The sequence below is a fragment of the Aythya marila genome, assembly GCF_965140915.1.
Source record: "Aythya marila genome assembly, chromosome: 3".
Lineage (NCBI taxonomy): Eukaryota > Metazoa > Chordata > Aves > Anseriformes > Anatidae > Aythya > Aythya marila.
Window position 1 is genome coordinate 107283129 of NC_139044.1, and position 144179 is coordinate 107427307.

The 144179-nt window shown below is 36.8% G+C and overlaps 1 protein-coding gene and 1 long non-coding RNA gene across 2 annotated transcripts; both read right to left on the reverse strand.

Annotated features, from left to right (window-relative positions):
• Nucleotides 1–55529: 55529 nt before the first annotated feature.
• Nucleotides 55530–78479, reverse strand: CYRIA (CYFIP related Rac1 interactor A). Its single transcript, XM_082758392.1, is given in 12 exon segments — nt 55530–57645; nt 59686–59756; nt 62382–62508; nt 64292–64371; nt 64470–64586; nt 64837–64914; nt 64999–65135; nt 66302–66407; nt 67297–67418; nt 78140–78205; nt 78208–78219; nt 78407–78479. Coding segments are annotated over 12 exon segments (1050 nt in total). The 5' UTR covers nt 78477–78479; the 3' UTR covers nt 55530–57581.
• A 7098-nt stretch (nt 78480–85577) lies between these two features.
• LOC309877195 lies at nt 85578–113293 on the reverse strand. Its single transcript, XR_014317327.1, has 4 exons — nt 113179–113293; nt 96827–96877; nt 94917–94985; nt 85578–88392 (listed from the first exon to the last, which is right to left on the reverse strand). It is a non-coding gene; the product is annotated as an uncharacterized lncRNA (long non-coding RNA).
• Between the last annotated feature and the right edge of the window lie 30886 nt (nt 113294–144179).

Sequence of the window (144179 nt, forward strand, 5' to 3'; positions counted from 1 at the left end):
AAAATCAAGTGCACTGACATAAACATGGTCTATGTGGTGACTACTGTATTTCCCTTATCAAAAATCAGACAGGATAATAAGTATCTCTTCAAAAGTCATTGCTGAACACTAGGTTATTCACATTCTTACTCTGCCTGGAAACATTTGCAAAAGATATTTAAGACATGAACAACCCCGTTCCATTAATAAAAATACTGGCAAGATATGAAAAGATTTAAGATTACATGACTGCTCTGGTTAGGTGAGCTAAACAAGCACTGTTAGTAAAGTAATTGCTTTGTATAGAGAAACTCTCCTGAAAGAACAAGCATTAGCCCATTAAAAATTAAATATGCTACACCTAAGTGAATGCTTGTAACGTCTATAATGTTGCAAATAAAAACAAGCTGTAATGGTCCTATAGAGATGCATGGTAAATACACATTATCCCTAAAATTCACAGATCATTCACAGTTAAACTGATGAAATTGAGGCTATATATTTTGCATCTAATCTTTCTGGTGAACAAGTCCAATAGGTGCATAGTTCTCCCCATGACAGTTGTTCTTATGAGCTCTCTGGGCAGAGCACTCACTGGCACTGCTGGTAATGCTAAAGCTCCTGCTTGGTTTCCATTATTGACTCCTTTTCATCCAAGCACTATTTTCAACTCTACCATGAAAATGTACTACAGAGCTGTAACCAGCCAAGAATAAGCTATTCATTCTATATGTCTGTGTTTCTTAAAATGTCTTTTATTTTTAGAAGGAAAGAGAATGTTTGAACTGGGTGTTTTCCCTTAACAGTAATAGTGAAATCTACCCCCAAGCTAAGGGTGTGTATCTGAGTTTCACTTCAGCCCCACTTGGAAAAAGTTCCTACAAACTACTATTCAAGACAGAAATTTTCCAGATGTAAGCAATGTCGATGAAGCTGAGAGTTTTGCTAATGCAGATGAATTTGTGTTCAGGATCAGTCTAGTGGCTTTAGCCGTTCATATTGTCTTGAATTTTAATACAAATAATAGTAGTAATAGTAGTAATAATAATAATAATCTTCAATTAACTGAGGAAAAAATCCTAAGATTCATTCAGAGAAAACCTTTGACAGACAACTACATGCAGTTTGTGAATAAATGTGTTCTCATCTATCACACTGACACAAGGTTCAAGCAGTGTTCAGCTCACTGAAGAACACTGACGTTAGCAAAACACAGCAAATGTGCATTCAGTTTTCCTGACTCTTCATTTCAGTGTTCATGCCTCTTTTCCCTTCTGTCCTATCTGGAAAAGATACAACTAAATCCTGGAAAGAAAACGCTCTTACATTTTATTACATGAAAATATTTTGATTGTTTGGGTACAGTTGAAGGTTTGCATCAGATCATTTTTCTTTTGAATTCATTCTTTCATTTCTCATAATAATTACAAAAAGTATTAACCTTAGGTAATTGCCTATCTTGCTTGCCAGCCTTCAGAGGGAAAGTTGGAGAGTAGAAGCAGTATAGTGACCTTCAGTTGGGATGTTAGACTTGATGTGTTTCCACTACAGTCAGGTGAGAACAATAAACACCCCAGGAAGGCAATTCAAGGTTAAAGTAGACCCTTCAGTCAGCTGAATCCCTCTATTGACCCACAGACTTTATGGACTGTATCTTCACTGACTACAATAAGAGTTTAGACACTTAGTTCACAGGTAGGCACATATAAAAACAACCATATGCCCAAGTGTCTCAGTGAATCTCTTGATGAATGAAGCACATTAAGAGGCATACCTCTCTCAGATGCACTGAAACTTTCAGTTTGTTGACATTAAGAAGAACATTTTCCCAGTTTTAGAGAAAAACAAACCAAACAAAAACCAACACTACATTCTGTCAATTATTTAGTTTACTTATTGTAATCTTTCATTAAATATAGGTTGCTGATTTAGGGGCACAGAGAAATCTTTCAAACCAAAAAAAAAAAACAAAACAAACAAACAAACAAAACCACAAACAAACAACAAAACAAAACAAACAAAACAGTAAGGAGAGAGATCAATATGCAAGCTCATTTTCTCTTGACTGCAAATGTTACTGAGGGGCAAAGATGCCCTTGTTCATTAATCTGCAGTATAAATGAGCGAAAAGCTCCTCGTGACATGTAGGAAAAGCTTTTTTCAGGGGAGATTATCCTTTCTTCTCCTTTATTTCTCATCAAGAACATTACAAGGCTCTTTCTTTGGAAAACAACTTTTCTCATTATTGCTCAAAATCTTCTTGTCATTGTTTCTTAGGTGCAATCCCTTTGGCTGCTCTGTGGAAGACAGTGATGTAAAACCTATTTTAGACTTGGAACTTAAACTACAGAGCTGTGAACTGACTGGAAGCCCTTAAGATTTATTTACAGACATACAATGTGAAGCCTTTCTGCCATGTATTTAAATGGGGCAACCTCCAGCTCAGATGCCATATAATCAGTGTTAGAACAACCTTGTGCTTGGAATAGTCTTGCTGAGAGCTATGGTATGTTAGCATGAGCACAGCATGGCACAAACATGGCTATAAGATTTCTGCAAGGGACATTAGCTCAAATGCAACATTTCTCTAATACAGCTACTTGTCTTCCCCACAGGAGCTTGCCCTCAGATTAACAAATAGGTATGATCTGTATACATCACTGGTATGTGATGCATAAGTATGCATCACATATAGATATGCATCATAGGTATGATCTGTATGCACATCAGTCACTGACTACTCTGCTCTGGATGAAAAATCTATAACAAGTGTTAAATATACTCAAAAAAATAATATGTATATATTAACCTATGAGAATTTATTTGAAATATAATATTATACTGCTATATGCTTGAAATACAAAGAATATTAAAGAGAATTTTTATTGATCTTCAGAAGCTTTCCAAAGTTTTCCAGCTTTCAGATCTGAGATAAAAGACAGCATATACATGCTGACTCCACTAATAAATAATTTTCTGTGTTGTAAAATCAGTTTTACATAGAAAATATTAAATCTTGTACTTAATTATGTTGTTAATTATGTCAGATTCTTAGCTAGTATCAGCTGATGCTGGATTCATTAGCTTCTTTGAATGGCTTAAATTTACACCATCTGAGGATCTGGCTCCTATTCTTGAAAATCCAAGCCAACACAAAAGGACTTTCCTCTCTGCTTCTTACAGGTCTTTCCAGTATTACAGCTACTAATCCCAGATGTAGGTTGTGCTGCTGACAGATGTCCTCAATAATTATATTGTTGGGTCTTCTGCTTACTATGTTTAGCATGATACTGACATATGGCAATGTTGCGTCGATACTGGGGCACTGAGCCAATGTTGTCATTTCCTATTTACAAAGTAATATGTTTGGGAACCAACACAAATTCAAATAGGAAGGAGCTTTCTGATGAGGGCCCCACAGTCAGTGCTGGTTAGTGGGAGGCATAATATGTAAATGGAGAGATTAAGTTCTTTATTTTAATTAATCAATTACTTAATTAAAGGGGCAGGACTGACAGCTGCATAATCAGGGTTGGAAGTTTGGAGATTGAAACATTTTCTCTTCAGGCTTACCACCTACATGTCACCTTTAATTTCTGTCACTCCTTTTCCCACCCTAATGTCCTGCTGCTTCTTTCTCTACAATACTTAGAAAATTAATCTCTCTCACCACTCCTGATACCTGGAAATATTATATATTGGGCATAATTTCTTTTCTAGACTACCACAATCTCCCTTCCACATAATTTGATATACAGCTGCAGGCATTTTCTGCCACTGCCTCCCACTGCCTCAGAGTCATTCTTGTTTCTTGTTCATTGCTCTGTTCCTCAGTGCCAGAATGTCTCATAGGGGTAATCAGATATATCCTTCTCTGTTTTGATGTCCATGGTCTGCTCAAGGATTTTGTGTCCTTCCTCAATTCAGTTCCGTAAAGAACTTTCTACTGTGCTGTGTTGGCCTTCCTGGCTAGCAAAACAAATAAGCAATTAAGATCGTTTCAGTTTGGAGGAGATACAAGTGCTAAAATCAGGTGGACATCAACTTAATAAACTTTTTTTTTTTTTTTTTTTTTTTTTTGACTTACAAAGACTGTACAAAGCCCTATTCAACTGAACTTAGAAAGAAGCAAACAAAACCCTGCTTCCTCTTAGAACAGTTTCATGCCTCTTTCAGCTAGCACTTTACCCCCAAAAAAAGTCATTCCTGATGAGCTCTGTTTGTTTGTTTGTCTTGAGTGTCATGCTCTCACCACTTGTTTGGAGAGTCACTAGTGTTTCTTTCCTCAGTGTTGTTTTTCCCACTTCAGTGCCCTGTGCACACATGCTTCTCTCCTAATGCATTCTCCAAAATCCTTTGTCAACAGGAACATCACATGGACATTGGTTTTGATGTGTGTTCCTTGCAGGAGGTTTTCTACAGATCTGGCCATCTGGTTGCAGTGTTTAACTGCATATTATCTAATAGATCTTATAGGCTGCTGGTTTTAAGTGAGCTTCAATTCAGAGATAATTCTGAAATGAAATAATCAAAGGTATGGACCTAAAAACAAAACAAAACAAACAAACAAAAACTTATAGTCAAGTGCAGTTATCCTTTACAATGTGTTGGTCATTCACAACTGCTAAGTGTAGAAATTTTTGCAGAACAGCATATTCTTGTCTAATATTACATATCCCTTTTGTCTCTAAGGTATAAAGACTTACAACAGAGACAGTGCAGAAGACTTTCTGGACCTCAGGTCTGATACCATATTGAGAAAGCAACACAGAACTTCACGGAGGTTGTTCATGAAGACCAAGCTGCTCAGTGAGATACATGAATGGTTTGATGCAGAGGTTCTGCAGCCCACAAGCCACTTGAAAACAGTGTTTGTTTTTTTTTGCATAAAGTCCTATTCATTCATCCACTTTTGGCAGAATTAATCACCTATGTATATTGTAGAAGATACAGATCTTTTCCAGTTTTACTGGTCCCAGTATGAATAACTGGGCACAAAGGGCTGGATGTTGTCAGCCAATTAGAAGATGGAGCAGTCTGTCTTGACAAGTTTTTACTAAGCTCTCTGGCTTTAGTCCAGAAAATCTTGCATACCAGACTTGCATACCAGACTCACTCGAACGGTAGATCTGCTCCAAGAGTATAATACCTAGATCAAGAATTCTGTGATTTATCCATTAATTTTTCAGGTCAAGAAATCCTACCAGTTGAAACTGGACTATTAGAAGCCTGTTAGTCTGTCCTGGAAGGTAGGATATTTCCTTCAGTGGCAACCATGGAATAGAAGAGGATTACCCTTGTGCCATCCAGATTTAAATCAAAAGATAGATTTGGAGGTCTGAACATATAAAAAGAGATGTTGATGGGGCAAGCATTCTGCTACATCTATAGAGCTAAAAATCCCGTGACTAAAGTATTCAGTACAAGAATGAGAAAAGAAGAGGCAATGAGAAACACCACATAGGCTGAATTGCAACAAGCAGCCAGGTCAGACCAAACTTTGTGAAATCTGAGGACTGAGTACTGCTCACACAGCCAGGAGGATGTAAAGAGCAAACCAACATGAATGAAGCATGGTTGATTTATGCAAAGATTCACCATTATCAGTCTCCTGAATTGTGAGTGCTGCCAAAAATCATCAGTTCTCTTCTGGAGTCCATACACTTGTGAAGAGATATACCCTATCATTACTGTGGGTGTGTTCAGGCTGAGAAAACAGCTGAAAAGTGGTGCTTTGATTCCATTGTTCAAAATGAAGCAACTTTGGAATCAAAACCACCTCCAAATTTTAACAGTGAAAGTCAGGTGTTCCCTTCCCATTCAAATGTGAATTCAGCAAAAATGTTGATCTTTTTCTTATATGCAATTTTGCATTATGGCAGGTATTTCTAGCTATGTCTGTTGAACAAACAGTGTAGATTTCAACATACAATATCTACATTGCCATAGACACTACTCTTTTTAACCCAACATCCTACCTACCACTGTTCAAGGATGAAAGATTAAGGATTTAATTGAATCAAAAACTTTAATTGGAAGTAACATTGAGGAGAAAAGCCCACTCTGAAGTACATTCAATGTTAGAAAGAAAAACAAGGATATCTAAATTAGTGCTTTGACATCAGCTAACTTTTGCTTAAGTCCATGATTTTGGATAAATCACGTTATAGATAAGAATCTATGTTAACTTGTTCTTTGTGAAAGCAAAGAACTGAACTGCGGGGAGGACATTTATTTAAGATCTTTTCTCATTGATCAAGGGAACAGTGAAGATATTTTTGATCATAGTTATCTATATCATGACCTTTAGCAAGGCATTTACACCAGCTTCAGGACTTCTAGCTATTCAACCTTGAATATATCTCCAGTAGTTCCACATTATCATGCATGTCACAGTAGCTACAACCTTTGAAATTATCATTTTTGAAAATGATATCATTTTTGAAATTATTAATTCAAAACAGGAAAAACTTGCAATTTTGTGTCTTCTTCGGCTGTAACATTAGAAAGGTGGCAAATATTGAGGGGCCTTCCTGTCCCTTTCCCCACACTATCCCATTCCCCGTCCCATACCATTATTCTTATGGATTCTTTGTGGATCTAAAGTCCACAATGTCTTTAAAGTAAAGTTTCATTTTGACAGACAGAGCATGTTGCCTGGTGGAAATTCCCCTTTCTCACGGAGGAAAACTTTCCTCCTCAGGCTGCACAAATACAAGCTGCTTGTGAAGAGCTAGAGTCCTATTCTCCAATGGTGTAAACCCTTTGACTTCAATGACAGCAAACAATTTGACTACAGGATCATTTTGTGTACTGTAGCCATTAAAATCTCTATTGCAGTTTTTATCATATAAAGAAATCTGTTGAAGGCACCTCAGTTATTTGGCAAAGTGCTGAGCACTCTGGATCTGATATTTCTAGGGCTTAGTATGTGGGCTGGTTACTATGCAACTGGAATTTCTGTTTGTTTTGGAAATACAAGATTTCTTTTTTGAGAGCATAGATCAGATGAAATTGCCAAATGCAATACTGAAAATCAGAAGCAAAAAATTATCCCTGCACATAATTTCCTTTTAAGTGCTTGAAATCACTGTTCTCTGTGTCTGTAACTGCTAAAGGATGTACATGTCTTAAAAAAAAAAAAAATAAAAAAAAAAATAAATAAATAAAGGAAGTTGGTCAAAGAAAAACACACACAAATCACACAAATAAATAAAATAATGAAACAAAAATATAACAACAACAAAACTGACCCCACATAATACTAAAAAAAAATAAAAAATGAAAATAAAAGTAAAATAAAGGTGCAAAACAAAACCTACTTGTCTCTAAATTACAGAGATGTATTTGATGGATGGAGTTTTTGGCACAAAAGGAATTAGCTAGATGGTTCATCCAAAGATCAATAGTCCAAAGGTCAAACTAGTCCAAAAGTCCAAAAATAGTCCAAAGGTCCAAATCCAAAGGTCAGTAGCTCAATGACCAGGTAGAGACCACTGATGAGTGGTGTTCCTCCGAGATCTGTTTTGGAATTTGTACTATTTAATATTTTCAATAGTGTCACGGACAGTGTGATCGAGTGCACCCTCAGTAAGTTTACAGATGACACCAAGCTGAGTGATGTAGTTGACAAGCTGGAGGGAAAAGATGCCATCAAAAGGGACATCAACAGGCTTGAAAGGTGGGGCATGTTGGAGCATATCAAAAGGAGGGCCATGAAGATGATCAAAGGACTGAAGTACCTCTCCTGTGAAGACAAACTGAGGGAGTTGGGGTTGTTCAGCCTGGAGAAGGCTCCAGGGAGGCTTTATAGTGGCCTTCCAGTACCTGAAGGGGGCCTACAGGAAAGCTGGGGAGGAACTTTTTGTCAGGGAGTGTGGTGACAGGACAAGGCTTTAAACTGAAAGAGGTTCATCTTTAATGAATCAACTGTTCTATCACCTTCTTTTGTCATGTTTCACATGAAACACTGTTTCACAGTGAAAGTAATTTTGACTTTTATATTTTATACTGAACTCAATTCCCTCAGATATTGTTAAGGGACATATTTAAGAGACTTCCAACATCTGAACAGATTCAGAGCTTTAAATTAGACCGCTGTCTTTAATTTAGAGGTCTATATTCTATTTTAGAAACATAAATTCTATTTTGGAGCTTTCCCTAGAAACTCATGCTCAAACTGTGACTAAGAGGTATGAAACTACATGTTATTTATGGCCTTAAATATACTATCTTGGTTTTGGCAGAGCTGAGAACCTTCTCCCGAGTGCCACTAGAATTTTCTGTCACACTGCACCTCAGAAAAATCTTTTTGAAATTTGATTACTTCTTTATTGAAAAATTAGAATTTTTAACTATCAGCAATACAAAATAGACATTTTCGCCTCAGAGTTTCTACTACTCAAATTCTTAGCTAGTGTCAATGATGATTTACACCAGCTGACACTCCGGCTACAGATAGCCAACTGATCACTTTGGGAACTTTAAGTGACCATTTAAGCATTTAACCTTAGACATATAAGTTTTCAATTCAGGTCTTAACAGCTTTGTACTCATCTCCATAAGAGAAACACCTCCCTTAAGAAGATTTCACGTTATCAGGTCTGTTTTTCATTTAATCAACAAGTAGCATAGCAACTGCCTTGTCTCTTATTAGCTATGAGAGCTTAAGTAGATACTTCAAAGCCCCTCTTGAAATTATAATGAAAAACAATTTCTAACTGAGAACAGTAGAAACATTTGCTTTATGTTCCCACGGCACCAGAGAAGAAAGAAGAGCACAAAGAAGCTGAAGAGTAATGTGTTGACAGAGAGAGAAGCTGACGGCTAGGAAGACATCTAAAACAATAAACATTGCATGTCATGCCATCAAAATATTTCAGAGGGCAAAGCAGTTCAGGAAAACAGCCTGCTTTTGTAGCGTTACATTTTATTTTTCAGATGCTATTTACTACAGTAAAATTATAGTGGATGTCCCTTAACTTTCCATTGTAGGAAATGGCCAGCAATCAAGCTGTATTGTTACCCCGAAGGCTAAAAGAAACAGCTATTTAAATATTGAAAAGTATATTTGCAAAAGAGCCTTTCTCACTGCAGGTGTTTGAGTACTATTGTTTTGCTTGCACATTCATATTTTATACATCCTGCAAGAATTGCTTTATTTCTGGATGTGAATTCAGAATTTTCATATTTCCTTCTCTTTACTCCTGTCCACTTCTGTTGTGCTATTGCAGAGACTCAGAGAGAAAAAACTGCTTAAAACATATTTATGTTTTAAACATAAAACATATTTATGTCCTCTAACCCTAGTTATTCACAGGGCACCCGTGTGGGCTATGGCAGAGATGACTATAGTACTTGAAATGTTGTCATAACTTCAGGCAAAACTAGGGTGACAGAAGCAAAGACCTGAAGACACCCAAAAGACAGAGTCAAACATCATCCAGGATCTATTTACTGAGTGAATCTGTGTTGCAGGTTGCTACTGAATGTAATTTAAAGATGAAGACTGGAAGACGCGGCAGTATCCAACCTACATTCATGAGACATCTACTGCAACACCCACCACTCACTGAGGAAACTGGTGCTTATTCCTTTCTATGCCAACAGAATTGGCATATCCTACCTTTCATATATTCCTGGCATATTTTGCCTTTCCAGATTATTCATTCATGAGTCTGCACTCCAATTTTCTCCTTGGTTCTTTGCCACCTTATTCTGATTTTGAATGAGATTCTAAATTTCCCAAAGACACAGTTCCAAACAGGCCACCAATTAATCAGCAGGTATATTTAATAATTACTAACACTTACGCTAGTGTCTTGGATGATGTAAGTCTGGAAAGTGTATCCATTTTTCATACCTTGGACCACAAATTCATGTAGTTCTTGTTATTTATTTATTTAATAACTGCTACATTCTAAATTCTTAACTTTAGCACTTTCCAAACCCAGCCAAAAAATGTCCTTTTTTGTTTGTTTGTTTTTGTTTGTTTGTTTTTGTTTTGTTTTGTTTTGTTCTGTTTTTTGTTTTGTTTTGTTTTGTTTTGTTTTCCTCCTGGGTCCCACCACTTTTGAAGAGTTATTTCATTATTTCTATATTCCACTCACAAAATTCTGTATAAAACCTCATTAGCACATTTCTTTCTTCATTCTCTATTTCACAAGCTCAGTTGCTGAAGTATTCATTTGTGCTGATAACTGGGCAAGCTGTTCCCAGGTCTGGAGCCAATCTGTAGGTCAGCCAGTTGGAGCAGTGACAGAAACACTGAAGTGCATATCATCCCCCAGAGGCCAGCAGCTCTCCTCTCAAAATGTGTTAATTCTTTTCTCATGTTCTGCTGGCCAATGGCCTTTAACTTGATGTCCACTCCTTCATTTTCTAAGTTGGCAATTGCCTTTTGGTTTTGCAATGATTATGTCTGAGTACCAAAGCTCTAAGGCTACACTGAAAATACAAATATCCTGTGACAAGATCTTACTACAGAATCTACCTTTATCTATAATAAATAGATAAAGTAAATAAATAGCATAACTTTTAGTAACATTTAAGCATTCAGGACTGATTAAGTCTGCAAATTTAAGAAAACTCAGAGCTGAAGTTTTTTTTTCTTTTTTTTTTTTTTTTCCTTGAGCATTAGCATTACATTGAAAGGAAGGCATTACAGCATAATTTCAAAGACTCTTTTAAAGCTAAGTGTGGTGCAGATGGTTGGAGGAATAAATGAAAATACATCATTCTGCAGTTCCAACACCTTTTGATTTAAATGGTTTAAGTCAAAAAATCAAGGTTAATTCTTGCTTCAGGCAAGACAGCAGCCCAGCATACAGTGCTGTATTCAGCACAGTATGGCTACAATTTAAAGCAATGAAGGTCTGCAATTTAAAATGATTAAATTAAGTAAAATTTAAAATGAAGACATACCAATGACAGAGGTGTTTAGCTAGTGTAGGTACAAGAATACACCGATACTGTGATCTCATGTAACCCAACACACAGGTGAGTTTTTGCTGGAATAAATTCCTCAAGAGGTTATAACAATATAAATGGCAATATAAACTTGTGCTTATAGTGTATCACGAGCTTTCCAATAGAAATTTTAAGGAATATATCTTGGGTGACCTCTGTGTAGAGGAGGAGAGTGATAAAATTTCCAAGTTCCACTGCAGAGGACTGAGAAATATGCTTACTGAAAATGTCCTGACTCAGCTTAAAGGCTTCTTTTCAGAGCCTGTCATTAATGATCCAACAAATTTTTCCTAAAGCAATTGGGTCATTTATTCTCCACAAAAGTAACACAGCAACAACAGGGGAAAGGGTTAAAATAACATCTACATATAAGGAGAGGAGTTGCTGAAATAAATGTCTATAGAAAGCTTCTATCTTCTACATGAGGTCTTTTGCATATTGTTCCATTTTGTTACATTAGGCCCTAGGATTTGCTTTGTTTGAGCAAAACCAATGTATCTCTCAGAGAGACTTCAGGGAGACTATTTAAATTCTTCTCCTCCATCTTTATCAATTTGATCTCCCCAGCCTTTATCCTGGTTAATACAACCCTCTGAGCTCACAAAACAGCAGAAGTAATACACCACAGGTGCTGGGGAGTGGCTATTTTAGCTGCTGTCCATCCTCCTGATCACCCAGATATGGAATTTGGATAGTAAATGCATGACCTTCTTAACATTTCTCATCAAGCAGTGCCCATATATCATAATAAATGTTTTACAGCCTGCCACCCCAGTGTTGTTCATTGAGTGGCATTAGTGTGGTTGGCACTGCAAAGCAAGCAGTAGAAGATGTGGATATCATCCCAAAGGGAAAATGCTTTTAAAGTTCATTAGAGGAAACACATGTTGCTGCCCTACTGCCCTTGCACTTGTGAAAGAATAATGCCATCTATGTAAACTGAGTCTGAAAAAAAAAGATTTGCATACTGCATTTTGCACTTTTAAAGCCAAATTCTCACCTTCTGCATAAAACAGCTGTTAATAGAAGGAGAGGTTATCTGGTATTCCTATGGCTATTCCCATGCATTTAATTTCATTGTGTGCTGCATTTGTTCTTTTCTGCCACCTCCTCTCTTTTACTTTAAGATCTTTACAATTATCAGGCACAATCTTTTCATTGTGTTTTCGCATCACACACAGCCCAAGGAGCATGATCCTTGAAGCACTGTGAAGTCTGCAGCACTTTTTGGAGCTCTTAAAGGTCAAGACAATGGCGCCTATATCAGACACATTGCCAGAGTTCATATGGAAGCCAGGGCCCCTGCTCACGGACCTACTCCACTTGCTTGGGACAAGAGACAGCCCATGATGGAGTTTGGGCTGTAGTGCAAACTGTCATGACAAGAGGGACTTCAGGTGAGGTTTCATACTCAATGTAAGCTAAACTATATTTGTGCTTGAAGGCTAATCCTGCTCCCTCCTTACCCTGACTTCTTGTTCCCACCTAATCTCTTGTGCTAGTTGCAAGTACTGTTACAATATGATCTTCATTCCTTGTTTCAAACATTGTTCTCACCTACAGTAACTATCAAATGTGGAAAAGTCATTTCAATGCCTTAGTTTTTGCAAATTGAAACTCATGGAGCCAAATACATTATTCTGAACTGACACCAGTATGGCTGATAGCATGTGGGAACAGAATGAGCCTATTGCATTAACTATTTTCAGGTCAAGTCTTGCCTATTTAAATTGATCTAATGTATGTATCCTTGAACAAATTCTACATTTCTTTAGCCTGTGCAACTTCAGGACCCATGGATGGGGTTTGTAAGATGTAATTCTAGTAGATTCTGAAATGATTTTCTTATGCAGGTAACTCTTCAGATATTTTCCAAATAAATTTTATCAGAAGTCTTTCAATTCTTATACCATTTTATATAGAAAGAGGGAAGATATTTCTTCCAATATTTACTGCATTCAATTTTGAAGATCCTTAATGAGAGAGCATTAGCCTACATCCCAAAATCATTCCATAGAAACACAAAGAACACTGCCTGCAGCAGGTTCCTCTAGTTAACCCAATTTACAGTAATAGTCCCTGAAATAAATTGTACTGGTGACGTATACAGCACAAGCATACACTAAGTAAAAAAGTGCTGAAGAAGTAGGATTTTATGGTCATTTTTACCAGGAAATTAATTCAATACCACTCTTTAAATTCATTTTTTTCCCCAAAACAAAGGCCTTTAAATTAAAGATCCTTTATACTGTTATCAGATACGAAAGTGATTCTACAAGAAATAGAAAGTTATTGGTTCAGCAGTCAGCAGGAGGGTTATAGGCACGTTAAGGTACTGATTATAGAATCCCTGTATAAATCCGAATTTAAAAGAGCATATTCCCAAATAAGGAGCCTTGTCTCTCCTGAGAAGTTCAGTCACTTGTAATTGATCTCATTGTTCTGCTGCTCTTGAAATACAACCTGTTCTGCACTTCCACACTAGCCAGGCTGAGTCAGGGTCAGGACACTCTTTAATCTTTGACCCAAACTAGTTTTACCAGCACACACATTTAGCTGCAGTGCTTTCTGGGATTCTAGCCTGGAGCCTCTGAGAACACAGCACATTTGGAGGATTTTATGGATTCTTCTGGAAGGGTCATACATTCACAGGTCGTATGAGAAACTCCTACTATTTCTTCTGAAATGCTGGGGTTAGGGGGGAGTTCAGTTGGATTAGAAGCCATTTACATTGTTGAAGCAGGGACATTTTTTATACCTGTGTGCTTAACATTACTAGCATTTCATTTTTTCTCTTAGTCAGCTTTCAGTGGAATTGATCTTGACTTAAGATAGGGGATGACCTCTCAAGGTCATGCCCTTTCTGTCATCTGAAAAGTATTAACCATGGGCCACTCTAGGCCTTTTTTTCAACTGGCAGGCATGCTGCCTGGAAGCACAGTTTTAGATTTGACTTGTTAGTAATTTCTATTTTGAACTTTCTTTTGCTTTACAAATTCTTCTATGCTTACTATATTCTTCTGCCTGTGAGTATGATGTTTCAGCTTCTTCCAGTCTAAAACGAGTGTTATCAGCTGATCATTCTGAGCAGTAAACAAAAATTGCTACCAGGTCACTATTCTTAAAAGCAATAATAAAACAGTTGCACAACACTTTTTAGCTATGTCTCATAGGAAGCAATTGACTGCCCCTCACACAACACGATGTACATCCAACGGTACAGCGCTGACTAAAGGCAGAAGTTCCCATGATGATTTCTTCCAGTGAGGTACATATATTACATATAATATATTATATTATGTAATATATATATATATATATTGCGTAATATATATATATTATATATATTACGTAATATATATATTACGTAATATATATAATATATATATATTACGTAATATATATACGTAATATACGTATATATACGTAATATATATACGTAATATATTACGTAATATATATAATATATATATATATTACGTAATATATATTATATTACATATTTAATACACTTTAGCTTAAAAGTACATGACTTAAACTTCCAGTCATCACTTGCTATTTCCTTCCTCCTAGACTGAAGGGTTATTTAGTACCCATTGCATTCCTCTGTGAAAGTACTGTGACTGTGACCAAGGGCAAGCCTATATCATGGTGAAAGAGGCATCTGAGGCATCTGAGCTCCTCAATTTATCCTAACCAGCAGAACAGGAAGAGTAGAGCAGCACTGTACTGAGCCACCAGAGCTGATTACACATTAAAGAGCCCAAATCCAGAGAACAGCATAGTTGCATTTGCAGGCAGGCTACAATTAGAGTTAATTATTGGTACCCTTAGCATGCTGAGACATCACATTAGGTTGCTCCTTCACTTTGATCCGTAGGTCCTTTTCAAAGTCCTGTTTATGAAAAGATCCAGATCATCCTGCCTCAATGATTTATCCTTATTTATTACTTTATGAAACATTTTTTTTCCATCTTTTAATTACAAATGTTATCATAAGTGATTTATTGTTTACTTTCAAAAATAATCAGTGAAGTCACTGAACGGTATTAGGACTGCTACTGATCCCCATGAGACTCCATTATAAATATGTTCAGCTGTTGATAATTTCCTGGAGACAATCTCTTTTTAAGATCTATCACTTAACCAGTTCTTAATTCATAAAACATTTACTTTATTAATAGTATATGATGCCAATGTTTAAATCAGAACATCCTGTGTTGTTAAATTCAAATATTTTACAGAAATATGATTATTCAAAAAAGATTGCAATTTCATCAAAGAATAAAGTGAGATCTTTTGACATGAGCTTTTCATAAAACTATGTTGTGAGGAATTAATTTTATTTCTATTCTTTAATTATTTCTCTTCCCAGGTTTTCTGTTATATTTCCTAGAACAGATGTCAGACTAATTGACCTACACTTACTCCAGTCATCTTGTCAGACTTTTTGGAATATTAACATACTAGCAGTTTATTTTCAGTCAGCTGAAGTTTCCTTAGTATTCCAGAATTTGTTTAAAAATGAGGATTAAAAAATTCCTAGAGCAATTTGTGTGTAAACCATCTGTGTCCACTGAGTTAAAAGCCTTCATTTCTACTGAAAGTTGTTTTGCATTCCTGAGATCATAAGAAGCTAGAAAGTTCACTGTTCCTATGTGGTAGAAGTATATCAAATGTATTTTCTTTCTACAAATTCAGTTATTTTATTAATTTTAACTTTTTAATATCTTCTAATAAGAATTAGATTGTTTACATCCAAAATTAAGACAATTCCATATTAGGTCATACTTTGCTTCTAGTATTCATTAAAAAATACATGATGTCATGCCAACATCTTCCCTCGTTACTTTTAGCTTCTCACATCCTCTTCTGGATATCTTTTAACCTCGAAGTTATATACGTAGGTATTTCTACATATTGTACCCATCGTGTTTTCTTTTCTTCCTGAAACTAGGCTTTAAATATATATATATACACAACTTAGAGACTAGGTTGTGAAATAAATTTTGAAATAATTAATAAATACAGAATTAATATTTGAGATATAACTTCTCTTCTCAACTTAAATGTAGGCAAACTGCAATCAATAGTATTTAAGAAACAAATTTCCAGTCCAACACCACTCTTACTGTTATGTCACTTAACCCAATCTTTTACATTGCTGTATAAGCTTGAAAGCATGAAAAGAAGCTCCACTTGTTCATAAAGAAAGTTATGAGTAAAGCTGACTTTTGTGATCATAGCAGACTCTGTCCTGAAGAATAAGGTGAAGTTATTCCATGTCTTCACTTCAGCCAAATGATGTCCCTTTTGGTTTCTCTACTAACCTGTAAAAACGAAATCTCTTTGCAAAAATGTTCATCATGACCAACTATATCCCAAAGAATGAGGAAACTTGGAAAAGGTAAAGTACATTCATATCTAAAGAACTATCAAAGAGTGTAACGAAATAACCTGATTCCTCATCAAAAACACCAAACTCAATGCAAGGGCAGGCATCTATTTTCATAGAATCATAGAATCATAGAATATCCTGAGTTGGAAGGGACCCTTAAGGATCATCAAGTCCAACTCTCGACACCGCACGGGTCTATCCAAAAGTTCAGACCATGTGCCTAAGTTCACAGTCCAATCTCTTCTTAAATTCAGACAGGCTCGGTGCAGTGACCACTTCCCTGGGGAGCCTGTTCCAGTGTGCAACCACCCTCTCTGTGAAGAACCCCCTCCTGACATCCAGCCTAAATTTCCCCTGCCTCAGCTTAACCCCGTTCCCGCGGGTCCTGTCACTAGTGTTAATGGAGAAAAGGTCTCCTGCCTCTTGACAACCCCTTACGAGGAAGTTGTAGACTGCGATGAGGTCTCCCCTCAGCCTCCTCTTCTCCAGGCTGAACAGGCCCAGTGACCTCAGCCGTTCCTCGTACGTCTTCCCCTCCAGGCCTTTCACCATCTTCGTAGCCCTCCTCTGGACACTCTCCAACAGTTTCATGTCCTTTTTATACTGTGGTGCCCAGAACTGCACACAGTACTCGAGGTGAGGCCGCACCAGCGCAGAGTAGAGCGGGACAATCACCTCCCTTGACCTACTAGCGATGCCGTTCTTGATGCACCCCAGGATACGATTGGCCCTCCTGGCTGCCAGGGCACACTGCTGGCTCATATTCAACTTGCTGTCTATCACGACCCCCAGATCCCTCTCTTCTAGGCTGCTCTCCAACGTCTCATCGCCCAGTCTGTACATGCAGCCAGGGTTTCCCCGTCCCAGGTGCAGGACCCGGCACTTGCTCTTATTGAACTTCATGCGGTTGGTGATCGCCCAGCTCTCCAACCTGTCCAGATCCCTCTGCAAGGCCTTTACGCCCTCATTTGAGTCCACAACTCCTCCAAGTTTGGTGTCATCAGCAAACTTGCTCAAAATACCTTCTATTCCTACATCCAGATCGTTTATAAAAATATTGAAAAGTACCGGTCCTAAAATGGAGCCTTGAGGGACCCCACTGGTGACCGCCCGCCAGCCTGACGCAGCTCCATTTACCATAACCCTTTGGGCCCTGCCCGTTAGCCAATTGCTCACCCATCGTATGATGTTTTTATTTAGCTGTATGGTGGACATTTTGTCCAGTAGGATCCTATGGGAAACCGTGTCAAAAGCCTTGCTGAAGTCCAAAAAAATCACATCAGCTGGTTTCCCTTGGTCCACCATACGGGTGATCTTATCATAAAAGGAAATCAGGTTAGTTAGGCAGGACCTACCCTTCACAAACCCATGCTGGCTGGGACCAATGACTGCTTTGTCCCCCAGGTGCGCCTCAATGAGTCCGAGAACCAACTTCTCCATGATTTTACCAGGCACTGACGTGAGACTGACAGGCCTGTAATTGCTAGGGTCTTCTTTCTGACCCTTCTTGAAAATTGGCACAACATTTGCCAGCTTCCAGTCTACCGGGACCTCTCCAAATTCCCAGGATCGTTGAAAAATAATTGATAGAGGTTCCGCGATGACATCCGCCAGCTCTTTCAGCACCCGGGGATGAATCCCATCCGGACCCATGGACTTGTAGGGATCCAGGTGGAGTAGCAAATCCCGCACACGTTCAGGGTCAGTTGGGAGTTTGTCATCCCCACCGTCCCGGTCCTCCAGCTCAGGGCACCCTGGGTCCCGAAGCCCATCATCGGCATTGAAGACAGAGGCAAAGAAGGCGTTAAGCGTCTCTGCTTTGCCTACATCATCGTCTGTGAGGAGACCTTCCCTATCAAGGAGCGGCCCTATGTTTTCTTTAGTTCTCCTTTTTCCATTTACATATCTAAAAAAACCCTTTTTATTTTCTCTCACAGACACAGCCAGCTTCAACTCTAGCTGTGCTTTGGCCACTCGAACTTTCTCCCTACAAACACGAACAGCATCCCTGTATTCTTTCCATGACGCCTGGCCCTCCTTCCAGTAGCGAAACACTCTCTGTTTCCGCCTAATCTCCATTAGAATGTTCCTGGTCAGCCACGCCGGCCTCCTGCCCCGCCTGCCTGACTTGCGATATTTTGGAATTGCCTTATCTTGTGCTTCTAGGAGGCATCGCTTAAAGAGTGACCAGCACTGGTGGACATCGAGGCCTTCAAGAGCAGTTTCCCAGGGGACCTTACTGACTAGTTCCCTGAGCAGCCTGAAGTCCGCTTTCCCCATATCTAGGGATGAGGTTTTGGTGGCACTTTTCCTTCTGTCACCATAAATTTTGAACTCAACCACTTCATGGTCGCTATGACCGAGGCGGCCACCAATCACCACATCTCCCACTAGACCCTCTCTGTTTTCTAGCAACAGGTCTAGGAGGGCTCCTTTCCTAGTTGGCTCCGTTAGCACCTGTACCAAGAAGTTATCATCTAGGTGCTTCATGAACCTCCTGGACTTGCTCGTGTCAGCCGTGTGGCACTCCCAGTTAACGTCCGGCAAGTTGAAGTCCCCCATAAGGACAAGGGGAGTTAATCTCGAGGCCTCTCTTAGTTCTGTAAAGAATAATTTTATATATATATATAATATAAAATATATATATATTTTATATATATATTTATAAAATAGGGCATCTATTGAGCATCCCTCAGCTTTCAGCTGAATCCAATTAGTAGGGTAATTTGCAAAATATTACAGTGGTTCATAAGACATTTAAATTAACTCATTATCTGTTATCTGAGCACGTCATAAGCTTTGCAACTCAACAACAAAAAATTTCTCTGCCTTTTACTGTAGTGTTTCATTAATGGAAAATGAGGTTCAAATGAAGTGTTCAATATCTTATGCAAAATATGCAGCAGAGCAGGGATTTGAATGCTGTTCTCCAAAAGCTTAGAGACATTAACTCATGTACTGATCTCCCTTTCTGTAAAAACTACAGCTGTTGTTTGGATGAACAAGGAATTTACTTCCTGTGCAGTCAGTTCACCCCCAACAGTTCACCCCCAGCAGTTCTCAGATTTACTTTCTTCCAGTTCTATTACATAGCTTATCTGTTTCTAAATCTGAACAGTAGATAGAGAAATGGACAGCTTTGGAATGAAGCTCATGATGAAATAATTTATAATAATTCCAGATAGCCTACTAAACCTTTATCAGTCTATAATGACAATAAGCTTACAATAATCTACATTCCTATCTCCATCTTTCATTATTCTAGTTAGATTGTTTGTTTAAGCCTCTTAACCTAATTACTGAAATCCATTGTTCTCATTCGTGCCATTTGTTACCAAAAAAAAAAAAAAAGTTTTCCTGCCAGAGTTGGAAAGCTCCCAAAGCATGCGGTTGGCTTCAGCACTTCTCTCATTCTCACAAGCTTAGGCCAGCACAGAACATCTTTGTTTTGCAGTTGTCAAGGCTCTAGCAGTTGTTGGGGTCTCTGCAGATGGTACATTTGCCATCCCTTATGGACAATATAAAATATGTTGATACTGACATGGATATAATTCCCAGATGAGATTACTGAAGGTAATTTTTCAGGAAATGGAAGTGTTGCAAATTGATGCTGGAATAAGGATTGTCAGGAAGAGAACAGAAACAAACAGACTTTCCTGTGGCAAACATCATTCTTGTCTTGTGATAAACTTATAAGTAGATGCTGCCAAAGGACTTTGCAGGAATTTTTTGCATTCCTTGCCATCTCATTCCAGTTCATTAGCCAAACTCCTTTTCCCACAGTGTATCTATATTCATGACTGACTTTTTGTACAAAACGAAGTTCATTTATGAAGTTCATCCTCAACTTAATTGAAAAAGTGGGAAAAGTGAGGATCTGTGTTAACATTTATTTGGTACAATCCTTCAACTCTGGTGTTTGACTTTTAAGTAATATGACATCTTTTGATACAGATGTGGTCATGGTCAGTTAAATTCCAATAGGAAGTGCAATTTTTATTTGTATAACAGGTGCGCTGAAAGTATGTGGTATAAACCCTTGAAAATGAAATGAGATTGCACATCATTTTTTATGTGTGACATGAATGAAAAAAGCATGCACTTTTCCTTGTACATACTTTAAGAACTTCTTTGCAAAAAAAAAAAAAAAAAAAAAAAAAAGATTTTTAGGATGACATCAAAGTTTTCTAAGCTTGGTGAATTTCAAGAGCTTTAAGACATGTATTTAAACATCTAAACCATATGTGAAAATCTGTTTTGTTTTGTTTTGTTTTAACACAGAATTGCTATGTATCCCATGTTTTTGTACACAAATGACCTGCAATCTATATTTAACATGTCTGTATTTGTTATTTTTCTGAAGGTCCATTTTGTCCCATCAAGTTTTGTCCATATTACATCTCAAGCAGAAATAAAAACTGAAAATAAATTATCCAACATGAACTCATAATATGCTTAATTCAAATTTTACTTAAATTAGGTTTAAAGCAATCAGTTTGGGTAGGAAGTCATTCTTTAGATAAAAGCTTTACTTTAAACTGATATGGAAAGCATATCTTAAACTGATACGGAATCCATGCAAGCTTGGGGAAGAGCTACTGAAATGTTGCTCTGCAGAAAAAGAACATCAACCTGAACATCAACCACCTGTGTGCCCAGATGGCTAAGAATGCCAATGGCATCCTGGCTTGTATCAGAAATAGTTTGTCCAGTAAGACTAGGGAAGTAATTGTCCCTCTGTACATGGCTCTGTTAAGAATACACCTGGGATATGATGTCCAGTTTTGGTCCCCTCACTATAGGAAAAATACTGAGTTGCTTGAGCATGTACAGGAAAGAACAAAGCTGGTAAAGGACTGAAAAACAAGACTTATGAGGATCAGCTAAGGGAACTGGGGCTGTTTAATTTGGAGAAAAGGAGGATGAGGAGAGATCTTATTGCTCTCTAAGACTCTCTGAAAGGAGGTTGCAGTGAGGAGAGTGTCAGAATCTTTTCTCAGGTGACAAGTGATATGATATGAAGAAATGGCATCAAGTTGCCAAGGTGAGGTTTAGATTGGATATTAGGAAAAATTTCTTCATGAAGAGGGTGATCAAGTATTGGAGGGGGTTGCTCAGGGAAGTGGTGGAATCCCCATCCCTGGAGGTATTTAAGAGATGTGTGTAAGTGATACTAAAGGACATGTTTAGTGATGGAATTCTGTAGGTCAGGTTGATAGTTGGACTTGGTGAACTTGAAGGTCTTTTCCAACCTAAATGATTCTATGATTGATTCTGTGCCCTCCAGATGGGCATGCTCCTGCTATTCAATGTTTATTATGTAAAAATACACTGTGATCCTACCTGAAACATGAAAGGTTCTTATGTCAGTTATTCCACACTGATAGCCTGTACCTAAAACAAAATTTCTCATGGGATGTCCAGGATCAAAGCATCTAGCAAAGTAAACATGAGCTAAAAATATGCAGCAAATTGCCCTTTTTATCTCTCCTCCTCTTCCTTCTTTTCCCTCCACCTCTACCTTGAGCCTAGTATAAACCATGTCTTACTTCCTACTGAACACTTTTCTTTTATTCAGATAATAGGTCATAAACACACATTTCTTTCATGAATTACTTCTGCTATAGTGAATAACCTGACTAGTTCTAGCAGGGACATACCTTCCTGATACTGTGATGAATCATGAATTGTTCACACAAATGAGACTGAGTTAATTTGAGAGAGAGAATCCAGAAAATTTAATAGTTTATTTCATTTTATAAACAAGGACATCTCTTTTAGCATATAAGTAAGATATATAGGAAAAAATCAATTAGTAAGCTAGTTTTGATTGTGTATCTCTAGAATGTGTTTGTATTCTGTTTGTGTATAAAAGAGCTTTGAATATCTTACCTCTGAAGTATGCTGCTGAACTACTGTTTATCAGAGCGTTAAAAGCTGTCAGATATCAAAAGACATATCTTAAATATTATGGACTGAAATCCTAACTTCGGTGGATCAAGGGGACCATGGCATTTATTTCAATGACACTGAATTTTCACTCTCTGTAGCAAACTCAGCAATTCTCTTTGCCCACAAAGTGCTTGGATCAGGTCTGTAGGACATTGCAAAGTCCAAAGAATTTTCCTTTTCAGAAGCTTTTCAGAAAGCCCTTTTTTGATTTGGAAGTGTCTGTAGGGCAGATTCTGTCAAGGCGGGAAAGTCACCCCTTCCTTCCTTGACCTCAGGGAAAATAAGAAAAAGAGGGTCCCATGAGTAATGCAAATCTCCTTCAATAAAAAGCCATGTGCTTTTGCTAAGTAAGATAATAAGTAAGGTGATAGTTATATAACATGTGTACAGCTTTTTAATGTGAATTAACTGAATATTATTAATATATATCAAATAATTATAATATATATAAAATTAATTTTCTTGGGTTAGACTTTATGGGTTGTGTTATATGTCAAACAGTTATCTGTTACAATACAGAATCAATGTCTATGTGAGTAAATTAAATATGTAAATTAAATATGTTCTCCATCATTGAGGTCAAACTGCACAGAAAATCCTGCACTGAGAAAATTGCACTCAGTGCAATTGGAGTTTACCCAAATGGAGTGTATTCATCCCATGCTAGCTTCTGAACCAATTCTGAGGTACATCTTGAATATTGACATGCCAAGGACCTTTCAAAGAATTTGACAGCAGAGATGGTGAAGTTCCAGTCCACAGGGATGTTCAGTGAAGCTACTCAATGGACAGATATATATGATAAAGTCAAAGAGCCCAAGAGAATGAAGATGCAGAGCACACCCCCAGTGTGGTCATCTGGCCATACATTAGCTTATGTTCTCTGCCACTGCCTGCAGGACTTGAAGGTGCTAACACACCCAGGGGAGAGTCATAGAGCACCTATGATAGATGCACCATTAAAGCCAGTCAAATAACTAATTTAAGTGCTTCTTAGATTTTATAAGGAGTTGACAGCTGATCTTTGACTGTAGTACAGGATGCAGTGTATTTAACACTCTGTGCTAATTGCGTAGTTAAACTAAGCAGGTACAAATCCTCTGCAGCTCTCTCCTCTGAGCTAATTCCCTGACGCTTGATTAATAAGAGTTGGTAGAAATTAGACAAGCTCACATCATCAACACAAACTGAAAGTGCATTCTAGTCTCAGATCAAGTGAATCAGCAATGTATTAGCAGCGCTTCCTGCCTTTTACAAGTATCAGTATTTAGCTTACCTCAGTGACTTCAGAGTGTCAGTGTATTTCACATTTCCATTAGTCATTCCCAAGTGAAGTACTGTAATTGATTCTTTTTTGGTCTCCACTGGTGATAAAGGTAATGGATTTTTTTGTCAAGCAAATGGACTTCCACTAAATGTCTGTTTCTTCATGCCACTGCCTTTTAAGTAAATGGTGAGGCATATTTCTATAAATAGACAAGTACCTGGAGGGGAAAAAAAAAAAAAAAAGTGATAGAGAAAGTGAGAAAGAAGGAAAAAAGAAAAAAAAAATAGTGGAAAACCATATATTTCCTGACATTGTACCTTTTATGATGGTTTAATTACTACAAACACATGAAACACATGAACATACATTCTTGAACCACTCATATCTTAGGGAGCACTGCGGGAAGCTGAGAATAATTTGGATGTTAACAGATACTGCTCAAAATACACAAGAAAAATGAATCAAATGCCCCAGTACAGCGTCCGTGGTTTCAGTCTGGGGAAACTGGTGTTCTCAGAAAAGGTTGCAGGAGCAACTCACTATTAAGAGCTGTGGCTTGCAGCAACAATTGATATACCATTTCCTAGCAGCTGGTCTGCACTTGAAAACAAGAGGGAGCAAAGCCTGAGAAAAGCAATCAGCTGTATTTGTCACAACTCTATGAAGTCCTCAGCTATGGATATAGTTAACTCAATACAGCTTCACTGCATGCAGTGAGGGGCACCATGCCAAGAGTAGGGGTAGAATTACCTTGAAAAATGTTCGGGATGCCAGGTTTTTAGGGCTTCCTCTGTACAGAGCAGTACCATCCACTTTGTAATGCTTCCTTTTGCCATCTAGAATAGACACCCTGAGCAGGTGTTCCTAAGGAACATCCTGGATTATGTTAAAATCCTATCACATCTGAAATCTCTGGGAAGAATTTTTTTCCTCCCTCTTGGAAACTCAAACTGCTGATTTCTTGGCTTTTTGCCAATGCTTCAGCAGAACAGAACAGAAACATCTGGACTCTTGCCAAGATCGCATGCATGTTTTTGGGAGGTACAAAAGTAGCCACTGGAGGTAGAAAAATATTAGCATTTGTCTGCCAGTAGTTGTCCTTTACTTCTTGACATTCACATGAAGATGTCAAAAGAGAAATCCTGGTATTCTGAGGTTTTCAGAAAACTAAAACAGAATAGGTATATGCATGGATAGCTCACGAAAGATTCCTGGTGGGCTACTGTGGTAGTTTTTGTTCCATCTTTCCATTTAGCTGATTTTATGAAAGAAGAGCATGTGTCACCAAAGACAGATTATGTTCCACTATATTCACCCATCCTGTCATGTCTATAAATTAAATCAGAGACTTACAGAACTGGGTTTAAAGAACAAATCTTTCAGAAAAGGCTTTAAAAAGGAAAGCATGCTTTCCATGCTGTTGTTCTTGGGTGAAATATATAAATGTGACTAAAGCTTTTGTATATTTTTCCCATGGCAGATTTTCAAAAGGAATAGTATATTAATCTGTAGCCAACCATGTTTGGGGATACTCTCTTCTGAAATTTGTCATCAAACTTGGTATGTTATAGTTTTCCTCCTATAGTCTACCTCACAGTCTAGTAATACTGCCATTCACTTATAAAATGCTGCAGAATTTTATGTTAAAGATGGATAAAGAGGTCATTTTTATAATGACTATTAAAAAAAAAAAAAAGTAATCTGAAGCAAAAAACCTTATATGTTAATATAAAATAGAATTTATCATAATTGGAGATTTAAGGGATTCATTAGATTGTTATTCCAAGACCCCATAAAGGTAAGATATAACTTTCAAAACAAATTAACTATTGTGTTTCCATTTCCTTGCAACTTATGTAACATGCCTGAGCATTTAGAGACTTTTAAGAACTTACTGATTAAAACAGCACATCTGATTTGAACCTAAGAGTGATGATACTCCAGAAGGACAACAGTTTAAAGGTTTCCCTTCCACATGTAGATAGCACTGCAGAGTAAAAGTGAAGGGCAGTTGACATATCTGTGAGACTGTGGTCATCAAGCAGGAATATATCTTGATGTTCACTTGGCAGAGTGAATGTGGAGCTCCTCACTGGGGCAGAAATGGGCTGACTCCACTGGAATATTTATTGTTTGGATTGCTGTTATAAAAGCAATTGTCAAGTTGTCAAAAAGCAATTGTCAAGTAAATTGTCAAATTTACTTGACAAAACAGTATGTCTGTTTATTTTTGTTGTTGTTGTTGTGGTTTTTTTGTTTGTTTGTTTGTTTTTGTTTTTTTTTTTCCTCTAGCATGATAAATCTTACAAAACATTTGTATGTCAGCATTTCTTCCCCTGCTGGGACAGAAGGTGGGCATAGAAAAATAAGTATGGCAAGTAGTTTGACTCTTCTTAAGAGCACAGGTTCCTCTCTAGCATTTTCTATTTAGTGAAAATAAAATCACGTTATTTTAAGTCCACATCCTTAGCTGGTGTTTTGTAACATGATCTTACTGATTCTGATGGCTGCTGATGCCAGTTTATTCCAAATGAGGATTGAGTTGTCATCAATAAATCACTTACCTTCCAGATCTCTCTCTTTTTTTTTTTTTTTTTTTTTTTAGTTGAACATTATATTATTCTTTATTTTCATGATAGATATATTTTGAATAAGGTTTCTCTCTGACATTTTCAGCCATGTTCCAGTTTAGAAATCTAATCTAATTTATTTATCTAGACATCTCCCTCACCCCCCACCTCCCATATCAGTGAAACTTGTAGTCACTTCCAAAGAGTGATTCATTCTGTCCTAAGACATATTTGGCATGAATGTCTTTCTTCAGAGCTGCCTGTCTTTTTCTGTGGAGGCTGATCCTCTAGGCAAATCACAAAGACTGGAAAAGTTAAGAGACATGAATCCTAGCCTGGGCTTTACAGAGACAGAGAAACACTTAACTGATAAAAGGGATATACCAAGCTCAATCAGATGACTGAAGTTAGTTTGGAGATGAAAAGTGATTACTCCAATACCAACTCACTGAGCCCATTAGACAACATTGGAAAGCTGGAGGTGGTCTTTTTGGAAAAAGATGACTAAGAAGAGAAATGCAAACATTTTTCCCCCCTCACACACATCAGAGGACTCCCTGTGACACCTTCACTAATCCACAGCTGCATTGTGATCGGGCTGTGGAGGGTGTGATAGCTCAAAGTGAGCAGAGATTGGAAAGGGAGTGGATGTGGAGGAATCAAGCAGCACGGCACTAGCACTGAAATGGCACAAGATGAATTCACCAAGCAGCAGTCAGGGACCTCACACATCTGTTTCTCAGAGCTCAGCAGGTCATCTGCGATCGAGAGAGATTGGCTCAGAAGACATGGAAGATGAAAACTGATGAATTACTACAAATACGTTAAAGAGAGGTTCCTGGAGAGACAAGCAACTTCATCTGCAGCAGAACTAATGAAGCCTGGCTTTTTAAATATTTTTTTTATGGATTTGTGTCTTGTGGTTATATTCTCTGGTGTGAATACCAATTAAAACTTTTCCTGTGGTTGGAGCAGCCATAATAGCTGTCTCCTGTGTGAATTCTCCAGTGGGTGGAGAGCATGCTGAACCTTGTGATCGGAGAAGGTATAAGTTGATTACACCACTAATGACCTCTCTCCTTTCTGCTCACTTATTCCTACAAAATTAGATATTTAATTCCTTTAAAATTCTGTTGGCATGCTGGGTTGAAACTAGTTAAGTGATTCAGGAGTTATTGGGATGTAAATGGAAATGATGAGCAGACCAATGTGCATATTTCTGTACATGCACAAATGCACTGCAGTCTAATAATATTCATTTCACTGTGATCGTCATATGATATGAATGTATATATATGGATTTATGAAACTATCTGCTGGGTAACATTGGCTTGTGAATTAAATAAAAAAAGCTGAAACATGCCTTCTACCAAGGTGACATTGTTTATTAAGATAACAGGGAGTGGGGAGTGCCGAAGTGGTATTGAACCACAGAATCGTCTAGGTTGGAAGAGACCTTCAAGATCACCTAGTGCAACCTCTGACCTAATACTAACCAGTCCTCCACTAAACAATATCACAAAGCTCTACATCAAAACGTCTTTTAAAGACCTTCAGGAATGGTGACTCCACCACTTCCATGGGCAGCCCACTCCAATGCCTAACAACCTTTTCAGTAAAGAAATTTTTCCTAATATCCAACCTAAACCTCCCCTGGTGCAACTTTAGCCCGTTCCCCCTCGTCCTGTCACCAGGCACGTGGAAGAATAGACCAATCCCCACCTTGCTACAGCCTCCTTTAAGGTACCTATAGAGAGCAATAAGGTCACCTCTGAGCCTCCTTTTCTCCAGGCTGAACAAGCCCAGCTCCCTAAGCTGCTCCTCATAAGACTTTTTCTCCAGACGTGCCTCTTGACTTAGTAGGAGTCAGTACAGGCTAGTGAGTAAGTCACTGCACGGGACAAAGGAAATTCAGAATCTAACTTGATGGGGTAATTTTGGGAAAGCAACTTCAGCTATAAGTTTTTGTGCTTGTAAGAGAAGACTAGTGAACCCTTCCATCTACAGTGGTATCTTCTTCATTAATTTGATAACACATTTTCATTGACTAATACCATTTAAGTAAAGTAATGCTCAATTTTTATGATGGTGATGGTAATGATTATTAATTGTTAGTACTTGTGTGGCCAGGTAGGAGCTATTTCAGGTGACAGCACTTTCTTTTTTGGGGAAACAGAAGTCACCTTCAAGAGAAAGTCCAAAGCTCTAATGTAAAAGTTGCAAAATCTTAGCAAAATTTGAATGGATTTTCTTAACACTCGGTTCTTATTGGCACTGGAACAAGTGGACCAGTTCTCTGAGCTACTTACCGAACTCCTATTTTTAGTAAATTTTAAGAGTGACAATAAAATAGGAAAAATGGTCTTATATTTAGCACTGTGCTGGCTTCATTTCCTGACTTGGCTACAGCCTTTCTGTGTGAGCTGAAATCTTGTATCATCTTTCACCTTGTAAAATTTTTCACTGTCTAATACGGTCTTTGTAAACTACTACTTCTTCCTCTTTTTAGATGTAAAGGTACTAAACCATCTATATAGAAGCCTATACATAGATATATATGTATATGTGTATGTAGGTATATACATATATATACATATAAATATTAAGAATATTAATGCAGTTCTGGAGCTACTTAATACCTCACAAAGATGGGATAAACAGCTGAATTAAAAAAAAAAAAAAAAAAAAAAAAAAAAGCTAACCTTTTACTACAGAAAACTATTTGTGGAATTCTTATTTTGTTCTGGAATTTTAACAAAAGCAAAAAAGCAAGTGTTTTTGTTTGTTTATTTGTTTGTTTGTCGTGTTCCCCCCCCCCCTCCCCCCCAGTCTTCCCCCAGCTAAACACTTAAACACTAAGTAGAACATTTTTGTAAGGGTTAGTAGGTGATTATTCCATACTATGCCCAATGGTTATATTAATTAAAATACTACTAAACTGCCTTGCTCCAGAACTATCAGCCCAGATTCATTCTTGTGGATTTTGGTGTAATAGGACTCTCAGAAGAAGACCATTGCTATGATCAAGTCAAAATGGTGATCCCATCTGCTTGCAGTCAGAGCTGGAACATAGAGTAAAACCAGCTCTTCCCAGATGTCAGCAGAGAATTACCATATATTCGTGGATCTTATTCTTGAGGAATGTTATGCCAAGAACACCCCCACCTGGTCAAGGAAAGAAATGGAGTCAAAGAAAAATTACTGCATCTAAAATATAGTGAACAAAATCCTACAGTGTTTATCTTTGGAAAATTACTGTCCATGAATGTTAAAGCATGAAATAAATTCTACAGGTCATGGAAGGAGAAAAGAAAAAAGTTATAATTGATGATTTTAGTTTTGTGACTATTCTTTGGATAATTTGTCACACAATCTGTGTATTTCGTATTGTAGTGTATATAGTCAAGCTAGCTTGCCTGGCCTGATCATCAGTCAGGACTCTACAACACCAGCTTCAGCACAAACTACTTTGATTTGTTGGTACTGAAGAAAAATTTCTTAAATAATAAACCCAGGTCTAGATATGGAATTCTTGTATTTATAGGAATTATACCATACTGCACACATTTAGTATTGAATCCTCACATACATCTGTTTATGTTGTTACTTGTGAATTCATGATAAAATCTTATTTCCCAGAACCTAACGAAAAGTGAAATACCCATAAACTGCTTTAATCCTCATTGAAATTCCCTGTGAGTTTTTCAGTGATACTGCAGTGATGCTTGATCAGATCCCATTCGGAAACTAAAGCCAACAATATATTATATAATTCAACAAATTTAAAAAGTAATGGAAATGAAGCATGAGCCCAGAGTTACAATCTCATGCAGGACTCGGGTAATAATTTTTCTACCATTCTCTTCAAAAGGACTCTTAAGTTACAGCTGGATAAAGCAATGGATTTTATACATCTTGAGAAATGAGCACAGGCACATTCACTGAAGGGAATTTGTGATTTTTAGCATATGGATGATTTAGATTTTTTTTATTATTTATTATTTATTTTTAGCAAGATTTGTACAGTGTTTAGCATTCAATCTGAGCTGCCACCTTCTTGCAGCAGTGCATAAAGCACATCAACATGAACTTTTTTCCTACAGTCCCTCTCAACTTCCCAAGAAGAGCAGAAAATCAAATCAAGAAAGCCTATTTTATTTACTGTAGACAATCAACTTATAATCATCCCTAATTAGACTTCCAACAAGATGTTTGGTTCCAGTCCAGAAGTTCTTAATTAGCCTATATAGTCATTGATTTCAAGGGGAGTTTTATCTGAGTCAGGATTTTGAATGAGGTCATGAGGAGTGAGCCTGGAGGAAGCAAGTGGAGACTCACCCCTACACAGGTGTGTGGGTGAAGTTACATGGAGCTTCTCCAGCCCCTGTAAGGAACAGGCTGTTTGTGTAGGGAACAGGCTGTATTTTTACTGAAATTTAGAGGTATTCAGGCAGGGCTCAGTGTGCTTCAGAAAAGGAAAATAAAATAAATCTCTTTCTTTTTCTTTTAAAGGTAGGGAAAAGAAGTTCACAGTGAAGTTCAGGAATAGCTAAGCTTTAGAAATATGAAATGAGGGACTGAATTTAACACTGAGTTTCTGTGAAAAAAATAAAAAAAAAAATAAAAAAGCACGTGGCAGGAGACAGGGAGGAAAATGCAAGCAGGATGCAAAGAAACTGAGGCTGGATCAGAGATGGAACCAGCTGCCTGGGTGGGGACTTTGGGAGGTCTCTGGCCAAAATGCCTGCTCAGGCACAAAAGAGAACTGGTAGGTCTGTAACAGTGCAAGCACTGAAATGAGAAAAGGGAATGAAGGGAGAGATATATGGGAAGACAAGGACTGAGATATTGCAAAAAGTACAATCCACCCTGCCAAATGTAAAGCCTCCTGGCATGTGGGTAATCAGATTACTTAAGGTAACCACCTCTGTCACATGGACAAAATAATATACTTTTCTCAAAAGTGATGTATTAATTCTCTGAAACAGATGAAGAAACCTGGACAAAATTTTCTATGTGCATACACAGAATTCCATACAAAACAGATGCTTGGTCTAAAAAATAATAGGAAAAAAAAAAAAAAAAAAAAAGAGAGAGATATTCCAAAGAACTGCAAATGTATTCCTATAAGCAACAATGTCTTTAACCTTAACAAGATACAGGAGCAAAAAAAGTCTTGGAGGAAAACATCCAAGACTTCAACATATTATTTGAAAGATTTAGCACACTGGGTACACATAACAGTAGGTAGATGATGAAGACCTGTAGATGTAAGTGTGTAAGTGTAGCAATCAATAGGTTTGTATTGGTTTTATAATTATTTTCCTATTAAAGCTAAATTAGCTAAGGTATATTTCAGGCATTTGTTATAATCTAAAGTATAGCCAATAATTCTTATCTTATTAAAGATAAGAATTTTATAAAAATATTTTATAGAATAAAATTAAATTATTTTATAAAAAAAAAAAAAAAAAGATTGCTTTTTATTGAAAAGGCCATCTGAAAATCTTTATCTATGGAGTTTGTCTCACAGCCAACAGTGTCACCAATAAAATGTCTCATGGAGTGCTCACTGCTGCTTTGCAGAACTGAGGACTATTAAAAGTACCAGGTACTGATCATTTTCTGTCCTGACACACCCTAATGCTGGTGTTGCCCTTGGATCATGTCTCACTCCTTTAGGACATGTCAGTTCAGCATCCAGCTGACCTATCCAGCATTCCTGGCATATCTTCAGTCAAGCCTCCTGAGCTGATATCCATAAAAAGCCACTTTAGCTGACAGAAAGGTTACAACACAATACCCTGGTTTTAAATGCCTACTTTTAAAACTGTGCTTCATAAAACTTATTTTTGCTTGGGCCACCCAGCTCTGTTGCTCTTTGATGCTGCGAGGAACAATCTTCATTCCAGTCTTGTATCTCTCCCCCTGGATTTTACCAAACAGTCTGAAGGGGAAGAACACACTATTAAAGCCCCTCACAAAATGAATATTAACTCTCACAAGTCACGTATAGGAGAAAAAGTCTGCCTCTGCACTTGTCCCTCTTACGTATTCTGTGCATGCTACAGTTCCTCTCCCATGCAACCCAGGCAGTTTTCTTAGGATTATGTTATTTACATTCTGCCTAGACCTATGTGGATCCATACCTCTCAGCACAAGTGATTTTTACAGATTTACTATACCAGCCAGAGACCAAGGTAGGATTTGATTTTTATTTTTTTTATTTTTTCTTGGATGGGATTCACAACAGAGTCTCAGGGGCAGAACATCCCCCAGCTGTCTGAGGTGGAAGGTGCTTTTCACAGCATAATCTCTGCTTAAGACTTTTCAAAGGAGCAGAAAAAAACTGAGACTCTGACACATGATCAGGTTATTGAATATTAATGAGTTACCATGCATCAGCTGAACCACAGAAGCTCACTGCATACTTAATCTTTGCCCATTGCAATTGCCACAGATAACATTAAAGAATTACCTTTTTCACTGAGGTCTGGTGTGACTCATTTTATCTGCATTTGTTACAAGCTAAAAGCACTCACAGAGTCAGTTACGGCCACTCAGCTGACATGTGGTAACTCATGAAACTATGGTCACAGGGGATATAGGGAAATGAGCAGTCAGGTTCATCAAAGGTTCTCATGCACTCCTAAAATGTCATGTCAAATGTCAACATGGTAGAAAAAGCACTAGCAAATATCTCCTGACTTGAAAAAAGACATCCTTCAGCTGTCAGGAGAACAATGCAGTGATAAGTTGAGCATGGCTTACATTTTGCCTGCACAGTGGCTCTGTTCCTAAGCTCCCTGTCCACCCCAAGAGTTTGTACTTCACCCCAAAAGAGCTCGTTTCTCACCAGAACTCCTTTGCATGGCCACCATGTTCATGACAAGAGGATGCTTGTGGACCAGTGCAGACCCTTTTGAGAAGGTTGTCTCTGGTCTTCTCCTATTGATCCTATTGAGTATGCTGCATAGTTTAGCTTTAAAAAATATATTTTCAAGTTTATGTATATAAACATATCAATCAAGCATTTCAGATTATTAAGAAAAATGGCCTTTTTGACCTTTATTGTTTGTATTATTGTTTGCTTCTATGAGTTACTGAAAAAAAAATGTCACATGGGATCTACCTACAAGAAGTGTTTTGCTTTTAAATAATACCACACAGCTGCAGGGAAAAACAAAAAAATATTAGTGGGTAATTGATATTTTGCATGGTCTCAGGAGGCAGAAGCCACTGAACACTTTAAAAATGATATTGCTGAGGTAATCAAGTAAATACATTAAGCCACAGCGGTCATGTGAAACCAATGAACATAAATGCCAGGATAGAAGTTCCTATGGGCCACCAGGTGTTGCAGTCTAAGATCTTTTGGGTTATGGCTTTCAAAGTTTCTTCCTTGAAATACGTGATGTCTGTGCACCTGGACTGTCTCTACACTGATCTCCAAAGTTTCCAGTGATAGGATTTGTTTGTGCTGACACAATATGCAGTGTGGAAATGTGCAAGTCCATTCTTCCCTAGGTCCTGTAAAATATAATTCAATGAACAAACAACAACAACAAAACCACAAAACCCACATCTTCTCTTGTTATATATGCACTGCTAGCATTCTGTCAGCCTTACTTGTTTCCCATTAAAATCTCAATTTCATTAACTCTTAATTTCATTAATTCCGCACATACCAAAGTCACTGGAAAAACTCCAGCAAGAGTAGAGTTATGGCAAAGCTAGATTTTCAGAGGAGATAAATAAATTAATAAATAACCCAAAGAATCATTAGCCAAAAATCTTACGTCTTTTTGTTATTGGCACCAGAGGGTGTCTGTACTTAGAAACTGAACCACACTGAAGCCCATTCCCTGGGCTCCCAGGCCAATTGGCACGAGCAGACCGTGTTCAGAGCACCAAGCCACTGGTACTGCCAAAGCAGGTCGCCTGCACTCAAGCCACAGCTGGGACAGGCTGTTCTTTGTCGTTTGGAAGCCTCTGACAGACTCAGGCCTAACGATACAGATGATTGAGCTCCGGTGTCCAGATGCATCTCCTGACACTTTCCTAACAGGTTATTTTGAAGTTTATTGTCTGCTTCACAGACAACAAAAAAACTGTTGCATTGGTATTTATCCATAGCATAGCTAGGGCAAACCTCTTCATCTGCTAAGAAGAGACAAGAAAAAGCTTTAAACTAGTTACCAAGACAGGGGGTAGCTTTTACACAACTACAACTTCTCTGTAACACCAAGCTTTGATTCGCCAAGGTGGAGAGGCTATTTCTACTTTTTAATTAAGATTCACAAGATAAAGACAAAGTTGCAAGCTTTTAGTGTTAAATGTAAAGGAAATTGCAAGCCCTAGCAAAAACTAGATGCTGTGAGGCAGAGTGGGTTCCTCATTTATGAATGATAAAAGTGTTCAGCAAAAGTAATAAATGTGAAGAGGAAAATAATAAATGCAAAGAGGGAAACTGCATGGGTCACACAGTGAGGACATGACATTCATTTCTCAGCTCTGCCTGCTCAGAAAGGAGCCATTTGCTGCCGGTTCAGTTAAAAGTTGCCCCCTTCTAACCTCGCAGGAAGTTCTGTGCAGCTTTTCACAGCCCATAATTTCCATGATCCCACAGGGGGGTGGAGGGCTGCAGGGGAGCCCTGTCGCTGATGGGAAAAAGATTAGCACGGCTGGCAAAGACACGGAGCAACACGATAGGGAAGATAACTCAGCAGAGTGTCTACCCCAAAATGACTTTTTTTCCCTTTTTTTTTTTTTTTTTTTTTCCCCTAACAAAATCGCCGGCATGTTGGCCTGACAGCCCCCCGGTTCACTGGGATTAACATCAAGGCTGCGGCGCAGGAGCGGTTCCAGAGTGACCGGAGGGAGAGACAATAGACAAAGCCGCTCTCTTTCATCTCGGGGCTGCCGGAGCAGCGCCCTGACAGGTGATGGATGAGCAGAAACCGACACGGCTTCCCCGCGTCCTCCCCAACACTGCGCGGTTTATGGCCCAGCACACTGCGCCCATTATACCGCCCCTCGCCTCTTCCCGGCCCTCCTCTCGCCCTCCAACCCCCCCCCCCCATCCCCTCATCCCCTCTCGGAGCCCCCACCCGGAGCGGGGAGGTGCGGGGGGCTGCGGAGCACCAGCACCACCTAGAGCCGGGTGCACTGCGCGCCTGCGGCCGGGCCCAGCGGCATCATCTGGGGCACAGCCCGAGGCCTCCGGGGGGGAGGGCGCAAATCCGCCTTTCTCTCTCCCTCTCTCTTTTTTTTTTTTTTTTTTTTTTTTTTGTCTTTTTTTTTCCCTTCTGTTTATCTTTTTTCTTTCCGTTTTTCTCTTCCCCCCCCCCCTTCTTTTTTTCCCATTCTGTTTTTCTTTTCTTTCCTTCTGTTTTCTCCCTTTAATTTTTCTTTCTTTCCTTCTGTTTTTCTTTATCCTTCTGTTTTTCTTTTTCCTTCTGCTTTTCTTTTTTAATTTTTTCCCTTTTCTCTTTTTTTTCTTCTGTTATTTTTTTTTTCATTTTTTATCCTTCTGTTTGTCTTTTTTTTCTTCTGTTTTTCCTTTTTCTTCTGCTTTTCTTTTTTCTTCCATTTTTGTTTTCTTTCTTTTTTTTTTTCCTTTCAGTCTTTTTTTCCTTCTGTTTTTCTTTTTATCTTTTTTTTTTTTTTTTTTCCCTTCCTTTTCCCCCCTTCAGTTTTTCTTTTTTGTTCTCTTCCTCCTTTTTTTTTTTTTTTTTTTTTTTTTTCTTAACTCCTCCCTCTCCCCAAGTGTTTATGAGTGTTACTGTTTGAGTCTGGGGCTGGGCTGTTGCAGAGGGAGGAGGTGGGAGAGTCTTGCCCCCCCCCCAACTTGACCCAGGACATCACTGTTCCAGGGCTTTCAGGGACCCTATGGAGGGGACAGCCACAGTCTGGTTGCTACAACCTGAGCAGTGACACAAATGGACAGGTGGTATTCGGGCTTTTGTGTAACCCAAAATGCAAGAGGCAGAAGCAAATTGCTGAGGTCACAGAGAAGCAGCCAAACTCTTGTATCAGGAAGTTGGTGTTGCTCCGTGTGTGTGCCCTCTGTGTGTGTGCATGTGTGTGGCAGGGACACCCAAGCCTGAAAACCTTTCAGTCATCTGTCTTCCTGGGACTTTGTTGCCATCATGCTTTTTTTTTTTGCCTCCATTACATACTTAACCACCAAAAGCACCAAACCCCTGTTAAGCCCTCTATCAGTTTTGGCACTCCATGTTTTGTGGTCGTAATTACCATCAGATGTAAGCATTGCACAAATGTTATGGAATATACTTCACAAGGCTCCCAGAGGGGCATGTTTATTGAGGAGTGAGAGCACAGGAGGTGGAAGGGAAAAGCGCATTCTTCCTGCCCTGCTGTCCCAGCCTGCTGCTGGGACGGCTGTACCGCCTCTTCACAGGTTTCAGCCCAGGAAGACTGTAGCCTCTGCACATGGTGCTTGTCCAAAAAGATAAAAGCTATCTACCTGTTTGGTGGGTCAAGACCTTTCTAGCTAGCTGCTGCCAAATGAGGAACTATTCCTTAAACTCCTTTATAGCAGCTTAATTAGCACTCCAGTGATATGGACATTTGACTCCTTGATTGACTTCCCTCCAAATTCTCTGAAGTCTGAGGTGCTTTAAAGTATCTAAAGTCCTCTCGGATCTGTGCTTCAAATTCATACTTACTAAATAAATAAATAATGTAAAAAAACAAAACAAAAAAAAACCTTTTAAAAACCTTGAGCAGCTCAGTGGTAGTGCCACTTTGTAAGCTTACAAAAAATAAAAATCTCTGAGCAGAAAGCAGAAAATTCCCTGCAGTTTAACCTAGATTTTTTTTTTTAATTCACTTTCAATTATATTTCGGACAATGAGACAAGAAGGATCATGAAGGATTAAGTACTAATATTACAAAAATACAATAGTGTAATTATTTGGGCAAGGGAAGAAACAAGAATAAAATAAAGAACAAGTGATCTTTTAAATGAGCTGAATTTATTCATTTTATGTATTACGTGTATGAAATTTAGAATATTTATATTTGCCTTCCTGCAGATAGGTATAGAAATATTATATCCATTTTATCCTTTTTTTTTTTTTTTTTTTTATGTGTCAGCATAAGGGTGTACTTCCCCTGCAGATGCTGTTACTGAGCAGAACCAACCTGTGTGTGTGTGTGTGTGCTCTTGAAGGATAAATCAGAGAGTGCTAAGTGTTTTGCATTTGGTGTGCACATCCAATGGAGTTGTTGCACCTCTAAATGATGATTCAGAGACATAAAAAGATGGTTGGGGAAGCAATGAGAAACTGTCTGAGTTTGCTCTGGAGAGACCCTGATAGATGTGCCATGTATTTCCCCGGTATTTCCTATGTTATTAGTCAATACACAAAAACTAATACTTCAGCAAAACACAGCAAAAGTGATTAATTTGGAGGCCCTTGAGTCCACAGTGTTGTACAGCTGACAGTTTTATAAATTCAGACTTCACTTGAGCAATGACAAATGCATGCCATTAAGCTGAAGAACAATACTATGAGGCTGAACAAAGTAATATAAATGATAGCTAGACGGACTAGAAAAGCAGCAAGATAGAAAGTTGAGGTGAAGTGCTGTGGCTTTAAAGGTAAAAAGGTAAACCTTATTATCAGGCTGGTTTGCTTCTTGAGACTGGCAATTTCCTGACCTCAGAAAATGCACAGACCTGATCTCATTAATTTCATGAAGCACTTCACATTGCTGATAAATAATTATTTACATCTTGATAGCACATAAATATATATTTTAACAGCATTGTAATAATTTTGTGTAGCAATGGTACTGTATTAAATTACATAAATTTGAATTTGATATTCAGAAACCCTTAGAAAAATTCAAGCTTTGGTTGGCATTACTTGCCAAATGCTATCCTCCTCGTTGAATATCCAGCTGCAAGCTGTACAGAGTTATATTTAAAACAAACAAACAAACAAAAAAAGCAAAACAAACAAACAAAATAAAAATTAAAAAACACCTTTATTTCTATAACTTGCAATACACAAAACTAGATTGCCTGTAAGGTCCGTGTCCCTTCTCAAGCCTTTGATGAAATTTTCACCATGCTATTAGATGATTTCAGTTGATACAAAGGCTCTGTTTTGCTCAATTTAAGGCATCAGCTGGTACTTAAGAAAAAAATAATACTTCGTAGAAAGTGAGAGTGGTTCTAATCTAACTGATAAATGGTTTAAACACTTTAAATTTTACTATTAGTGAATAGAGATACTTTTAAGAAACAAGTAAAGACCTCCAAACTGTACTTAACAGGTTCACCCCCTGAAATGTGTTCTCTCGTGATGCTATGATTTTTGGATCCCTAAAAGTAACTTTAATAAGGCTGTAGGGGTTGTGGGACACAATTGTTTGCCGGAACATAACAAGAGCTGTTTTGAAAACTGGGCTGTAAACTTTTGCTTTGACATCACAGGTGATCTTAACATTTCCATCAGGCAGAACTTACACTCAGCATAAAGTTACTGGATCTAGTCCAGAGAATTTGGCTTGGATGAATTAACGGAGCTGAACAGAAATCCCGGGAATACCTCTCTTCACTGTGACTTACAGGGGCACCGGTGGACATAGTCAAAATTTTAAATTAAAATTAAGAATCTACTAGCTTTGTCATACATGTGTTTTGTATGATTTTAATGAAACAGTTTACACAGAGTAACTGAGCAATATTAATCCCATTTATACAAGAAACGTTACCATATTACATAGCATTGTGTCATTAATGTTTTGGTACCTGCTCTGGTAAAATGAACTGTATCACAATATTTTATTTTTTTTTAATTGACTTGTTAGTGTGTCCATAAATTATAATGCTTGATCTTTCTATATACATCTCATGTTCATGTTTTGAGACTTCATCTCACTTGTTCCCTACCATTGTTACTAAAGACAAACCATTACTATGAGCAATTTTTATACACATATTAACTATGGATTACTGAGATTGCTTAATGAGGTTTTAATTTTCTGTTAAATATTCCTGACAGAGGAAAAAAATCAGTATATAATTTGAAAAAAACATCATCTCATGATGAAACCAACTTCCAGTAAGTTTTGTTGGAAATATTTGTGAGAAAGCCTTTACAGTTCTGCAAGAAATTATCCTGCATAATGCTAATAAAGCAGAATTAGCTCAGGTTGTTGCTGACAGCAGAAAACTACTCTGTTTTTTCACCCTATCAGGCTACCACACTTGGAAAGTATTATAAGCAACTACTAGGAAAAAGAAAATTAACATGGGGAAAAGTGGAGAGAACATTTGGTTTCCAGTTGTTCTTGTGATGCAGTTTGCAATGATCATCCTCAACTGGGTCCTGACCCAGCCATCTGAGTGAAATCACCTCCAATGGAAGCACCTCTCAACACACAGGCACAAATTTAGTTGGGTTTGCTTTCTTCTTCTTCTTTTTTTTTTTTTTTTTTTTTTTTTTACCAGACTTTTGGATTATGCTTTATTAAACAACACTGGAACTCCAAGGTTTTAAAAGGGAGGATCACTTTTCTCAAATTTTTCAAAATGAAGTAAGATGCTGCAATACCAAAGTGTCTCACTAACTGATGTTCACAGGCAGGAGTCCAGCTGGCTGGAAGGAAGATAGGCTTTGCTAATTTTTGGCTTAGTTTTCCAGGAGGCTTTTTTTTTTTTTTTCTGTTCCTGTTCCTGTTTGAGATGCTCCAGCCCTGGTCAACTTGATACAAATGTTTTCTTCAGGCGAATGTTGATGCAAGTTATATTTTCCTATGATTGTTTCTGTGAGGAATATCATAGAATTATAGAACAGCTTGGGTTGGAAGGGACCTTAAAGATCACCTAGTTCCAACAGTCCTGCCATGGGCTCCCTACATCAGGTTGCTCAGGGCCTTCTTCTAACCTGGTCTTGAATGCCTCCAGGATAGGGCATCTACAACCTCTCTGGGCAACCTGTTCCAGTGCCTCACCACTGAGTGAAGAATTTCCTCCTAATCTCTAATCTAAATCTCCCCTCTTTTAGTCTGTTGTGTTTGCAAAAAAAAGCTGCAGCCATCTTGCCCCACCACATGCAAATGTCTCATTTGCAAGAGAAGAGAGGGTAAAGGCAACTCACATTTCCTCTTAATCTGAAGAATGGATGTTAAGAAAGAGGGAATGTGTGTCTGATGACCTCAGGCTATGTCTATGCCTGAAAATAAAATGTATGGAAGATCATAGCCTGGCTTACACCCAGGCACGTAAGCATTCTTCCCTCCAAAACCAGGGTTGATTCAGGTAAAATCCTCGTTCATTTGTAGTGAAGTTGCATGTATCTCTCACCCTCTTTCTGTTTAGTTGTTGATGTTTACTCTAATGTTTTTAACTTGAAACTTGAAGAAAAAAATCCATCACATCTGCTCATCGGACTCTTTAGACAAGCAGTACTATTGGGCTATTACAGCTCTTTGTCATATAAATAATGAAACTTCCTGAAGCAGAAGAGCCTTTTTGTATGGCCTGACAAAGACCGGTGAAACAGGACATTTTGATGAAATGATATTCCTGTTTAGGAATTCTGTGCAGTGTACCTGTCTCTTATTTTATTATTCTTACTCTGAGGAGCAGACCACAGAAGGTGTGAGCACACCTATGTCTGCAGCACCTAATAGTTGGACTCAGAGACAATGCATCTTAAATCTTATCTTTGCACATAACTAGTACAACTAAAGCCCATCCTGCTGATTCTGTATACTTTTCAACTTGCTTTGTTTTCTTGGCACTGATGAAGATGATGCCGGTGCCCAGATGTTATACTTATCAACCATGCTGTTTCTTGTGTTGGGAGTACTGCAGAAGTTATAGTCTCTTCATTAGGCAAACATTGTCTTCTATCTTAAACACACAGAAAAATCTCATATACATGTATGTGTGCGTGTATATATATATATATAAATATATATATTCCCTTCCTCCCCCCCGCCCCCCCTCCCCCCCCCCCCCCCCCCCCCCCGTTTTTATACCTAAACTCATAGCAGCCTGCATTTCTACAGAGACACTGTGGTTAAAGGGAGTTCAAGTATAAACTGCCAGCAAGGGTTTTGCCTCAAAATGCAGTGCTTGGTGAGGTCGCATCTTCTACTTGGATAAATTAGAGTTACACAAATAGACAAAAAAGTGACAAAAAAGACAAAAGAGAGACACAAATAGAACTAATTTGTGTCACTTTAGAAATGGTTTCATATATATATATACATATATATGTATAAAGAATAATGTTCTTTAACGTAATGAAGTCTAAGGGATTTGTAAGATTTCAAGTTTGCAGAAGGCTGGAAAATAAATTGACATTCAAAATCCTGATCTTTCTGTGATGAAGATTGGGACAATTGAGTTTTATTTTTAACTAGATAACTCTCTATCTGGGCTTTTCTGGTTGGCAAAAGCTGCTTCTGCATCACCTTCTTGCTGACTTCTCTACTCTGATGCATACTGCCCTCTGCACTACTGCAGCAGCACCTCTGAATGCAGAAGGATGGGCATTCAGCTCATACCATCCTTCTTACAGATGTGTTCAGAGCTGTCACAAAGCTGTATATATATATATATATATACCCATATATAATATAAAGCTTCTTTTATTTGTAACTGGAAGAATATGGAACATCTTAGCAAGTACTTTATAGATAGATATAATTGTGTAATTCAGCCACATGGTGTGCATATATAAATGTTGTAATATAATGTAATATATTGTGGTAGCAATATTTATTTATTTATTTATTTATTTGTTGGTCCATTTTAGGTGAATTACAAGATTACAGTTTCCCCTTTGAAGTACATTTTATTTCCATGTGCACCATCCTGATCTTGCTTCTCTGTGTTTTCCGTGTGAAATATGGTTTGCCTTTCCAGTCTGGTTATAATGTTCTGGCATAGCTTGCTTATGGTTTACTCTGGCAAATCAGAGAGCAATCTGTTCTACAAGTCGGTGAGCTGATACTCAACCTGCTGCCAATGCTTTCTACAGATAATATCTACAGTAATCCCTGTGTGCTACAAATGTTTCACTTACACCCTCCACTTTCTGTCTTCTCAAACAAGGCACAAGACAAAACAAACAAAAAAACTGCTCTCACAGGCAAAAGTCAACAACCTAAACAATATGGTGAGAAGTCTTTATGTCTCTGATGTTGTACAGCCACAGTTAAACCAAAGCTTGAAGTCTTTGCTCAGTCTTCAATTAGTCCTTGCTCAGGTAAGGACCTTACGGAAAGAAGGCACACCAGAGAACATCATCTCCTTCTTTAGGTATCACCCACTCTTATATTTAGGCTTTGTAATAATCCCCTTTTATAGATAGGCAGCCCAAAGATGCCCTTGTGCCCTTTCATATATCTACAGGGTAAAAAAAATGACATAGTTTCCTGCATTGCCCTCATTACCTTCCCATTATGAATTCAGTAATAATGTGTATAGCTAACATGTAAACATGTAAGGTTTCTTTGCGTAGGCTTTTACCAGGGGGATAATAAATTCTTTTTCTTTGCATTTAAAAAAAAAAAAAAAAAAAAAAAAAAAAAAAAAGGAGTATTTATGTAAGAATTACCTTCTGATGTTATTAAAACTAATGGAATTGCACTAGGATAGAAATGATATGTACAAGAAGAGCCTCAGGCTTCTAAGCCATGTTTACATTGGCATTTGAGTGAGGAAACCCCTTCTCTGAGCTGTACACAGATCATTCTCTATGCAGTATGGTTTGTATAAAGATGTATTGTTCCCTGTTCCTACTCACTCAGAGAGCTTTTTGTGTTTTCACTGTTTTTATTCCCCCAAATCTTACACGCAGCCCATTTTGTCTCCTTTCATCTTACTGCTGCTTTGTCCTGCTTCTTTCTTCGGCCTCTTTGCAGGATGCAGTGGAGCTCAGACTCTCAACCTCTCCTCAGATGAGTGATGTCTCCCTCTTACTGCAGCTTGCAGCACTGGCCAAAGCACTGATCATCCCTGGAGAGATCCCAGCACACACACTGACCACAGGCTGGTGAAGTCAGCGGCTCAGCATTTAGCTTGTGTCAGCAGTATCTCACACACCCCCAGTTTTATTCTACAGAAATATATAAAAAAAAAACAACAACATGAAGAAAACACAAAACATCTAATATTGTATTAAATGTTGCTTACAAAACATTGTATTTAACAGCCTGTGTTGAAAAGAGAGAAGATATTTCTTCCCCAGGTGAGATCAAGGTGTGATGGAAGAGATAAAGAACAGTTCACAAAATTCAGCTTTTGCCTGGCATGATTGTTTATTAAATCCAGCTTTATTACTATTAAAGTTTTTTTTTTGTTGTTGTTGTTATTTTCTTATTTGAACTATAATAGTTATAAAATAATAGTTATCAATAGATAATAGTTATACAGCAGGCATAAGACACTGAGAGTAGCATTTTACCAATCTTCAATTATACTACACTTCATCTTTATTGAATGATATTAATTATAATTCATGGCTTTTGCAAGCCACTCTTATAGTTAAAGGACACTCAAATCAAAAACAAAACAAAGAAAACAAAACAAAAACACGAATATAATGTCTAGCTCCAGTGTACTCATGTAAGCCACGTTAACCTTTTGATTAAATAACCTAGCTTTCTGTAATTATCCCTATTATATGAACTGATAAATGCAGTCAAAAAATGGTGGCTTTCCTAGTGAGAGGAAGATATTCATCTTATCAGTTAATTCAATGGAGGCTTTAAAAGTTATTGTTAGAATGCTAGTATTTTATCTTAATGTTCACAAACTTCAGTCAGTTTCTAATGTAAATTCTTCCATTTGAAATGAGTTACAGTGTTTCAGAAGGGGATGAGAAATGAGATGTATATCCCTCATATTTCCAAATCCGTGGTAGAGTTTATATTTCATCAGCTGGCTACAGTTTTATATAATATTATGTAATAAAGTTAAACATTTTCCTTAACACAAATGTGTTCATTTAAGGAATAAGTGCAGAAAAGGTGTAGCACAAAGCAAATATCTGATGAAGATCCATTTTCTTTCCCTAGCCAACATCTGAGTCTTCTTGGACCGCATTTTTTGGGGGTAAGATTCCCTCCTTGGGGACAGGGTGATGGGGTCAGACTGATGCATGCCAGGACTGAGGCTCAGCACCCTGACCCTATGCAGCTGTATGGCTGGAGCCTCTGCATACAATAGTAGCAGATTTATATAGAGAACATTTCTTCAACCACTTACAGGAAATCAATGTGAGGTACCATCAAAAGCTTTACAAAGGCAAATTACTTGACATTGCTGCTTCTCCTCTGCTACTTCTTCCTCTCTGTTAAGGAAACCACATTTCTTTAACATGGTCTGACATGGCCCATTATCTAACAGGGCTCTTATTTTCAAACCCTGTCCTGCTTTTTAAGGACAGCCACTTGCCTTTTGAAGTAATCACATGTCCGTGCTAAGCCAGTTCATTATATACTCTATGGTGAAGTTCATCAGGCCCAGCCTACCACAAGTATTAAATTTAGCTAAGTTTGAGGCACTGAAGCATGAACTTGGTATTTAAGGATATTACTTCCAGTGTATCTACTACTTGCTATGAGATAATCATGAAAAAATACTAGCTGACAGACAATGAAATGCTTTTTCAGTTTTTTTTCAGCTGTGTTTTCTCCGATTAGTATTGTCAGTGCTATACATCATTGGAAACATCGTCTATCTCCTTAGGCTGTTTTAATGCATCCATGTCTTTAATATTTTATGTTGAGAAAGTCTCTTTGTCTAAAAATATCTTCACTAATATCAATCCAGAGTACATTCACGGAAATAAGTGCAGCAGTACCTGTAGGACAGAAAGAGGCTTTTTAGGTATTCCAAAGGGCTAAATTGTTTTGCAGTACCTCTTGATTTTATTGCCTAGATCTATAGGCTTTTTGTGAAGCCCTAAACATTTCCAGGTCCCCCTGTCCCTAGTTGTTTGTATTCATCTTTCACGTTCTGATTTCACTGTTTAAAGGGCAAGGAAAGTTTACTGAATGGAAAGACCTTGGAGTCTACAATATCAAACAGCAGAGTGACCTCAAAGGAAAACATATTTCATTAAAAAGAAAAAAGAGTTTCCTTGCAAATCCAGCTTGTTTTACCCACCCAGATCTGTCTTTTTGCTGCCTCTGTGGTAACACATGTTTTATATGAATCTATATTAAGATGAATTTTAACTTACAAATAACTAGATACAGCTATGCAGTAGGAGGGAATTCCTACAAGATGATGTAAAGTTTTTTAAGCAGTAAAATTAAAAATAGCACATAAAACCTGACCAGTAGATTTGGATCTGAACCAAGGCAACACATTTGGGAAACATTATCAAGTTTATCAGGGGTAACATATCACAGAAAATCTGCTTCTGTTTATATGCCATTTATTATTCATTTTTGACATTTCCCTTTTTTCTTCAACCTTTTTCAAACCCTAGACAAATATATGTTAGACTTAACTGAAATGTGAGATAACAGACCAGCCTTTTTATTTCTTTTCCTATAAGACAAAAGCAGATCTGACTAGAAGCAAAAAATAAAATAAAATAAAAATCTGTAAAGTATAAGTACAGGAAAAAAAATGTTGATGGAGTAGCACTGGTAATAAAGGAAAAATCTGTTTCACAATGAAAACCAAGAAAAACTGAAATGTCTAATAAGATGAACCTAAGGGCCAAATTCTGTCCTTCCCTATACTGTCTTGCATTTCCTGATGTATAAATAGAACATTACAGACTGCTTACTCACATGAGCATACCATATTCATTATATATATATATATATATTTTTTTTTTATATAACTAGGACATCTGTATTAATAGGGCTATGCCACCCAAGACATTTTTGCCCATGCTTTTCAGAATGTTTGCAGATCTAAACAGTGCACAGTTGCCAAATCTAATTAAGGGAATAATGCACAAAATTCAAAATTAAAGCAAATTAAATTCTGGTAAATGACCCAATCACTAAGTTTTACTCAGACAAATTCTCACTGATACCGTTGCAACAAATTTTAAACTAGAAATTTTGTCTAAGAGTGAATATAGCCATGACTTTTACTTGTTATTATCTGTCTTCAAAATAAAAGTAATCATTAAACTCAGTTTAAACCTGATCCAAAGTCAGCCAAGATGCATGTAACCTTTTCTACTGAATGCACTTCATATAGGTTGGAGAAGACCTATAAGATCATCTTGTCCAACCTTTAATTTAGCACTGCACCATAAATCCACCATTAAACCATGTCGCTAAGCACTACATCTACATATGCTTTGAAGACCTCCAGGGACAGTGAGGACTCAACCACTCCCCTGTTCCAGTACTTTATAACCCTTTCAGTGAAGAAATTTTTCCTAATATCCAAACTAAACCTTCCCTGGTGCAACTAAAGGCCATTTTCTCTTGTCTTATCACTTGGTGCTTGGGAGAAGAGACTGACCCCTGCCTTGCTATAGTCTCCTTTAAGGTAATTATAGAATGTGGTAAGTTCTCCATAGAGCCTCCTTTTCTAGAGGCTAAACAACCCCAAATCCTCCAACAACTCATAAGTGTTGCTTTCTAGATCCTTCACCAACTTTGTTGCCCTTCTCTGGACACACTCCAGCACCTCAATATCCTTCTTGTCGTGAGGGGCCCAAAACTGAACACGGTATTTAAGGTACAGCCTCACCAGGGCTGAGTACAGAGGGACAACGACCTCTTTAGTCTTGTTGGTCACACTATTCATAGAATCATAGAATATCCTGACTTGGAAGTGACCCACAAGGATCATTGAGTAACTCCATAATACAAGCCAGGACACTGTTGGCCTTGACCACCCGAGAACACTGCTGGCTCATATTCAGCCAGCTATTGACCAATAACCCCAGGTCCCTTTCCACTACTGAGTTGCCCATAAGTAATTTGTGACTTTCTTCAATGGATCCAAATGTAAAACATCAACATGTCTTTGAAAGCAGTTGACATTGCTTTGTTCTGATGTTCAGATCTCTAGCTGAGGTGAGTATTCATTTTTCTATGCTCAAATGAGCAAAACTTCTGGACTGGATTCAGAAGCAGATCTTTACTACATATGTTCTAGAATACACATATATCAGCAAACACTTTTCACATGTCAAAGAAACAAAACACAATACAGGGCATAAAATAGTGGAGACATTTATTTTAAAATACAAGTACAATCCCAGAATATAATAATATAAACATATATTGTTTATTTTTTTTAATACATGCTGCAGTTTTGAAAGTAGATATATATATATATATTTAGAATCTATGCAATAAAACTGTTCTGTGATTTTACCAATCATTGCATGCTGTTGCTGATGCAAATGCTTTATTTGAATAGCTATTGAATATTTTCAGTTGAATGGTTATTTATGGTAATAAAAGGGAAGATTTATTTTTAAGATTCTTGTAATTACAGTGTACAAAGACTGCAGATTTACACCCAGATGTTATGAAAGAAATTTTGGATAACTCTCCACTACTGTGGCAAAGCACAAAACTCATGTTTTAGCAAACATAAGTTAACATGTCTTAAAACATAGTATTCAAAGGACATTTGTTCAAAGTGGATACAGATGGAAGAGACCAGAGAGTAAGTCAAAAGGAGTTCCTAGTAACCCAATAAGGTTGAACTGCTGAACCCTGTGGTGGAAATTAGCATTGCTGGTTATGCTGTCAGGTAGCTGAGTGCTACTAGAAAAAAAGATGATTTATTAGAGCACATGAAGAAAAAGTTACAGCTTGTAGGAATAAAGAGTTTTTTTTTCTCTGTATTCAGCTTGTCAATTCAAAGGCTAATGACTTGAACAGACTTTGAATCAGATCCTCAGAAATCAACTAAACCTGTATGAAAACAAAATATTTTATATTGTTGCTTTTGTTTCCAATCGTTCATTATTGCAGAAATCCCAGCACAGGACAGCCAGACAGTGCACTAGGCATTGCTCAAAGCAAAAGTTCTGCATAGTGGGAACACTAAGATGAGCAGATGCTTCTCCTTCTGACCAGCGTAAAAGTTGGCATTCCATTCAAACCAGGATCTTGGCCTTTCAGTCCAATGCATGGTCCATAGTGGAGAGACTGAAAGACATTTCTAAAGGGCTTATTCAGTGCATAGGAGCTCCAGAAAGGATGAGGCTCTTCAGCAGTCTGTCTCTCCCCAGTCTTTGGAGGACTGCATAGAGGAGGTCACAGTTTGCTATCTCAGACAAAGCCCAGCGCTGCTTTAAGTGATACCCCTTGAAAGACCAAATTAAAATAAAGGTTCTAAAACCTGCCACCATTTTTTCAAGATGTCTGTGGCAGGCTGGACTCAAAAATCTATGCTTCAAATCAGGCAGGCCAAGCTGAGCAAAGCTTAGGAAGAATTTACCTGCTTCAAACACAAGAAAAAATGTATTTTCTATTTTTTTTTTAATGGATAAAATAATAAATAAATAATAATAAAAATAAATTAATGCCATTAAGAAGAAGGTGAGATGACGTCTTTTTAGCAACTCTGACCATGAATTATTTTCATCCTGCTTTCAAGATCAGGGAGGTAAACGACCCGCCACTGCAGAGTCTAAAATGCTATCTTTCATTTTTATGCTTCTTGACCCATGAGGTCAATAAAAGATGTCTCAGAGGAATTATTCCAGCAGAAGTTTCTAATACAATTGTGATACAATTGAATGAACGGCTCAGGAAAAATGAACTTTCCCAACACACACAAACAAAAACCAACAGATTGACTTTCCAAAAAAACTCGTATTTCGTGGCCCTTTAATTTTACACAGAAATGGCCCCAAAATTCCTGCAAAAAAATAATCTGAATTAAATTGAAGGCTGCATCTTTCAGAACTAAAACTCAAAAATATTTGCTTGTTAGTCTTTTGTTGGTTGATTTTTATTAAATATGACATTTCAAATTGCTCGTAGGGTCAGAGTTAAAGAAAGGACAGTTTGCTTGCTTGTTTAATTCTATTTCATAAGTATGAAAGAAGTGAGGAATATCAAATTTTCCAACTTGAACAATTCTCAGTAGCTTGGACTATATCAAACTCTACCAAAATTGTGCTGTGTTTTCTCAGTTCTGTTACACCATACCTCTGGATTCAATTTATTTGCATACTTTTGTAATTCCTGTGTAGTAAAACTCCATTTTCCATTTGGAAAATAATAGGGAGGACTACTGGTGCTTGTTTGTAAAATAATCTTGTTTCAGAAGTAATATATTCCAGCAAATTAATTTAAATTATTTTCCAGATAGCATATATTTGACTGTTTCTATTGACTTCATTTAACCTGTGCTGGATTACATTATTTAAGGACCTGGCCAATTATACCATGAATGGCAAAAAAATAAAGAGCAAAACTATTTGTCTTATTTGGTCTCAATTAAAGTAACTACAGTCGTACAACATATATTCAGAATAGTGGGTCTCAATGTCAGTGTGAAACTAGTGAACAAAAGAAATCTTCATTAGGTTTTTAAGCTTTCAGATTTAATAAAGCAAATGTCACTTTGACAGACTATGTAAAACAAATGTGGCATTCACCTTGAAGTTTTAAAACACAGCTGCGAGGAACTGCATAAGTCAGTAGTTACAAAGAATTGCATGTCACTAGTTAGAAATAATCTTCCACTGTAGGCCTGAGTATGTGTGATCCAAAATTAATCAAAAGAACAAATATGATCTGATATACATAACACAAATCTCCACAAAATCCTTTAATAAGGTTGGCTAGATAACAGAAGTTTTCTTTACCTAAATTAATTTCTTTAAATGTACTTTGTGGTTTGGTCTTATATTGGTACATTCAGTATCTCAGCAGCTAGGACTATATCTGCTCAGTGAAGTTCATCTAAGAATCCTAATTTAACTCCACTGTAGGGAATCATGTTTGGGAAGGTTTCTATTAAAAAGCCTTTGAGCTATGATGCTGCATGCTATTTAAGCCTGAGTTTCATAGTTAAAATGCTTATAATTAACCACAGCCTTGTGTGCAAAAACAAAACAAAACAAAAGACATGAAAAGGATTATAACCTAAACCAAAGACACAACTAAGAAATGCATAGAAAATTCTGTCAGAAAACAAACAAACAAAAACATATAAACATAACATTTGATTTAGAAATATATCTGAAATTATCAAACTTTAATCTCTGTTGTAAAAATTGTACAAAGTAACTATTTTCAAAAACCTTCTCATAAAAAATAACAAACTGTTTAGTTCTCACATCTCTGAATTCACTGGGAAGACTCCATTTACAACAGGGCAGATGGAGGCTGTTTATGGGTGAGCTAAGGTGAGCCACCTCGCATTCCCTCACAGGCAGCTTTACACACAATAAGGCTAAGCATCAAGTAGCAGAGGTTGTAGCCTGAGGTGGGCCCTCAGGCAGCAAATGGAGTGGAAACTGAGGCCCCACACAATGCTGTGCTGCTGTCAAAGAAAGGGAGGTAAGGTTAGTTAAGCCAGCAACCTGCTTAAACCTTGGCATCCTGAAGTTATGCCTGTAAAGAGACAAAGTTCTTCGTCTAGGGTAGAATATTTTCCTTACCAAGCCCTCTCCATATGACATGATTTGACTTGGGACATTGCCACATCACACAACCACATGGGAAAGCAATTTCTGAACTGCACAGTGCCTGCATACGTTCCAAGTCTTTGTCCTCTTTTTATTATGTATAACCTAAAACCTGTTGAGGTTGATCATCTACTGCTATCCTCCAACTTCTTTTGTGCATCTAAAGATAGAAAATCTTCCACAATTTTCAAGGCAGTAAGGAAGTATCTGTTTGCCATTTCACTAAAATTAATGGAAATATTATTTAAGTCCTAGGATTGCTCTGAAGCAAATGCAGCATCAGAATAAGAACAATCACATGGGCTGTAATAGCAGTTATGACCAAAGTCACATAAAAATTTTCTGAACTTTAAATTCTTTTAGCAATTTTAGAATTGCAAGAGTAATGACAATATTCTGATGAAAATGTACAGACCTTAATACCCAGGTCTGTACATTTGTCACAGTCCAAATATGCAAGACAAGAGTTTGATAATTCCAGCTGGATTCCAAATTGAGATCAGCTGAAAATTCATAATGTATCTTCCTGTTAAACTAGGGATTAGTGCTTGGTTGGTCTGTTTTTTAACTATATACTTATTGATTTTCTATAACACCTACTGCACTGTTCTTTTTAGTTTTAATTTCAAAGCAGTCAAGAGCCAGATCTCTGCAAGATTATCGGGTTATGTCATTGATCTGCACTAGCAGAAGACTCAACTTACTCAGTAATAAGCAAGTTGGGTCAAAGGGCACAACTGAAAAAAACACAAAGAGTATCATTTACACCCATGTCAATCAGAAACAGATCTTTTGCAATCAACTGAGTTATATTTATGTCAAATTGATGCAAAGAAGAATCAGGTTTGCAGAATTTGGATCATTTGGCAGTCAGGAATTCACCTTTATTAGTCTACAGCAGGAAGCACTACAAACTACTAGGTTAAAATATTAAATCTATTAGATGTCTTTTTTTTTTTTTCATTTTTTTCTTTTTTTTTTTTTTTTAAACAAACAAGGCTTTATTCACTTACAGATGAATAAAAATTGTGTCACTGTTTCAGTTCACTGGCTTCCATTACATTATCTAATGTGCTTCATGTCCATAGATTCTAGAATTTTGCATCAGAGATTTCATCTGAGGCAAGAGAATAGTAATTAGTGTCTTACTTTTCAAGGAAATAATAAATAAATAATTAATAATAATTATTATTATTAATAATAAATAATAATAAAAAACCCTCTTAAAAATACCTGAAACCATCAACAAACTTTTCAGATAAGCGAGATTTTATATTTCTTGACTTTTTATGTTCATTGAAGCATACACTTCTAATAGTTTTAGAAGACACAGAATCACAGAATTTCTAGGTTGGAAGAGACCTCAAGATCATCGAGTCCAACCTCTGACCTAACGCTAACAGTCCCCACTAAACCATATCCCTAAGCTCTACATCTAAACGTCTTTTAAAGACCTCCAGGGATGGTGACTCCACCACTTCCCTGGGCAGCCTGTTCCAATGCCTCACAACCCTTTCAGTAAAGAAGTTCTTCCTAACATCTAACCTAAAACTCCCCTGGCTCAACTTAAGCCCATTCCCCCTCGTCCTGTCACCAGGCACGTGGGAGAACAGACCAACCCCCACCTCGCTACAGCCTCCCTTGAGGTACCTATAGAGAGCGATAAGGTCACCCCTGAGCCTCCTCTTCTCCAGGCTGAACAAGCCCAGCTCCCTCAGCCGCTCCTTGTAGGACTTGTTCTCCAGGCCCCTCACCAGCTTCGTCGCCCTTCTCTGCACCCGCTCAAGCACCTCCATGTCCTTCTTGTAGCGAGGGGCCCAAAACTGAACACAGTACTCGAGGTGCGGCCTCACCAGAGCCGAGTACAGGGGGACGATCACCTCCCTAGCCCTGCTGGTCACACTGTTAAGACGTGTTAATTTTAAAGCATATTCCCAGCTATACAACCACAAAATGTCTTCCAGGAAAGATTAAATTTGGGAACTCCAATTTTTGACAGAGGTCTGATTGGAAGAATTGCATGGGAAACAGTCCTGAAGAGGACTGTAGGAAAAGCTTGTTTTTCATGGATCACCTCATCCAAGCTGAAGAATGGACCATCCCGATGAGCAGAAACCAAGGAAAGGTGGCAGATGCTTACGTGGATGAACATGGCATTCCTGACTAAACTCAAATATAGAGGTAACATACAAGAAATGGGAACAGGAACAAGTGACCTAGGGAGAATATAAACGCTGTCTGAGCATGCAGGGTTAGGATTAGGAAGACCAAACCCTCTCTGGAGTTAAATCTGGTGAAGGACATGAATAGCAGCACAAAGTGCTCCTACCAGTGTATCAAGAGCGACAGGAAGGCTACAGAAAATGTGTGCCCACTGCTAAATGGGGTAAGGGACCTAGTGACAAAGAATGCAGTCAAGGAAATCAGTGTTTCCTTTACCTCGCTTTTTAACGGTAGGATTTGCCTTCAGAAATCCCAGGCCCCCAAAACCAGACAGAATGTTTCGAGAAAAGACTTACTCTTGCTAGAGAAGGTTCAGGTTAGGGAGCATTTAAACAAATTGGACATACACATACCCATGTGACCTGCTGAGAAGCACAAAGAGTGCTGAGACCTGGCTAACGTCACTGAAGACTGGATGAAAGCAGGTGTAACTCTTTAATTCAAGCAGGACAAAGAGACTTTAGTTAACTACAGGCTGGACAGCTTCACCTAAATTGATGTGAATTTGATGTGACAAGTCCTAGAAACTATTTCCAAACATAAAAAAGGACAAGAAATTGCTTGGGAGTAGTCAGCATTGATTGATAATAAGGAAATCATTGAATCACAGAATGGTTTGGTTTGGGTTGGAAGGGACCTAATGCCATCTAATGCCACCCCCCTGTCAAGGTCTGGGACACCCTCCACTAGACCATATTGGCCAAAACCCCATCCAACCTGGTCTTGATCACTTCCAGGGATGGGGCATCCACAGTTTCTCTGGGCAACCAGCTCCTTAGCAACCTCAGAGTAAAGAATTTCTTCCTTATACCATGTCTGATAAACTTTATAGCCTTCTTTGATGAGATGACTGGCCTGGTGAATGAGGGAAGATCAGTGGATGCTATTTATCTTTACTTCAGCAGGGTTGTTGACACTACCTCCCATAATAGCTTCATAGACAAACTGATGAAATATGGATGAGATCAAAAGACAGAATTATACTGAGAAATAGCTGAACAGCTAGGCTCAAAGGGGTTTTGATTAGTAGCACAAAATCCACCTGGATGCCAGTCACTAGTGGTATACCCCAGTGGCTGATACCGGGGCCACTATTGTTTAACATCTTCATTAATAATCTGGAGGGAGGGACAGCATACACCGACAGGAATTTTGCAGAAGATACAAAACTGGGAGGACTGGTCGATACATCAGATATTTGTGTTGCCAACAAGTATATTATGAAGTTCAACAATGAGGGTTGCCAAGTCCTGCACCTGGGGAGCAATAACCCCTTCCACTAGCACAGGTTGGGGGCCAAGTAGCTGCAAAGCAGCTTGTCAGAAAACAAAATAAAACTGAGGCATCTGGTGTACAGGAAGATGGGCATGAATCAGCAATGTGTCCTTACAGCAAAAAAGTAAACAGCATCCTGGGCTGAATGAGGAAACTCTGCTCTAGATGAACCTGCTTTGAGCAGGGGAGTTGGACTAAATCAGAGGTACCTTCAAATTCAGCTACTCTGATTCCATGAAGCCCTTGAATCATATTGTTATTTAAATAGTTTTGTTCTTTTGTATTTATTCTTGGTCTTTGAAGACCTGTTTTGCAAACTTGGAAACTGAAGGGGAAAAAAGAAAAAAAGAAAAAAAGGAGAGAGAGAGACTTGCCTACATCCAAATAGTTTTTCTGTAAGGGTTGTAGAGATATTTAAACATGAATGCAGAACTCTATATAGCTAGAAAAAGTTGTACATGCAAAACATTAAATAGCTTATCTGTGGCCTATCACATATCAGCAAATACAATCTTAGCAACTATGCTTTGTGACAGCCACTTAGTAGTAGCAGAAAGCTTAGAAGTCATAAATTAATTAATAAACGCTTCTGAGTTGAGATTAAACCCATTCATTTTTTGCAGCAGCAAATTCTAGTCTTTATATCACAACTCTCCCCCCACTTTTTTTTAAAGGCTACTCTGTCCCAAACTAGTCACACATATTTATGCACATTTTGCAATGCTCTCATTATGAGGCTTAAATATTTACCATACTACAAAATATGTATTCTTACGTAATGATGAACCAAAATAACAAGAAGAACTGATAAAATGGAGATCAATAATTTTGACTGTTAGTCTATAGAACTTCTCTTCTGAAAGCAAATCATTTGCTCTTATCTTAAGATTAAATGAATCATCCTCTGGTTATTACTGATTATAAAGGCAGCCTGTGACGGCCACCACAGCCTTGGGTGGCACACACTTCACTAATGTGCAGTTATAAATTTCATGGAAGGGATTCATCTCCTCTTTTTTGTAAAGCTGTATCAACAATTTCCCCTGGACATGATGACAAATGATACTATTTGTCAAAAAATCCAGGAATTGTTTAACTGACTTGAGGTTGTATTGTTCTGGCATGCAAGTGACACATTTTAAATGCTTTTTAAAGAAACTATAAAATGGATACATAAAGGTGAGCCTATTATAACTCTGATTCAAAACTTAAATAAAATCCTTGTCAACTTTTAAATGTTGTCTCTAAATACAGACAGTGCCAATGCTTACTGTACCAAACTTTTTATTATTTCAAACAAACTTCTGTACAAAAACATCACAGCAGGCAAAGAAATTCAGTGGCTTCAGCAAACAGCACATGACAACTTGCAGAATGCTTTAACGTTTACATTTTTATTATACAAGTGACAAATAGCTTTCCTCCAGGCTACTTAAAGACTTCATTGTTTGACAAATAATTGCAGGTAAGCGTCTATTAACTTTAGTTACTAAAACTCAACAGAATAACCTTTAATCCACCTAAATTTATCTAACTGAAAGTGGCTATGAACAAAACAGGATTTTCCCTAATATACATTTGTAAATGTCCCCCAATTAAAAATGGAGTTTGTAAACAGTGGATTTACTACTACAAAATAGCAGTGTGATCACCGCTTCCAGAAAAAGAAAAACTACTCGCAATTTCTAATTCTGTTCCTGACGACAACATAGTGATCTGCCACAACTGCAGATCTCTGAAATGAACTCTACAGTTGCAGTGGTATCTTGTAACATTACATGTATAACACTAGCTTCTGTGGGTTCTCATAAGATTTGAGAAACCTCATAGTGGCAGTTCTGCTCAGAAATAAACTCTAAGGCAATTCCTATTCCAAAGAACTTATGATAGTAATACTGTTTAAGGACCAAGTTCAATGACTAAATTTGTAACAGCGCAGCTGAGTTTTAGCAGACCAAATGCATCTTCAAAGTCTTATGGGTAATGTTTCAGAAGCGAAATGCATGAAAATTCCAGTGACAGCACACAAACCCTGATTGATGTACACAAGAATAAACAAATACAAATCTGAATCTGTGCACAAGCACTGGAGTTTTCATACATACATGCAAGCAAAGTACACAATTGAACACATTTTCACGTGACCTCTGCAAGAATATGTACAGCAACTGTAGATCACTCAGAAAAGACACTTTAACAGAGCATGAACATTTTGCTGCTTTTGGCAAAATATTTCTATTCCATTTACTGGAAAAATTACTAGAAAGAAAGAACAAACAACTCAGCAAGGAACTCAAGTCCTTGAAGCATCAATCACACCTAGAAAAACAATGAAGAGCAGTCAGCTGAAACATACCTCTGTGTGGATTCTGAATCAGCTGATGAATATTACTACCCAGGAAATTGATGGAGTGCCTAAGAACAGCTCAGGTCTTGAAACTCCTTTATTTCATCCCTAGTCTAATGTGGGCAATTTGACACTAGGGAATTTTACTGCTACAGAAAAGCATTCAGCTTTATACAGTTTTGTATCAGCAAAAAAATTATTTACCAGGAAGAGCTGTCTCTAACAGATAATGTTTACCATGATATATTTACACTGACAAACTCTTTTCTCAAGTCAAGGCATTAGCATTTTCCCTTACCTTTCTAAATCTAATAAAATTCTGTATAATTTTCAAAATCTAGCAATGGTCTTGAAACACACTTCGTGTTTATATTGAATCTGAAAACAGGTATTAATTTCCTCAGTGGTGGAAAGGTATAGGCTATATTTATTAGAGGTAAGATGACCTCTTTTGCAATGCATTTTTAGATGTCAGCCAGCAAATAATCCTTAAAATCGGATGTCCACTTATTACAGGAAAGACAATATATTTAATGAGGATAATGAACATTCAGGTATTCTTCTATTCATACAATTTTACTTTCTCTTTGATTAAATTTCTCCTTTAAAGTTCCTTTTTCTATGGCATCTCTGATATTCCAGTTTATCTGATTTCATTTTGTCTTCATTACTACCTACTTCTCTGGAAGAGAAGGCATTTAAGGATTAAAATACACAGATAAACTGTTGTAGCTGAAGTATCTAAGTAGAAAAGGTATTTTAAAAGTCAAAAGATAAAGGCTAGCATAAAAACTTAGGCTGCACTATATAAAGTCAGTCAGGTTATGATTACAGATTCATATATTTTAGCAGTGCGAAGAAAATGGTTATGTAAATACACACGAGTATTAACACCAACTGTATTAAATTATGTAAACATACACATCTTCTGTGGTCAATACAAACATCTACTTGTCTCAGGATACTACTGCAGCATAGCTCGGATTTGTTTTGAAGTAGATTCATCATTCAGGTGTTTTGTAGTGAACCTAGAAATTACAAGTTAGAACAATAAATAAAACAGTAAATACAATAAAACAAACATGGATAATAAGAGTCTGAAAACTTCATTGGCTTTTTTGGAAGTCAATACAGGTCAATTACACAAAGACCCTTGTATATTCCTTTACTCACTGATCACTGGAATTTAATTACTATTAGTCTGGAGCTCTTTATCTTTTAATTACCCTTTGCAATAAATTATTCCTTATTAATAGGTGGAGAAATGCTGGCCTCAAGCCAACAATCATAGTTACTTCAGTGTTGCAAGTGTTTTAATTTAAAAGATGGGTCTGCAATCAAATACAGTGCCTGTGATCTGGCAGGAAACTGAAGTCAAATCATCATATTTCAAGAACAGATCTTGATACTGTCTATGACTTTTTTTTTTTTTTTTTTTTGGCAGACTTATCTTCTTTTTTTTTTTTCAGTTAAAAGCCTCAAAAGAAATATAACAAATAGAAAGCAATATGAAATAGGATAAAAAAATAGGAATCTAGAGGAATCCTAATTAGGATTTAGGAATCTAGATTGAATTTTGGCAGAACCTAAAAGTTTAAGAAGCTTTTTAAAATGTCTTCTAAACTTGCATCTTATGATGTACCATCACACAGAGAATCTTCTTGCTTGCTTGCTTGCTTTTTAAACCAGCAGTTTATTTTGTGCTGAGTTAAACTATTATGAATATCCTAGGAGGACTGAAAGAGCTTTAGTGTGTTTCTTCCATTTAAGCCCAAACGCATTTGCCACTATGTATGTTTTTGGGGAAATCAATTGCCACCCAAGCTCAAAGGACAACCAACACCTGTAGGATTTAAGTCTGTATCAATTTCAATTCAAAAGACATAAGTAAAGATGGAGGTGGTTATGGCTGTAGATCTCTCTCTATCCTAGTCCTCTACAGCTAAAAAATTCAACACAGCTGTGAAAGATTTGTTACTATGATGCCTTTCTCAGTTTCAGAGAGGTCAGATCTTTGTGTCTTGCTTTCCGAGAGCGCCTCAAATGCTCAGGTACAATATAGGGGTTTAGGTTAGATGTTTTCCTTAAGTTGTACCATTTAGCAACATTAAAATAAAATAATTCACTAGATCGCAAGGAAAGAGAAAAGGGAAGTAATGATGACCCGAGAAATAGAAATTTTGTTCTACACAATTCTATTCTATATTCTATTGTAATTCTTTCATTCTAAGTGTTCTAACTACTGAGATATTTTATATAAGAAATCTTTCTCTATCTGTGCCTTAAAATAAAGCTCAAACTGTCTACTCCAACTGATGGTAGATGTAGATCAGTGCTCTAAATTGCAACTTTCCTGAAATTTGCAGTCTCTTTCCTGTCCCTTCCTCTAGTGTTCTCTATTACTGTCTCTGCACAGGCTGCTGTGGTTATTGCAAACAGCTTTGAGGAACCTAGCTCTTCATTTCTAGCAGTCACTTCAGCTCTGAAGTTGGCTTTAGAAAGTGCTTGTTGAAGCACCATACCATTCCAGTTTTTAATACAGTTCTAGACAATTTGTTGGAGATGTCTCAAGAAGATTGTGGTAGAGCGCGCAATTAATATTCACGTCACCTAACCTTACTTATATAAAAGTCATTTATCTAATTTGAGATTTCTGATCGTGCTTGTAAGCAACAAAGACAGAGAAGTAGACAAATGCTCATTTTTTCCCACTGAATATTAACTGAGCATAGAAAACACGCTTAGCTATATTGTTTACTTTTTAGATAGCTAATTTTTAGGCAATTGAATGAACTTCTACTTAAGTATCACTGACGTAGGACACTACAACTTCCAGTATTAATTGTCATTGACTATCAAAGTGAAATGAAATTGAAAGAAATTAATATTACTTAAGAAAATCCCAGGTGATGAATGCATACCTGAAAGGACAGTTTTCTTAACAAAACAAACTTCTAGGGTGAAAAGTCTTAAATATGAAGAAATTGGGAGAAAAAAAAAAAAAAAGAAAGAAAAAGAGGAATTTGTTAATTTGTTAAGGCTGAATCAAACAATTAATCGATACATACCTGAGAGCATTCAGAAGTCCTTCCACAGTGTCAGGTGGCTGTTCCTTTAAAACTTTTATGCATCCCTTCATCTGGGAACAGAAGCATGCCACTATTGAACAATAATATATGAATTGCACTAGCTGAAAGCAAGGAAAAATTTCACCAAAGAAAGGCAGGTTTTTTTTTTTTTTTTCCTACTGAGTGTTAACGATGCTTTATAGGACACAATAAAAAGTGCAACTTATTTTAAATTAGAGAAAACACCTACTTTACTAAGTAGCTGTTGATACTAAATTATAAATCAAAAACGTTTATTTTAACTAACACAATTTCTCCAATTCCAACTGGAAAAGAGTTCAAGAATAGCTGATATAAGCTAAAAAAAATCAAAGAGATTGAGAGAGAGTTCCATATCACTGCTGATAGGAACTATCAAAAGAGATGTTTTAACTTTGACTTTTATTTTTATACTTGCACACAGAGAAGTAATTTTCAGTATTTAATTTATAGTTGTAAACGGCAATAGCTTATGGTTTGTTTCATAACTAGTGGTTTCTAACTTCATCTGAGATGAGAAGTCTCTGGTGTTGACTTTAAACATGATAGTGAAAGAACATCTGCCTTGGAGACTGTAATAATCAGGCTAAAAATACTGTTCAAATTTACAAAAGATAATAAAGCAGAGAAAGAAGACAAAGAACTTATCTGACCCAAAATACAGACTCCTTATATAGTTCATAGAGAGAAACAGTAAATTCCTCCAACCTATCCAAAATATAATTTCAGATGTAGTGAATGGTACCCTGGAAATACATATTTCTTCCCATTGCTATGTAGATATCCATTAGCTATTCAGAAGTCAGTCTAGGTAAAATCAATCTTATTTAAAGTAACAGATAAAGACATGGCACAGCCAAGATGTGATCTTTTTCCAAGTCACATTACAGTGCTAAATCTACAAGCCATTATTTTCTTTGTAGCTATAGAGCAACTCCGCCTTATTATGGAAGTGGATGATTAACTGAAGTCAGGATCCATGTATTTGCCAATAAAAATTATTTGGAAAATGTGACTCAGCCTCCTGTACAAAGACTGGTCTAACAATTTCTGATCACTGTTCAGTTGGCTTATTTCTACCTGTAACATAAAACTAGCAATGCAAACACCAAATCAGATGAAATTCTCAGGGTAGCAGCACATGTATTGTTAAGTGACAAAGTTACTTCTCCTGAACCAGAGAAACTCTGCAATACAGTATGAAGTACACATTCAGATGTCCCATCAGATCAGACAAACTCAAAAAGGATAAAAATTCAAAGCATTCATTTCCATTTTTGTCAGCCTCAGAATCCTTAAAACAATCAAAAAAATAGAAGCTCTTAGGGTATCTAAGCTAGGTGCCTATCAGCAACAGCTTGAAATACAACTCTTTGGTATCCAGCCTTGAGAGAGTAACAGAAAGGTAATTTGTTCCATTGTCCCTAAACTCTTCAAATGGCTCCTAAGAAATGACTAGCTTGGAGAGTAGCATTGTTTTTTTTTTAGTATGCATCACCTGAAATACAACAGGAATATATATATATATATATATATTTTTTTTTTTTTAAGAAGAATCTCTAAACTAATTAAGCAAATTAATAGTTGAGATCATATACTAATTTTTTAAAACTGAGTTGTACATTTCCTTCCTCCCATTTACGCTGACTATCCTGTAAGATTACAGGGTTTTAGGATAAATGTGATAAACAAAGTACGCACACTGTATATTTGGTCCTGTGAAAATTTCTACTTATGTATTCTTTGAAGGCAAGAGACCAAATTAGAAGTCAGGAAGTCTGAATTTAATTCCCAGACCTTATCTGCTGCATGACTTTGAGCAAATCAATTCACCTCTTTGTGAAATCCCTTTCCCTCTGTTAATCAGAGTCAAAGAGATCCAGTAAAATATTGGTATCCACAAATAAAAATGCTAACAAAGACTCAGTGTCATGGAGTACAAAAACATATATGTATGTATATATATACATATTTTTTTTTTTCTTCCTTTGAAGTAGACTGTCTTGTAAAGGGAAAGATTTAGCTTTTTTCATTAATTACAGATTATTTCTTCTGAAAGATGTAGTTCATGAGATTTAGGCTTGTAAAAATATGTAGCACCAATAGAGCACTTTTTTGTATGTGCTTGCGATATCTCAGATAAAAAAAAAAAACAAAAAAAAAAAACACGTTTATTTTGCTGTGACTGTTCATGCCAAAAATAGAACTGAAGGCTCATTATCAACATTACAACAGTAGCATTTCAGTTCTGTTACTTTAGATCACAGACAAAGCAGAGACAATGTAGAATATCTGCCTATTTACAACAGAGCTACAGCCAAGGATAAGCATTTTATTATAAAGAGATTACATGATTAATAAAAAATTATGACCACAGAACTTATTCAAGGTTAGCTATAATACAAAATTATTTTAGTATAACTCTACAGTTGGTAGAAAAGCGGAGCTAACAAAGACAAATAGGTATCTGTGTCTGAGAGAAAATACCTTATTTTAATTTCAAACAATCTGATGTGAAAGTATGCAGGTAGCATAAATTTTAAGTTTTGCCATTCAAAAGTAATTAAAATGATTTATACAGAGTTGTAAGCTTGTACTGAAAAAAATCTGCAAACTAGTTTTCAAACCTATGGAATATTAGAAAAAGTAATTCTTACATCAATCTTTGATGTCTTTGAGAAAGCTCCCACAGGATGAACATGATCATACAGAATAATAACTCCCACCATTACACGCATGCAGAACATAAGAGTCTCTTCACTGGTGAATCTACTCCTGTACTCTCTGAAAAACAGAACAAAAGAAACAACAAGTCTTGAATTTTTTTAGCTTGATAGCTTTCCAAACTAGACTATGAATGTGTGAAACCTTAACATTGTACTTAAATGTAGTACAAGAAGAAGAATTTTAGCAAAATTTTAAAGATCTTTAAATTGCATAAGTCCATGTCAATTTAGAAAGAAGTTCAGAAAGCAAAGAGATACGGAAATCTGTCCTATTGACTCTTCACAGTTTAGATCCTCACTTCTGTGAAGCCATCAACTTAGACATTTTGCTGAAGACTTCCATAGTTAATGAAAATATGATGGACAAAAATTCTGCTTCCGTTTAGTCTTAGCAATGCAACATATTTGGACCTCAAATGAAACCTACTCTTTTTGCTTTCTTTGAAACAACTAACATTTAGGTGGGATCTAATTTTAGCAGCTAGGAAGCTTAGGGCTTCACCTAGGTGAATCATAGCCATTGCTCTCTCCTAAGTACATAGGCAACTTCAACAACCCAGGTTCAGTAAACATCTAAAATGTAGAGGCACACTATATGGGACTTGACTGAACTCATTCCAAAGAGATTTTCTGTGATTTTTGAACGGCAAAATAGGAGTATGGATGGCACAGTTAAGTCAGTCCCTAACAGCTCCAATACCTGAAATCATCACAAGAAATAAAGAATTAACTACAGTAGAGAAAACCAGAAAGTCTGAAAAACGCTAATCACTGCTATTTTTCCAGCAAGTATTATTTTGAATAGATAATACACAGACATCTACTGTCATTCATTGGCTTTCAATATAAAAAAAATACTTAAATATTAAAAACACCAAAAGCTTTACTGTACTATTTCTCAGTTTACAATGACTTCAGATTTTATTCTTCAGTTTACAACTACTATTAACACACCATCATAACATGACCTGATTTAAAGGCTTCAGACATTTACATGTGAAAATATGTGATTATCCCACAATTAGAACTAAGAACTGGATAATAAAGTCAATTTTCTTTTTCTAACTCTTTACTTACTGTTATTCTAATTTTGCCAAAAAATGAGCTAACACATAAGGTTAGTTTTCAATGATGCATTTTAAGATGTCCAAGTATTGTGAGATGAGCCCCACCTCCTATATACACTTCTCCAGAATCTTCATAAACAATCATAATAACCTCGGGCATTCTACCCTTTACATACCATTATGAGCAAATAATTCAAAGACAAGAATACTACTGTGAATCTATCTTGTATGTGTTTTTCACTCAGAGAACACTTCTAACCTAAAAAATACTTGGCCAAAAGCACAGCTAAACAATAGTAACTCCACTGGCTATAATAATGCAAATAAGTAAGAAAGCAACTATACAGTTTCCATACAATTGAACTTTCCCATATCCAGAATAAGATGGCTGCATCCAAGAAAGACCTATTCAAATTATCTTCAAAATAGTCCCTGTGTATCACCTGCAAAAATGCCACTTGGAAGAGCCAAAACCTGTCCTGCTAATAATTTAGCAGAATGGGCAATCAAGAGATGGCAGTTGGCATATGACTCCGGTTAGACAAGACACAGATATTGAAACCTATGCACTTAAATTACACTTGTATGTTAACCTTTGTTGTAATACAGGCTGACCATGTAATCCCAACCTAACAAAATTCAATGCTGATTGATGAAAAATATTCTAAGATGGTTAAAATAGGAGGCAAGGCTTTCTGAAACAGATAATGCTTTCTATACCAATATGATAACACGATAAAAATCTTGAAAAACAAGATTTAAGGTAAAACTTACGGTGTTTCCAACATGACTTTACATACACTAGCCATAGTACTTAGACAGTCCGTTGTATTTTCAATTGGCAATGTTTTGTTCTAGAAGGGTTAAAAATAGACATTGTTCAGTAAATTGTCTTGTAAAATTAAAATTAAGAATGTCTATGCATTTCTCCCATTTCTCCCCCATTACCTACTTCTGATACAAAGTGTGTAGTTGCATTACTGAGTGTTTTCAGCATTGGTGTGGCCTCAGCATAAAACAGGGACATCCTATTGGCCATTTCATTGTTTACTTCATTCTCAATGTCTAGCTGATAAAAACACAAGAAAAAATAGTTAGTAAAACTCTTAAAAATTTTGGCAGTAGCAGGATGCTCATATCAGCAAGCAGATTGTTGCATGAATAGTTCCAGCCTAATCACTGCTGATTAACTCTCACTGTGAGGGACAGAACATGACAGCTTGCTAATCAGAATAAAAAATATTACCACAAATGGTGTAAATGTGTGCAAAATAATAAATACATCTGCATGAACAGCAGATCAGCTTTTATTTACTTACATGCATGTTGTTTATTCTGTTACGGCTTATTGTTCGCCTATAATAACTGAAGTCATTCTGAATTGCTGGGTTTCTCATCTTAGGGAAAGACAAATAGGAAATAATCAGTTTCAATTCAAAATATATGGAAAAAAATAGCATGTACTAAAAGATTTTATTTACCTTAAGTTCATCAAAACGAAGAGTAAAATGTAAGATTTCTGCAAACTCTTTAGCCAGAGCCTGTTCCCGTTCCAGGTGTTGAGTTGGAGTATAAGGTGGGCAAGTCAAGGATTCCAATAAGCTTTGCAGGGCTTTTTCTAAATAAAATAATAGAAGCACAGCTTTTATTCAGTCCATATTATGACAATTTTTACATAGGTATCTAAACATACTTTGTTAAAAAGGAAGGAACCCTTTGAATATGCAGAGCCCAAACAGGAATATTCTTCCTTTCTATTCTAAGGTGAGAAACACTTGTCAAAGACACCTGCCTCTTTAAGCTGTCATTTCCTCTCCATTTTGCATCAGTGAGCTCCTTTCCCTTACTTCTCCTTTTCCTTTTTAACACCCTTTATCTAGGATCCCTATCAAAAATTGTATGGAGAAAGCATTTTTCCTGTATTCAAATATCATGCCCTCTCTCTTTCATCTCACTCAATTAGCCATCAACAGTAGAGAGATTATTCTGGCATCTCAGTTATTAAAAGTGTACTCTTAGGCACTGATAGCAATGACGTTCAGCTCCTGTGGTTATAATTACTAGCATTACTCAAAAAGGGTACACAATTTAGGATGTTGTAGAAGAATTCCCTTGTTTTGGTAGCTCTCCCACTTTATAAATACATTATGAATAAGTTTTTTGCACACTGGCTCTCATCCGGAATCCTAATTCAAAGATTAAGTACATAATTTTTTGAGGAGAGCAGGGATGGCAAAATCAGTTTAAAACATGCTCAGGCTTGGATTTTCACCCTGCAAGAGAGTTTATCGATATCTTCCTTTCTCTTATCTCCCTCCTTAAAACAAACAAACAAAAAAAAAACAAACATAAATTACTGTATATTTTACTATATTTAAATATATATATTTTTATATATATATGTATATATATATATATATGGTCTTAATTCATTTTAAAACCGCTCTCTTCAAGAATCCAAATTACAAAAAGCAAATTGCATTACTACAATAAAGATCAATGATGTGCTGAACAGTGGGAGGCATCAAACTTCATATTGTTACAATCACACTCTCTGCTTGTCCTCTATTTAGATAACATAGACTTAAGTGACAAGCTAATAAACTGTGATAATTTTGAAATCAAACAAAGATTAAAAGGTATGCTCTGAGAAATGTAATTGAAGGCAAATTTCTGTCGGTATCAAAAAGAAAGAGTAACAACCTTTTAAAAGTTTGTGGGAAAAGAAACATTGTCTTTCCTTAAAGTAAGCTGGTAAAACAGATAAAATAACACAAGGCTCACCTAATCTGAGTGAAAACTCATAAAAACGCTTCAGCCTTACAACCAGAGGACATACTGAATTCCACGCTTTTTCTTGCAACTGGATATCATTGGGGTTTTGTATTGCCTGAAATGAAAACATCACAGTAAAGAATGGTGATCCATGAGTAACGACCAAAAGGTGGTTTGGAAGTCTTTTTAATACAGAGTTTTAGAAAGTAAGTATTATAAAAACACAGAACAATTACAAGAAATTACACTGTACAGGAATAGAAAACTATTAAACAAAAACAAAAGCAGTCAAAAAAACCCACAACATTCTTTTCCAGCTTCCTTCTTCCTTTTAACTTGATGATTAAAAAAATATTGTGAAAACATAAGGGAAGACATTTGTATAAGAAACTTTTTTGTTTTCTTTTTAAGTTTTGATCCTTTTGAAATTTTCAACATATTCAGGGTCTTAAGTTCTATAGCTCATAATAGAAGTAAACATGAGACTGATGCAGGAAAAGATTCTGTAAGTTGAGACAAATTTTAAGTAACAGTTCTGAATTTTACTTCAGGACCAGATTCACAGAAAAAGACACCTGCAAAGTTGATATAAAGTTATAATTTACTGTGTTTCATTATTTCTCTTATACAGAACCATTATTTTCAACTTTTTTTCTATTATTTCTGATATCTGAGCATTATTTCTTCCACATTCTTATCTGTGACTTCTGCCATAAGATACATGAAAAGAGGCATTTGAAACTGTATATCAAAGTAAAAAATAGTTACTAATTTCTAATAGTAAACCCAAAAGAAATTCCAACAGTCATTTCATCATCTGATGATGTGACGTTAGGGCTTACTATGTTACCCATAATCAGTAACATGTTTTCAAAAAACAATTTTAACGAAGATTTTTGTATAGTTCGACAGAACATGCTTAGATATTGAACAGAAGCAAGGAACACATTGAGTTTTGCTTGATTTTGCTTCCAGAGAACTGTTATTAACATTAATGAACATACATCTCTAATTTCTTGTCCAGCTCCTTTGTAAGCCTGAAGATCTGCAAGCATACTTTCCGAGTCCTGCAAAACTGCACTGATCTGATTCCATACCTCCCTTTCTCCATCTGTGGGCTGTGCATCTAAGAAACATAAAAGCAAAAGGCACAAAGTCAAAAGGTAGCTGCAGTACAAATGGCAAGATTACTCAGTTCTACTTAATTATATTCAACTTGACAATGTGTTAAATGCATTTTTTTTTAAACACACAACTATACTGCACTGCCACTCTGCTAACATCAAAGTTTTTCCTTTCTTTACACCAAGGAAGGAAAACCAGTACAGTTTTGGTAAGCTCTGGCTCAGAATGTCTCTTCTCAAAAAGCTGCATTTTGAAGTGAAGCAGTATCATAAAGCAGTAGTATTAGAAAACAGAATAATGCCTCTCATTCGTGAGCTCCACAGCTTGAATCCTCAAGCAAAGGATTGTTCATGTTTCTTGCAGCTTGGGGATAAAATCAAGCCTGAATGGTGCAGTAGAATATAAACTTCCTCCAGGCTTCCCTAACTGGGCTAACTTTTCTGTAATAGGTACAGTACTATTAAACATTTTTCCTTTGTATGTCAAAGACCATTCCTGCTACTAAAATAAAACCAGTTCTGACAATGATAATTTTGTTTTTAGGGTGGGAATGGCTTGTAGGCCTTTATATTAAGAGAAATGACATTTTGAAGGAGATTAAAATGCCCACGCTAACAACACGAAATTCGACAAGTGCAAGCAAGGCACGTAGTGATAGGACAAGGGGAGACGATTTTAAATTGAAAGAGGGTAGATTTAGATTAGATAACAAGTTATTCACTCTGGTGGTGAGGCACTGGAACAGGCTGCCCCCTCCTTGGAAGTATTCAAGTCCAGATTGGATAGGGCTTTGGACTGCCTAATCTAATGAAAGATGTCCTAGCCCATGGCAGCAGAGGTCGAAACAAATGATCCTTATAAGGGTCCCTTGCAATCCAAACCATTCTACAATTTTAAGATAAATTTTCCAATTCAAATCCCACGTGATGGGATTTTTAAAGCATGATGTCAAGTGATGATGTCAGACCTCAAACATCAATTTGCAAGACAAGGTAGAGATCTTCTCCCTTCTTTTGCTTTGAAACATAAAGTTAACGACACTGATTTGACAGGATGACCTACATTTACAATTGCTGTCAGCAGTTGTAGAAACAATCACAGTGTCCCCGCAGATTTCTACAATGAGACTTTTTTTTTTCTCCCCTAAAGACAGTATTTTGATCTTAATGGAGGAAAAAAAAAAATATTGTGAAGGTAAATCTTATGTCAACTGTTAAGGGCTACTTGTTTGAATTCAAAGCAAAGAGATACATTTAGTTTGAAATTCAGTGATTAGGAAGAGCAACTATATACATCTCTACGTTAACAGGCATTAAAAATACTTTTTCTATTTAGTCTTCTCACTCTCCCTAAGAAATGAGACACAGTTCTTCAGCTATAAATCAGTACGGGATTCATTTACTCAACCCCCATTAGAAGCAAATGAACCAGTTCAATTTGGAGAGTATGGAAAGGGCAGACACTTCTGAAGACTTTCTCTATGAATTTTCAGGTTAGGACAATTCAGTTAAATATTAAACCGGTACCTTCCTTGGCTCAGCTCACTCCCCGAGACCCCACGGATATCACCCCCTGTAAACATCTTGGAGGGAAGGTAGAACCAAAGGGAAAAGTACCCCAAAGACAAAAATCACAGCTGAGACAGTGCTGTTGAACTGAACTCTTAGTGATATTAAGCTTACAATGATACTGACTGATTCTTTCCCCGAGCTGCAAGAAATTTCATGTATACACTGTAATGGTTCTCTGACCTTGTGAAAAAGAGGGGAACAAAACAGTGAACATTTATGAGTTTAACAAGGAGGGTGGTACTCTTGCTAAAATGTTACATACCAAATAACAATGAAGTAGGAGGAAGGAAGGAGTCACCTATAAATCAGTATTTGTATTTTAATTGTTAAGTAAAAGTTAATTAGAGTAGTATTACCAGCATAAAAAAAGAGAATAAGTAAATGATTAGTACAAATCACAAGTGTAAAATTTGCATATACAGGTCACCAGAAGCATGGGTAAGTTAGCAAAGTACTTCTATGTTACTTTCACAGTTAATTCACTTTAAAAAGTTTTAACCCCTAATAAAAATTTAAATGCTGTAGACTGCTCAGCATTTTGGAACTTAGGAACGGTCTTTAATAACATCCTTTGTAGTTAATCTTTATCAAATTTTCCTAATTCATCTTTTGGAAGCTGGGGTAAGGGTGAACATTTGAAACCAACCGAGCTATTTTGTATCCCAGCACCTGGGGAAGTAGGACTAGCAGAAAGGTAGATGGATGGAAAAGGGAAGGGAGAGGGAGCAGGCTGCAAAAGCTACAGAGCAATAGGCTTAGCTTGCACTTGCAGAAGCAGTTTGTATTTATGCTGAAAGTGTTTAGCTTAAACGCAAAGGCAGGGAGGATGAATCAGGCTTTTTTTTTTTTTTCTTTTAAACATGCATCTTATTTATGAACTGTACGTTACGCAAACGGATGCTCTGCTAAAATTATAGTTGTGTTTCAAAAGGGATTTTACCTAAAGATTTTACCAGGTATTTTTGTCAGCTAAAATACCTGTGATCAATCACTGAAAAAGATACAGCTTGCTTCAAACAATAACAACAACATTAAAAGGAATAAAGAATTCTTCATGGTTGAGAGTTTGGCTTTTAAAATTATTTTTCTATTCCAACAATGCCAAAGCTCATTCCCCTGTACTGTGTGTAAAAATGCCATACATGATCAAACAGTAACAGCCTGGAACTACTGCTTGGTAGCATCACCTCTTGCATCTTATTACTAGAGATCCAGCACATTCTTAAGCACTTTGAGCAAATTTATAAATAAAATTGTAGCCACAACTTATCCACACAGAATGTAAGCCCTCTCAGTAAGGTACCAGATCACTGAACTTACTGCATTTCAAGTCTAACAGTCTTTAGAGTACCCTCAAGTCTGAATCTTTACAATTCACAATTATCTTTCAGAGTGCGCTTTCTTTAGCAAGACAAAACAGGAGACCCTTGCACCTCTCTCTGATAACTGAGTAAATCCTCTTCAATTATTTCAATATACTGTATTCAAGTACAGTGTGGTAAATACTCTGGAGGGAAGGGATGCCATCCAGAGGGACCCTGACAGGCCTGAGAGCTGGGCCTGTGTGAACCTCATGAAGTTCAACAAGGCCAAGTGCAAGGTCCTGCACCTGAGCCACAGAAATCCCAAGCACAAATACAGGCTGGGCAGAGAATGGATTGAGAGCAACTCTGAGGAGAAGAACCTGGGGGTGGTGATTGATGAGAATCTTAACATGAGCTGGAAAGCCAACTGTATCCAGGGCTACATCAAAAGCAACATGGCCAGCAGGTTGAGGGAGGTGATTCTCCCCATCTACTCTGCTCTCGTGAGACCCACCTGGAGCCCTGCATTCAGCTCTGGGCCCCCAGCACAAGGACACAGACCTACTAGAACAAGTCCAGAGGAGGGCCATGGGGATGGTCAGAAGGCCTGGAATATCTCCTATGAGAACAGGCTGAGAGCTGGGGTTGTTTAGCCTGAAGAAGAGAAGGCTCTGGGGAGGACCTACAGTGGCCTTCCAGTACCTAAAGGGGGCTACAGGAAATCTGGGGAGGGACTCTTTGTCAGGGGGTGTAGGGATAGGACAAGGAGCAATGGCTTTAAACAGAAAGAGGGTATATTTATATTAGACATTAGGAGGAAATCCTTCACTCAGAGGGTGGTGAGGCACTGAAACAGGTTGCCCAGAGAAGCTGTGGACTCCCCATCCCTGGAAGTGTTCAAGACCAGGTTGGATGGGGCTTTGAGCAACCTGATCTGGTGGGAGGTTGGAGCTAGTTGATCTTTAAGGTCCATTCATTCTGTGATTCAATGAAATCTGTATATTTGTATATACAGATTCTACCAGCAAATTTTCATACAGAAAGCAAAAAAAAAATAGTTTTGGAGAGAAAAGTTATTCCATTGGCTCCATCACAATTAACCAGAATACGGTAATTCATCCACTCCATGAACAAATGAACCCTTTCATCATTATACAAGATCTAGTCAATATTTTTGATGGGACTTCTGATTTAAAAAAAAATTAAAGGCGGAAATGATGGACTCTGGACCAAATTCAGTCCATTTGTGGATGAGTTATGTATTTCAGGTACTTGGTAGTGTTGCAACATGGAACAATTTTTTTTTTTTTTTATAATATGTCATTTGTTTCAAAAAAAAGTCCTAACAATGAAAAGGTACCTACCTCATCCTTCACCATTTATGCATTAGAAAAAGCATAGACACGACTACATATCTAAGACACTAGTTCTCACGGGACAAGATTAAATACAGAAAAATGGATATGAAGCATTTACCAAGACAAAGTCAAGAGTAACAATATCTCTGCAATTGATTTTCATGAAGAGATAACAAGTCAGTACTAAAAGGAGTACTTCCAATCCGTACACCATTTCTGTATCTGAAATGCAGATGAGAAGCACAGACATTTATTCCACCCTCAAAGTAATTTCAAGCTAAGGGGATTCCCAGTGAGGTTGGATAGTGCTCGCATTTCATTAAGTGTGCAATTGCATTTGTCACAAAATACCATGGTCAGCTGGCTCTGACAACCTAAAAAGCTAGTAGTGAGTAAAGCAAGGTGTTTTACAGGCTCTACTTTCACCTCTTCTTGTCCTACCCATAGCTGAATGTGGCCAATAATTCCAGCAGCCACCAAAAGCAAGTCAGAGTGCAGCATATATACATGTATATTACTGCATCCTTCTGAATTCCTCTTACAGGTCTGTCAGCATGCCAATGATTTTTCCTTTTCCAACCTGGCACATGATTACACAAAAAAAACTAGCTTATGTACTTGAAAAAGACAAAAAGCCTTGCTTTCAACTACAGTGAATAACGTATTTCAGAGGGTATAACCCTCTAGCAGGTATAGCAGGTGAAACCTGCTATATCCCATACATTAAAAAGAATGGTACCACATAGAAACAGCATCCTACCAAACATTTAAGGCAAAATTCCAGTGTACACTGGCTTTTTGAATTTCATCCTTTCTAAATCAGCCAGAACAAAATGAAGCTCTCTAAATTGTTAGTGGCATGACACTGTGCCAAACAACTGAGTCTGAGGCTTCCTTGTTTGCTGCTCCCTTCAGTTCTGTGACAGATGCGGAGTGGACAGCCTGAGAAGAGGTGGTGTGACCTCTGAGACTAAACCACAGCTTCTTGCTTAGGGCACTCTCCGAAGTGCAGGAGACAAATGTAATCTCCCTCAGGCTGGATACAGATTACATCTCCAGCCTTCCTGCCTGCAGAGTAAGGGAATTAATTAATACTCTATTGTGCAAAAAATGGACAGTTGCTCCATTGCCAGACATGTTCTATTAATAGACAATTTTAATCATGTATGAAAAATTATAACTCAGTACTTCATGGATCGTTCCATGGTGGAGGAGGAACACTGGAAAGTAAGTGTCCTTGATTCTCGGGGGAGGGATCAGATAACAAGTCCACCCAGCTAACATTTAGGAAAAAGGGTTCAGGTTCTTTTAAGGTTCTGAGTTCAAAGAGTTTGGTCTTATAAAAGATATTTATATGTAGAGGATGGGACTGAAGGTGACACTAGAGACATTTCCTGCCAAAAACCTACAAGTTTTCCAAAGCATGTTATAAAACTCCAGTCTTTTAGGTTCAAAACAAATTGCTGTTACCCCAATCATCAAATTATTTCCAAGAATTCATGAAATAGTTATTTATTTTGTCTGAAGAGTGGGAAGTAGTAATTTGACAAAATTTCTACAAAAAAGAGCACTCATAAGTTGCTACGGAAAGAGCTTCAAATACTCAGAATTCATTTATTTGTTACTAATTTAAAAAAAGGTGAAGGTCTAACAGAATGTCCCTTCAAGAACAGAACAGTTCTTGAAGGGACAAAAACAATTTTAAGAGAATTCACCCTACGTGCTAACAACGAAAGCTTTCATTAGCTGTGAAGACCATAAACTCTCAAGATTTGTCATGTACTCACTCTTCCTAACAAGATTTTTATTTTTTTTGAGTTAAGAGCAAAGGAGGAATTAAGACAAAGTGGTATATAATCAATTCAAATACCTATCATTTTGAATACAAATACACAAAGTGTAGAACAGTAATTTGCTTTCTGTAATTAAAATAAATAAATCTGGGGTTTAATTAAAACATAATTCTGTTCTGGAAAAATCATAATTTCTAAGAAAATAAATTTATTTCTGTTGCACAGAACAACTCAACCTTACAACATGTTGCCTAAAAATTAAAGGTAGTAAGGGAAACTAGTAAAATAAGTCTACTGACTACTATGCTGACCTTATTGTGCAGTTTCTTAACTGACCTAAGATATCTAGATCTGTTCAATTGCTTGTCGTTCTCTCCAGCATTTCTGTTCTCACTCATGTGACACTGTTAGGGCTCTTCCAACCATGCAGTCATCCAGATTACTCTGATCTCACTGGAAGAATACTTAGTAGGAAGTTGAAAGCTGGTAGAATTTTTTGTTTGTTTTGTTTTGAACAGCTAGTTCCTAGCAGGGTCATTATCCCACATAGTTATCTGACTTAGTTATATGACTGGTACAACCATATTTGTACATGTTAATTCTAGCACAAGGATATAAGACTACGTGACAAATCATTGGGGATCACCCCTTTGGAGCAGCACAGAGCTAGATCAGCTTAAATTGATTATCAAGTGAATTTAAAACCTTCACATTCTTCTTGTGCTTCCTTTGTATAAGCACTCATACTACTTTTGACCAACATCAGCACATAAAACCCCTGACTCTGGAGGTATGAAGACAGATCATATTTGTTCTACTCCTGCATAGTAGGAAAAAGCTTTTTTTTTTCTTCCTAACAATATTCGTATGGCACATTAGATGCATAGCAGGAAGAAGTATGTCACACACCCTCTTTTCAGGTACAATAAATTCTAAATGAAGAACAGCAAAATGTACTATGGAAGGAATATCCAAAAATTCTGTAAACATTTCAGACATAGTGCTGACAGATTTACTTTGAGATTTCAGCTTACTGCTAATGAAAAAGTGCACAAAAACTAAAAAGCAATATCCTGATGCAAAAAAATGGAATACAGTAAACGTATCAACTCAACGTACCTCTCATCTAAAAAGGGACATTCTACAGAGTATTTCCTGTGTTTTTATAACGTTCAGTTATAAATGCAGTTGAACTCAACAGAAACCTCTCTGGGATACTTATACTTGCACAGCAATGTTTTCAAGAAAGTTACTGAACAACAACTCCACTAACACTTGAAACTACAGTTTTACCTATTTAACTTTGGTTTAGTCATTTCGCAGTCTAAAGCAGAGATGAACACAGATGTGAGTTTTTCTCTGATGAATCTGTCAGAATAGGTGTGGCACAGTTGGATAAATCCTTGTGGACAGAAAGGGATACTGCATTTCTACAATCCAGCTAATTCGTTCTTTAAGTCTCTTATCTAAGGTCCATCACACTTCTAGATGCAAAATAGCTGGAAGATTAGTAAATATTTAAAGAGCCTGGCAGCTAATCTTTTTTATGCAGTATATTTGAAATTGAACGAAGGAAGCCTGTGATAGTCTTATACTATTCATAAGCATAATACAAGTACCCTTGAAACTGCATTTTGGTTGAAGGCTTTATTGACACAGAAAAAGAATATTTGCTCTCCTTAAAATAGGTACCTAACCTGTCTGTATTAACCTGAGGATTTGTTTGTATGTGTGTATATATATATATATATACACACACACATGTATACGTGTGTGTGTATGAACATTTCTACATATTTTTACATTTATTTGAAAATTACTTTTTACATTTCAATGAAAAGCACAAGCTATTTCACTCTGCAGACTAATACAATTTAGGGGGAGAAAAAAGGAACAAATTGTGTAAGAAAACATTTGTCTCTACAGTAACTTTAACTCTGTCTTAGTTTAAATTTAGTGGATCAAAACTTTACCTTCTAACACATACCTACAATGTCCAACAGCTACAGCGACTGGAAAAAACAACTTTTGGAGAAACTAGAAACAAAACTCCTAACTCAGCCTGCAGACACATTAAGTCTTTTGTAGAGAAAGAAAAGAATAGAATTTCTTGCACCTGTCGTGTTCTATAAGGATGCACTACAACACGCTGCCCCTGGCATCCTGCAGTGTCAGGAGCTCATCACACTAAGGGTTTTTCACAGGAGAACTGTAAGTAATGCAGTTCTAGTCTTAAAAATGTGACTAAAATTACCTTTTTGTTATAACATAAAAGATAACATCAAAATATCTGAGACTTCTGAAACTATCAAAATTTGATTCTACATTATATTCTACATTATATGAAACACCTTTCCAAAGCTTTGGAAAGGCTTTTTTTTTTTTTTTTTAAACAAGGAAACTTTTGTAACTGCATTAGGTTCTAATAATACTTCTTACTGCTGACATCAGGTATGTAAGAATAGAAATCCAAGAAAAAAAACTAAGAGTACTCTAATTATTTGACTTCTCTCCATAAGTTCAATACAGATATTGATAGGTTTTTGGCTATGGTGAATGCACTTTTAAATATATGAATTTACAAACAAAACAAATCTTCAGCTTTTTGATTATAATCAGCATACAGTCACTTTACAATGGGTTTCTCAATTACAATTACTTCTGCATCTCATGAAACACACATAACACCAGAACTGTCTACCAGATACCTGGAGATTTCAGTGTATGCTCACGTGTTAACATAGAATCATTTAGTTTATGTTTGAGAATGCATGAGGAACGTCTCTGTACTTAAGCATAGTCCCAACTATCTCATTCAACAAGGTATCAAAAACTGATGTCAACTCCTGATTGGAACTACAGTGGATGTATCTTTAGCAACTATACCTTAGAGATACAAAGCCGAAGGACTTTTAGAGACCTCTGAATAACCAACTCTAGTGACAACCTTTACCCACTGAACTGAAAACTAAATCCACAGAAAGTCACATAGCCAGCAATATGCAGATTGGCATCTGGCCATTAACTGAGAACGCTTTAACACCATTCAATGGCTAAGGAGACAAAAGCATGCCACTACACACCTCTGTTGTCACATCCCTTCCACAGAACACAGATTTCATTCCATAAAAATCTCCAGGACTTTATTTCAATCTCTAGGTAGCTGTGCCTGACAAGTGTGTGTGTGTGCTTACACCAATCACTTGTACTTCCCTTGGGAGAAGGTGCTTTGGCCCATTTCAGTTCTTGTTGGCAGTGCACTTTTAGAAAGGCAATAAAATAGGTATTTTCCCCTCTCCCTCCTACGAGGTCTCCCACTGCCAGGCCACCTGTTTCCTGCTACATCTACATTCCTGGTTCATAGGACTTTCTTACAATAGAGGACATGATGGGACTGATTAAACCTGAAGGCTCAAAGCAGCTGAAAACCTTTGTAATAGCTTGGCACAGTGCTCGCTCTGAAGTTTGATAGTAAAAACTACATGATCTTTTGGATAAAGATTTGACATCTCAGTTTTACAATAAAATTGTCAAATTATATAGACAGAGGGGAAAACGGCATAGATGGCTTGCAGTACCTTTTTTCTAAACCCCAACTAGCCAATTAACTTTTTCCATAATTTAAAACTGATCCTTCTTAACATAGTAAGATCGAGATGAGAAGATTAAGATACGTACAAAGTGATATGCATACACTCCAGTTCTGATCCAAGAAAGCAAGTTTGAACAATTTCATAAGATTTACATGTGCTTAAATGACTTTTTGAATCAGTGCTTCTGAGTGAGCACACACAGTCTTAGCTCATGTAATTTTTTTCAGAAAAAATACTTTCAGAATAAATTATTTAGTAAAGCCATTTCAAGGTAATAAAATTGATGCCTACTCATCTGGAATTCTCTCAAACTGTTCTTGAAAATGAAGTCATTCAAAAAGTGACTTTTCTCAAAACATTTTTGTTTGTTCTTTAAAGATATTAAGAGACAAAACATTATACACTGTTAGCATTTCAAATAAAAAGCATTTCACATAAGTAATGGAGTAAGATTAAACTCATATTTAAGGACTTGATGACCAGTTTTCAAGACAATGTCTAGAAGTACATGCAGGAAAACTGTAGCCAGCAGAACTGAAATAGCTTTGATTCAGAGACAGATGCAACAAGGAAATTAGAAAGCGAAACACTGTTTGCAAATTGCTAAACATGCAATTAAGAGAGATGCAATCAAGCACATACACTCTGACCACTTCATTACTTCTTAAAAATGATAATAATCCTGTTAAATCAATCACTGAACCAGGCAAAAACTGTGCCACCTACACTGTTGACATTTTAACAAGATTTTTATTTCCAATATATATTTGCATTCAATGAAGCAACAACAACAACAACATAACTGAATGTTAAAGGAAGCTGAGGTCAAGTTCATTCATATGCAAAAAATGGTTTATAAATCTTCTGAAACTAAGTTGAGGTAAGATTTTACTTGAATGTCTATCATTCTGCCCTCTTCTCTGCTCAGAATGAATTTAAATCACTTTATATGGTTTTATAAATATCAAAAAACAATATTCAACTGAAGTGTAATTTGATTTGCTTGCAAATCCCTTTTGAATTGCTTTATGATGCGTAAGCGCATGCAGTTTATTAGGAAGTAATAAGCAAAGAAGGCAAGCCAGGCAAGAAGCTTTGCTCACTTTCAAAGTCAAGGAAAAAATTTGGCCCCTGATCAAGCTCTGTGCAAGTGAGAACTTTTAAAAGATTTCCCATTTGGTTCCTGAAAAATAGAAAAGGAAGAGAAAAGGAGTCCTGAGTGAACAAATGGTTTTAGAGACAAGGACTTGGACAGACTGGTTGTGCTGGAAAATATACACTGCAAGCAATCAGATTTTAAAAGTTTTTCCTCAGTTTGCTGTTAAGTCAGGGAAAGATTCTCTCATTGTCTAGTAATTGTTTGAACTTACTTTCAAAATCCAGGAAAAAATGTGGATAGTTTTCAATTTCCCTGGTAAGGACCTTAAGAAGATTACCCATCCCAGCAAACCTAGTAAATGCAACAAAATCGTAAACAGTTATATATGTAAAGTTAGAATACTATAACTAAGGGCTTGACACAGTCTGCATCATGTATTAAACATTATGGCAAGTTCTGGACCATGAGAAACATTTTGATGGTCAGTTCAGTGATATTTATGTGTGGGGACAGAGAGAGTAAGACCTTGGATAAATACAGAAATAATTCTGTTCATCAAATTGGAATTTAAACAAAAGTATAACATTCCTAAGTACAGACAGATATTTATGAGTTTATTTACTTAGCAAAAGAAACAAACTCAGAACTGTCTATATTTGTAAATCCTCTAAATTGCTGGACTCAGATTGCTAAATAGCATTCCACAGTAAGAAATAAGGTCTTAATCCCTGGTTTGGATTCTTAAGCATAAATTCACACATTATTGCACTAAAATGACTCAATTATTAAAGAAAATAAATTACTATATTAGAAACCTAAAAAGTCCATTTCTTAACTTGTAAGTATTTTTATGTATTTTTGAAAAAAATACTGAAGTTCAGACTCTACTATTTATCTGTTATTCCTATCTTGTATCAACTCAAAAACATTTACATGTGAAATTATTAAGAAAAACTCCCAAAAGAAAAAGTGACCAATTCTCAAAAAGGCAAGTCTCTGTGGAAGACAAGAAGGAAGGAGATTTGAAGATATTTTTTTTCCCCCCACTGGTATGGTCCTTAGAAAATTCCATTATTCTAAAACTATGTGAAAGTATAGCTTACTTGGGTAAGCTTAATTGTTTTTTTCTCAGAAGAGAGGAATTAAACCATGAAAAGCTAGAATAAAGAGGGTCTGCCTGGAGGGATGTAGAAAAATGTAATTTTAGATTTAAAAGTCAGATTGAAAACTGTTTTTTGCCTCAAAGATAAACATTCTCAGTACTCTAAACCATGGCTCTTGAGGCTTACATCTGATGCTCATCTATTTTTCAGTTTAAGACTTTTCCCACTTAAGAAATCAGAACACACACAAAAATGATTCTAAGCATGTATACGGGTAAAACTTCATTTGAGGAGACAAAGATTTTTTCTAAATTTTCCCTCAAGCATTACAGAAGAAAAAGTATCATGAGTTCTAACTGCTTCATGCATATAAAGGATACATTTTTATAGCAGGAAAACCTAGAAAGGTAATGTAAGGCTTAGAGATTTCAAAGCAGTCATAGTCATCCCATAAAATGATATAAATTTAGTCAATAATCCGTTCCGAGTACACAGTTTCATGTAAACCAGGTTTTTGTTACACATGCTTTGCATAAAGTATTTCTTCAAAATTTTCTCTCCAGAACAGATCTAGTGAGCAGACTGTCAAGCCCTTTACAATTAGCATCATCTTGCATACGCAATATTGAAACATGAAGAAACATTCTCCATTATTCATAAAGTCATGTCCATTTACATGCAGAAAAAAGGAAATACAGTTTTACTTTCACAAGTTCTACACTTTATGAACTGAACCTAAGTTTCTGATTAGCCTAAAAAGGGGAAAAACATGCAAACAGGGGAAACAACTTTACTCAAGACAAGGTTTAATGATGTATAATATAACATCTCATCACACTGAAATATTGCATAAACATCATTTAAGAGGGACAAAATAATACGCATATAGTTATTTTCCTTTTCAGAACTCGGAAAGAAACAATTTATATTATTAAGAAATACTACCACAATCTAAATTCAGTTTTCATTCTTCACATTCAACTCATTTTAAGCCGTATCTTACCTCATTGCCTTCAATCTTCAGAGAGAATCCAACCATTTCTTCTACTGCCAAAGTTAGCACTGCATCCAAAGACTGTTTTAGTTGATAGCATGCTTCGAACAGCAAGAAAGCTGTTCCCTTTGCCAAAAACTGCAGCTATGAGCCCTTATTTGCATGGAATAGCTTGAAGTCATGTGCCCAATATTTGGTTTCTTATCCTTCTTACAGAACTACAGCACACCAAAGCTGTGGAGATTTCTAAATATTTTTTCTTGAATGTTTACTACATTTCTTAGCTTGTTTTTCATTCTATTCCCCTCTACTTCAATCCTCATTTAGAAAATACATTCAGCTATTTATGTTATAAGTACTAAACAAGAACTCTCTTGCAAACTTTATACCAGGGTCAAACCACATTTTGTAGAGGTCTTAAAGGCACTGGTTTGATGTCATCTATTTCCAATACACACAAAACCAAAAAAGTACGTGATATTATTCAACATCTAGAAGGCACGGTTTGGGCGTTTGATAAATATGTCATTTTTTATGTTTTGAAATAATTTCTTAGTGTTTTCCTAAAAGCAATACTAAAAGCAAGATCTACTTCCAAGTAAATTTTCATTTTAATTATAAGTCTTCATTCAATATTAAGTTTTTAACTCCGTATTAGAAGACCAACCTTTACCATAACAGAAGTATTGATAAGCATATTGTCCTATCCCAAGCTGAATTATTTTATTCTTTATAGCTTGCTGCTTCCCATGACTTGAATCTTCCAAACTGTCTTTCCCTGGAAACTAATAGTTTTTCAAACCTCAGGAACCAAGTCACTTCCAAGATGATTTCTTAATGAGATTTCAAAGATAATTCAATTTCATTAAACTGGAAACCATTTTCCTTTACTTACTGTAAAATCAGTTCAATGTTGAAATACAACTCAATGCATGCATAAAAACATTGCTGTTGCAGCGATCCTAAATGACAGCAGCTTCTCCTTAGTGTCCAAATCCATTAAAAATTCAATTTTTACAGTATGTTTTAAAAATGACATGATGATGTTTGCGTTTTCATGTTTCCCACTTTTTCCAAACCATCAAAGCTTATCCAAAGAATATACATAAACATACAGAAAATACTAAGGTATTGTTGACAGTTTAATCCGTATTCGATACTCAACATTTCATTAATTGCACAAACAAACCATAAAAAAGCAGCAAACAAGAAGGTACACTTAGTATCTTGTGTTTCATATACAGCTATTCACTGGTATTTAAAAAGTCTTGAGCTTTGAAATAAAAATAACAGACTGATTTTCTATTGCATCATCACTTTGTTCCTAAAATTGCATTAATTTAGTTTGGACATTCTCCAGGTTACTATTTATGATGGGTAAAGAAAATTCTTCTCCTACACTAAAGCAATCAATGTATTTTTGAATAATGATAAGCAAAACACTCCCCAAAGTGCACTAACTGGGTATTATCAACTGAATTTTGCATGTCAAATGCTAAACAACATGTTATTTAAACTTTCTTAAAAATATTTGTATTTGCTGTTTTATGTCATTATATAATTTTGATGTGTGGAGTTTTTTAATATTTCTAATTGATAACTACAATATTCTAGATATTGCTAAGTAATAACTTTATAAAATGTATTTATTCTTCCTTTACAGGACTAATTTACATCAGCGTAAGCTCAAAAACATCACTATCACTAAACTACGTTGAAGGTAGACATAGAGAGACAAACATTTAAACACTGTATTAGTGAAAAAAAACATGTTCACCAGCTCAACCCTTTGCTGATCATCAGCGTTCCTTTGCCAAATTTTGTTTCCTAAATCTGCCTGCTTACATAAACACAGTCTAAAAGGCTTCTGTCAAAATGAGCTAGATCAGCAAATACCTACTGCTTAAATTCATTTTTATCACCCTAACTAAATGGGGCTGGGAGTGTTCTCATGAGCAGCTCCACCGGGAGTTTCAGGAGAAACAGAGACTCCCAAGTTCAGAAGCAGCTATGAGTAATTAGGAATGACGACTTCTAATGGTGCATCTACGTTGATAAAGACAGGCATCCAAGTCCACAGTCTGAGGGAACTGTACTGTAGTAACCCTATTATTAAAGTAGTGGAACTGACCTTACTGCCTGAATACTTTACTCCGATTTCAAAACAAAACAAAACAAAACCTGAAGCATCTGAACCCAAGATGATGTCTCAAATCAAAAGCACAATTCCAAATTACTGTGATATTCACCTGTGAAATCTGTTGAGGTGCTTACAAGGGAACATAGCAGAAGTGCAAGAATTGGAAAATGGTCAGAAAAATATTGAGAGATAAAATCAAAATAAAAATAATAAAAAATGCTGATTAAACATCATCACAATTTCTTCATGACAATAACCAACTTTGTTTTCTGAATCACTCTTTTTTTGTTTGGGAGAAGAAGGAAGATGTAAAAGATCATTTTCAGCTACATTTTCCTACTCTATTATTAATATTTTTGCTTTTTCTTCTTCTTTGCAATAAGCATATTAACACTTACTCTCTTTATTATTATTATTATTATTATTTATTCTGTAAGAATTTATGTAAGACTAACTCCAAGCAAACTGGAATTGATGCAGTTCTTGGAATTATCCACAGAGTGATGGCACACAGAGAGACTGGAGTACTTACAAACAAGCAAAGAAAAACCAGTACCTCACATTCCTTGCCCAGGTGAAGCATAAACAGAAACAAACAAACAAACTAACAAACAAACATAACACAACAAAACTCAACCCCCCAAAACAGATGTAAAAAAGTGAAAAGTGGAATAAGAGAAGAATGTTGCTCAAGGTGAAAGTAACCAAAGATAAAAGAATAATTTCTGCTTTGAACAATTATTTTATTACAGTTCCTAGAAAAACAATGCTTCAAGCCAAGAGCTTTTGCTGTCAACAGACAGGTAGATTGTGGGCACAACTGAAAGCTACAAGAAAGGTGGGGTGTATCAGCAGGAGTTAATAAATGGTTTGTAATGACAAATACATACATTTAAATAATCATAAAATGTTAAAAGAGTTGGCCAACAATATGAGAACCTATAGCCCCAAGGAACAAAGAGCTTGGCTCATGGTTTCACTAAAATCAAAAGGTTAAAAAAAAAAAAAAAGGATTACCTCAGATGAACTTAAAACTTATTTAAGGGGGGATTTTTCAACATGCCAACCCTCACACCTGAACACACTTTGAAGAGAATACCTATGTATTTTCAAGTGCATAATATTAAAAAGAGACATCATGAAAGAATGAAGACCAGGCAAGAAAACTCTTGGGATTCTGACTTGCAGGTCACAATAAACAAGAATTGGAAGACAATGAAATAATTAGAATAAAATTACGTTTGAAATAAAGGAACTATACAACATCAAGCTGTATACTTGATGCTTCCACCTAAGTATACAGTTTGAATCAAATTCATTGACTACTGGCATCACATCCACAGATGCTTACACACTCAACAGGGGTTCAATTCCTCCCCTCTCCCAAGAAATAGAGCCTCAATCAGGTAAGCTAAACAGGATTCTAATATCTACCCAACTGATACCTGTTAAAGGTATCCTTCACAGAAACAGAACAGGTTTAGCTAGTTTGTTTCTTCAAAACAAAACCATTTTTTCCAGGTACAGTTTGACTTAGCGCTTTAAAACTTCAATTTCAAAGGGCATCTGCTTTCAACATTTGTTGATATTACAAGCAAAAACTCTACTGCTGATCCCATACAGTCTTACATACAGAATGAGAAACAGAATTCAGATGAAAAATCAGAAAGAAAAAAAAAAAAACAAAAACAAAAAACAGAACACGTTGCTCCTCTTAATGCCTTTTAATTAATGCCAATTATTCAACCTTCTGACTATACCATACATAACATTTCATACTATGCTCATAGAAAATCCAAAGTATGTGTCTGAAACAACAAGCTGAAACCCAACATATTCTAGTTCTTTGTACAGCAACAGCAAAGATTTTCCACAAAGTGATTTTTATTTTCAAGTTATTTCTTGAGAAAGTTGATAATAGGAATAAGTCTTTGCATGCTAACTTTGTTCTTTATCTATTTTACTTCTTTTTAATACTTAAATACCAAAACAGCACATAAAACCTCAGTCAAGCCAGACATAAATCCTACGGTGACTGGATTTCTTGCTGCATATTTGTTAGTGATCTGCTCTGAATGTGCCAATACGTAGGGCATAGAGCATTTTGCATGCCGAATATATATTTCTAGTTTGAAGGGGGCTGATCTACAAGCTATGAACCTGAATCAGTCTTTATACATATTCCTTTCTGCAATAGGAGTCAGAAATGAAATGATATCTTACAACACTACGCACATTATTAAATTCAATCAAAGAAGTATATTGATACTGTCAGAATTAAGATAGCTGACATACTGTATATAACAATTGCTCAAGATTTGGGGAATTAAAGAAGAAATGTAGACCTTTGAGGGATTAGTTGCTATTAGTTTAAAATACTTCCATTTGTATAATACTGATCATACTTAATATCTCCTTCCAGAAAATAAGAAAATTTACTGACTCATTTGCATTACATTGATACTGTTGACAGAAATAGCAACAATTCTACTAGAAAGAAAAAACTAAAAAACACTGTAAATAGGCCGGATGGTTTTTTTTTTTATATATACATATATATATATATATATATATATATATATAAAAATCTTTTTTTTTTTTTTTTTTTTTTAATTCAGAAAAGAGTAAGAGAAAAAATTCCAAAATATGGAATATGGGTGAGGGTAAAGGAGGAAAGCACAGGTATCATCAAGACAGCATTCTGAGAGATCCCCTAAGCCCAAAAAGGTTTATTGAGCTATGGAGGCATCTGGGTAACAGAACTGGGCATTAAGAGGTTTAATTAACCATTTACCTGTACCAGTTCCTGAAGTCGACTAGCAATAAATGTTGTTTCTCAAACACTGAGGAATTTACTAGAAGAAAGGCTATTTTAGACTTTCACTTTTATAGTATCTTTATACTGTATTTGGTATTTGTTGTAAAGATCTGGTTTTCTCTAATACTTTTAATCGGTGACAAAGAAGCAGAAAATATCATTTTAAAATATGCAATAAGATAGAATGAAATAAAAATATTCTGGAAAACAGGATTACAATTCAAAATCATTTTTGATAAACTCGAGATAACATCCAAAAGAAATTCAGTAAATTCTAATGTAATATACTGCAGTAAAGGAGTGAAAATAATAACAATAATAATAATAATAATAATAATAATAATAATAAAACACTAACAATTAACAAAACACAAAAACAAACAAAGTTACAAATGCAGATGGTCTGGAATGAAGAAAGACTGAGGAAAAATTACTTCTTCATTATACTGGACAATAAATTAAACATAAAACTAGAAAGGTGTTAAAACTCCAGATTTTTTCAAAGATTGCACTTATAGTCAAGGAAAGGGAAGGGGGGCCCATATATTGAAGAATATATTTTCTTCAATGTATTAGTGTAATCTGTAATTAGACGGGAGCTAAAGAAATGAATGAATTCCAGTAACACTTCCTTTTAGCTTCATTATCTTTGTGTCATTTTTTAATTCCTTCTGATATTATTTTATTAACTTTCACTCTTTCCCATTAGACACTCAATTCATTAGAACTTGCAGAGAAAGCTTGGGATCATAGCATTGCTGCAAAATATCCTGCCTTGAAAATTGTATTCCATTAATAGGCAAGCACATAAGCCCTCATAATGTTGGAAACATGAAGAGATTCATAATTTTACATCATGCCTAATACTCCAAGAAGCACATCCCCTCCTAAATCTATTTCCAACTAATATGTTTTACGTACAAAGAATACCAAATAAGTTTTGTGCCCCAATATGAGCTACTAAAAGCCACTAAAACTTTTTTGGCTACATTAATAAATCTGCTATTTGCCTGATGAGGGAAGAGCACTGCGGATGGTATTGAATTAAAAAATAATCCTTTTAATTAAAAATTGTATTAGATGGTGCAAATGAAAATTGAAATAACATACTGACCCTGACAGGCTTCTTAGTAATTAATTCAAATCACTACTGGAAGCTGTTATTAATTTAGCAATGAACTTTGCACAATAACTTTTATTAAGACAGTAAAATTGATGCACAGTAGTGACTATATATTCTCCTTCTACTTTCCTATAAAATCTATTTTTACTTAATCGACTAATTTTCATGATGGTTAATCACAAGCCCATTTATGACAGCTTAGTCCCTTCACGTTAAAAGATGCACGAGTCTATAGTGGCCCATTATACAAAGAAAACAGAGTATTGTTCGATGACGTGAGCAAATTAAACATATGCACAAAAGTGAATATTGTACAGTTGTTTTGACAACCCTACAATGCTACTCAGTGGATTTCCTGTAAAGGAGACATTTAAAACTCACAGACCAGCCTATAGACATTTGCTCATTCAACATGGCTTCACTCGAGTAGCTACAACACAAGCTCAGGAAGCCTTTTGCTGGTGATGTGGTGCCCTCTGCTGTCTGCATGGGAATCTCCAACCGAAAGACGTTTTTGAGTGTTTTTAATTTACCCAATATTGCACAGTACGATACTGTGGAAAGCACAAACTCGAGCTTTTACACAAAGCACATGAAAATTTATGCTCTAAATAAATCAAGTTAATTAATATTTTATCTGAAGTGCTTATCCCTTTTATGCTTAAGTAGCTAGCACTAGCACTTCAGATCTAACCATGAGTTTATATTTGCAGCGAACCATCAGTGCTAACTTCTGCATGAGATGCATGTATGAAACTGAATATTTGCAGGGACTACAGCTACAATATCAGCGGGTGAATTTCTCCTCTACTTTTACTTCCTTTTCTAAATAAAGCCAAAGTAAGCTAGATATTATTTTAATAACTAGATTTCAGAACAAGTATCAAAACCATTACATTGTTTTCCCCTTCCTCCAACTGAAACACAAAATTTTGTTTTAAAGTGGCTGTTAATTTACATCTAAAATTATGGAAACCATCATTTCTCCTGAAACATTCAATGGTGTATTATTAGCCAGGCTTAGCAGAGAATGAAATTGGGAGGCTGATGAGCTTTCTGAGCAGGGCATCCCAACCCAGCATGTAACATGTGTTACACTGGTCTTTGGCAGCAGTTGTGTTTTCTCTATGTGAACAGAAACACTATCTTTGTTTACAGTTACTCAAGAAGTTTTAATTACTACTTTTTCTTTGGAAGTTAAGAAGCAGATTACAACTTAAAAAAGAAGAAATCTGCTTTTCCCTTGGTAGTCTCGCTGAAAACTGAATACACAGGATGAGATACACTAGCTTAAAAATGCCAATCGAAAATGTAGGTAGGTATTTAGCTCCAACAGTTTTTTACTACCTTTGTTGAATACTGCTGTTTGAGAGGCAATTCTAGTTTTATAACTAGAAACTACAGAAAAGACACTGTAATTATGTTTACTGAAAAATTTAGCTAGGTTTATTTTTACCTAAAAAGGATGTAAGAATTTTTTATTCACACTTAGAGGTGAGATAAATCAAAAGTAAAACACCCTTGTAAAGACATCGATCATTACCTCTAACAAAAATTCAAACTATAACTTATTTAAATAGTTCATTTAAAAATAGTTTAGGTACAGAAACATAACTCATTAAAAATGTTAAATTCAGTATATAAGTCATACATGCACACAGATGTAACACAACATGTATACATACAGATACTACACACAAAGTTGCAAATCAGCATATTTAACTGAAAACTGAGAATTAGTTGCTTGTTAAAGGGGAAGAATGCAAATCAAGATTAAATTGTAACAAAATAATGTAAATCAAGATTAAAATAATCTACTGAACCAAAGTCTTCTATTTGTTGACTCAAAGCTATCTAGTCTATGCGTCCAGAGACAAGAAACTGCTGTACGGCAGTAAAGCACACAGCAGAATGTCTCTGTGATTTCAGCTCTAAAAGTGTCATAAAACTCAGGTTAATTTCAGCTCCGTACTTAGATGATGTGAGTTCTTCAGAGGATGGGGTGAGACAGGTAAAAAAACCCTCAATTATTCCCAATTTCATTATAAACAAATATCATGATTAGAAGATACAAATTTCCTGAAAAAAAAAAAAAAAGTTTTATTTAGGCAAATCAAAATCAGCATTTTCTTTTAATCTTCAACAGTAAAACAACCAGTCTGTAATAAAGCATTAGAAGATGACAGGAAATTTAATTATGTTTTCTTCTTTCTCCTCAGAGCCAATCAGTATTTTACTTGTAGTTTATTCAACTCACCTATTAATAAAAGTAGTATAGCTGAAAACTTCAGAAAAAAAGTGAGAGATTTAGTAAAAAATGCTCAATTGGGGGTTGATGGGAAGCAATGGAAATTTACTTAGGGAATAAATAGTTAAAAGAACACAGTCAAATACTAAAGGAGTCATAAATCAGTCCTAAACCAGTGTGTTTCCGCAGGGGAAACAATCTCTTCCATCAAATAGATTATTTCTGTCAGATACAAAGTATGAATTTCTATGTATTTAAATTTTCTATCAGATACACCAAGTTATTAGCACTGTCATCTTTACTAAGCAAAGAAAAATCCCTGTGGAAAAAATATACTTCAAGTAGTAAGTGTATAGTGACTGAATAGACTTTTTGCATCTATCTCACCTTTCTGCTATTCCAAAGCAGAATTGTTTGAAGTCTACAAAAGATTCCAGCTAAAACAGGATCTATACTCTGAGAGTGTACCAGTGCTATACTCTCCTCAGTGCCATCCAAGAGAAGGTATTGACTACTTTCAATTAGGTCCTCTTCAACCCAGTTCTTGAAGAATCGGCTTGGTCATGGCTTGCCCAGCCACCCAATCTTTCAACCATAAATGCCAAAAATAACTCATTGCCTGAAACACCATTATCTTTAGCTTACTAACAATTATATTTCACTAGCCTAAAGAATCAATGCAGTAAGACCAAGAATGTTTGATCTTTCAAATCAAGTGAAATACACAAATGAGAAGATCCTTACTTTCTTCTATGAAGTTTAACATGCTGTAATAAATGACTCTGACTTTTTAATACATTTAATCCAGAACCTGCACTGACTATCACGAACTTCATAAAATAGTGATAACAGAAGGTTCTTTGAAAACGTGCTATTATCACCGTATTCTAGCCAGGAAGAAAACTACAATATAGAAAAGGATAACTTTATGCTACTTGATTTGTTTTTGCAAAAGAGTGTAGTTAAGGCTATTACCCACTAAGTGGCATTATCAACTCAAACATGTAAATTTGACAAAAAATAATCATAGTACAGTTCATTTTTGCTCCTAGAAACAAATTCATGGAAAACCAGCTTATTCCTCATGCAAATATCTAGCAGAAGAGAAACAAGAACATTTACAAATATCTAGCAGAATAGTCAGGTCAGAAATAAAACTATCATGACAGAGATATTAAACTAACCAAAAACTTTACAGTGATATGAGTTCAAATTAGATAGATAAAGGTATCATAAGGTATTTAAAAAGTAGCTGGCATTTCAAACTGTTGTGCATCAACAGTTCTAGTGCTTCCTACTGTAAAACGTAAAGGCAACAGAAGTCACACCAGATGTTTATTTTACTTTAGATGAAATACTTTACTTTAGATGAAAAAAATAAATCTAATATATCAGGTAAACTAATTGACTGTTGCTAATTGATGCTAAAAGATATTTAAAAAATACCAACCATTTGAAAGTAAGAACAGTATTTATTACATTTCAGTAATTATTTAAGGGTTAATTTTCAAAATATTACTTAACAGTAAAAGAAAGAAACTGTAGCTTTTTGAGAAAAGTTTACTGGAGCAAAAGCATTTAGAAACAATATGAATAGAAGAAAAATGTATTAGATCGAAACTCTCATTTTAAAATAGGTTTATTCTATTCCTATTTTTAGTCCCTCATCTTTTATCACTGTTGGCTCATATGTAGAACTGCAGAAAATAATAAGAAAAAAAAAACTAGTGTCAGTGTATAAGAGACTAGGAAAATGAAATAAGCAACTACTTCTGTCTCTCTTTACCACTTCAAAGCATGTATTTTAAGCTTGTGAAATGTCCTATACATGTACTCATGTGCACATACAATGCTAGAAGAATCAAGACATTCTTTTTCCTTTTACTTATTTTTATTTTATTTTATTTTTTTTAAAAAGGGGGGGATTTTTTTTCCTCACTGGTCACCGAGGAATTGCATTAGGACATAGTCCTTTTTCCCTACATCCGCCTACGACAAACATTTGCTGCAAGTCAGCGACTCCAAAACCAAATTGTTTACAATTAACTCAAAAAGCCATTTAAAAAATTGTTTCTTTGTTCCAGTTGGAAAGAGAGACAGCCAGATGTGTGGCTTGTTGATCTTGCTCTTTTCTGACCTCTGAGTGTAGGAAGAACTGTAGCTGAGGAAGGAAGTCAGCAAGTTGTGTTAATGAAGGTGAACATTACGAAAAAAGATGTTTGCATTTTTTATATAAGAAAATATCTTTGAAGCATTTTTTATTTAAAGAAAAAGGGTATTAAAAAGCCTTTCTTTTTGCTAGTGGTGAAATATTAGAGCATTTGTTTCTATAAAAGTCAATAAAGAGTGCAGGTTCTGTTACATTTTAAAAATTCAACCCTTAATTTCAGGAATTTCATAAAGTTTCATCACCGTAAATTAGCAAACACCTCATCATTAACACCTGCCGGGAGACTGTCCTTCTTTGAGAATGCAAAATTCAGGAGAGACATTTAAATTTTGGACTCCAACTGAGTCATACTCTATTATTACAGACAATAATCAGACCTAAAGCTGAGTTCCAGATAGAGTGCACCCACCTCTTTGTAAAACACATCTGGCAAAACCCCCAAGACAATGAACAATGTTTTCTACAGTACCTTTCTTCATGTTTCTCCCTGAAGCACATGTGTGCTTTATAAATATTCAACAATTAATTAAAGTAATCTGAGTTGAAAACTATTCATTACATGGTTCTATGCACTACACACTGAGATATTTCACTAGCATAATAAAGAACAATCTCTCAAAGACTTCACAGTAACAGACATGAAACATTATCACCTTCTTCCTGAACTTTGAATTATTTTCTAGAAAATGTCTAAAATGTATTCTAAAGTTCTGTGACTACTCTGACCCTCCTTTTATCATGGTACCTGTCAAGTCAGTGAAAGTTACCATACTTGAGATGCTAAGAATGCATTTGCATGTGAAGCAAAAATTTACACCAGAAATTCAGTTTTAGATATTAGTTTTGGCACCTAAGCATCAATCCAGACTCATCAGACAGTAAATGAAGATTCCAAACTGTACTATAGGCATCTACCTTGGTTGTCTAAATTGCATTGCTGTCTTCATCTTAACAACTCACACTAGTTTTGGTAGAAAATGATAACGCCTAAGTTTTGTCAACTGGTTACTATTTCAAGAATATACTTACCATCAAAAGACCTGAACAATATCATCATAGTTCATCTTTCAACATATGCTTATTATGTTACTATTTAATTTAGAATTTATTATGTATTCTTTGAAAACAGGAAACTGAAAACTAGTTTACTCTCTTCCCACTCCACGTTCTAGTGACCTCTAAGGTCATTTGGAAAATGTTATTAGATCACCATACACATGAATATTCACACAATATACACACAAAAACATTTCTGAGAACAGTTATACAAATGTTTAACCTGATTCTGGAGAATTAGAACAGTATTTCAAGTCACACATTTGGAAAGTTTTCTAAGGGATATGGATCATTTTAAAAACAGCATAAGAGACTTGATCTTCCTCTTTGTGCTAAGAGACGTGGAAAATCTTATCATGCAAGACTTCCAGCACAGCTCAGACAGCTCACAGCTATTACCACAAAGATACAAAGAATTACTTCTGCTGCATATATAAAAATATAAATATAAAATATAAAATTTATATAAAATATAAAATAATTTATATAAAATATATAAATTATTTTATAATTTAAAATATATAAAATTTTATAATATATATAATATATAAAATTTTATAAAATATATAAATTATTTTATATTTTATATTATTTTTTATTATTATTATTTATATTTTATATTATTTTATATTTTATATAAAATATAAAATAATTTATATAAAATAATTTATATAAAATATAAAATATAAAAATTCTTTTTGGCTTGCTGTTGTTATATGGTTTTATTTTAAGAAACTTATTTTAGGGAAAAGTGTTTAGATGTTTCTACAGTCAATCTTTAAGGTCATTAATGGCATGTTTTGAAAAAAAAAAAAAATCATTATATCTGCAATAGGTTTCTAATAGCAAAAAAATAGGATTTATCAGCTAATAAAGAGATTACCAATTTATTTTTTTTTTCTACCAGTTGTAGTTCCTAGCAAGGGAATTAATAAAAACAATGAACTACGTTGTAGTAAAGATTAACCTTCTATGGACTAGATTTAAAGAAAAAAAAATCCTTAATTCAGTAAATCTCTATTTCTTTATTTTACATTCCTTGTTTCTTATCATTTCCTGTTTCTTCTAACATGTTGGAGTCTTCATTAGCTTTTCTACCATTTTTCCCTTTATTCTTTCTTTTCAGTTTTCTTATCTCTTAAGATCTCCTTGCCCTGTGCTTCAGCTCATCTCAGTCCCCCTCTACTAGGACGGATAAGACCATGAAGAACATTCATTTTTGAGACCCTCTCATCTCCAGTTCAGTAAAATCTTCTTCAACTAAAAAAAACAATTTAAATTCAAACTTAGGCCCATTCAATCTTTATAAAATGTAATAGGTATATCATATACGTATGTATATATATAATGTACATATATATATATCATATACATCATTCTTATTTTAAATTCCACTTGACTTTAATAGAATAGAGCGATGGAAGGCCCTTCAAAGGAAAAAAAAGCGTAAAAACAAAATACACACAGACACTTCACTGATTTAGTCTGTAATCCTTTCAAGCGTCACTTCATTAGCTTACAAGGTAGAAAAGAATAATTACTTACACTGCAGAAGTTAATCAAAGTTAGGATTATAGCCTTCAATCTTAACTAACTTTCCTTCTACCCCTTATATCCACCTCATCCCTTGGACCTGGGTTTGTTCAACCATCTAGTGAAACAAAACAGGAATACTGCTGGTTTTCAACTACACTGGTTCCACTTTCAGCAGAAACCTTTGTGGTCTTAAATTAATGAATCTAAACTTTCCAAAGTCCTCTGCAAGTGGCTTTGTTGCTTTTGAACAAACATCCACATGATTAGCAAATACTTTTACTTTGATAGACTGCCATTGAGATTCCTGGGGTCACTTGGGAACCGCAAATCTGCTTTGATAAATTGCCAGTCAGACTGCTGCCATGTTGGGCTTGGTTTTTACTTACAACAAATTGAAGTCTTTGTGGTCACCTGCCTGCAGCATCCCTTGCTGGATGACTCTCACAGCAGCTAACTAATGACAGAATTCACTAAAGCAGGGCCAGCTTCAAGATTCCTCTCCATATTTCATGATTTCCTTCTCTCCTAGAAACCACTGGATAAAAGCTAGCATCTCACAGGGCCTTAATTACCTTAACAAATTAAGATATTAGTCTCTTTTAGATTTTAAGATTTTAAGTGTTACATGCTGCAACAGCACAGCTCAAATGTCATGTCTGCTTCGCATTTCTCAACAGCCTAGAAAGGGCTGGCAACCAGCAGCGTGTTAGGGTCAGAACCAATAGAACCATTTCCTGCAACTTGTAGCCTTCGGGCTCAGAAATCATAACATATGGCCAAGTTAGTGTCAGCTAAGTGTTACACTGAGTTTTCCATTCTCATCCTTATAATCTGTGTGGTAAATACTAGCAGCCAAATTGGCATGACCTCCAGTATTTCACTATGAGGAAGAAGGCAATCTTCAGGGACAACTGTTGTAATTACATGTACCTATTAAAACCTTCTAGTTCTACTCTATCACCTTCTACTTCCTCCCCAGATACTGAAGTCTCTAAAGTCTCCAGCTGTTCACAAATCCTTCATCTTATTTCTCATGCATCAAATTTGTTCTTGGAGCAGAGTAAGCAAGAGGTTTAAAGACACAGTAAAGCTGATACAACAATTTGTTGCCACAAGTACTGGCACTGATTTCCTTGTGTAAACACCGGTACTTGTTGGATTCCACAGCATGCTGATCCAGAGGCCTAACCTGTCAGAAAACCTTCCAATATGTCTTTAAAATCCTACAGAGTTTCAGCAGCAAATTCCCTAAACCAGCACAAAGATGGATACAGGTGTTGATGCAACAGAAAGGGCAGACAGAACTGAACCACCACATTTTACAGCAACAAGTTAACTAAACTACTTACTCAATAACAAAATTAAATCCTATACATAGTTAGACCATGTAGAGTTGCTAATGCAGTTTCTCTCAGGAAAAGAAAAGTTTAGGATAACTGACCTCTTATTCAATCTCAAATAAAAGTGGACTCAATCAACAAAGATAAACACTCAATATACACAGTAAAGTCTAGCATATTGCATTCTTTAGCTTTCTCATAATCAGTGCAAAATTAAGGAGATACTTAACACAAACACTTACTTATGTCTTACCTAGAAATAGAGTGGTTCCAATTCACATTCAAAAATCCGAAGTGTTGATGCTAAACATTCAACGTCCGTCTGTCACGAAAAACATTTAAGATTACACATGCGATCATTGTGCTTTTCCTCTTTCAGTTTTCAGTTAAAACTTTTTTGCTTGCAAGCAAATACACCAGATTGTATCAACTGAAAACTGAAAATGAGTCTTTTAAAAGTTTGGAGCATCCAAGAAATTTTAAAATAACTGAATTCAAAAAAATCCCACTGGATTGAAATGGTCAGATATTTAAACTGATTTTTCATCCCATATAATTCTACATTACAAATTAAATTTAATTTTGATTTTCATATTAAGCATTGCCAAGATTGCACAGCCGTTCACTGGTACCGATATGTATTGCATTAAGAATGAAAAGAAATAACATTTAAATAATGAAAGGGTAAACACATTTCCAAAACATTATAATAGCTACTTATTACAACAGCTATATTTATTTAAAACAGTATTTACATTGAAAGAAGTCTGGTGAAACTGATTCTAAGTTCACAAATTAAGTTTCCTGTCTTCTGAAACTTCTAAAATAAAGAATGAAACTGAAATGCTTAACAGTGATAATTTCATTCTCAAAGTGTGTGGGGAAAGCTCAGAGAAATGCAAGTAGACCAACCAGGTCCTTTATAAGAATCCACAGGTAGACTTGTTCTTAAGATATGGCTGTTGTATCACTTCTACAACTCTCTAAGTCAAAGAACTTACAATGATGCATGTTTGCTCCAAGAACAAAGTTAAATCAACTTAAGAGAAATAAATCTGCTAAATAAAATATTGGAAGTGAACTTCTTTTTCAATCATATCCTCAGAATTGCTAATTTGGCTCCACAAACACTCTTCACAAATATTCTGTTTCACTGTTCTCATGACTATGGAGAAACAGAGGTTAAGTCATCAGGTCCATAAATCAGTTCATTTAAGTTTGGGCTCTGAAAATCCCATGGTTTCTGGTGCTGTACTTATAAAGATATGACTAGGAACTGGGCCTAATCTAACTATGAATTTTTATTCATTTAATTTCAAAAAAGTAAGCATGTTTAATCACTTCCTGAAGAGAAATTCTCTTTTGAAAATCAGGGAGTGATATGGCACAGATATTTTTTTTCTAAAAATAAGTCCCTCACTACAAATTGTAACAATTCTTATAAAAGCAGATTGAATTAAATCAGAATGAAACACTAATTTCTCAAGTAGAGCACCCACATAGGGAACTAATTAGGAATAACTCCTTTGAGTAAACAAACCTTTATACCAATTAGTAGCTGGTCGAGTCTGGGAACTCCCTTTCTCTAGGGAAAAAAGTCTATTTTCAGCATCACTTTATTTTGCTGCTGGCTACAAATTCTCTAGTTCTGTAGCAATGGAGGGTGTTTAGAATTTAATTTTGAGACAGTTTTCTGGGAATGTGGTCAAGATTTAAAAAAAAAAAAAAAAAAGGAGCAGTGGAAGACCTAAATAATTGTGGTATTAGGACTTCAGAAGGGATGAGAACAAATCCTATTTTCCATCTAGGCCAATTTTGCCCCAAAGTCTAAACAACAACAACAACAACAACAACAAAAAAAAAAAAAAAAAAAAAGGTCACAGTAACAGTGAGATGACTCAAAACAAACAGTAGCATAAGTGAAAAAAAGTACATGGGAAGGAGAATTTACAGCTTTTGTTCTATAAGAAAAGAAAACAAAAACCCTAGGGCGAGAATATTATGCCCACACCACATTTTGAAAGCATCAGTTAGGTGCAATGGTAAAACTGTATCACAGGGCATCATTCAAGGGAGGCTGAGTATTCATTTATTATTTATGACACGTGAATCTGCTAGACAACTGTTCTGTGCAAGATGAAAAGTACATGAGTTGATTCTTACCTTGCTGAAGATGATTCAGAGCCTTCCTGATAATTAGAGAGAGACTGCAATCTGTGAATTTTAAAATTTGTTTGAAAGAATTGTTATTAATCCAAGTTTTGATTACTAAGTAAAAATCAGAAAAGTTACCAAAACGCCTTTAAAACATTATAGTAATTTCCCATTTTTAAAAAGCAATGAGTATCTTTGCTGCAAGGTATCTTCTCTTGTGCATTATGCCCAAAGTAAAAGGTCAATTATCTCATAGTACAGTGCACCAGGATAGTGAACTACTGTTCCCATGGTTAGAATAGCAAGGGAAAGTTCAGACCCAGCTTAGGAAGCTCCTGTAGAGTTAAATTTGACTAGACTCTCAGCAGCTTTAACTGTCTCTATGGAGAGTTGCAAAGAATTGAAGAAAAGGAATTGATAAAACCTTTCAAATGTTTTAACTCCACTACTCGTGGGAAAGAAGCCAAGAAAGAGGCATCAGAGAACAGGCAAGAGAGGGATGGAAAAAGGACTGGAAACACCCCCACAGAACCCAGAAAACTATTGATTTCTTACAGAGTAGTAAAATAGCAACAGACAATTTTTGACCCTCCAGTCCTAGAAAACAAAGGACTAGCTACCATACTTTTCTACAACATTTACTGATTAAAGATGCATCAAACTATCACCACTTCCTTCTTGACCCATCACAAATGACAAATCTGAAAGATTCAGTAACCTCAGCACTAATTAAATGAGTATCAGTGGGAAAGCTTCGAAGAGGGTATTCCACTTACAGCACCATGTTAACTCCCAAGCTACTAAGTGTCTTAGTGCTACTAAGGTATTTTCCTAATTTCATGTAATTGAGGATTAATAGCTGGTTAATAACTAGAAAGAGTGGTCAAGCAACAGTGCACTAAGATTCATATTAAACTGAAACAAAGCAGATTTATTACAATGAATGAGAGAAAGTGAAGATGGTAGAACAGAATGGATGGAAATGTTAAGAAAAAAAAACAAACAACAAAATATTAGTACAGGTAAAGAAAAAGGCCAGTGAAACTTGATGCTTTTCAACAAGGAAAAAAGAAAAAAAAAAAAAAAGGAGTTTAGCAAATCCAGCACAGACTATTCTGACACATATTAACTGTTTTTGGAAGGTGCTCACAACTGAAAAAAAAAGACCCTAAATCAGTTTGAGAAAGGGGAGGAAAGCATTTTAGTATTTTAGATACCTTTAACTTTAAATATATACATGAATTAATCCATTAAAAATCTCATGCCAAAGTGGGCATCTGCAGAACTGTATTTATTTGATCCATAATCAGGAAAAGTTAATCAATTTGAAAAGATCAGAAATTTTCAGTCATTGAAGCCAGAGGCAATGCAGTTTAATTGAATTCATAATCTAATATCAAAAGAAAGAAAATAGAACTAAAAATACCTCAGTAAGGGCACTAGAAAAATTATGAAATTTCCACCTCTTATTGAGAGTTTTAAATTAAAATAGGCTACAAAGCTTCAAACTATAGAATCAGTCTTACATGTTTAATTATGGCAAAGAATTGCTGGAAACCTTTAAACAGATTGCAAATGGGACAGAAAAAATCCAGTCTATAACTCTATGGAATAAGGAACTGCTATAAAAAAATGAAGTTGTTTGAATGCCATGATGCAAGCACAAAAGTTAAAATATATATGACAGAAACTTTAGAATTTGTATCTTGTAAAATAATGTATTTAGATTATTTTAAAAAATCTCCATGTTCATATCACATGAGCCTTCTATAATAGTATTAGTGATGCTAAATGAAAACTTTGAAATCTAATGTAGACCTACAGAAAGGTACATAAGTATTTTCTTGAATTATATTGTTTGTTTCCGTTTGTTGATGCTTGATTGATTTGTTTTATTACATAACTTGTCTTTTTTTGGACTAAAATGAACAGTGTGGGCAAGAGTAAACTCTCCTTTAACAGGTGTAAAGTATATTCACAGAAAGCAGACTGGCTGGGAAGTCGACTAGCACAGTTACTTAGGGAGTCCTGCACATTTTTATATAGAAAAAACTAGGTTTTGGCAACAAAACCCAGCAACTATAAAGAAGTAGCTCCAGCATAGCAGAATCATGAAACTACACAAATATTGCTACTTCCACAGAATACTTGTTTCTGTATAAACCTAACACAACCTAGCTACCAGCTGACAGTGGGTTTGTTTTTTAAAAAACTGTACATTGCCTTGTGGAAGTCTTTTAATCTTTTAAAAAACTTTTTCTGGATATCCAAATGTCTTTCAAATTTAAACAATGTGTGTATATATTTTTATATATACACACATATATATACATATTTATATATAAATTCAAATGGCATGTAAAATAATGCCAGCCCAGTTTAGTAAAGCTGATACGATCGAGGGCATTTAAAAGAGACAGGGACCAGATGCCAGTAGGCTCTTCTTGTTCAGCTACCAATAAATGCCTGGATGGCCTGGGAGGCAAGTTTACTGAGGTAAAACATGTGGCCTGAGTGAGATGCCATTGAGCAGGAAAGCAAGTGCCATGGGAGAGAGAAGATAAACTACGCTGACTGAAAGAGCTTCCAGTTTTCAGATCTTGGCCTTTAATATAATATTCCTTTAAAAGTTTAGATAAGCAAAGATTGATATCAGTCTTCCACAGGAGAGCCAGAGGAATCAAGAGGGTCAACACTTTAAAATGTTTATAAAATAACTAAATACCAGTATACTCCCTACGACACTGTGACCCAGACAGGGGGTGAACAAACACATTTATAAGCAACTGGGAAATCTTGTGTCAGGGAGAAAGGAAAGGCACCTTTCAGCAAGGAAAACACCAGCATGATGAAAACGGGCAGAAACAAATACACACGCTGCTGCTTACTCTGGAAACCTCAGCAAAAAATCCAACCCTTAATGCAGCTTTAAAGGAAGGATGTCAACAAGGAGGAAAACCATCATAGATTAGTGTAGAAGAGACAATTCTGTTACTGCTTCGGTAACACCTAGTAAGTCCACTTATCCCTCTTTAAAAGGCATTTATAAAATGAAGCATGGGAGTCAGTTCCGCACCCTCAGAGCAGGCGGCTGGGGGGCCTGCTGGCAGTAAAGCTTATTATACACCCAGGGATTTGGGCCGTCACAGCCCACCACCAACTCAAACCTAAGGCATAACACAGCTGCTACTTTGAACGTTTCCTGCTGTGTAAGAAATAATTAAGGCTGTATGATCAGCATTCAAGAAAGCATTTATAGCAGAGAGGGCAAGTTAATTCTACCTGCAAATAAAGAGTCAAGTGACGTTGCATCACAGAACAAACTAAATGTGAAACAAGAGTTAAGCAAGATGTGATGTGTAATAGAGGCCAATCTCTAAATTATAACAATGCAACCAGGACATTATTCCACATTTTAGAACTCACTTACTCAAGATAGCACATGTTCCAAAATGAAGTTATGAATCTTTATTTCAATTTAAGATACAGGGAAAAAAGAGAAGCAGCAGAACACACTGATTGATGTATACAGTGAAAAACAAAGGCTTGTTGAAATTTTTAGTACCAACCTGGTACTATTTAAATATTATGCAGGAAGATGAGAGAGAGAGAGAGAAAGATGTTAAATCTGGACTCTTGTGTTCAGGGCAGTTCTTGCTGAATTTCAACTTCAATGGCACCTGCTCTTGGTTTTGGCTCCCTTTACACACAAACCCAGTCACCCATTGCACCCAGCATCCCCAGCCCAATCCACCACTCGGTCCAGCACTCTCCCTGTGGCCCAGGACCTGGTTTCTGATTGTGGGACCATTCCCAGACAGAGGGACACACGCCTGGTTCAGCAGACAGCCTGTGCTGCCCATACAGCTATTCCTCCCTCATCCCCTACAGAAGAGGCTGGGAGACAGATGGAAGCGCTACACAGACTGGATTCAACCCCTAAGTTGTCTAAAGAGACCCTGGCCCAACTGATATTACATTGCTAAGAGCTTTAATGCTGCTTTAAAAAAATAAATAAATAAAAATCAAGCCACCAGTTTTGGCAAAATATAAAGTTAGACTTAGATCTCCCTGACAGGAGGCAATAAGACAACTAAAGAAGGTTGAAATATTTGCTTGAGACAGACTCCCCAGGGAAAACCTAAAGATCATACCTGTTGTTAGCAGGTTGCTACTGTTACTTTGGATAACAGAAGGCAAAACTTAGGAAAGGGATAAGTTTTACACTTACAGTATACATGTCCCCTGGTCAGAGGACACTGTAGATGACATCTTTTACTTTTATTTTACTCATTTTGATTTAAAATGCCAGACCATTATTCTTCATAAGTAAATATATTTTTAATAGAACTTTCAAAATGGCTAATTGCCTGTGTATTCCCTGGGGTTTTTCTCATACACACAATGTGAAACTTAATTATTCTATGAAACTTAATTATTCTAAGTTGCTCAGGATTATTTTTCCAGCTTTCTAGACACAAATTCTTACCTTCAGATTTGATTGATTTTTTTTCTCAACCCTTCTAAGCACACAAAGAGAATCCTGCCTTTGCTTTCTCAAATATGCTCCTGAATCCCAGCTTCCTGAAAAGTAGGATCTGCAGCTGCATACATAATAAAATATAAAATAGAGCAGGGCAAATGGCCACACTCTGGGCTTGGCAGCAGCTAGCATGGTATAGCTTGTGGCTGGACAACTAAAATCCTGTCCCTCCAAAACAGCATGGCCAGATCCAGACAGCCTTTTGGAAACAGTCCACAGTCTATACTAACCCCAGAACTATGCTTGGGCATAATGTGGGAGAGTGTTAGTTGGCACAAGACAAAACTGTGTCACGAACAGTACTAAATTTGTAACAGTACAGACAGTTGCATGCCATATCCATTCCTTATTTAGTTCCTACTATAAACATGTATCATGATTATAGTTCCCAGTTGCTTCTGGAGAATATCATTTTAAGAAGTGAATTCCGTAAGTAGCCAATGCATTTCAGAATTAACAGGTCACCTTTTCCAGGCACAAGAGCTTCTAGCCTTAATAACACATCCTAATCGAGGCTGTTGGTGCAAATTTGTACTCTCTTAGGATTTAGAATTTTTCTAGTGTATTCAGATAGACAGAAGATGAACATCTGGGATCTGACTTCTTCATTTTAGCAAGCCTGGATTGCTGTCAGTATTACACTGGACCAGACTGTCGGCTGGTATGAAGTGGGCACAGTTCTAGTGACAAGTAGCCAATGTACAGCAGATGAGACTCTTCCCCAGACGTTACCTGCATCAGGGTGGTGGGCAAGGACAAAATTAAAATACTTTAAAAGGTTAGTGTTTTCTTTTTTTTTTTTCTTCTTCTTCTTGTAATTAACAAACTCGTCTGTGTCTTCACAAATTTCTTCTAAATCAGAAATCCTGACTTACTTTTCCTGCTAACACAAATCAAAAGAATTTACACTTAATTTGCACAAAAATAGATACAAGTAACAAGTCTTTGTGCACAAAACAAAGGCATATAATTTTTTTCCAAAGGAAAACATAGCTACACTGGATGCAAATTTTATACTTAGGAAGAATTACTGTCTCTTAAACTTTGCATAGATGTAAATGATCATGCAGTGTCACAAGGTAATGAAAAAATAGAAAAATTAAAACTGAGTATAAAAACATATACTCCTTTCACAAATGCATACCTATAAGTTATCTCAATACATGCTTCTCCAAGGCTTACCTTGAAATAGCCTTAAAATGTAATGGTATTGACAAAACTGTATATTATTCTGCGAAACCTCAACCTGCCATTGATAACTGTTAGAGTATCGGCTGCCAATCTGGTCCACTGAGCTCTGAAAAATTAAAATATCAAGCAATGCTGCCTTGTCCCTTACCCAGTGTACCAGTCCCAGCCAGTGAACTCTTGTACCCACATTTGCCTGGGAGTACTTTAATCGTAGCCCCTTGAATTATACATGCAATTTCTGTCTTTCAAAAAAGCGACATGAGCACATGCATAAAGATGATCACTTCAGTTAACCAGAAAACTAACAGATCTGCCAACAAAAAAACAACCAAAAAAAATAAAATCCAAATGCCCTCCCACATAAGTGAAGTAACAAACTTCTTAACTCTCAGCAACAGTAACATTGCTGGCATGAGACAGGCATATGTTTTGCACAGATTTTGGCCTAAATCCTAGTTCTGATGTGGAAAAAAAAAAAAAAAAAAAAAAAAAAAGTAACAAACCAGCTTGTTGGAAAGCGAAAATACAACTGTAGATCCTGAATTACTATGGTCCTTTTTCTGTTTTCTCTGACACGCTGCCCAGAATACATACGGTGTCACTAGAAAAAGATGAAGCTAGGAAATAACTGGTCAATACTGTCATCTCAGTTTTCTCCGGTTTCCTTTGGACTCCCTGACAAAAATACTTCATTTCATATGAAAGTAAATTCTTGCATAAAAGATCTTTACTTTTCACAGTTGCTTAAGAAAAAAAAAAAGTCTGGTTTCCAAAGGTAGATCCATTCTGCTATCATTCTAAAACCTGTTATGTTAGATTGAGCTGGAAGAGAGACAGCTAATTTGTATGCCTCCAAGTCACATTGTCTCATACCATCAGTAAGTAGGGAATGTAGAAGACTGACTAAAACCAAATTCATCATTACTGTGGATTGACGTGGAGATGGTTTTGAAAGTATGTTCAGGATATCAGCAGCGAGCATGGTTGGATCTGACAGATTAAGACTGTCCTGGTGCTGGCTGCACCCTTAGATGCTGAAACATAAACCAGTTGAACTCTACCTGTTAAGCCATGGTAGAAGCCGGGTGGCACTTATTTAGAGCTGTTAATTGTCTTCACTCTGTGGAAAAAATGTGACTCTCACCAATGTGAGGACTATGCTTTTTGTCAGAGTACATCAAAAGAAAGCCAGGAGACTCGTGCTTTGCTGTACACTGAAAGACACTGTAAGACTGCAGAACAAGTGGGCACAAGGCCCCCAGTCACGGAAAGCACTGAGACTTCCAGATTTGATTTCTGGGCAAGCCTTCAGAGGATCACCTGAATATTCTGTTTTCTTGAAAACTGGAGAAGAAACTTTTTAACAGTGCAACATTAAGCACTAAACTTACCCTGCATATCTACAGTCACTGGCACAAGATGGGAGAATACCACACACAGTCATTCTTTTAATCACCATCAGGAAAGTTTCTGCAGGTTTGGAGGAAAGCCTAATCCTAGAGAACTGGTTTTTTTTTTTTTGTTTTCTTTATTCCAAATTCGTTTATATCCAGCTTCCCTTCAGAATCTCTCGTCCATGTAGCAGAAAAGAAAAAAAAAAGTTATTCTAAGAATGAAATGTTTTACTTCAATGTCAGTTGAAGGAAGTACTACCACATACTCTGACAGTTATATCAAATTAAACGCAGAGAGCAGAATGTCTAACACCATGTGGAAGAGTTAGTGCAAGAAATAGCTACCTGAGTAACCTCCCCCCTGCTTCCCTTTGAGATCCGCTCTAAAACAAGTCATATGGCAGCACTTTTCTCCTTTTATGGGCAAAAAAAAAAAGGAGAAAGGAAGTCAGCACCACGAGCAGGACTGCATTGCCACGTGAATCAAGAAGCTCAAAGCTGGAAGACTACGTGCTTGTGCCTACCTTGGTGAAATCAGAACACACACCCTGGAAGAGGAATACCATGAATCAGTTGGCAGGCACTTACCACGTATATAATTATGTCACAAAATATTTCATGCTGCTGAACTAGAGAACTTACTGAAAACCAAAGGAGAAAGGGCATGTAACATAGTTGTATTTGCTTATCTAACATCTTCTTTCTTTATGTGAATGGCCTATCGCTAGATACGAATCTCTTCTTTTGGAAGCAGCTGTAGTGATAGTATGACTCAGAGCAGCAATTAAAATGCATTCCTGTGAACTATAGTACTTTCTTCTGCGTATATTTCTCTGCCAGTTGCATGCTGCCTCAGTGCCCAGCACCCACTCCCAGTGCCGTGGGAGTTTATTTTTTGTTCAGCACCAAGCTGTGGTCTACAAGACAGTCAGAGAAAGTTACAAACAATCTGACTTACCACAGCTTGGCCTTTTCAAGAAAACTGTCAGAATGTCATTAGCTCAAAACTTGGGAAAGGTAAATGATATAGAAAATTCCCCATGTATCAGGCAAAAAGGAATAAAAGCCTTTTTGTTCTTTTATCAATAGCAAGAAAGAAATCATTGTTTCTGCCTCAACAGTTAAACCCCTAAATCATATAAGGGGACTCCTACCTATAAAAAGCTAAAGAATCGAGAGACAAGAAAGCCCTTTTCCTCACCATGCACAGGTGATGGGACCATGACACTGTAAGAATTCCCATTTCCTCTCCAACAACAGGCAGTCAGGCACATCAGCCAGACCACACATAATGTATGTACATACACACAATGACCTGCAGGGTACCTGCAGACACCTTGCGTGGAACTGGGTACTTATCTGTTGGCCGTACAGGTACCTATCATTGACCAAGAGCCACCTTGCTTTTCCTCAGCTGCTGATGCGCAGTCATTCAACGTTTTATTTGAGTGCTGCAACTTAATATTCGACTGCTTTGGGACTCATCCTGCAAACAACTGAATTCAATTACATGAGTTACGCTTGCTGGGTTGCAACCCACGCATCAAAGTTAAAACACAGATAAGCACTGGCCAGGGCAGAGTCTCTGTCCTCAAAGCATTTTTTTTTTTTAAAGGAAGGAAACAGTCTTCCCACTTATCAGATCACTATCGGGTCAGATTAGATGGCCAAAACAGCAGAGCTCTGGAAGTAGTTTAAAATAATCCCACCATTTTTTGAAGTCTAACATTGCTATTACATGGAAAATTAAATTCATTAAATATATATATCTCTATATTTGTTATCGGTAAAGATTATGATTTGCTCCTGCGAAGCTTTCAAGTTTTACCAGTGGGTCTTTAACTCTCTTTTGACAAATGTTATTTCAGTATAAACAAGGGATATTTCTTTAAAAAGTAGTACTTTAACCTGTAGGTGTCCCTTTGCCTTATAAATAAATTAGAAAGCACTGAATAACTGCAATTGCAAAAGTACAAACACTTTATTACGATTGTGGTGAGTCAGACTGCCAGGATTTGGCAGCCCACAGTGTTCCTCAGCAGCAGAACAAAAGGGGATTTTTTAGGCGGATTTACTTTTGGTTCAGTAAAGGACAACATGATACTGTCTGTGCCATAATGAATCAAAACCTCAGTTAAACACAGGCGTAAGTAGTCAGACCACAATAATTTTTGCCTCACGTAATAAAAATGGACAAGAAGATTATCTATACTTCTAAGGCCTCTAATATGTATGCTCTCTCAATGTCTTCTGGATACAAAAACCAATAAAAGTAGTAAGATTATCTAGTTGCAGAACTACAAATCTGTTTTGCATGCAGCATATCCCCAGAATACTTCAAGATCAGGAATTATTTTCTATTTTCCTCTTGAGTACAAGAGGTGTTCAGACAAAACAGTAAGTGGATTTTTTAACACCTTCTCTAATTCAAAATATAAACCCTGTAGACCTAAGTATTGCATTCCCAACAAAATCTTTCATGTATTCAGAGCATGAAACACATTTTAAGAGAGACTCATTTTCCAGCTTCCCAATCATGATCTCATTTGGACTCGCAAACCATTCCCACAGTAATTGATATTACAGCGCTCTGCTGTAATACAGTCTTCTGAGAGGGTGAGGAAAGTGTTCCAGTCCTACAGGGTATTTATGCTTTAATAATAAAAACATAGGAAAAACAGTTGCAAAGTATCAGCTCCCATTTCCTCTGCTGCCATGAAAAACCCAATCAGTTATTAGGGAGATGACTAAAGTCTTATTTCCAGAAACTTCCAAAGATGCCCACATCCATCATGAAATCCCTATCTAAAGGAGTCACCAGCAGTCTACAGATGATCCTTCAAGCAAAACATCATAAAATTATCAAACCATTCAGTAAAAGAAGTCAGACTATGTGTATGTGGGTGGTAAAAATTGCAACTGATAAAAAAAATCAAGACTGTTCTTGGAAATGAAGCATAACAAATTTAACAATCTAGCCTTCTAAAATATAAAGAGGGTTGAACAACTCAGAGAAATAAATGTTTCCCCTCCTCCAATTTCCACAGCATTAGAAGAACCTCCCCCAAAAATTAGGAACAGCAAATCGCCTGTACCAAATAACAAATGATAAATACCACTGCACATCTCTTCTGATGGCTATTTAAACACAATTCTGGAGCCAATTTACTTGAGATAAGGTCATACCGATCAGTTACCAGAGAGAGTTTTCCTTATTCTCCAGAACCAATCCAGCTCCATCAGTGGTACCATCACTCAGCATTTCCGTACCAGCTAGCAGTAATGAATTTCTGCCCCACAGGTCCATACCGCCATTAATATGCATGAGAGAAACCCAAAGATGTACTTTCTGCTCCCCTCCCAGAAAGCCATTAACTCAAGCTAACCTCCCAGACTTAATATGGGGTTGCTGCAAAATTAAAAAAATGAGGATGATCAGGCTATGTACCAAATACATTAGCAATACAGAAAGTAAAACAGAAAGTTGGTTTTCTTTGAAATGCCTCTGAGAAGTAAGAAAAACACCTCTTCCCCACACTTCTCACCCTAAATACATTCAGCCTAAACAACAGAAATATTGGTAAACTACTGGGTTCAGTTCAGTTGTATACTAGAACCAGCTGTTTTAAGTTCTCAGCACCAACTTAGACCCCCCTGCATTCCCTGCAGACATTACTCCAGGCAGGACATGGGTCTTTGTACATCTTGCATCTGCCAGCAAAGCATAGACACAGTGGAAGTCGCAGGGCATCTGGAATAGGACGTGATGCCTGTGTTGGGCAATTCAACCAAACCACGCTCCAACTGTGTCCTAACCCCCAAATACAGTTGTTCTTTGGAAGGTAACTGCAGTCCACTCTTGCCAAATTCTGGACTTCATCCCCCCAGAAATTTACACTTTTAGATTTACCACTTCATATGAGAATAGAAGCACAACAATGTATTCCCATGAAAATTCCGAAGATGGCTATAATAATTCCAGCTAGGAACTTAAAGTAACTGGGATTGTAAGCAGGAAGCCCTCTAACCTAATAGGAAACAATGCTGAGAAGTAGATACCTTAAACAGCATTATCCTGGAAGCTCAAGAGATGCCTATGTTATTAAGAAGGGTTTTAAAACCTTCAAGCCTCCCTGGGAGCAAAATACAAAGACATCCCTTTCACAAAGAGATGAGGGAAGGCGTCACACAATTTTGAAGTTCTGGATGAGAAGACGAGAGCACACCCCCGAGCACCATTTAGCAATTCAAGAGCATCAGTAAAGCAACCACGGAGGAAGTGCTGGGTGGTATGCTCTCTTCAAGCTAAAATGCTGGCTCACAACCACACCTCCATTTGACAGGGCACTGCCCTAGCCAACGGACTAGTTTCTCCCAGACCATTCCCAGTGAAGGTATGAAACTGGAGAATATTTACTGGATGAAAGAATGAAACACCGATAGCAATCAGATTTCCCTCATCTCAGATGAATGTCTTGATCACAGGGCAGGAGTTGCTCTCCCTTTGGCCTAATTATTTTTTTTTTCCCAAGTAACACAATTGCAGGTGAAATAAACGTTTCCTACCACTATGGGACATTTATGAGATGCTGACTGTTGTACTTTCCTGGGAAGAGAGAGATGTGAGTTTAAGTTACTTCAAGCTGAAAAGGGGACATAGAAACAAGCTTTCCACTTCATGGGTAATTGATGCAACTAATGCACCATTGAATATAAAGAGAAGAGGGAGAGAGAAACATCATTGCAAACATTTCTTCCTTGAGTTTGAATAAATAGTTTACACTTCTTATTTATTTATAAGCAAAACAAGGTTTTCAAATCCAGGAGGATCATTCCTGTCTAAGGATGCCAAAGGCAGTTAGGCACAAGAGAGATGCCAGTCTCCAGAACAGTCACGGGGGTAACAATGCTGGATGGACGCAGATGTGTAGCTCAGTGTACCTAATTTTCCCTACAGTAAAAACACAGACAGCAGCGTGCTTTCAGAAATGAGTTTTAAGAACACCATAGTTGGCTTTGAGGCATCTAATTGTAAAATAGGCCACTCAAATAATTTATGAATTCAGGCTGCAATTCAACAGGGAGAAAGATTTTTCCTCCAAAATACCATAAATTATACATATATATACATAAATAAAAGGCTTCTAATAGCTACTTAAATTTTAAGTAAAGCCCATGTGTATCAGAGAGCTATAGGACAGTGCAGAACAGCTGTTATCTAAAACGTCAGCATAAGTCCACAGACCCCTTTAAAAACAACAAACTACCTCCAGAGCATTATTAAATTGTGAAAACTCCAATGCCCAGACATGACTCAATCTTTCAGAGCTCACCACAGATAAACACGTGACCAAATGCAACATCCCAATATATTCCATTCCATGTTCCATATATGACACCTCCCATGGCATGTCAATGCTGTTCAACAGATCTGAGGGCGACAAGTTTATGAATCACATTTATTAACTCAAAACTCTGACAAAGAAAGAGTGGCAGTAGTGATAGACATAAATAACATCACAAGTTGCATTGCTAGTGGAACCTTCAAAATTAATTTTTCACATCTTACTACCTTGACAAATTCCTTACACAGATTTATTGAAAAAATAACTCTCAGACTTAGGCATTAGCTTCATCTTTTGCACTGCCATTTATCTAATCCATGATTTTAAAAATCAACTTGTGCATTCCACTTCAAACACGCCTTCCTTTGTAAATATTATCATTGTCAGGGAAAAAAAAATAGGGCAAAATTCACAGAAAGTTCCCATAGCTCACTAGTTACGTAGTCTATGGACAAGTTGGTAAAGTAGGTAAGAATATTTCAGCTGTTGGTGAGCAAAGTTAATTTTTCTTGAATTAAGTCTGTAAGGTATGGAAGATGTGAAGACTCATAAGACTATTTCTAAACATTTTAAATCCATAATAATAAATACAAATCTTTTAAGCACCTGTGTGTCACTGCTGCCCTAGTTCATATGCACCCTACAAGATATTTGTCCTGTATCTGCTATTTTTCAGGTACAAGCAACTACTGCTACCAAATCAAGAACTTGTATCAAACAGTATATAGAGATGGAAAATAAGACACGTGTATTTCATTTTAATTGCAAGTGTAGATTGGAATTCTGCGAAAGCAGAGGAACGGTAAAATGTGTACTTCACAAGAATTAGGACCTATACAACTCCCATCATTCACATTGCTCTCATCATTATTCATACATGAATGCATAGCAGCTTCTATTACAATTTTAATTTAAACAGCAAAATTCAAATTTATGACTCCATTTTTTGCAGCTCTCAAGCTGTCCCATATTTTAAATATTGTAATTCATGCTTCTCAAACTGTTTTCTCAGATTTAATGTTACTGCTTTGCATTCATAGATAACATAAGTAGAAGGCACTGCTAAAAGAATGATTGATAATACTGAAACAGATCCAAATACATACTGAATTCAGTACACAGGAAATACTATGAGGTTTTGGCTCCTTCAAATTGATACATACTATTACTATGCATATTCCTCTGCCCACTGATACTATAACTCGCATTGACATAGTAAGTTTGTTTCCAAGGATTTAATAGGAGACCTAATGATGTCTGGATTGTATGCAGGTTTTGGATTTAGAATATTATTTTTCTGTTTTGTATAAAATGTGAACTGAATGATCAAGTTAATGTGCTACTGCATCTAGTACTAAAGAACGTGATTCCACAAAACTATTTTACAGTTTCTCTAAAAACTCCAATTAAAAGGGTATTTGGAAATACATATAAATCAATTCAGGAGGTCTTATTTATAGTATCTGTACACCTACAGTTTATGTTAAGGTAGAATTGTTATTCATCTAAATAACGTCTAGTATTTTTATATACATTTTCATCACTCATTTTGTATAACATGTAACCCATGTAAATCTGCAACACACTGCACATGCAAATCCCTGACGTCTGTGAGACTACCATAGTGCTGAGGACAAGATATTTTAGGCTGACAAAACAGTGTCAAAAATGATGTCATGAAGACAAGCTAAGCACACTAACAATGAATTATCTTCCCAGCATTGTAAAATTCACTAACAGGCTCACTATTATGGCAAAATGACATCTGCTCACAGTAACTATATAGTAGTACCCAAGATCTTCACCATTTTTCCTTTGTGAATTAACCAAGTATTTTTCATTCTAATTACTGGCATACATTGCCTTTTTAATGACTTGTGACTTGCTTATTTTCTGTTTTTAATAAAGAACAAGTTCACAGGCATACATGACTGCAAAACAGTAGATGAGAGTAGTGAAAAAGTACAGAGCAGTATACAATAAAATAATGGACAGTCATTAAGAAACCATGCAAATAATTCAGAAAGCCTCTCTTATACTTGCCATAGTTTATAGTTTCAAGTGAAACCTTAATGATCAGATACACTATACAGTGGTTCAAAATGCAGCTGAAGAATCTTATTCTTAGTTGCTACTCTATGCTTTTTATAAATTTAAATTAAACCCTTTATGCTAGTCTCAGTCTGTAATTTCATTAAAACATTTTGTGAGTTGTTTAACTTTATGATTTGTTTGTTTTTATTTCAGGCCTCGTGTGTGTGTGGGGGGGTTTACAAGAATGCAGAAAGAAGAATCCAACGTGAGAAATGTCAGAATTTATTCCCTAAAAATAAAATAAAATAAAACAGCCTTGCCAATGTATAATTTTTCTTTATATCTTAAAAAAGATATAAAACTTAGCATAACTGAGAAAAGGGAAGCATCAACTTAGTTCTCTGTGTAATATGAGTTGGGGTATTTTTGTAGACCAATGCTGAGCATGTAAAATTCTTTGCCCACAAGGCAACCTCCTGTCACAACTGCATTTCATTCCAGATCTCCCCACCTAAGCGTTCACAGTCAAAGTCATTTTTATTTTTTTTCTGACCTTGCAGATGGCAAGAATAGGAGAAGGAAAGCAAAGCAAAAACATCCCTATCCCCCTCAATTTTCCCTTTCCACATGCACACACAAACTGCATTTAGGAGCTGGTAAACAAAAACAGAGTGCAAAGATTGTCTGTATGGAAATCAAGGACTACCAGAACAGGCTGGAAACCAACACACATTACAACCCTCAGCAAGTTATTAGCAACAACGCTGAAAGAATGGGAAGTTAAAACTGCTTCTGGTGAATTATGGATCATTTGATTTTATACACTGGCATCATACATTACCAGGGCCTTAGCAGAACAAAACCCAGATAAATAAGTCCGAAGCTTAACTGTCTTGAAATTAAGTTAGGGAAAAAAAAAAAAAAAAGGCAGAAATGCTTGTGTGGTGTCTGTTCAGAGATTCAAACGATGAGATGAATTTAACATTGCAGAACATGTTTTCCATCTGCTCTCTCTCATGTCTAGCCTTCACAATGGCACATCCTTCTAGAAACGGTGCTCACAGCACTCTGCATCTAACCATCTCCAGCAGCTGAAAGTTTTCCCTAATAACCGAAGTTGTGAATTTGAACCCCCCTTGTCCCCAACCTCGAGCAAGGGCATACTTAATCCAGAGAAGGGCTACAGCCTTTTTATTTGATTGATTGATTGATTGATACCCTCAGCCCCGTTACAGCTCATCCTGGCACCTGGGCCCACAGGGAGCCAGGTGCCCACAGCACCCCGGCGTGATGGGGGTCCCTGAGGAAGAAATGGGAGCTCCTTTAGGGGCTGAGGCAGCGATGAGAGCTCAGGCACGGTCCTTTTGAGGCCGAGGCAGCGATGGGAGCTCCTTTTGGGGCCGAGGAAAAAAAGCCTCTCCCCGAGCTGAGGCTAAGATCTACCAGCAAAACGTTTTACCACGGGGGAAGGGAAAGCAAAGCTTGGCCCTGGTGCCCCGTAACCCCACTCGAGGCCGCTGGAGCCGGTGCTTTTTGAGGCAACAGTTGGTCGCCTCCCCACCGGCAGCCCCCCACCCCTCTGCCCCCCGAGGCTGGCAGCAGGAGGGCAGGGAACGGGGGGCGGCACAAGGGCGGCGGCGCGGAGGAAGGCAACCCCCGATCTGAGATGAGAAAGATAAAAATAAAACCACCACAAAACAACGCAGGGGCTGCAGAGCCTCCCGTCTCCCAGCAGGGCGCTGCGGGGGCGGCTTCTCCCTTCCTCCCCCTTACTCCCCCAATCTTTCCCCCCCCAGAGGACGGGGCGCCGCCTGCCCCCACCGGCGGCCAGCCGCAGTCCCCGAGCCGCCTTACCTGAGCTGCCCGTCGCCGCTGGCCGCTGCGGGGACCCTCGTCCATCCCCCGAGCCTCAGAGACAGCCGGCGGCGCGGCCCGGCCCGGCCCAGCCCAGCCCAGCCCCGCGCCACACTCGCAGGCCCGCCCCGCGGTGGCTGCGTGAGGCTGCCGCCAGACGCCGGCCCCGGCCGGGCGCGGTTCCCCCCCCCCGGACCCGCCTCCCGCTGCTGAAGGAGGGCTGTGAGCCCCTCAATGTCTCCCCACCGGGCTGTGTAGGGTCACAAGAGGGAGGAGGAGAAGAGGATGAAGCCTCCCCCCCCCAAGTGGAGGGTGGGGAAGGGGCGGCAGGGCGCGGGGGCAGAGGAGGCGGCGCGGTTTGAGATAAGGAGAAGAGGGAAAGGAGGGTGAGGGGGGCACCCTGCCTCTGCACAGACCTCACCCGGGGAGATTCGTGCTCCCCACGTACCCCCCAGCCCAGCCCAGAAGGGCAGGGACACCCGACGGTGTCACCCCTGAAGCCACTGAGGAGCGGCCCCCACCCGCCCTCTTCCTCTCAGCGACAGCGGCTTTGACCCAAATCAGCCCCGTTTCGACCCAAATCAGCCCCGTTTCGACCCAAATCAGCCCCGTTTCGACCTAAATCTGCCCCGTTTCGACCCAAATCTGCCCCGTTTCTCACAGGTCCCAGCCCGTCCCCTTCTCCTTTGTGGGCTTTTGACTCTTGTTGTGTGTGTGAATGCTTGAGTTCAGCAGGGCTGCAAAGACATTTTGTGTGTGTGTGTGCATTTCTGACTTCGCAGAAGGCAGTACTTCCTCAAGATGTCAAAACCAGATCTGAGTCCATTCACAGCTCGTGAAAATACTTTGTACTTCCTCTTACTGTTTGGAGGGTTAAGTAAGGTTAAAGTTGTAAAAGTGGCTATGCGGTGCTTGGTTTCCCCCTTCCCCAAAATGAGTCTGTGAGTCTATGAGTCATTTACAGGAAGAAAGAAAAAAAAATATCGCCTACAAGTAACTATTGGAAGTACAGTATAGAAATACCAGGTTATTTATTCTTCACATTGGGGTTTTGCTTACTGAGCTCTAGATGTGAGATGCTGCAAGGCTGACCACAAAGCCATTGTAACACCATTGTCAGTGCACCCAGGAGTTCACAGCTTTGGGAAAATGTGTTAGAGAAAAATGGCCTCTGTGCACTGAGCAGGTGTGATGCTCTTGAACAAGGCAAGTTTTGCAGTGCTGTGGAGCAGAGCGGCTTGGTAGAGCTGCGAGCATGTAGGATCTGCTGCTGACTTGATCCTCTGGCCTTTCACACCAAGTCAGCAGAGCAGCAACACTTACATGCCCAAACTTGTTGTCTTTACCCAGGCTGTGGTCAGATATCCTTGAACTGTTCTCTTTTGGTCTGAAAATTCCAAATTTTCTTGTCAGAAAATAATTCAAGGGACAGAACTGGTCTATTAAAAGGCTTAGTCTTTGTTACAGCGGCACATATTTAATACAGCTATCCTTACAGCACCCGGCTTAGTGGAACACTAAACTGCTGGCTTGCATTTTTTTATCCGCAAGTCTCAAAAGTACCTTTTAAAAAAAGTAAAAAGCATTGCTCCACTTTCAAGCAGGAAGAACGGTCACGTGGAAAACTTGAACCAGGAGAGAGAACTGAACCTCAGATTCACAGCTAGCAACCCTTTTCCTTGCTTATTTTTCTGGGGCATGTGTTCTGACCACTGTATAATGGACACGTCTTTAACTGGCTGCTATTACAAAAAGAAATAGCTGTCTACCACCACTGGTAAATACTCCCGTTCTGTTAGTGTGTGTTACATATGCTCTCAGAATGCCTGCACTGAATGCAGCTGGAACTTAGCCAGAAGAATATTTTGATTATGGATGCTGATAGTGTTTAGGAATTAGATATGTCCAACTTTTAAATTCTGTCAAAACAAAGGGACTGTTATATATTGATGAAATGAGCTGTAGAACATCTACCCAGCTTTAGCGTCACATACTACCGTAAGACTGAAGTTGAACAGCCTTTAGGGAGAACGGCAGTTGAGTGATAGATTTCAGATTCTCAACTTTGGACAATGACGTTACAGACCAGGAATTAATTGTTTAGTCAGCTACTTGCGTATTGGCAATACCACAGTAACTATCTGTGTGAAACTGCTATGCCAATGCAGATGTGAGACAAATTCAATTTGGGACACATTTGGTAGGATTCAGATTCCTAAATAAAGCTCTTTCTTATCATTTGGACTCTACAAGGTGTCTTATATAGTGCCCAGCTTTTGCTCAGAAAAGGTGCAGAATTCTTACAAAGTTCCATCTCATATCTACCAGCTGCATGCCAGTACCTCAAACACCCTAAACTTTTTTTAGTAGTGTAGTAGTGTTTGGTTCTGGTACTTTCGTATGGGTGTCTCAAGCATCGCAAGAAGCAGTCAGGTGCCTACCGGGTAGTGATGATATGGACCAGCTACTACAAAGCTGTGTTATCACAGCTCAAAGCTACCTAGGCTCCACTGAGCCAAGACCTGAAGGGGTAAGCAGGAATATGCAGGGCATTTCAAGATGCCCTTGGTTATCTTGCTTTGTTTTCTGCCACTCTTATGGAAGCATGCAGATCTCTTCTAGGTCCTATGACCCATACAGGTAGCTCAGACAACTCAAGATACCCACTGCTGCAGAAGTCAATCTGTCTTCACTGCAATGGAAATTTCAATCCCTAGCTGAAGACAACTGCATACAGACAACAAAAATTTGGAAGTTTGAATCTTACATTGAATCCTATCCAAAACAATTTGCTATCTTAAATCTCAGGGGAATTTAACACATTTTATTGCACAGTTATGACAATGTATATGCAACCAGTAGTCATGGCTTAACTGAACATTGTAGCATAGCACCAATAACACATTTTTTAGATTCTGTCTGTAATTTGAAAGATAACATAGAGGTCTTTCTTTCTTTCTTTCTCTCTTTCTTTCTTTCTCTCTTTCTCTCTTTCTTTCTTTCTTTCTTTCTTTCTTTCTTTCTTTCTTTCTTTCTTTCTTTCTTTCTTTCTTTCTTTCTTTCTTTCTTTCTTTTAAATGGGAATGATTGAGTCATAAAATCATAGAATCATAGAATCATTAAGGTTGGAAAACACGTCTAAGATCATCTAGTCTAACTGCCCACCTCCCACCAATGTCACCCACTAAACCATGTCCCTAAGCACCACGTCCAACCTTTCCTTGAACACCTCCAGGGGCAGTGACACCACCACTTCCCTGAGCAACCCATTCCGATGCCTGACTACTATTTCTAAGAAAAAATGTCTCATAATTTCCAACCTAAACTTCCCCTGGCACAACTTGAGGCCATTCCCTCTAGTTCTATTGCTAGTTATCTGGGAGAAAAGGCTGACCCCCAGCTCCCCACACCTTCCATTCAGATAACTGTAGAGAACAATAAGGTCTCCCCTGAGCCTCCTCTTCTCCAGACTAAACAACCCCAGTTCCCTCAGCTGCTCCTCATAAGACTTATGTCATAGACTTATGTCAAGGCTTTTGGATAAGTCACCCACAAAGTTAGCAAATATTTGAATGACTATCTACCTAGGACAGTGTAGCCTTCTGTAGAGAGTACAGTGCCTTAAAAGTTTGAAACTCAAGGTTTTAGGCACAATTGCGCTAACAATCATCTGGATGCAAACAGTGGCCTTGGAACAGATGGAAAAGTGAGTTCTCTGCTTTTGATATTTGACTTGCCAAGAAGAAGTAATAGATTTATCTAGCAGTTTTCTCAAGTATTTAATGAAGGGGTTACTTTGTGGAATAAAAGGACATCTTTCTTAATATTTATTTTAACTCTGTACAGACTGCCATGAAGGAGGTTAATACAAACAGCATTCTCAGAAAGAAGGGTTTTGCACCCACTTCAGAGATTACCAAATTCAAAGGAGAGTCTCTTCAATTTCAGCGGCCATTGAATCAGCCCCTTAATCACCTCCTCCATCTGGAAGTACTTTATTTTTGTGGTTAATGCAGGAAAAAAAAAAAAAAAAAGATAATGCTAATATATTCTATGAAGTAAATTGTATGAATATTCAGTATGATCCTGTCATCACTTGCATAATTCATGGTACCACTGATACTGTTTGGAATTGTAGCTGTTCATCACTTATGAAGACAATCCTCTGTACAGTTCTGGAATTTAGGGACATAATTTTCTGAGTTATGAGTTATACTGCTCAAAATTAGGAGTAAAAACGGTAGATGAGACATAACAAACCAAATAAATAAATGAAGAGGTGGTGGTGGGGAGGAATTAATCTGTCATTTTATGAGTCTGAATTGTGTCTGAAATTGTTTCCTACCAGAGAAATGTGCTGCTGTGGTTTGTCAGCTTATTTTTCTCTCCTCGCAAAGAATCTACTATTAGTAAGTGGGCAGAGAAAACTTCTGCTTCTCAGTTGTTGTGGATATCTTCTGCTTGAAGAGCTTGCTTTCTCAACATGCATTGAGCCTTCATTGGAAATCCCCTGTTTATTTCTCGCATCAGCTGATGAAAGAAATTAGCAGAAGCATGGGCAGACAGCCCTTTGCTGGCAAAGGGCCAGCCACTGGAGATTACAGCAGCTACACTGATCACAAAAATATAGGAGTCCCCACGGAATACAGCTGGAAATCTGACTTTGTTTACCTATTTGAAACTCAATATGTTGAAAATATAATCCTCTTTATAATGCATGTACACACCTTAAAGAGGTATACAATAAAATGTATTTGTTATATATATAAGAACATGTATATTCATTAGGCATTCAATGCAGACAATCTTCATTGTCGGTCTTACACAAATTAAACAACTTTTCTCAAGAAAGTGATATGATTAAGCTTCTGGTATAGGCTTTTAAAGGTATCAATATTCATGTATGCAATTTAAAAACAGTTGAGATTTATGAAATATATTGCTTAAAGTAAAAAGTAATTTTACTTTTGTCATTTTTGACCAAGTCAGAATAATATACATGTACATTAAATAATGAGACTTTGGTTATGTAATTGAATAGGAATGTGGTAAAACCCTAGGATATTTTTTGGGCACGGTTCTCAACTGTAAACAACTTATCCAAATATACACAGGCAAACCATAATAATAGTGTCCCTATACACTGATACATGCTTATTGGTAACACTATAACACTAAAAATCATAAAAATTAATAACAAGAAACTTACCTTTTAAATTCAAAAGTTTATCAAGTAGCTAACATAGAATATTTACTCATTCTGTATTTTTCTACAATGAAACTGCAGAGTAGTGGAATTATATTGTACAAAACAAAACAAAACAAGTTCAGATTTTCTTGAAATAATATTCCTAATGAAAAATTAATAGCAATAATTGCAATAGCTCACCGGATATGTGACGTTGCATTTATCACTATTAATGTTAATAAGAAAATGTCTAAGTACCAAACTATTTTAAGCTGGTTGGCACAAACCCATTTTCATTTGCATCTAGCAAGATGTATCCTGGCAACCGTATATTTTTGGATTTGTAACAATTTATTCTATTCATTTTATGCAAATGAGGTAACCAATACTGCAAGAATCATGAGAATTCAAGATGGATAACTTGGATAACATCGTTCAGAGCTATATATAGATGACTAGGAGTGATATGTGAGTAATATATGTATATATTTAACAATCTATTGAACATTTCTTTCCATGTACCTACCCAGCTAAGGGGTTTAACTTGCACAATTCACATACTTTTACTGCAAAATAGAAAGCAGTAGCAACCCAAGCTGTGTCCTGTGAAGTAATAATTATCACACACCACAGTCATGATTCTGTTTTGTTCTTTTTGGGGTTGAAAATGCTGCATGTTTCCCAGACTCATACAGAGTTTAATGAACTGGAGGGAGGAGGAAGAGCAAAGGCTCTAGCTGTCGACCGCATCTATGCATGCTGACTTGATAACTTGATAAGTTAACACAGTATCTAGAGCAAACATGAAGCTGAAGCTATATATGGAGTTTCTATCTTATTGTGTGCAAGTGTCATTGAAAGGACACATAAGAAAACTTTTGGTTTCGGTGCATACGTGTGAATGATTTCAATGCATTTGCTATAGGATTAGGTTACAGCAACCTGTGCATCTTCAGTACATTCTAGTATCATCAAAACCTTGTTTGATTAGAGATCATCTAAGGTGTTCAGCTGGAACAAAGCTCTGCTTATAGAAATGCAGAGTGTATAATGCCATCATAAGAACAAAACACTTATAAAAATCGTTAATTGTTCTTAAACAAGCTCTTTGCCTCAGTCCTCACTGCCAGTCTGGCTTCCCATGTCTCTTGAGTCCCTGAACCTCTAAGCGGGGTCTGTGGTAGTAAAGGCCCTCCCACTGTACAAGAACAGCAGGTTTGAGACCACCTGCAGAACCTGAACAGGAACAAGTCCATGGGGCCAATAACATGCATCACAGGATCCTGAGGGAACTGGCTGATGTAGTGGCAAAACTCTATCCATCATATTCAAAAAGTCCTGGTAGTCAGGTGATCTCCCTGGTGACTGAAAAAAAGTGAAACATTACTCTGATTTTAAAAAAGGGTAGAAAGGAAGATCCGAGGAACTACAGACCAGCGAGCCTTCCTCTGTACTTGGGAAGATCATGGAACAGGTCCTCTTGGGAGCAATGTTAAGGCACATGAAGAACAAGGAGGTGATCTGAGACAGCCAGCATGGCTTCCCCAAGGGCAAATCATGCCTGACCAATCTGCAGTCTTTCTATGATGGAGCAACTGCATCAGTTGACAAAAGAAGACTGACCAATGTCATCTACCTGGCCTTCTGTAAGACCTTTGACACAGACCCAAACGACATCCTGGTCTCCAAACTGGAGAGACATGGATTTGATGGGTGGACCAGTCAGTGGATATAGAATTGTCTGGATGGCCTCAGACAGAGAGTTGCAGTCAACAGCTCTATGTCCAGATGGAGGTTGGTGACAAGTGGTGTCCCTCAGGGGTCTGTCCTGGGACCGGTGTTGTTTATCAGTGACATAGGCAGTGGAATCAAGTGCACCCTTGGCAAGTTTGCAGATGACACTAAGCTGAGTGGTGCGGTTGATCCAACTGAAGGAAGGGATGCCATCCAAAGGGGCCTGGACAAGCTTGAAAAGTGGGCCCAAATGAACCTAACGAGGTTCAACAAGTCCAAGTCCAAGTTTCTGCACCTGGGTTGGGGCAATCCCAGACAGAATTACAGACTGGGGGAAGAACTCATTAAGAGCAGCCCTGCAGAGAAGGACTTGGGGGTTTTGGTGGACAAAAAGGTCAACACGAGCCAGCAGTGTGTGCTTGCATCCCAGAAGGCCAACTGCATCCTGGGCTGCATCAGCAGAGGAGTAGCCAGCAGGGAGAGGGAGATGCCTGTCCCACTCTGCCCTACCCTTGCGAGGTCCCACTTGAAGCACTGCATCCAGGTCTGGGGCAACCAGCACAAGCAGGACATGACCTGTTAGAGTGGGTCCACAGGAGGGCAAAGAAGCTAAACAGAGGGCTGGAGCACCTCTCCTATGAAGTAAGTCTGAGAGATCTGGGAATGTTCAGTCTGGAGAAGAGAAGGCTCCAAGGAGACCTCATTGCAACCTTTCAGTACTTAAGGGGGCTTATAAAAAAGATGTAAAGCAACTTTTTACATGGGCAGATGGTGATAGGACAAAGGAGAATGGTTTTAAACTAAGAGGGAGATTTAGATCAAATGTTAGGAGGAAATTCTTCACCCAGAGGGTGGTGTTGGACCTGGGGGTTTTGGTTGATGAGAAGCTCAATAAGAACTGTATGCACACTAATGTGTACTTGCAGCCCATAAAGCCAAACACATCCTGGGCTGCGTCAAAAGAATCGTGGCCAGCAGGTTGAGGGAGGTGATTCTCCCCTTCTACTCTACTCTTGTGAGACCCCACCTGAAGTACTGTGTTCAGCTCTGGGGCCCCCAGCCCAAGAAGGACATGGAAGTGAGTCCAGAAGAGGGTTGTGAAGATGATCAGAGGGCTGGAGCACCTCTTCCATGAAGAAAGGCTGATAGAGTTGGGATTGTTTAGCCTGGAGAAGAGAAAGCTCCAGCAAGACTTTATAGTGGCCTTCCAATACCTAAAGGGGGCCCACAGGAAAGCTGGCAAGGGACTTTTTACAAGGGCACATAGTGATAGGACAAGGGGTAGTGGTTTTAAATTAAAATAGGGTAGATTCAGATTAGGTACAATGAAGAAATATTTCACTATGAGGGTGGTGAGGCACTGGCACAGGTTGCTCAGAGAAGCTGTGGGTGCCCCAACCCTGGAAGTGTTCAAGGCCAGGCTGGATGGGACTTTGAGCAACCTGGTTGGTTGGGGGTGTCCCTGTCCAGAGCAGAGAGGTTGGAATTAGGTGATCTTTAAGGTCCCTTTCAACCCAAACTATTCCATGATTCTATGAAATACTGTATTGAATGCATTCTTTATGCTGAAGATCTGATACCCTGTCTTGCATAGAGGGTTTGGAAAGGGTTTGTAGGATTGAGTTTCTCCTTTGCAGAAGCATTAAGTTGTAAATGGATGTTACCTTCTTGGTTCCACTGTGTTAATAAAGGACATTACCACTCCCAGCTGCTTGTCAACTTTTTGCCTGTGATTATTGTTCCCCCATCCTATTGCTGGGAAGACTTGCTAATATAGTCAAAATGAGACAGGTTAGATGAAAGTTTAAATAGTAGGTCTTTACTGGGTCATCTCATTTTGACTGAACCATCCTTTTTTTTTTTTTTTTCTTTTTTTTCTTTTTTTTCACCTTAGATCTTAAAAATCAAAAATATTGCCTCTTTAGAAAGAAGTGCTTCTGCCTTTTAGTTGAACATTCAAAGAAAATTTAAGTATAACAGCACTGGTAAAGACTCCATCTGAGAGGGTGCCAACACACAAAGACACACAAACAAAATTAATTCTTCTATAATCTAGGCATTCCAAGCTTAGTCTATCACTTGTCTAGTTTATAATACAAACAGCACGGCAACAGAAGTGCTAGGAACATTGAGATAATGCTTTCTGCACTGCCCAAAAGTGCATTACTCTTTTGCTGTGTTACTAGAATTAGAAGTTATAGGCCATATACCATCTTCCTGCTAAATGATGTCAAAAGTAATTTAAAAAGGTAAATATCATTATTATTAGTAAACTACCTGTGCCTTTTCTGGCATTAGAACAAGGAAAGCTAAGCACATTTTCATGAGTTCTCTAAATAACCATTACATTTCTTCTTTCAAGCATTGAATCTATCAACAAATGAAAGAATTACTTATCTGAAAGATAAATGCAGCAGTAATTAGGAAAAGTCAGAAGCCAGCAGTCAAGAAGATGTTAAAAATGAACAGCAAATAATACTGAAACATTTATGACGATTCATTGAAAGTTTATTTACATGGGTGGAAAAAGACCCATTTCATCAATATATTGAACAATTATAGGATCAGAAGATCATAAAATGATTAATGTTGGAAGGGACCAGAGGCAGTTTCTAGTCCAACTTACTGTTCAAAGCAGGGCCAGCTTTGAGACCAAGTTGCTCTGTAATTTATCCAGTCAGTTCTTGAAAACCTCCAAGAATGGATACTGTACAGCCTCTCTGGGCCTACTGTCTGACTGTCCTCATGCTGAAAAGACTTTTCCTTATATCCAGTCTGAACATCACTTTTTTTCAACTTATGTGCATTGAGTCCCTTCCTCCTGACATAAATCACTCTGAAGAACTTGTCTCTATCCTGGATAACCTTCTCAGGGGTATTAGAAAGCTTCTGTTATTTCTCCCTAACAGTAATATACAATAGACAGTAAGTCTTTACCTCATTTTTCCTATCAGCTACTATGAATGGGAAATAAATATCTTACTCTACCTCACCTTCTTCTGTTTTCCCAATAAAGCCACCGATCCTAATCCCCTGACCTCCTCCCTGGTATGTCTTCTGTTAGCCATGTACAGCAAAGTCCCCAAAGCCATCTTAAATCATGATGTTGCTTTGAGCTTTTATTCTAGTGAAAGAAGCTCCTTGCTTTCCAGTAGTGACCAGAAGTTTCTGGGAGCCAGATATAGTGTCTCATTGCTTTGGCATTGCTTCTTGTAACAGTCCTAGTTAGACATACCACAGTTTTACTTTGAACAGTTTCAGCTTTGTCACTATGGTGCAAAACAATCCAAGTATTTATCTGACAAGATGATATGCAAACAGTCTTTTCTAGCTCATTAATAGGTGGCAACAGAAAGCTATTTCTCCTATGACAAGAAACAAGTTCATTCAGTTGTTAGAAGGAACTGAACATTGACTTATAAAACAATTAATTTTGCATGAATATGAAAATTATAAAAAGTTTTTTTTTTTTTTCCATATCCTTATAGATCTCATAGTAAGGCTGAAGCATACTCTGCTTTAATTCTTTCACCGCATTTTCTGCATTTCTTTGCTTACAAGTGATGGCTTCCTGCTGCAGGTAGCACCTTTAAAAGGAGCTGTAGGACTGAGATGAGAGCTGTGTTTCAGTTAAGCCATAACAAGAAAATGTCAAGCTGTGTCACAAATTCTACCAGAATGAAACTGCAGAAAGCCATGGATGAAGACAGAGAAAAGCATTTAAAATTTTCTTGGATAAGACAGCCTCTATGACTCAAATATAGCAGTGGAGAAAACAAGATAACTTTTCATGGCATCATAACTAGATCAAATCATAAGGAGACCTCTCTTCATCACAGAGTTTGAAATACAGCTGAAATCTTATGCATAACCTAGGTGAAAGCTGGCCTTCCTGGACACAGAACAGAGAGGAGCTCTGCTCTTTGCTGAGGTTCAGGATGAGGGCATGAAATTCCTCTCTGTGTGTTTGCTTTGTGCATCCAGTGATTACAAATGGTGTTTTCTTTACCCTGAAAGTTCAACAGTGATAGGGAATGCCATGCAATGAACAACATAAAACATTAGAGTTTTTCCTTCCCAAGCTTTAGTTTGTATCACATTTTGTCCTGAACAAATTTTTTAATGCCTTTTCATCAAGTGAAGAACAGTATAAAGAGGAGGCTTAATGCAAATGAATCAATGAGATAATTAGTGCTTTAATCAAACAAGCAGGTTCAATTCATGCAATACCAAAAAGGCATTTCCAGCTCTGCCTCCCTGACAATCTTTGCTATTAATTGAGCACATCTAGCTTGCAGTTTGCTAAATAGCACAAAGATGACGACATGGGCCATGCTACTCTACGTGGTTTGCAATCCATTGATTAGCCTACAGCAAACGGAGAAAAAAGGGGTGAGGTTAAAAGTTGTATTTTAACCTCTTAATGACTTGGAAACCTACTGACTTCAGGGTCTTGTTCAGGGTTTCGGTTTCTGGCAGTCAGCAACTTTCAGATCTTTGAAGGGTTCCTCTCTCTCCGAGGGTAACTGCCGTGTGAAGACCAGCAAGAAGCAGCACAGATCTGCATATTCAGTTCTGGATACAATAGCTCCATTCTCACTGTCAGGTCAGCAGTCAAGTTCAATGTAACTCCTCCTTCTGTTTCTGAATCAGGACTTTATGGAAATGCTGAGGATTTTTAATAAAGTAGCTCTGCTGTGAAACAAATCTGCCCTTAGTGACAGCTCTGTACTGAGCCGCACCAGCGCAGAGCTTATTAAGTCAAAATTTTAGAGTTCAAAGACAGCATCAGGTTTCAGTGGGCGTCTCTCCTGATTTGCTCTTCACTGCAACATAATTTGTTACCACCCATATTTTATTAGATAAGTAAAGTCTACATGCTCTTGCTGTTGTAAAACTGGATGTATTTCAGTAACCAGTGAACCATTCACACACACACACACATTATCAGAAGCCCAAACTTTGAGTCTTTAAACAGATTTTCAGCCTTTTTTTGCACCTAAATTCAGATGCAGTCTATGATTTCTAACCAGTAGCAAGCTCTTCCATAACCCTGGAAATGATATTTTTCAGTGATCTGTATTTTGGTGCAATATTAAATTAATGCACCACAGGGCAGAGAAGAATGTTATTCCATGGGTCTCAATTCAGTCATTAATATGACCTGACTTGTGGTCGAATCTTTCTTCACACAATATAATTTCTGATGTGGTAAACACCATCCTTTAAATTTCAGTGCCTTTATAGCCTTTGCAAAAGAACTGTTGCAGCTGATTGAATGAAATCAATCTTGAATGAAATCAGCAGCCAAATTATTTTATTTTTAAAATATAATTGCAAATTCTAGCATTACTGGCAACACTTGCATATTTTTTTCCCCATTGTTTTTATAGAAACCATAAACAACTTTTTTTTAAATATAATTCTTTACACCAGCTGATGGGATTTTGTTCTGATTTCAATACTTTGTGTTGCAATCACATGGAACCCAGTTTTTAAGTGTGGAGGGCTTGTGATAGTGTTAAATGCATCAAAAGCAATTTCCTTTAACTGAGTTGTTCTTGTGATCCTCACTAACAGAGAATGTCATTGGGAATCCATCTGCTGGCCTGAATTTCTAACTTGGTCATTGGGTCTCTCAGTCCTTTTTTTTTGAGGATTTATAAATACAAACTTAGTTCTTTATATCTTCATCCCACAGTAATCCAGTAATCCTATACATAGCTGCTGCAGATCATTGTCCAACCTCAGTCTGTCTCCCTGGGTGTTTTTCTGCTGACTGGGAGGCCTTCCTCTGCCATTGCCAGAAGAATTAAATTTTAGCCACAATTAAAAGATTTTGGAAAATAGTTTTTGAAAACAGATTGACCTCTCAGTGAGTGGGTTGCAGTGGGTAAAAAAATAAAATAATTTTAAAATAAAATTCTTAATTAAACCAAACAATTCACTATCATCTTCTGAGGTCAATTTTGTGTGTGACCAATGGACGTAGCAGGATTTGAGTGGGAAGGATCTAACTGACAATATTATTTTTCAGGGTAAATTCAGCCATATCTCTTTGCCCTTTTTTTTTTTTTTTTTTTTTTTGGTCAAATTTTCCATTTTCTGTGCAGGAAGTTTTCACTAAAATTACTTTGGTATCTGTCTGAAATGGTATGCAGCATATCATGCAAGGTGACAGTAGAGTAAATAGGATGCCTGTTAATGAAAGTGAATTTCCTTCTACACAATCATTACTTTTGTCATGCTAACTTTCCATATCCTGTAAATATGAACCTCGCCTCCAACAGGAAACACATGTGCACACGTTCTGGTCATTGAAAAAAATACAAGGCAAAATTAGCTTGCACTGAACTTTTAGACTGTAATGTTTGTGAATAGTCACAAACATGCCAAGAGGGGATCTATATAAAAACATGAAGCATGAAGTTGTAAAGTAAAAGCTGAAAATTTACAGTGATAGTTATAAGTTAACGTAAGAATGCTCGAGCATTCTGATTTCCATTCCTTCACTCTGAAGCATTTTCTTGCGAATACAATAGAATCTAAAAACCCTCTAATAATAATAATTAACCTCTGAAGTCACAGGATTTATAATACTGTGATTATAGCTACATAGTCCTGTCAATGGTCTGTTCATAAGCTGGTATAGCTGAAATAAAATTAAAGGAACTACTTGTGAAGTGCTTGTATGTGTAAAGTAACCCATGTTCATGTATATACAGAAAGATCAGGACTATTTTACAGAACAACAAAGAACCATCATTTCATAAAGAATTGTTCTGTAACACTATATATTTATTCATGCTACTATATTGAACAGCATACATGAAAAAGGTTTCATGGATTGTGTTTTAGTGAAGTTTAGTAATGGGCCTTGAGGGAGCCATGGGAGAATCTTATAAAGAACATCTTTGGTAGCTTTAATTACAAAGATACTACCTGTATGCAAGAAGAAAAACATGTATCTCTTATCCCTGTTTTCCCATTTACAACCTGACATGTTAGGACTGTGCTCCACTATATGTAAGGTGTAAGGTGTAATGGCAATCGTGGCCTGAAGAAGCTGCTGAGACAAGCAGTAATATCTCAGGAATATTGACATAGCTGTAGAAGTGTTATGTGTTGCATAAGAGAAAGAGAAAGAAGAAATCTTACAATATATTTGAGAAAAATGTAGTATCATTATAGAAATTTATATTTCTATAGCAGCTGTTATCTCAAAACATACAGGTGATGCTTGTAAAGATGACTGCTAGTTGTTTTAATTGGGACTGAGGCTAATATGTGGTAGCTTAATTTGAAAATGGCTCTCAAAATCCCCACTTTATTTCACAGAAACCTCAAAATTTCCTAAGGTCTTGATTTGAGCCTTTGCTGAGCACTTTGATTCAGCTGATCGATGTCAATGACAAGGCACAAAAAGCAGAATCTATTCTGGCTGCTCTCTGTGAGCAAGCTGCTCTTGGAGGTCCTGCTCAAAGGGTATGGAGTATGGAGCTTGTCTCATTCACTTCTGCAGAAGACAACAGGGGAGACAACAGAGGCTGATGGCTTTTTGCCTCTGAGACCCACATGTAGCCTGCAGCTGTGCAGTTGTAACATGGGATCTACCACAAGTCAAATATTTGTCAACTTCTGTAAACATACAGGTCAGGTCTTAATCAAACCCTGCATGGCTTTTATTCTTTACAGATACATGCTTTCATTTAGCTTTTGTATGTGTGCAAAAAGAAAGTAACAAAATGTGGGGCTGGTATCTGCAACTGCAACCAGAGGTCACTTGAGAGAAGGCTTAGCCATCCAAAGAATCAGCAGATATAGGTACTGGCTGTTGTTATGCAGGCAGTTCTAAAAAGTTCCTACAAAAGATCTAGTGAAATAGGATCTTCTTTTAAAAAAAAAAATAACAATCACTGCACATACTAAAGTGCTGTTTGTAGGAAGTAACACTAGGAACATTAGATATAGATAGTCAATGAGTATAGCCCTTAAAAGTCATTGCACGTCTCAAATGTTGCTACCTTTTTTTTTTTTTTTTTTTCTTTTCTTGTTGGGATGCCTTGTAATGAAGTCAGACCAGTTATGGTAGCAGGCTTAGACTGCAAGAGGTATTCATTCCAACTGCAACAATATTTGTAAAAGAACATTCCTGGGAGGTCTACTGGCTTATTTCAGTATGATTTTTTTAATAGAAGCCATCTTTCATTTGAATACTTCTGTTTATTTTTTTTTTCTTTGTTCCGTTGGTTTGTCCTGGAAATCTAGGATGCAAAATTCAAGACAGCAAAAACATTAGAATATTCATAATTTTACCAGAGTTAAATTACTTACAGATGATACAGAATGCTTGGAGGTATAATAAAAAGGCAAATTACAATATATCACTAATTTGCTTTAAAAACAGAGCTTAAAAAAAAATGTCAGAAGCTATGTAAAATTTCTTTTAATACAAATCCACACTTCCCTGATTACCGCAAAACACCAGACTCTATCTCACCTTTCCTTTCTATGAAACTTCAGTTCTGGGTCTCTGTTTTCAATTCATGTGAAACAGCAAGGTGTTAAGTATAATTAAACTTTGTTCTATTACTGCAATGTCTAATTGTTACAAGTTCCAGGATGAGGGGTTGGAGAACAGAAACAGATCACTCAACTGTTTGATACTGAAGAGAGCAGTCTTCTCATTATGAAGGCATATGAACAAAGATAAACAATAGAGCTATAAAAGCTTATTAAACACAGTTTTAATGTAAATATAAGAACACATGTATTTATGTAGTATTTAGATTCTAAAGCTTTCTCTCCTTCATCTGGCCAACTGATGGATGCTTCACAGTCCTCTGGCTAAGGATATGTACCTCCCTCAATATTAAATCTTGAGGCTGAGCAAGATCTGAATTCTGGTACAGTTCTTCAGAACTGTCTTTGGAGGATATTCAGATTCAGTTCTCCCCGTCTTTTCTTTCTATATGGTTTTCTTGGTCCTCAATTGATCCAGGAAGGAGTTTTGACTTTTCTGTCATTGGTTATTTGCCCCCTTGTGTTTTAGAAATATGATGTTCTTTAAGTTCTCTTCTATGCTGATCTAAGCATTCACTAAAATACTCATCCTAACGTGGCCTTATTCAACTCTGAGTGTTCGGTTAGGCAATATACATGTAGTAAATTCAGTTTTAGAACTCCTAGCACCAGATCAAAATATCATGGAAAAATGATAGTCATCATTATTCTAATATAAACCATCTGTGTGAGTTCAAATCTCTTTGATTAACTTCTCTGAAACATGGACCTTGTAATGGTGGGTTTTACACACAGTAAGTCATTGTCTCTCTTTTCCACTTTATGCTGCATCAGATGCTTGCCATTTTCCCATGGTCAGCATAAAGATGACAAAAAGACATAAAGCCAACTAAATTTTATATATGCAATTTGTACCTATTGTCTCATTGTGAAACTCTTCACATGCTAAGACTTATAAATCATTAGAACCTGGGAAACAAGAGCCATACTTTACACCAATATGTGAGTAGAATTAATCATTATGACTTCTGAATCCCCAGACACCGTGGTAACAAGTAACTAGAAGGAATGTAACTCCTCCTTCTAACTCTGTCCTTGAGGGATACCATACAACATGATTCATCTGACCTAACTTTAGATGTCTACATCTGAGCTAGCCATACTTTACAGACGATGAAGAGAAAGGGGCATGTGATTCATCTGACCTATTTTAGCCACATACTTTAGAATGAGTTTAATTGCAGTCTAGAAATGTGTCTTGGTCTCCTTGACCATAAAATTAGTCTACAGAGACCTGATCAGATGAAGATGTCTAAAATAGGTCAGATGAATACCATTTAAACTGTCTGAAAGCAGAGACCAGACTATGTAAGAAATTCCACAAAGGAGGGAAACTAACTAACTAACTAAAAGATTGGATCTTAAAGCTACTTAGTGCCAGGAAAAATTACAGAGGTGTCAGGTGCTTGCCAAGCCATTTTGTGTTGTAAAATAATTCATAAACACAAAATATTCCTTGCTCACTTGCTCACACGGAAACATCCAGAGCTTTTTGAGATTCCCTGGGATATTTGAAAGAATTGAACATGTTCGTCAAATACGACATTATTATCCAGCATTATTATCCAGACCATTGTGGAATGGCAGGTAGAAACCAGGGCAAACACTCTAAGATATATGAAACAGTACTAGATGTACTAGTACTATGGGAAACTACATCAGCTCTATACTGTCCTTGTAGAAGGGTGTCTAGGGTGGGTATCAGTTCCAGATGGAGACACCTATACTTAGGTTTCTACCTGTATATGTGCTTGGTGTCTGAAGTTATGGTTATATTCAACAAACATTAAATTTTGATATATTGCCCTGTATATAGGCACCTAATGGTGTATGAGGTGCTCCAAAACATCACACCTATCCTCTTACAACTGCTACAGCAAGTCCTATTCGTTTCTTAAATAGCAGCACATGGCAATTTTTTCAAAGGCAAGCTTGAGCTAAGGAAGTCCAAATCAGTATTGGTATCCCATTCCTATATTGTGCGACTCAGTAACTGCAAGGAAAAACAGTATTTTATAAAATGTAAGCAATTATTTAAGGTAAAAACATCAATTTTATTTTTACTTTATTCAGCAAGAACTTCCTTAGTTCAGAGGAAGTTGTCAATGAAAGAGACTTTAACAAGTACTGTAAATGCACTGAATCTCCTCCAGCTTCCTGTCCAACTAAGGAATCAATTTTTTTTGTTCTGAATGTCATATGTTGATTTGTATCAATTACGAGTTGGCCTCAAAGAAGTGTTACCAGGTCAGAATGTTGTTACAGAGCCACTTAAAAGTTTAAGCACAAGTACTGACTCTCCTATGAAAAAAAAAAATATATATATAAATTAAATTTTTATTTTTATTTTTTTTCCAGTACCATCCGTGTTATTGTGATGGTGTGTTGGGTCTGTATGAGCTGTTGTGGTGGAACTCGGCTGCCCACCTGAGTAAAACCACCACAGATGGACAAATTCACACTTCTTTTGATGTGACATTTGGCCTGTTACTATCCTTTCTTCATTGTTTATATTGGAATTGGGCATATTGTCCCTGGGCTGTAAATATCGATCATTTGTACTAGACTTATTCAGTCATTTTGAAATGCTTTTAGTGACCTTACAGCAAAATGTCAAAGTGTAAAAAAGGAAAAAATAAAATAAAATAAAAAAAAGAAAATTTCAGATCTCATAGGCACATTTTCCTGTTTCTAATCTCTAAAATATTAATTTCCCATTTCTAAAATATTATCTCGTGTTTCCTGTAAGTCTCAAGTTACTAGACAGATTTAAATATATTTTTCACCACATCTTATAACAACTGGAATACATATTTCAGGTTCTCATTTTATAAAAACTGGAAAAACATATTTTGTGTTCGCATGAAGAAATTTAGAAGACTGCTTCTTATGGAGCAAGTGTAGATTTTTCTTGCATAACCTAAGTTATTTCTACCTATAGTTTATTTTCAAAAGATATGCATTTATTACTATTTTATTTATAACATTTAGTGTCATATAGATCACAAGCACTGGAAAAATACATATTTTGCATAAAAGTATAATGCAACTGAATACCACATAAACCAGAGATTTCTACATTCTGCCATCACTAATCTTGGAAAAAATAATGAGATGATTATTACAGAAGAAGACATTACCACACAGTAATTTTGAGCATTAGTCAGAACTCTGAATACAAATAATGCGTAGATATTATTTTCTTATGAATACTGAACAATATTAAACTCTATGAGGATTTTAAAACCATGGCAATATTTATTTCCCTACTTACTGTGATAATAAAGCAATCACTAAATAAAGATTCAGATCTGAAAAAAATTATTCACATTTGAGGCAATTTACCCTGTGTTGGTGTAAGTGCATATTATAGATCTTGTTGCTTAGAGACATGACAAGACTGGACTATCTCCAGAATAGCAACTCACTACGAACACATATTTCAGGGTCCTGAACCAATCTTCCAAACACTATGACTCTTTTGTTCCCCCTCCTGTCTCTCCTCCCTTCCCCAGCAAACACATTAAGATCTGAGCTGAGGAAACCTTTGCCAACATTGACCTTCATTATTCATTGCCTGACTTGAATAGACTAAAAGACCAAAAATCCCTGGTCCTTCTCCCTTTTCTTCTCCTCTCGTCTTCCATGAAGGCTGCTAATATAATGTCTGCAAAGCTGTTTTCCTATAGTAGGGGACTTTTAGTCAACACAGTCATGACCTTTTAAGACTGACTATCCCAGTGCAAATAAGCATTAAGAGGAGGAAGGAAAATGTTTTAAAGGAACTAATTAATATTTTTGGAAAGATTTATTAGATTGCTTACTAAATTTGATGTTTCTTTGTTGATGTAATATTTGTTTTGTTGTACGTGTGATACCTTTTTGTGTCTAAGCATTTTAGTTTCTATCTTCACATGTTCTAAATGCAGATAATTTTAGCAGTTTCATATAGTTTATACTATATGAGTTTTGCTTTGTGTTTCCTTCCAGAGTAAATTAAATAACCATTTAATAGAGTAAATTAAAATAACCATTCAGTATTACAAAAGTCCTGAAGTGACATTAAGTTCTTTGATGAAAATTGATTGCTCCCGGTTTTTAAGACTTTTTCTAACAAGATGTTACAGGCTGGACAAGAAGATTCAGTGAAAGATTGACAATACACTTTTCTTAAATGTACATTTAGCCATTGCTGTGTCCTGCTGGAAGCACTGTTCTCCACTCCAACTTGGGAGCTTTAGATGTGCTTTAGGGTAGAGCAAACAGTTGAAAGGAATGTTAAAATGGTCTTAAAATGTTTGATCTGAACTTTTGAACAATTTCCCTATCTTCTGTTCTGGCTTCAAGTCATAAGCATGTTTGAATAAAAGCATAATTCTTAGCTACTTTGGATAAGGTGATATTTACTTCCTCATTATAGAAAGTAATCAGAAAAAGGCATCAGAATATCAAATGATAAATTGTATGAAAAAATTTCTGATGATATATGTATGGCTGAGGGTTGTACTTTCCCGAAGAGGAAATATGCTCCAATTACCTGAAAAAGGCTCCAGATATTGACTTTGTCTTGCCTATCTTGGCATGTATGGTCCTGCTTCTTTTTAATTGCTTTATACCTGCAATTTAATCCCAACTTAGAAATGCCAGGGCTCCTCTGTACCTACAGATAGGGCAGAAGGAACAAAAACTTTGACAGTAAGGAAGACAACAAAATATAGGAAATAATGCTAATGCAATAATAAAAAAGGGAGAGCTATCAGAGATTCCTTGAAATTCATCAGGAACTTTCTCATTATCATTCACTTAAGGTGAAGGCACAGATCTACTTGTGATGAGTGGCTACTCAAAACTCAGAGAAATGTCCTACACCTGTCTTTCAAAGATATGCCTAAAAATATATCACAGCTGAACATTTTCCTATGAGTCAGAAAATTTCACCTCGCATGTATTGATATAAATACATGTTGTATATTAGTTGTGTGACATGCTCCCCACCAAGACAAGTATTTTGAATAAAAGCATTTAATGGCCTGCACTTTCCCAATGAGGTAATTGGGAATGCATGACTTCCTCCATACACCTTTCATAGCAGCCTGTTCCCAGAGGAATGCAGAGAAGGTGCAGGCCATGCCCTCCCAGACTTGAAGGGAAAATTGATCTTGACATTCATGCAGGAATGTGGAGAAGAAAGTTCCTTGTGCTTTACAGACCAACCCACTCATAGAAGAGACACAACATTTTAGGTCTGAATAAGCATTTACTGTATTCAGTTTCAACCAGCAATACCAAAGTGTATTGGGTGTGCCAGGAAGCTCTTTTGATCCTCCTTTCTCCCAACATGAAACAAATTCCTCTCCCCAGGATTAAAACATGGTATGTTGTGTCATGCTGTTGTTCTGGAAAGTTTGAGTAAAATTAGTCTCAGGGCTGCAAATAATGTGAATACACACTGCACAAATGTCTGTGTGCACCTGTTCTAGAACTCCTTTCTGATGTAAAATACTTTTTCTAACTATACAAATGAATGCAGGTAAATGTTACCTTTCAAAGAACAGCGAAAGGTTGAAAAACGCTATAAGGACAGTCAAGTATTATTTTCTAAAACTGAAGACTCATATCGACAAGTTCTTGGTTAATATGAAGCAGACCAGCTGTTCTCGCTTCCAGTCCCTCTCTATCTTCAGATAACTTCAGGGCAGATGGTTCACTGAAGAATGTGTTCAATCCTATCTATTTTATTGAATCTCATATTTAGCTACCTTTGTATCATATTTCCTGCTCATTTATCATTATTCACTGTGTTTTATAAACCTGTATATGCATTGCTACTGGTTTTATAATCTACAATACTCTATTTATTGTTTTAGTATACCACTTAGAATAAATCAGGTGCCGTAAAATAGTGCCATCTTGTGGAACTCATCAGTTGTGTAGCTATTTCCATTTTTTCCCAGTGATATTATTTCCAAGTCAACATTTTTGAGTGTTAATTTTTATTGTGACATACTGAACACCCTATATGTGAAGGTCTTCCAAACTATACTTGAAATGTTTTTCAAGAAAACAAAAATGAAATTTCCCTGTTGAACCACAAAGATTCCTGATATCATCTTTTTTTTTTTTTTAGAGAAAAAATATCAATCCCACTAAAATAAATGGAAAACAAAACAAAACAAAACAAAAAAAACCCCTACTCTTTCTAGGAGACATTTTAGGCTTTGAAAATAAGGAAACTAATTATGCCATGAAACTATGTTGCTAAAAGGGTGGCCTAACAGGTTGCCCTGATAAAGTGTGAATCGTGGAAAATATTGTTTTCCCAAAATTCTCATTTATATGGGTGAAGAGTGTCCTGGATATCAATGTACTGTAGACAAAGCACTGAACATCTGAATTACTGAAGTGGTTTCAAGAATCTATCTACTATTACATTCATCTATCTAGCTGGCTCCCTACAGAACTGTGAAACTAAGCAATTTTCATGTTTTTACTCTGTGTTGCTCCTGACGAGAATGTTAGCATCTGGGGAGGAGAAATATGACTCACTGTTTATGAGTATGATATTCACTCAAAGTAAATTGAAGGATCAGGGTGAGTGTCTTCTCTTGACTTCTGTTCTTGGCTTGACCTTCAGTTAGAAAAGGTAGTGTGAGATTTTCAAAAGCACTTGGCCTTGACCTAGTTCTTCTCTAATTAAATCATTCCTAAAACTCCCATTCAGTAAGAGTTCATTTAGACTGTCACTGAGGACTTTAAATTAGTTCTGTTGCTTATTTATGCTTCAGTTCCTCCCCTCTGTATAATGGATGTAATAATTGCCTGCACTGTAGTAGCTCTGCAAAACTTCATTAGTATTGGATAAAACTAACTACAGAAGTGCAAAGCAATGCATGATTCAACTGCAGTTAAACTTGTACATCTGGCCACATGGCATTTTGCTACACAGCTCATAGGAAGCATTGTCCAGTTTATAGAATGCCACTATGATGTTTTCTTAAAAATAAATAACATGGATTGTATGATATGATTATTAATTAAATGTCAACTACAGTTGTCAACTATGGTTTACCTATGAAAATTCAGTTACCCAACAAAACAGCATTGTAATTATATTAAAGTAACTAAGTACCACCAGTGTGTGGTTTATATGGAACCAATTTGTATGTATTTCAGTGAAAACTAACAATATACTGTACTGTAATAGCAAGACTGCAGCCAGTAGGAAGAGGGATGACTGCCATCTATTCAATGTAAGGCTGCACCTGAAGTTCTAATTTTGTGCTCCCCAGTACAAATAAGAGCAGAAAAAGAAAAAAAAGAAAAAAAAAAAAAAGAAAAAAAAAAAAAGAGGTAATCTCACTCCTGACTATTATTGGGTGTTTATAGAGAAAATGGAGCTAGATTCCTCTTGGAGGTGCAGAGCATCCAGTGCAAGGGGCACTGAGGACAAAATGCAGACAGTTAAAATTCTGATTAAACATTAGGACAGAAACAATTACTATAATGAGGATGGTGACATTCTGGATCAGTTTGTCCAGAGAGGCTGTGAAATTTCCATCCTCAGAGAGAGACATGGCAAGGCCCTGGGCAACCTTATAATGTCAGTTAAATTCAGCTTTGAGATTGGCTCTACGGTGAGTGGGGAGTTGGACCACACAACTTACAAAGATCCATTAAATCATTAAATCTTAAATCATTCTCTTATTCTCTGTTTCTATGTTAGTAAATACATTTTATCATCAAGAAAAAATTACAAGAGCATTATTCTCAGGCAATAAAAGCACTGGCTACTTCCGTCTTTCCATATATCAGTGTTTTTGCTTCTATCAGAGTGCAGTGTCATTTACAATGTGCCGTCTGGAACAGAAAAATAAATAACTCTAATTCTGCTGTGTTCATTTGTTAGTATCACTGGCATATAAATACATGCATATATATTATTTATTCTGTCCCCAGCAATGTATTTTTATGTTTATAAAATCCTCGCTATTAACATTCAGAACACTAGAACACTGGGACCAGAGAAAAAAAGCAAGCAAGAAAGCAAGCAAGTAAGCAAGAAAAGTTATTAATTCTAGAAAACAAAGTCTGTAAGGAAATTAAGACCTTTTTGAACTAAAATACTTTGGCATTTATGATAGCTTGTGCTCTTCTCTTTACAGAGATGTACACCATTATCCAGAGTCTCTGGTTTTCATTGTTCTTGAGAATAAAAGCCCAGCTAGAATGAATTCATTTACCATAAACACTGTAGACAATATACTCCATTTAATGTGTATATTCCATTCTATTGAAAGAAAAATAAATAGAAGTGTTCCAAATCAGATTCCTGTATGGAACACTTTTTATGGAGTAAATGAGTTGATTTTTGAGGTACATACATGGAACTGCTCTCAAATGTGTTTCCAGACAGGCTGTATTTTCCACCCTCTCTGCACTACTTATGCTTGCCTTTGCACTCAGAAACAAGTCCATGTCATCTCAACTTCTCTCTGAGAGAGAAATATGGACTTCTGACAGAAAAGGTAATTCTGGAAGAGATCTTTCTTATTTCATTCTTTTCCTCCTCAAATTCTAGATTGGTCAGGGCTACTTTCTGCTCAAAAACCTTTGGTACGGATATTTTCTGAGCTCTGCACAGGCAATAATCATTGTTTAGTGAATCAGCACAGCTATGCTATGTTGCCATTTTTTCCAGTGATTTAAATGAAATGGCCATGTCTGTCATAAAATTAATCTTTAAAAAATTAAAATAAAAATTACAAAAGTAATTTAAATACAAAAATAAAGAAGCAACTAATAAAAAACAAAACAAACAAAAAAACCCACAAACAAACAGTGGTTACACTTAACATCACAGTTTGCATGCATGTAAGTAGATAAGACAGCAAAAGTTTTGAGGAGTACAAGATGACATAAGATTATGTTTTCATCATACAAGTCTAATAGTTTTTAGTGAGAAAGTAACGGAACCAGTGAAATCAGAAGTTCTGGAGAAAGTCTGTTGGGATTTCCTAAGGAGCAAATGCCAGAATACGAGTGCTACATTGTAAGACAGTAATAACTCTAAAATAAGTAGGGAAGGGTAAAAAAAAATTATTTTTACATCTGTATCTTCTAGCACCAAGTAAACAAAAGGATGATAATTAGGATTAGAGCTTGTCCTTCCACAGTCACATGCCAGACAGTGTATGCCTGATAGGAGCAGATTGGTGTCAGCTACCCAACGACACAGCTGTGTTGACTGGTATTTTAGCACTTCAGCTATGGCATGCAATTTGTTGACATACTAAATATCTCCCACGTGTTTAAATAAATGATAAAACCTACGTCGGTGTCCCGTGTCTTATAAGGACTGGGAGGATATCTACCTAAAACACGTGCTCTGTTTGCCGGTGGGACAAGACCTGTGCATACGGGTGTCCAAAACCAGGGCTTCACTCCTGGGCTGGGTGTTGGTACGGGCCTGGTCCAGCAGGTGGAGCTCATTGCTAACAAAAAGGCATTAAAAAGGAAACGAGGAAAGCAATTTTTTTTTTTCCTGTAGATTTTCCTGTGACAAGCAGCTATTTTGGCGTCATTTTTATGATTTATCACCCTGCAGCTAATATTACAATGTCGCTCACAAGTGATCATAATGAGTCCTAGGTGGTGCATAGGTGAGGTGGTGTTGATTAGCTGTTGACAGATCTTCTGCAAGATCCTTAATGACATCCTGTGGGATTCAGAACGCTTTCAGATTCCTATAAACCAGACTGCATCATAATGAGAATAGAAATGACAGCTAATTGCTGTGGAAGAGCACCAGAAACTTAAAGAGAAAATCTGTACATCCTGTAGAGATCTAATCTTGAAATCCAAGGACAGGCTTTGAAGAACTGGTAGTACAGACTATTCAGTATACTGTGTTAAATAAGGCTTGGCATAAGAATCATAATTAAAACGCTTGAACAAAAATCCTCAGAACATGTCTTTTTTATTAATTGGAAAAAATAATTAAACTTAGTAAAATATTGTTCATATCTACATGTTACTCACTTCCTAATCAAATTAGATTTTGTAAAGCAGTCAGATAAATCTCAGATACTTATTTTGTCTTTGTACAGGGAAAAAAAATAATAAAAAAAATTGCCTTGAGGTCTGTTGTCAATGGGCTCTGACAATGACTTAGAAACTGCCTGGCAGATTCGGAGGTTGGGCTTGTCACCTCTCCAGGCCTAAAGGACAGTGAAGAGCCACCGGCTGTTTGTCAGTGCTGCATAGTTCATGTAGAGGATACATGCTGGCTTTCTAATGTCTGTAAAAACACCATGTTGGAAACACTTGTTGGCAAACACTATAAAAACTACCTGTTCTTATCTGGATATAGAAATCCCAGGACACTTCCTTGTTGGTCTCTGAATCCCACTGAAGCTCCAACTTTACATTTCATTTTGACCTTTTAAAGAAAGACAAAAACATCCATGTATAGATGATCTCTCTTCCTTTTTTCCATTTTTTTTTTTTTTCTTTTTTCTCCTCCTCGGTCAACACAGAAAATAACTGTAATAATCCCAGATACAGGGAGAGATCAGAGTCAGATGCCTGAAGTCACTGATAGTAAAACAACAGCTACTTAGTCCTCTCCCTTCAGAAATCAGGTTAATCTTGGATCTCATGACATTTAAAATGTAAGAAATCTTTATTCTGGTCAGTATCTTAACTCAAAGATTGATGTTTAAGTAGCAGAAACAAAATAGGATAAAAATATAGAATAAAAAAGCAGTTTTTGTTTTGTTGTTTTGCTAAATCTGAAGTTAGAGACAGCTATATTTCTCCTCCTCCCTTGTGTAGGTCTAGAAGTGAATGCAGAAACCTTATGAAAATCCTTCCTTTAAATATCGTTGTTAGTACCTAGGACCTTAGCACTGGGTATAGTAGATATATTGCTGTGTTCCAAAGCAATCATACAATGTCATGAGATAAATTACCTTGTGTGAACTCCCAAAATCTGTCTATTCTAAGCAGTTGCACTGATATAAAACCTGGTAGAAAATCCATAACAGACAGTAGAAATTTGGGATTTTGACAAGTTTGTCATTGACAATATGCTTTTATTTACTAAGCAGAAGCTTTGCTCAGTTGTAATATACATATACATATGTACTTTATAAACAACAATGAAAAAGTTAAGAATGTTTTTAGGAATTGCATTGACAATTTATATATTGCACTAAGGTAATTTGCTGTCACTGAAGCCAATTCTAACAAATGTTTCACTGGTTGGCGTGGATATTTTATTTTATTTTATTTTATTTTATTTTATTTTATTTTATTTTATTTTATTTTATTTTATTTTATTTTATTTTATTTTTGGGGGGGGGGGAAATGAAAGGAGTAAGAGTAAAGCATAAATTAAACTCATTTATTTAACAAAAAAAGCTACAGGCCTGACCAAGCTCCCGCCACGGCAGACTACACATGCCCATAAACCATAGCACCAGGCCATATATCTGCATTTGATGGCCCAGAGACAACATATTTATCAAGTTTTCTCCCTGCTTCAACCTGCAGCAGGTGAGATATAGCATGGCTCCAGACAGCAGACACAGGTAGCCTGCCTGCCACCACGGTATGGGTGAAAGTCAGGGGTGCTTGCAGATGCAGAACTCACTAGGAAAATGGCAGAGAGAACCCAACTTGGTGTGGGCTTAATGATATTGTCTCCTAGGGTGTAAATTCCCCCCAGCTCCTACTTGGGATTTATCTTGGAGAGACGCTGTTGAGGATTTCTGAAGGTGGCAGGGAAAATGAAGAGTTATGCAGTATGGAAAGGATGGTCCAAGGCTCAGCTTTCCTCCCAGGACATACCATATTGTTCTGTGTGGGTACATAAAGACACTGTGGAGGAGGAGGATTCAATATCCCAATAGTGAGGGTAATATATCAGAGATGAGAAAGTGTAAAGTTGCAAAAACCTGCATTAGAGAAATGAAGAAATTGAGTGACCCAATTACTATTGACTCAAACCCTGTAGACTACACCTTTAGTTGATGGAATTATATGGGGACCCTTTTGTTAGTGACTCAGTGTGAGTAGAGGTGAAATGAATAGATGAAACAAAATAAATAGGCATATTAATCCTGCCCTTAGTGCTCAATGCTGAAGTTCCTTGGACACTTTGCAGCATTCATTCCATCCACGCAAAAAGTAGGAAATATATTAGATAAGAAATCTTCTACTCCCAGGAACATTCATAGCTTTTGGGAATTATATGAAATACAATTAAAGTAGATTTTCAAAAGATTGCTATGTTAGAACTATGTTAGCACTTGTTTGTGATGTTATATTGTTACTTTAATTATAAATTCATCATCAAGCATAGTCTTAATTCACTACGATGAGTCTTAATAGCAATAGATATTGTTCTAAAAGTTGAGCCACAAAGCTAATTTGAATTAAGGTAGAGTATGCATCTAATCTTCAGTTGTTATTCCTCAATACCAATCTATTTAGAAATCTTCATCTGAGTATTTTATCACATATTCAGGTTAGTCCAGAAATAAAATCAAACTAAATGGGAATAACACACTTATATTTCAAATTTGGAAAATTCAGAAGAACCTACTGAATTCATTTCATATGTAGACAAACTCCTAGGAAGCCAGTAGCAAAGCAGAGCATCAAACAGTGTGTTGAAAAGAAGGGGAAGAAAACGTTAACTAGAAATGCAAATGGAATATGACAGGAGTTTGAGTATTTATAGGTGACAGGGTGTTAATGTATTATGCAAAAGAAAAGACAAAGCTGGTTTCTTTTTGTAGATATTGCATTAAAAAACAAACAAACAACAACAATAAAAAAACATACCATCACCACTAAAGTTAGTAGAAACATACTCTATCTACAGTGCCATGTTCCTTCTCCAGCTAAAATGGAGGAGCCTTAGGAAATGAAGTCCACATCATTTTTACTACCCTGCATAATTCCATAGAGGTTGGGAGAAGGCCAGTGAGTGTAATTCCAGAAATATTAAAGTCTGCAACAGCATGATCATCATGTTTTGTGCCCTTCTAGTGCTGACTTTTCCTGGCTTCTTCAAAAATCAGTGGACCTTAACAAAGACCAGATCTTTAGATAATGCCTGAAGGTCAATGATTCTTGACTCGTAATTGCCAGGTATAACTTCACAACTGCTTGGCAGTGGAAAAGCAGAATGCTAATGTCTCAAATTGTGTGGCCAGTTACTAGTGGATCAAATAAACCATCCCTGTGAATAAATCTTCCCTGTGTCCTTGTAGTGTAAATTGGGCTTAGCACGTTGTTGTAAATAACTTAGAAATTAAGAGCTCTAGTGTGAGTCTACCAGGTATGTTATACTCTTTACATCATATGAAGCATGCTGCAGTCTCAGCTGTTGCTCTTATTCCCACAGTGGTTATAAAGGGGGTGGGGAAAGACATCCTGACTTTTATAGAGTCCTCCTCCTCCCCAGTCACAATCTAGGGCAACCGTTAGCACAGCTCTCAGATCTGGATTCCTTGAGAAAGGATTGCCACAGAGCTTTTGATGTGTATTCTCCATCCAGATAATCTGAAATCAATTTGACCCTGAATTATACAATGGGAAAACTATTAGATTTGCCCTGCTGTACAGCTATTTTTTCCAACTGCATGATATACCATAGAGCTTCTAACTTTCTTTAAGGTGAGCATCCTTTTAACAGGAAATGTGGATGTTGCAGTTTTTCAGCATGTTTACATCCTATGTAATTAATTACACAAAAGGATATTATAGTATTTATAAATGACAAACTCATTTATCCACAGAGAATTCATCCAGCTTGTGGATTAGACACTGGAGCTGGCTCTGCCTGGACTATAAATTATGAGTTCAATCACTGTAACATACAAATGCATGTGTATTGCTTCCAAGGCTAGCAGCATAACCAGTTAGCACAGCCTAACACAACTGTGTGTAACAGCGAGCTGATAACTTACCCATTATCACAGCAGCAAGCTGTGTTCCTGGAAGTTGGAGTCCTAGAGGTTACAGCGAAAAGACACATGGCTCTGTTCCACGTCAGCTCTTATCCAGAAGGATTTATTATTTTTGCCTGAACACAAGCCCTGCAGGACATATGCTAGCTCCTGCAAATCCTCTTATGCATGTTCTTTCTAGAAAGAAAAAAATGAAACAAAACAAAACAAAAAAGCAACAACCAAAGCCTTATGGAGAATTCATGCTATAATGCTATACCACTTAAGGAGTAAGCAGTACTGAAACAAAGAAACTCAGTTTGCATTTTCTAGACTGAAGAAAATGTTGTCTTAAAAATTACTTAAGAACAAAATCCTCCCCATGAAGAAGGTTTCATGTCTCACACATGCCCTTTTATATGGTATTGTCCAGTTTAGTATTATCATTGTCTAAATCCCTTCATCTTTCAGAAGGGAACATTATTTGCCACCTTTTCATCTCTCTTATTAAATTGTATTTTTGTTACAGTCCCAGCAATTTTGTGCTGATAAATCACAGTTTTCTAAAAATACCATGTCATGCCAATTCCTTAGAATCTAACTATAATCAAAGTAAATATATATGGCAAATATATATGGAGTATATACGTAGCTGCTTTCCTCCAAACACTGCAGCTTTTAGAAATCATGTGGTTACAGGAAATATCCAGCTTTCATATATGATGTAAACTTTGTTTTATAATAATTTTGTAATTATTTTTATAATAAACTTTGTTTTATAATGTTTTATAATAACTCATATTATTGCAGAAAATGCCTAAAAATATGTTGAGTTGTATGTATGTTTTGCACTTAAAGGGTGCAAAAAATGGATTGCAAGGAAAACAAGCACTAAACCACCAACACAAATACTGCAATTTCATGCTATTTTTTTTATAATTAAATTTGTACTAAAGGTTGCATGTTTGAAAGGATGCTCCACACCAGTACAGTTTTAAGGCCAAAACAGAATAACTTAAATCCCTCAAAGGGACTTTTATTTGTGGAAAAAAAAACTTGCAGTCAACCTGACACAGCAGAGTGTGATGCTTGGAGCTGTAGGCAGCTAACAGCCTGTACACTCTTTGAGTCTTTGAGGTTTATTAGAGTGAGTTTCATAGAATTAATCCTCCAAAATTGCTGTCTCCTTTAGCTGATCTCCTTCTCCAGCTAGCTCTTCTGTTCCCTTGCTTTGATAATTCTCTTCACAGAGCAGTCTCATGAAGCATGCAAGAAACATGCATATAATAAAGCTGTCTTGAGCAGTTGCTTGGTAACTGTATTAAAATGCTTCTAATATTCAAGAGATACATGGATTACAATAATAAAATACAGGAATACAGCAGGGAATCACTAACAGCTGTTAGAGATTTAACACCCACATCCAGATGCTTGAAAAAAACATGTTGTACTAATTAGCAATGGATTATTAGCAGTTTGAGTAATTGCTCTGGATTCAGCATAATGATCCTCTCTGATATGAAGAATTAAAAAAAATC